Here is a 131,945-nt window from a genome sequence, read left to right as displayed (position 1 = left end):
CATTAAAAGGTCTGCGTCATGACAGTCTTCTTCAAATCAAATATCACAGGAACATTCCGTAATAAAGGATTGTGCGCAGATTACCATGGTCATTTGTCAAGGAGTTATGAACTTTAAATAAAACATATAGGACACTAACATAAGGCAAGTCCAGGCAGTTTCTCAGCAAACACTTGGTGGAATTGAATTAAGTAGGAACCTTTAGCGGCAAGAAGAGATTCGCATATTGTTCTGACGTCGAGGGTTCTCGGGGACTGGCATGCAATAATTTAAAGAACCATTGACGGCTGAACTGCCTGGTGGAATTGGGGTATAGTATTGCCGACGTATTGGTCTTGATCTTCCGCCTACTTTTAGTAACATTTTCAATATAATGCCTTTAACAATCTGTTCCGACATGCAAGTTTTATATGAAACTTTTCCCACAGTTTTAGACATATCACTCTGATCATCAGTTGTGACGATATCGTAAAAGAGTTGTATGCTCTGTAATGTATGTTTTCACCTCAAAGCTATACTTTAACAATGGTACTTCCACAATTTAAGAAATACTAGAACAATAGAACAAGTTTATTAAGTTTTAAATGGTCCCCGCACGATACAATGATATATGTCAAAATAAACCGTGATCATTGATAAATTGTATGTTTTCCATATACACATGGCGATCGGTCATAGAGTATGCAATTGTATTTTCAGATGTCTAGTTCCTTTAAATACTAGAATGAAAACTGTGTATGTATGCCTGAACTGAAATGAAATCGCATGTGAGCAGTGTATAACAAAAATAAGGTTAAACATAAATCTGATAAAATGTCTTTTAAGTATTCATATTCATGTTATCGTGTTGATTTACATTTGTGTTTCAGTAAGTATCCATCATGTGTTTCCGGTACGAATAGAAACATCTGACCCGAGGGCACGCTTGTAAGCCAAGCAGCGTACCCGAGGGTCGTATTTTTCGATTCGGACCGGAAAACATTATTGCTATTTTGTTCTTGCATATCTAAAATGATCAATTTGTGGAAAATTTGACGTAGAAAACGCACCTTTGTACATTTAACCAAAACGCGCGTACGACGTTGTTAACTGACGTCATATGGTACAGTCGCTATTGACGTTAAATAGTTGCTCTAAAAACAGCGTTTTCACTACTATTTATTTTCAATTTTAATTAAAATTCTTGCACACTTATATATTTGATTGCGCTTTATTGAAATGGCATAATATACTTTTCCTAAACCATACAATAAATAAGATGTGTGGCTTTGTTGCGCGTGACTCATCTTACATAGGGGTGTAAGGGTTATGGGTTTTTACAGCACTGGTCACATGACCAGAAACACACGTCCGGTATGCAACAAATCTTCTTCGATAGGTCATTCATGAGCAATGCAAATCTGTGAAACTAACCAAAGTTTTTGTATCTTATAAAACAGTATGAAAATGTGCAATTTGTAAATACGACAGGTTAAAGAATAATCATTTACAGCTCAATAGTTTCTATTTCTTATATTTTTAAGACTTATACACATAGATGGATAGTCCAGTCGCGTAGCTGACTGTCTTCAAATACGCAGAGTTGCGTTATTAAATTTTGACAGGTCAGTTACTCAAAATCGACTCTCATTCATTTAATTGTTAATTGATGAATTTATATACAACTACCAACTATTATTTCATTATATACTAGCTGGTGAAGTCTATAAATATGCCAGTTGGCAGCATTATTTGTTGGGTACAGTTGCAATGAATCTTGGTAACAACTCAAGGCCCCTTCCCGCGAATGTTCAAGTTCCTTACAATCACCAAGCATATTCAATGCGGTGTCAAAGTGACCATGTTTAGCGTTGCATGATATGTACATTTGAAGCTTTTCAATTGCCTCAAGTTTTCTTATGTGCTGATTGAGCTTGCTGTATGTGAGATAGTGGAGAAAAGGTATACAGTCTACTGCAGCCATGTCCATCCACTTGTAGAGATCTTCTGGGCACCTCTGCTGCCTGTCCTCCTCAGTTATTGTCCTGAACATTTCAAATACCAATAAATCCGGGATGCAACACATTTCATGTCTTGAGAAATGAACACAAGGAGTGATGTGTTTTTTCATCATTTCCATGTTGGATTTATTCAAGCTATTTTCAAGGCAAAGCTTATTTGTTTTCATATGTCTATTTCTTCCTGAACAATCGCAATATTGCAACACATCTGGCCCAATCAGTCCCTTTCAGTAGCTCAGACAGTTTTCTGCTGCCTCATACTGTCCACTGCGGTATAACATGGAAGCAAACTTCAGTTTAGTGGATAGCAGATCAGAGTCAAAGGATAGTCTGTACAGGTTGAGAATGTCCTGTGTAATTGGTTGTCCCAAGTAGATGCATCTAGAGGCCAGGGCAGAGGCAAGATTGCTTGTAAGACATGCAAGAGGAAAAGTGGCTGATTCTTGTTGCAATGCAGTTCCTTGATCAGAAATGTTGAGTAGTGTAGTGATATACTGTAAGTTGGCTTGTTCAAACTGTTGAAGATCCCAACTGTTTGTTTTATCCATCAGAAGCAAAACATTAGCTTGACAGTTTCCAATAAACTCGTAACACAGATTTGATGTTATACTAGTAGTTTGGTTTATAATATTCTTGGATTTGTTTTCACTTATTACAATACCTAGTTGCAATGCCATAACTTTTGCCCCAAGTGAATCCATTTCAATAAAATGACAGCATTGCAGATTCGAGGTTAACATGTTGGTCACTGTTTTGGCAATAATATTTTGCTCGTACTGGAACAGCTTTCCAGTAAAAAGATTAACTCCGGCTATTGTGTAGTGTGGACAGTATTTAATCTTTAACCACCTTTTGAGTGTAGTCAGGCAGTAGATCACACATTGTACAAGGTTGTCCTCCCTCCATATATCTGGTGGGTATGTCTCGATGGTGAAAAACATGCAAGTCTTCATGTGAAATGTACTAAAGCGATCTCCAACAATTGGCTGTAAGAAGGATTTTCTTAACATTTTAAGGAGTACGTACACTTTATGTTGAATAATGTTGAAGTCAAAAACCCAAATCCTCTCCATCATTGATGTAGACAATCTCCATTCCAATTTAGATTTGGGATAGTATAGGTCATACTGTGTAACATGCAGTGCGGTAGAACGACACTTGGATGGCCTCGAAGGAGACTCAGTGTATCCCTGTGGCACAAGGAACACCCCAGTCTGTCTGGCCCTTTCTAGTATGTCAGGATTCGGCCAGTGTCCAGGACGTGGTCTTTGAAACAGGATTTGACATTCATCAGGTAGTCTGGCACACTTGTATGCAAGGACATTGTCTCTGGCTTCAGTCCAACTTATGGATGGGCCATGGCGCACTATTTCATCTGACAGACTGAATCGTCTTAAATGTTCACGGTTTACAACAACAGCGTTTGAATGCAACACTATGCCCTCACATTCTATATCATTTCGTAACATTGCATGTGTCACTGGTAACGGAAGGTCCGTTCTCAGTCGTTGCAGCCAGCAGTGTTGGGGTGGAGACTGCTCGGTCGTTTTCACCAGGAGATTATAGTCCTCTTGTTTCCACTCATCCAAGTCCAATATTACATGCACTGAATTTAAACACCTTAACGAATCAACGTCCGACTGCATGCCAGGTGTTGTAGTGCCCTCACTCTGGCTGCCAAATGTAAAATGAGTAATTTGTTTACCGTTCATCGTACACAACATTGAATTATGTGTGTCTATCTCAAGCCACGTCCTCCTTCGCCTGAATATTATGTACGAGCTTACTCCAATGTCCTCTAGCACTCTCGAAAGAAGAAGCGACATCATTCGGAGGTCCCCTCTATCCATCATCTGTTGTATTAAAAGTGATTTCATTATTGCATAAACACACAATTCCTTATTCGGTTTTAAAGATACGATCTGACATTTATTTATCTGCAACATTTTCTATTCTTACAGAACTATTTTTGGTTTATATTTTACCAAACTTTATTTAATCTACATTAGCATAATATCAACGCCTGGCAAAATCACTTCAAATTTGAGGTATAGCCTTTTGGTGCCTTTTAGTGTGTGTACATACAGTGCATGCATTATACGACCTTTTATAGTCTGCAACTTAAGCAATGTGATTGTAACCATGAAAACATTCGTTAACAATTTGTATGCATAGGGCATCTTAGACGAGCTTCATACCCACCAATCCCCAACACGCAGTTTAATGGTTCTTAATGTATTCAATTGTTAAGTGTGTCTTGTTGGCTCACTAACGGGCGTATAGTGCCTTTCGAGTGCCTTGTTTGGAAAATTCTGTTTTATTTTACTTTGACCGACATTTTTTTATTAATCTTAATTTTCTTTAATTTAATTTGCTTCAGATACATCTTGCATTAATAATGAAATGAAAAAAGCGACAAGTGTCAATACTGACTCCGGGAAATAATGATTAAACTGCGAGAAGAGAAGAAATGCTGTTGATGATGAATAAATGAACCATAAAGAAAGGAATCGGATTAACAAATGAATGATGATGCAAGGTTATCCCATGTATTATTTGAAGGATTTTGCTTGCTGGTAACTGATATGTTAAGTAAATCAACAAAAAACATCATACATAAAGTTATTATAGTGTGTATGTTTCCTGGGTCAAAGAATTGGGTCACCAGGCATAATGTGTTTCCTTTTGTGGATCGGTTACCTTAAATTTAAGTGCAGATATTATTGTTTAGTCCAGGTAAGTCACAGTTGTGCGTGTTTTTCAGTGGTATAAAACAATGATTTGTTATGAATATCCAAAGCAAGGCGGCTCAAAGTTATGTCGTTTCTCATAAAAGTAAAATAAAGATTGACTAATGTTAAAAAGTAACAGGTGATTTTACTGTGTAAATATGCACCTTTACCAAGCTTAATACACCAGACAATAATAATAATACTGTTGTCATTTTGATTGTAACAAGTTTGATTTAAAAGTTGGGGTTGTGCTCAGATGTTCTATATATCGTAACTTTCCGTAGTATTGTTTTATGTGCTATAGTTGACGCAATTGATACCAGGGGCGGTAACAGGATTTGGTGTAAGAGGGGACTTAATTTAGGGGCGTACATTTGACTTGCGCCCCTACCTAAGAACCGATTTTTTTCAGTTTAAAGTTTTGGCAGGGGGTGGGGGACTCCTCCAAGATTTTGTTTTAAATTTATAAACCGAAATGGTGCATTTTGTTATTTTTTTTCTCCTTCATTAAACATAAAGTAAACTAAGACGATTTTAAGGAGATGCGCACGCCGGGTGTGACCCCACCACCCCTTCTGGAACTGCTAGTGGATGCCAGTGTTATTCAAATTATACAATAGTGCGTAGCGTGAGTATGTATAATTTGTAAGTGAAATAACTTTTTTGTACAATGTATTCAAGGACAACATTAACTATCTAGCAAGCGTATATTTCCATTGCCAAAACTGCATAGACGATGGTAGGTATTGTGATTCCAGGTTGGGCTGGTTTGTTTGTACCTGGGGCACGGGAATTTGGCTCATTGTTTGTGTCTTAAATGTGGCATTTTATCATTTTGGGGACATGTAGTGAGATGACAACATACCTAAAGACATAAATTGCGTTAAATATATTAAACCAAGACACGTAAGCTTACTTGAATAATCAGATTTCACAGCTAGGTACAGTCAAACCCCGCTCGCTCGAACTCACCGGCAAAAATACCTCGAGCATCGGAAAAATCGAGCCAAGCGGGAATGTTAACATTCAGTAGAAAGAAATCGGTCCTTATATCTGGTTCGAGCCATCGATGAATTCGAGTCATGCGAGTTCGAGCCAACGGGTTTCGACTACAGGTTTTGTCAAATTTGTTTTCCATCACTATATACGCCTGTTTTTCGCTAGGTTTTAAAGAGGACATGATGCTGCAGTAAAAAAAGAACAATACAGAGCCAATTGTGTCGGGCTGTAAAAAATTTGAACTTTATGAATCTCACAGAAAATGTTAAGAATTATGCTTTTTAACAATTGATCGAATAATATGTTTCAACTGCCAAATATGTATAGTCTTTATTAGTTAATTAGCATATCTTTAGTTTTAACGAAAATAAATGAAATGTTGAGGGTTAAGCAGCTAACTAAGGCTGGAGGGTGCAGATGCTGGTCTTCTTAACCGAAAAGGACAGAGTGCAGCACAATTCCACAACGCTTGAGCTTTTAGCTACGGAAACATGTGTAATTCGAATCAGACAAAAACAAATAATCCAAACTCAAATCGACTTAATAATACAATGGAGTTGAATAATACATAAAAATCCAACTTATTATAAAGATTCAAAAGTTAACTAAATTGTTAACTGAATTGTACTTGAAATAATATATGTTTGAACGACGTTTTAATAAACGAAGTTTGGTGAAGAAATATGAAATATTTTTTGTTTAATCACTAAATACAGTTTTAGATCAACAAATAAGTAGTAACGAGTTACCCAACAATAACATTACACACATTATTGTCTTGTAATTTAATAAGATCTGCACCAAGTACTTTCTATATTGTCACATTTTATATCAAAGATCTGTAACCAGCGTCTATGATTTACTTCCTGTTCTTAAAAATGGCAAATACTTACCTGTTAGTAAAAAAACAATTGTCACATGTTTTTTTTAAATATGTTACATAAACAGTGTTTCCCCTTTAGATAGTTTATATTCGTCTTCATTGGATGCTGTTATAATCATTTAACAGTAATTACAACCAAACGAACATTTATTCTGACAGAAACAAAGGTGTGAAATAAATGCATATTCTTTATAAGTCCACGTTTGTGTGACTCGAATACAAGAAATATGCAATACAGCACGCGCTTTTCACGGTAAACGTAAAAAATATAACTCGATATTACTAACATTTGTCCCGGCATGACAGAAATATCGTCTGAACAAGCAAAAATATACCAAAACATATTTTGACCATTGACTCATAACTGTTTGATAATGACCTAATACTAAACTTTGTCTTTTCATGGTAAACATTCAAACAAAACTATCTGTTTTATTCATTTTACAGCAATTACAACCAAATGAACATTAATTCGGACAGTAACAAAAGTGTGAAATAAATACATATTCTTTATATGTCCACATTTTTGTGACTCTAATACATGAAATATGCAAGGCAACAGAGCTTTTCATAGTAAACGTAATACATATAACTCAATAAAACTATCATTTGTCTCGGCATGACAGAAGTATCGATAGTCTGAACAAGCGAAAATATATAAAAAAAATTTACCATAGACTCATAACGATTGGACGGACGCACTTGGTTGTCAAAAATGATTGTGAAATGTTGTGGCCGTATTCAATAAGCATCTAAGATTAAACTTAAATTTAAATTAGAAACTAAGTGCTATGAATGGCATGTTTATTTAGCAGACCAATAGGCTGAAAAGGTTCACTGATGCATGTCTAAGAAATAGATCAATATTGAATACTGACCCTGTGTCCTTTTCATCTACAAACTTATTTCAAGCTGCCCAAGTGTTTTTCGGCGAATACAAGTCGAGATATTGGGATAGCCTTGGCAGTGTGTGTCGTCGTGCAAGTACTTTTGTTCACAATATTCAAATAATACTTGGTACGAATGTTACTGAAATCAATATGCAAGCATATGACAAGCTGGCCCACTGGTTTGATTGAAAACACACACAAACGTTGGTGTTCGTCTATGTGGCGCTTTTGTTTTTTAATGCAGTAACTAGCTTATAGTTTAGTATTTCAGGATTTACTTCTAATATGGTTAAAATAAGTCAAAATAATGCACCAGTCAATTGTAACCACGCAACCCTCTCCCAGGTCCGGGGAATAGCATGGACTTTGACCGGCTTTCGGTTCAGCCAACCCCGGGTAAAATCCCCGACCTTCGGCGACGAACTGTTGGTAAAATGCCTGGAAAATACCATCGCACCCCAGGGACCCTAGGTAAGGCCCATTCGCCGCTATTTTTGGCGCGAAGACAAAACCACTGCATTCAACCGGCACTGTGGGGCCAACTGGAAGGTAAAAACACGGCCCATTTCCCCGGCTATCCTTGGTATATCCCCGGACCAGGGGGGGGGGGGGGCGTGGTTTCAATTGACTGGTGCATAAAGAATACAGTCCGTCTCCAGCAGATACATGTAGTTATATATCAAATTACTGCGTCCCATATTGTGTATACTGCTCCACAGTGTGTATATAGTTCCCAGTCTGTATACTGCTTCAAATTGTGTGTATACTGATTCTCATATTTTGTAAACTGCTTCTTATAGTGTGTATACCGCTTTCCATAATGTATAAACTGTTTCCCGTAGTGTGTTCCCAGCGTGTATTAGACTTCCCCTAGTTCGTATATCTTGCTTTAAAGCATGACATGTTATGCCAATAGTTTGATTGATGAAGAAACTAGCTTCAGAGTCTTTCAGAATTTACTAAGGATATGGTTTAAAATCAAAACAATTGAATGCAGTCTGTCTCCGGCATAAACCTGTTATTGTGTATTACTGCTTCGCAAAGTGTGTATACTTCTTCCTACAATGTATATACATTGTAAACTGCTTACCCTAGAAAGTTATCTGCTTCCAAATGTGTATAATGCTGCCCATAGTGATTTCCCACAGTATTTATACCGCCCCTCCATATCAAGTGCATATTGTTTCCCATAGTGTGTAGATGCTTTCCATATAAAGAATACTGCTTCCCATACCAAGTATACTGCTCCCCACATCAAGAATACTCCTTCCCATATCAATAACACTGCTTCACATTGTATATACTGCTTCCCATATCAAGAACACTGCTTCACATTGTATATACTGATTCCCATATCAAGAATACTGCTTCACATTGTATATACTGGTTCCCATATCAAGAACACTGCTTCACATTGTATATACTGGTTCCCATATCAAGAACACTGCTTCACATTGTATATATTGCTTCCCATATCAAGAACACTGCTTCATATTGTATATACTGGTTCCCATATCAAGAACACTGCTTCACATTGTATAAACTGGTTCCCATATCAAGAACACTGCTTCACATTGTATATATTGCTTCCCATATCAAGAACACTGCTTCACATTGTATATACTGCTTCTTATATCAAGAAAACTGCTCCCGTATCAATAATACTGCTCCCATATTGAGTATACTGTTTCCCATACCAAGAAATACTGCTTCACACATTGTATATACTGCATCTCATATCAAGTAAGACTGCTTCCCATATCAAAAATACTGCTCCCAAAGTGTGTAAACTGCACCCAATATCAAGTAATACTACTTCACAAATCAAGTATACCGCATCGCATATAGAGTCATACTATTTCCCATATCAAGTATACTGCATCCCATATCAAGTAAAACTGCTTCCAATATTGTGTATAATGCATCTAATATTAAGTAATACTGTTTTCCCATATCAAGTATACTGCATCCAATATCAAGTAATACTGCTTCCATATTGTGTAAACTGCTTTCCATATCAAGTATACTGCTTTCCATATCAAGTATACTGCATCCCATATCAAGTAATACTGCTTCCATATTGTGTATACTGCATCCCATATCAAGTAATACTGCTTCCATATTGTGCATACTGCATCCCATATCATGTATACTTCATCCCATATTGTGCATACTGCATACCATATCAAGTATACTGCTTTCCATATCAAGTAATACTTCATCCCATATCAAGTATACTGCATCCCATATCAAGTATATTTCATCCTATATCAAGTATACTTCATCCCATATCAAGTATACTGCATCCCATATCAAGTATACTTCATCCCATATCAAGAATACTTCATCCCATATCAAGTATTTTGCATCCCATATCAAGTATACTGCTTTCCATATCAAGTATACAGCATGCCATATCAAGTAATACTGCTTCCATATTGTGTATACTGCATCCCATATTAAGTAATACTGCTTCCATATTGTGTATACCGTATCCCATATCAAGTAATACTCTTTTAGGTTGAAGGAATCAGACACGGACAACCTGAAGCAGGAATACCAGCGTCTTGTTGAGGGGCTTCGAGAGACAAATCTAAACAGGGAAACAGATGTAGTCCTTGCAAACCCAGGTAGCTTTATGGAACATGATACACATATTTGGCTCGTCGATTTTGAAGAAAGAAATCAATGTATTGTGATAGTCTTGGTGGCGTCCTCAGCATTCAAAACTGTGCAAGATATCGCAATGAAACTTGCCATAAATATTAGACTATATGTAGCAAAAGCCATTAGTCTTGCAATATCATTAAGGAATTATGCCCCCTTATACTACAAAAGTGTGGCTTTTACTCTGCAGCACTCTTCTAACTTCTTAGAATTTTGCTTTGTATATAATCCTGTTGAGGGTCTAAGAAAGACCAGCGTTAACCAGCAAATGGGCGTGATTCTTGCCAACCCAGTAAGAACAGGTTCAGTCACGGCATAACTGTTGATGGCTTGAAAGTCTATCTATTTCCTGTGTTTATTTACCATTTCGCTGAGATTAACGTATAAGTACGTTACCCATGTTATTATACTATTGCAATAAATTAAACTGTTAAGCCAAGTTTTGAAATAATTTTACTAAACATTGCGAATATGAACAAAAATAAATACTTATGTGAAAAACTACAGAAACAAGCTCAGTAGCTAAACGTTTAAACATAAATCTGGTCTGATGGCACTGGGTAAACGAAATCACAAACAAGAAACCTGGAAGAACAGCACAATTCTGGAGAATTTCAAAGAAAATCCGGCAGGATCTCGGTAATTTCATATCAAACTCATGTAAATTAGACTAATTTTAACTTATTATAAAGGTTTTAGAATGAAACAGGCTGCTGATGCCGTAAAGTTAATACTTAAATTACTATGTGTGCATTGTATGTGATTTAAGCTAAAGCCAATCAAAACTCTACTGTATCACCTCATTACGATGGTAACAATTTGTTCTCTTTTACAGTGATTCCAGATGAAATTCTGCAAGGTAGGTTTTATCACTTATTGATGCATTGAATACAGTTTTTAGCTCACCTGAGCACAGTGCTCAGGGTGAGCTTTTTCCAGCACCCGCTGTCCCGTCCTTTGTTCATCGTCAGTCTGTCAACAATTGCGTCAAACGACATCTCCTCCTAGACAGCCTGGCCAATTTAGATGAAACTTCACTGGGATGATCCTTGGGTGGTGCCCTTTGAAAATTGTTCAAGGAAATGAATTCCAAGCAGATTTTTTGGTGTCATGGCAACCGAAAGAAAACTTGTTATTTTTTAATTCAGCAATAAAATTTGGATCATGTGTACTGTTTTGAAAACAAATATCAATGCTGTCCTCGGATGAGCTATACGGTGAAATTTTGACCTACTACCTTATTTTTGAAGCTACAGCAATGAAATTTGGATCATGTGTACAGTTTTAAAAATATATCAATGTTGTACTTAGATTTACCTAAGCAATACAACATTTGACCTAGTTGCATTGCCAAAAACCAAAAAAAAATCATTCTCATAAAAAACTCTCTTATAAAACTTCTACGTAGTTGAGAGATTTAGGGCCATCATGGCCCTCTTGTTATGTTTTACCCATGCTTTATAGATCTGGGGCTGTATTGCACAAGCTTTTTAAGTTAAAGTTCAACCTTTATCACAAATTTTACTATTTTCATCACTATGTCATAATAAAGAAAGAAACTGTTATATTAAATGCATACTTGCCAAAGAAGTATACAAAATATTTATTTTTGTATCCATAATTATTTTGAGCACAGCAATATTTTTTTTAATTCGGAAATGAATTTATTATGCAGAGGCAGTCCCAGGTAACATCCGGAATTCAGAACACTTTATCTCTCCTTGAAGCGATTCTGTGAGTATCTTAAGACAAGGATACGGATACAGCTCGTCGTGTCTGAGACACCACCGTCATTTCTCAAAGATTGCTCACAGAAAATCCTTGTACTTACATATTTGGTACAAGTCTTTCTGTAGAGGTCCTCTGCCTTTGGGGTGAGGATAACACCCATAAGTTATAATGTCCCCAAAGGAAGGCTTATGTTGATGCCTATCCTTAACTATCTTGTCTCTTAACTACAATTTTTGAATATTAATTGAATTTTGATCTGCAGCATTGGAAAATGTGCCAGGCATGGTTTTCATGCTCTCGTCTCAAAGTCCAAGGTCACATTTAGATGTTGGTTAGCTATCACAGGATTTTTCACATTCATGTGATAGCTCTTGTTGTTATTTAAACAAACAACTTTCTTTTGCCACAGGTTTTGCATTGATAATCGAGCCGTTTGATAGTCAAACACCGACCATTCCCAACCCGGTCCTGAACTTCTTTTGTCATCACATCAGGGGTATTATAAGCTTGAATAACATTTTGTTGAATACAATGATACAGTACACTCAATGAGTTAGACCCACTTACCTCGCTCACTCCGAGGGATAAAGTCGATGATTGCGGATTTTCCTCTGAGGGCAAAACTGTTGCCCTCGCTAAAAATGTTAGAAAATGTGTAAACTAGTCTTTCTGAAATGTGTTTATCAATGTATTCAGTCATTAGCAAAAACACGTTAATAAGATGCATGTGCAACTAGTGAAATACGACTGCATTCTTGTGGTAAGCTAACTTCATGCAAAATGCGGCAGAGGAAAAAGAATAATAGCAATTTACTGGAGCCGTCATAATCGGTTGAAAATTTTAATAAAAACTAACTTTAGCGTAGATTCTTATTAAGTGTCCGAAGAGTTTTGTGGAGTTAACCCCTGCGAGGAATGCCAAGTTTGTTATTCTTCGGTCGACTGATCACCCTCCGAGGGCCTTAGATTCAAACTTAAATGATAAAATCACTGTGTTGGCCGCGATAGCGAAAATACGCGGAGGGAAACGGAAAGTGGGTCTAACTCTTTGAGTGTATTGTAAACCTGTTTTTTGTTTTATTTTATGACCAGGACAAGCTTTTTAGACTCCTCTTTGCTTTCTAATCTCATTCAAATGGTATTGTTATGTTAAATGTTATGTACACCCATAGCGTTATGTCGTGAAGCAGGTTTTACAGGGATTTGATTTTAACTAGATTGCTTAAAATGCTGACATGAAGTTATGAGCATGTGATAGTGAAACTCAACAGCCTTGTGTCCGAATTTCAGACACACTCATTTTCAAATACTACTGTTTCCAAACAAATTAATCAAAGTATACTTGTCAATAATTAGATAAATTCATGTACAATGTCAGTCTGCAACAAAAAGAAAGTCAATCGATACCGCCAAAAAAGTGGTTACCATCCGCCCAAGGCGGTGTAAGTTTTTGCACTTTAATGATAATTGTGAGCGTAATATAAATTCTGGATTTTATTGGTCGATTGATGTTATACCAGAGACATTTTTTTCAAACTGTTGTCAGAATGATTTCGTTGTTAAAATCTTAGTAGATTTTAAGAGTGGGTCAATGAGGTCAAAATAGGTCATTAGGTCAACTATTAGAGAAATCTTAGGAGCAAACAGTGACAATATATATATATCGGCTCACGGATATTCATGAAACTAATTTTTATGAAATTTCATCAGAATATTTACCTTGATGAAATGTTAAATTTGTTTGAAACTGGGTAACCGGGAGTCAAACAATCTAAATGCTATATTTGACTAGAAACAAAATTCTTTTATTTCAAACAATTACAAACAAACTGATATCCAACCTTCATAAGAGTCCATCACTCTGCAGCCACATTGAAGGTTTCAGTTAAAACATCACTTTACTTCCATTCCATCTACTTTGCCAAATCAGGTTGGGGTATATCAATTCAACATATTTACTCGTTATCCTATGAAAAAAAATTTCAGACCCTATCACCGTTAAACATGTACCCAAAGATCTTAGATTTCCGGCCCGTTAACATGGCAACCTTTTCCATGACTCTGGCTAGGACTTCCATATGTCCAATGGTAGGTACAGGTAAATAGCTCGCGCTGAAAAATTAACTTGTTCAGTCCGGTTTGAGACTTTGTTTCAAGCTTACTTATTATCATGTTTATGATAAGTGGTTAACATACTGTTTCGTTTTAATAACAAAAGTTAAATTTTGAATATCTGATAATGGATTGGATGCCATTTCCCTATACCATACTATTATGAGTGGTAGAGGTGTTTGCATACTTACCAAGAGGTCACTGGCTGGTATCTAGGCAGAAAAAAAGGACTCTGTCAGGATACTTCTATAAAACAGCTGTAGTCACAACAGAGCTTCTGATGTTCAGGATTAATTCTGAGATCAAAATTGAGAGCTTTTAACTTCAGACTATTGTACAGTTGTAAACGTTGTTTTTGTGCAGAAATTTGCTTAATAAACAGTTGGAAGTACCTTGGAATAAATATCAATGACTAAACATTTTGAAAAGGTGTCTAAGCCCCTTACCCCAGTTGTGGGCATGAATGCTTTATATTCAAACAAACCCCTGCCTTGGGGGTTTCAGGACTGACATATTATCAGCTGTTAGAACCCCCGTTCCAAGCAAAAATTAATTGGAACCAAATATCTTTTACCTGGTATAGTTTTTGTATAAAGGTAATCCTTTTTTGCAGATTGTGAGCAAAGGCAATGACCAGGTTGCCATGAGTTCCAAGTTTGAATCTCTAGATGATCCGGCTGTTATCCGTTACTATGGCAACCTTCTAGTGGAGATGTGCGGAGTGGTTCCTGATGGTGTCGTCTGCTTCTTTACTAGCTATATATACATGGCAAGTGTCAGAGTTTAATGTTTTTCTTGAAAAGGAATAAGCATTCAGTAGATACTTGCATCTGAGATCATTCGGTATGTCCTTTGAAGGGCTGTATCTCTGTTGTCATGTGAAATTAGGACTCTGTCATGAATAAGCTGCATTTTTCCATTCATTTACTTTCACATTTGGACCAATGTAATCATTAGTTTATTTTTTTTTTAAAAGCATTAATATAGGAATTTAAATGAGGTGTAAGGAAATGTGCCACAAGTCAGGACATGGACCTTGTACTTTAACAGGAGAATCTGTGTACACTATTATCATGACATTCAAATCTGATGTTGCTGTTTCTTTTATTTTAGGAGTCAACAGTTGCATCTTGGTATGAGCAGGTAAGTTAATCAAGACTTGTATTGAGTTTGAGTAACTGTTCTATGTTCTTGATACGAAAACGATGTTTCTCTCTCTTTGTCAAATTCAATTGTATGAAACTTGAAAAGAAATCAATCAACTCATAAAATGTTGGGAACTTGTATATTATGCTGTGATTACTTACCAATATTCACAGAGCAAACAGAAATCATCTCAAAAACGCTTTGACAACTAGTAAGTAAATAGTTGACAAAAAGATTGAAAAAACCCTTCAACTCTTGAGAAACATGTTGGTATATAATGCAGTGAATGTTTGTCAATAATAACAGAGCAACGGAAAGCATTTTACTCATAAATTCTTGGTCAACTTGTAAGTAAATGATGCACTGATTACTTGCCAATCTCTACTGGGCAAATGAAAGCATTCAACCCATATGCTTGTGGGCACCGTGTGTTGTTATCACAGGATGATCATGTATGTCTTTGTTTACAGGGCATCATAGACCAGATACAGAAACACAAACTGTTGTTCATAGAGACACAGGACGCTGCAGAAACCACCCTGGATCTCCGTAACTACCAAAAGGTCTTATTACACTTTATTATTCTTGCATAAAAAAGCTGTTTTTTATTGAAGTTACACAAATGTAATCAACTGTAAAAATATACAAATTTCTTGTAAAACAAGTATCCAAATGTTTCAGTTATAAACAATGAGTAATCAACTTTTATCGTAAACACGTATCTTATTTATGGTATTTGTATCCAGGCATGTGAGAATGGGCGAGGAGCTGTGCTACTGTCTGTTGAAAGGGGGAAGATATCTGAGGGAATTGACTTTGGTATGTAAATGGCAAACTACTTAGCTTTTTCAAGTACATGTATATGTTTTTGGTAGAAACAGCTACTGGTGTTTCTTTCGAGAAGTCAACAGAACATGCCCCTGGCAAGCCTCTCAGGTAAGAGGTAGACTCCTATACCAAAAACATATTTCATCAGTACATTTTGTAACTAGGAATTCAAGACTGTTGTTTTAAGAATATATGTGAAGTTGCAATGTTGATAGCTTTCGGTGAAATATAATGTACATGCATGAAATTATTTCTTACTTAAAATGACTTAAAGAATTGTATCATAAAGGAAGTGGCAGGTTTGTATTTACATCGCTAGCGATTGTCATCTTGTCACTTATTTTCATGTATTTACAGATCATCACCTCGGGAGAGCTGTAATCATGTTTGGCGTTCCATATGTGTATACACAGAGCAGAATTCTCAAGGTATGTAACCTCTTGGACCATGCAATATTGAATCATTACAGACACAGGGATTAGTTGTCTGACATCAGTGAACGGGTCGTAAACTGCGTCTTTAAACTAGGCATTTGCATGTATATTGTTAATGGGCACTAGATAACCCATATTAATTTTGGGGTCAAAGGTCATGTTCATTGCGACCTTAACCTCAAAAAGGTGCAATCATTTAAAATCAATAATTTGAAAGGAGTGCCAAAAAGTTCAAGGTCATAGTGACCCCCACTTAATATATCTGGGTGCTCACGAAAGGCGACTCATCTGATTCATGGAATTCTAGTGTGGGATAAATAACTTGCCCTAAACTGTTGCAATTAGTTTAAAGAAATGACATCTTGAATGGTAAAATATGTATCAGGAGTATAGTTGATCAATTTGAATGATGTTCTGTCAGTACATTTACAGCTACAGCCACGGATACGGTTTTTACAACAAAATCAATTCCTTGGCTTTCTATCAAAGCAATACCAACAATTAAGCTTCAAATGTTAAAATGATATGACCGGACAAAACTTACAGGCCCGTCTTGAGTACCTCCGGGAGCAATTCCAGATTCGTGAGAATGATTTCCTCACGCTTGACGCCATGAGACATGCTGCACAGTGTGTGGGAAGGTGTCTCAGAGGGAAGACAGACTACGGCATTATGCTGTTTGCTGATAAGGTAGGATTCTGTGATTGACCCTGTGTTTAATTCTTCCACTAAACAGTGTTTGAGAATATTTCACAAAGGCTAGACAGACTACGGTTTAAGGCTGTTTGATGATAAGGTGAGATTTGGTGACTGAACAAGTGTTTAATCTCTCTTTTTTTGTCAGAACAGATCTTTGTTCACTTAAAGTTACATTTAAGTTAAGTGAATGCTCCATTTAAATGTATAAACTTGTGATGATTCACTCTAAAAGAAATGATAGTTATGCCCCTCCTCTTCCCCTCCCTTCGTATATTGCTTTGCAGATGTCGTTCGGTTAATCGGTAGGTTGGTGATTCAGACGGCTTGTAGGTTGGCAACCAAAGCTTGTCCAAGTGATAACTGGAAAATGTCTTAACCTATTGTTCTCAAACCTGACTCCGATATTTGGGGTGACCATTAGATGAACCCTCTTCATTTTGAGATCATCCGGTCAAAGGTCAAGGTCACAGTGACCTTGAAAGCGAAAAGCTTGTCCGCCAATGCCGGACCTATGGTCCTGTACTATAAAGACTGTTTCTGACCAGTAGATGTCTCTTATAAATTTTGAGATTATCAGGTCACAGGTTTACAGTGACCTTGAATGCAAAAAGCCTGTCTGAGTGATAACTTTAAAATGATTGCACACATGACCTTAAACTTGACCTCAAAGTTTGGAGTGTGACCAGTAGATTTTTGAAAAACATACCATGAAGGTTCTACATGATGAGGTGGGGTGTCGTGCACAAGACCTAGGTGTGCATCTTTAAGGTCAAGTTCACGCTTACGTACTATGCATTATAGGATTTACCAAACAAATATAATGAAGGTTCTACATGATGAGGAGGTGTGTCACGCTTAAGACCCAGACCTACAGTTCAAAGGTCAAGTTCATGCTTTGAGGTTGAATTATGACTTCAAAGGTGAAAGTTATAGGTCAAAGGTTGAATATTTTTTGAAGCTGTATCTTGACCATCATTTTAGGAATTTTAAATAACTTGCCATGAAGTTTCACTATGATGAGGTGTATCGTTGGATGAGCTTTTAGTTGAGAAATCTTCGATAAATCTTAGATCTATGTATGAATAATTTCTTCTCCTTTTCACAAAGCGTTTTTCTCGTGCGGACAAGAGGGGCAAGATTCCCCGCTTGATTCAGGAGCACCTTAAAGACAGTCTGTGTAATCTGTCGACAGATGAGGCTGTCCAGATCGCTAAACGCTTCCTACGCACCATGGCTCAGCCTTTCAGCAGGGTAGATCGTAATTGAAGGAATTCAGAATAATTTGTCATTGTCTATGCATTGTATTTGTGTACAATTTAGTCCTCTGGCATAAATAATGAATTGTGGCTGATATCCCCACAATGTTATTTATGGAATTTAAACAAAGAAGGGCCAAAAAGCTCACATTTGTTTACTGGCAACATTTCCCATCAAATTAGTCACAGTTACAAAATTGTTACACAAGTTTATTTTAATATATCCAACGTCTACCCCAATAAGTATACTTGTAACTGGGCTTTACATAGTATGAACTCATAGTGCCACTTATGATATCAAAACTACCCTAATACTCCTGTAGATTAAATGGGGAGAATTCCCTGGCCTCGCTGACAGCTAAAGATGCATGACAACTAATTTCTCTATATAATGAGCAAGACCCACGAGGTATGCGAACAAAATATCAATTGCTTTTTCAGGAGGACCAACTAGGCCTGTCATTGCTCACCTTGGAACAGCTACAGTCAGAGGAGGTCAAGAAGAAGCTAGAGTCCCGCATGCAATATGTTTGTGTGAGTGAAAAAAACTCAGGGAGGCAACATTGATTGGACTGTTTAACCTTAGACCTCAGAGGAAGGCAAAGCTAATGAGACTGTTTAGCCATATCCTTTGTACCTTTGAGTTTAGCCCTGAGAACTGCAGAAAGTTCGAGGCAGGAACAGATACTAACATTGCAGTATAATCCTGGGGCTCGCATGAAGTACATCTTACAACCGCTTATTTGGGGGAAACGCTAGCATGTCTGTGTAATTATGTCCTTGCTCATTGTAATGAACTGGCCATTACTGGAGGCATAATATACAAAAGCTAATCAGAGGACCAAATATGTGCTTCGTTCATTTAATAAATTTGGAACAATTTGTGGGAAAACTGCATATAAGAAACGATACATGTAGGTTTCTGACATATGGTAATCTTCACAATATGGCAGTAGGTAATTCGGAATGGGACATATTTTTCCTAAGCATATTTGGCAGAGAGAGAAGTATTTGTTAAGTAGTATTAAACAATAAACTTGCATATGAAACCGGCTTCATTTTGGTTAAGTATGTGTACCATGGTGAACAGAAATGGTAACTACGGTTTATTTATTTTTATGCTGCATGTTATGTGAGTTGAAACTGAAAATAATACTATACCTAATTATGGCCATCTAAATATTTCACACCATGGGCACTGCCATACCTTTTTTTCAGAATCAGCTAACCTTGAACTTATCACCTCCCACCTACATGTACGTCACACTGGATGGCTCTCTGCACATTTAAGGTTTCCAAATTAAAATAATATTTGTTTATGAGTACAGGTAAATATGCCGACGCTTTTTTATTCTTACTGGGATTAATAGGTAGACAACTAAAGTAAACTTCGAATTGTCAAAATGCGCAAAGAACAGCGAAAAATGTATGTGTCGTAAGCTTTTTGATACATCAGTAAGTAAGAGTTATTGCATTGTAGATAATTATCGCAAAAAAAAAAGTAGGTAACACGAAACAATTTGTGAACGCTATCAGGTAATCTTACGGCAGTAATTTTCCACCACACTTAAAACAATGGTTGTATATTATTTTATTGAAAAATATCAAGAATAATCCATTTGTAAATAATAAATAATCAATTATGACAGGTTAGGACAATCATTTACAGTTGAGCCTCTCTATTTCTGAATTTTAAAGACTTGTATACACAGATGGATACGTTAAGAATGCGTGTATTTCGGACTGAAAACGTTCTATAGCGTTTTACATAGAGGCTGGTTGGGGATAATAGTTAAGAATATAATTAATTGTTATCTCAACATAAACCTGCTATTCAAAACAACATGGAACTAGTCTTCAAGTACATAACGTAATAGAAATGCTATACAATTTGTAAGTTATGGCCACCATGAAGACCTCTCTTGTCAGATATATTTGTTAAGTCCTGTGATAGCTCTTCCGTTTGAAGTAAGACGATGGATAAACAAACTTGTTAGTATTGAGATGGTGTGCCTTATGCACTGTAACATAGTTAAAACTCGAAACAACTCCTCCCTTATTTAAATGTTCCTTGTTTGTAAAGGAATACCAACGTTTGCATACGTATTACATTGAGCATCAAAGCAGTATTTGTGTGATAAACATGTATTTAACTTACTCTGAAACATGCAAGGAATACTCATACTCATAATTTTGTAATAACATGGAAGTCTTATCTTCATTCATTAAAAGGTAAATTGGTGAATGAATATTGCTAAATATTGTTTGATAACATTATTTTCATCATAAACACAATTTCAGAACACATTTCCTTTAGTATTCTAGACACTTTTATGCACGCATATCTCTCATGTTCACAAGAAGTCTAGCCATATGCCAGCAGGCAGCATTGTTTCTGGGATAAAATTGCAATGATTTTCCATAGCAGTTCCATGCTTCATCCAGCCTATTTTCCAGTTCACAACAGTGACCAAGCATATTCAATGTGGTATCAAAATGGCCAGACCCAACGTTGCTCCATATGTATCTTTTGAGCTTTAGAATTGGCACCCGTTTTCTTGCGTGCTGATTGAGCTGTCTGTATGTGAGATACTGGAGATAATGGAGAAAAGGTATACATTGTACTGCAGCCATGTCCATCCACATGTATTGTAGTGCTGGGCACCTCTGCTGCCTGTCCTCCTCAGTTATTGTCCTGAAAATCTCAAATACCAAAAACTCGGGGATGCAACACATTTCATGTCTTGAAAAATGAACACAAGTAGTGGTTTGCCTTTTCATCTTTTCCCTTTCGGATTTAATCAAGATATTTTCAAGATACAGGATATTTGGTTCTAAAGGGTCGCTTCCTGAACCAATAAAAAATTGGAACGCATCTGGCCCCTGCAGTCCCTCACAGTAGCTCAGCCAGTTTTCTGCTGCCTCATACTGTCCACTGCAGTATAACATCGAAGCAAACTTCAGTTTAGTGGACAGCAGATCTGAGTCAAAGGATAGTTTGTACATTGTGAGAATGTCCTGTGTGATTGGTTGTCCCAAATAGATGCATCTAGAGGCTATGACAGAGGCAAGATTGCCTCTATGATATGCAAGACAAATAGTGGCTGAATTTTGTTGTATTGCAGTTCCTTGCTCAGAAATGTTGACAAGTGTGATGATAGACTGTAAGGTGGCTTGTACAAACTGTTGAAGATCACAACTGTGTGTTCTATCCATCAGATTCGTAGTAATATCATAGCAGGTTTTCATATACTCGCTATACAGATTTGATGTTATAGTTTGGTGCATAATATTCCTGGATTTGTTTTCACTTATTACAACACCTAGTTGCAATGCCATAACTTTTGCCCCAAGTGAATCCATTTCAATAAAATGACAGCATTGCAGATTCGAGGTTAACATGTTGGTCACTGTGTTGGCAATAATGTTTTGCTCGTACTGGAACAGCTTTCCAATAAAAAGATTAACTCCGGCTATAGTGTAGTGTGGACAGTATTTTATCTTCAACCACCTTATCAGTGTAGTTAGGCAGTAGATCACACACTGTACAATGTTGTCCTCCCTCCATATGTCTGGTGGGTGTGTCTCGATGGTGAAAAACATGGCAGTCTTCATGTGAAAGGTACTCAAGCGGTCTCCAACAATTGGTTTCAAGAAGGATTTTCTTAACATTTTAAGGAGTACGTACACTTTAAGTTGAATAGTGTTGAAGTCAAAAATCAGAAGCCTCTCCATCATTGAGGTAGAAAATCTCCATTCCCATTTAGATGCGGGATAGTATTGGTCATACGGTGTAACATGCAGTGCAGTAGAGTGACACTTGGACGGCCTGGAAGGAGACTCAGTGTATCCCTGTGGCACCAGGAACACCTCAGTCTGCCTGGCCCTTGATAGTACGGCAGGATTTGGCCAGTGTCCCGGACGTGGTCTATGAAACAGGATTTTACATTCATCAGGTAGTGTGACACACTTGTATGCAATCACATTATCTACATTTTCATCCCAACTTATGGATGGGCCATGTAGTACTTCTTCACCTGACGGGCTTCTTTGTCTCATTAAAAAATGCGCTACACTAAGAGTGGTCGTATGCAACACTCTTTCCTCGCATTTTACATCACAAGGTAACATCACATGTGTCATTGGTAACGGTGAGTCAGTTCTCAGCCGTTGCAGCAAGCAGTGTTGAGGTGGAGACCGCTCTGTCTTTATCACCAGCAAATGAGATTTCCCTTGTTGCCACTCATCCCAGTCCAATATTACACGCGGTGATTGTAAACACAACAACGTATCAACGTCCGACTGCATGCCAGGTGTTGTAGTGCCCTCACTCTGGCTGCCAAATATAAAATTGGTGGAACCTTCACCCATTAGCGTTTTAGGCATTGTCTCCATTGTCTCTATCGCAAGCCACGTCCTCCTTCGCCTGGCTATTATGTATCTGCTCACGCCAATATCATCTAGCACCCTCGACAGACGAAGCGACATCATTCGCAGACCCTCTGCATCCATCATCTGTTGTATTTAAAGTGATTTCATTATTACATAAACACACAATAATTCCTTATTGGGTTTTAAAGATGTGTTCTGATATTTATTTAACTGTAACCTCATCTATATTTTCAGAACTATTTTGGTTGATATTTTTACCCAACTTTATTTAATCTATGTTGGCATAAAATCAGTGTCAGGCAAAATCACTTCAATTCTGAGTTAAAGCCTTTTGGTGCCTTTAAGTGTATACAGTGCATACTTTATACAACCTGATATAGTCTGCGACTTAAGCAATGTGATTGCAGACATGAAAACATTCGTCAACAATGTGTATGCATGGGACACCTCAGACGAGCTTCATACCCACCCATCCCCAACACGCAGTTTTCATGGTTCTTGATGTATTCAATTGTTAAGTGTGTCTTGTTGGCTCACTAACGGGCGTATAGTGCCTTTCGAGTGCCTTGTTTGGAAAATTCTGTTTTATTTTACTTTGACCGACATTTTTGTATCAATCTTAATTTTCTTTAATTTAATTTGCTTCAGATACATCTTGCATTAATAATGAAATGAAAAAAGCGACAAGTGTCAATATTGACTCCGGGAAATAATGATTAAATTGCGAGAAGAGATGAAATGCTGTTGATGATGAATAAATGAACCATAAAGAAAGGAATCGGATTAACAAATGAATGATGATGCAAGGTTATCCCATGTATTATTTGACGGATTTTGCTTGCTGGTTACTGATATGTTAAGTAAATGAACAAAAGAACATCATACATAAAGTTATTATAGTGTGTATGTTTCCTGAGTCAAAGAATTGGGTCACCGGGCATAATGTGTTTCCTTTTGTGGATCGGTTACCTTAAATTTAAGTGCACATATTATTGTTTAGTCCAGGTAAGTCACAGTTTTGCGTGTTTTTCAGTGGTATAAAACAATGATTTGTTATGAATATCCAAAGCAAGGCGGCTCAAAGTTATGTCGTTTCTCATAAAAGTTACGAAATAAAGATTGACTAATGTTAAAAGTAACAGGTGATTTTACTGTGTAAATATGCACCTTTACCAAGCTTAATACACCAGACAATAATAATAATACTGTTGTCATTTTGATTGTAACAAAAGTTTGATTTAAAAGTTGGGGTTGTGTTCAGATGTTCTATATATCGTAACTTTCCGTAGTATTGTTTTATGTGCTATAGTTGACGCAATTGATACCAGGGGCGGTAACAGGATTTGGTGTAAGAGGGGACTTAATTTAGGGGCGTACATTTGACTTGCGCCCCTACCTAAGAACCGATTTTTTCAGTTTAAAGTTTTGGCAGGGGGTGGGGGACTCCCCCAAGATTTTGTTTTAAATTTATTAACCGAAATGGTGCATTTTGTTATTATTTTACTTTTTTTCTCCTTCATTAAACATAAAGTAAACTAAGACGATTTTAAGGAGATGCGCACGCCGGGTGTGACCCCCCCCCCCCCCCAACCCTTCTGGAACTGCTAGTGGATGCCAGTGTAATTCAAATTATACAATAGTGCGTAGCGTGAGTATGTATAATTTGTAAGTGAAATAACTTTTTATAATGTATTCAAGGACAACATTCACTATCTAGCAAGCGTATATTTCAGTTGCCAAAACTGCATAGACGATGGTAGGTATTGTGATTCCAGGTTGGGCTGGTGTGTTTGCACCTGGGGCACGGGATTTTGGCTCATTGTTTGTGTCTTAAATGTGGCATTTTATCATTTTGGGGACATGTAGTGAGATGACAACATACCTAAAGACATAAATTGCGTTAAATATATTAAACCAAGACACGTAAGCTTACCTGAATAATCAGATTTCACAGGTAGGTACAGTCAAACCCCGCTCGCTCGAACTCATAGGGACCGGCAAAAATACCTCGAGCATCGGAAAATTCGAGCCAAGCGGGAATGTTAACATTCAGTAGAAAGAAATCGGTCCTTATATCTGGTTCGAGCCATCGATGAATTCGAGTCATGCGAGTTCGAGCCAACGGGTTTCGACTACAGGTTTTGTCAAATTTGTTTTCCATCACTATATGGCTCAAGACCACAGTTATCTGCCGATGTGAATACAGAAAAAAAGAGTGCTTGTGTTCAAGTATCAATATTTTATTAAAATTGAATGAAAAAGAAGCAAAAAATGTTCTTTTTGCAGAGAACTTGACTGAATTTGACACTCTATTGCAGAAATTGATAGTTTTCAATGTAAATATTGGAAAAATCATAGCTTGTGGAAGTCTGAAAATTAGTTGTTTGTAGCCGATTGACTCCCTGGCGGAAGGGTTATGTATTTGAACTCAATTTTGACAGTCGGGTCAATGGTCAACATGGTGTTTTCTTGTGATTATATTTTGTGTCTTGGATTGTTTTTGAGATGCCATGTCCATGTTTTTCAATTGGGGTGTGTATAAAGTCAAAAGCCAGGTTAGTGTCTATATGAAACATATAGTAAAAATAACTGTGGTCTCACGCCATATACGCCTGTTTTTCGCTAGGTTTTAAAGAGGACATGATGCTGCAGTAAAAAAAAAACAATACAGAGCCAATTGTGTCGGGCTGTAAAGAATTTGAACTTTATGAATCTCACAGAAAATGTTAAGAATTATGCTTTTTAACAATTGATCGAATAATATGTTTCAACGGCCAAATATGTATAGTCTATATTAGTTAATTAGCATATCTTTAGTTTTAACGAAAATAAATGAAATGTTGAGGGTTAAGCAGCTAACTAAGGCTGGAGGGTGCAGATGCTGGTCTTCTTAACCGAAAAGGACAGAGTGCAGCACAATTCCACAACGCTTGAGCTTTTAGCTACGGAAACATGTGTAATTCAAATCAGACAAAAACAAATAATCCAAACTCAAATCGACTCAATAATACAATGGAGTTGAATAAAACATAAAAATCCAACTTATTATAAAGATTCAAAAGTTAACTAAATTGTTAACTGAATTGTACTTGAAATAATATATGTTTGAACGACGTTTTAATAAACGAAGTTTGGTGAAGAAATATGAAATATTTTTTGTTTAATCAATAAATACAGTTTTAGATCAACAAATAAGTAGTAACGAGTTACCCAACAATAACATTACACACATTATTGTCTTGTAATTTAATGAGATCGGCACCAAGTACTTTCTATATTGTCACATTTTATATCAAAGATCTGTAACCAGCGTCTATGATTTACTTCCTGTTCTTAAAAATGGCAAATACTTACCTGTTAGTAAAAAAACAATTGTCACATGTTTTTTTTTTGTTGTTTTTTTAAATATGTTACATAAACAGTGTTTCCCATTTAGATAGTTTGTATTTGTCTTCATTGGATGCTGTTATAATCATTTAACAGCAATTACAACCAAACGAACATTTATTCTGACAAAAGTGTGAAATAAATGCATATTCTTTAAGTCCACGTTTGTGTGACTCGAATACAAGAAATATGCAATACAGCACGCGCTTTTCACGGTAAACGTAAAAAATATAACTCGATATTACTAACATTTGTCCCGGCATGACAGAAATATCGTCTGAACAAGCAAAAATATACCAAAACATATTTTGACCATTGACTCATAACTGTTTGATAATGACCTAATACTAAACTTTGTCTTATCATGGTAAACATTCAAACAAAACTATCTCAAAATCCTCCTGATAATGGACACATTATTGGACGGAGGAACTTTTGAAAGTATTTTACATAAACAGTATTTCCCCGTCAGTTATTGAGATTGTTTGAATTAGAAAGTAGAAATAATATTATATCTAATCTGGTTATATTGTTTCCGATGTTTTATATTGTTTCCGATGAAACATTTTAAAATACTAGTTAACCAAGAGCTTTAAATTATGTCACATTTCATGTTAAAGATCTGTTTACTAGCGTCTGTGCTTTCTGGTCTGAAAAACATGAATGCTTACCTGTATAGTAAAAATAGATTATATTTATAGTATGTGACATAAACTGTGTTTTCCCATTATAATTATTTTCGTTTTCATTTAATGCTCATTTATACGTTTAAATACAACAAAACAGAAAAAGCACACATATTTATTGACTGTTACATATAAATGTTATATAAATGCTTGTTATTTTTATGTCTGCCTTTTTCGGGCGGGTTCGCGTTGTTGTATATAACTGCTTCCCATAGTGTGTTGTAAACTGTATCCTATTGTGTGTTCTCATAGTGTGTATACTGCCTCCCATAGCGTGTATACTGCTTCCCATATTGTGTAAACTGCTTTCCATAGAATGTTCACTGCTTCCCATTGTGTATATTTTGTTTCCCTTACTGTGTAAACTGTTTGCCTTCGTGCGTATACTGTTTCCCTTAGTGTGTAACGTGCTACCCTAAGTGGGTATACAGCTTTCCCTTAGCGTGTATACTGTTTCCCTTAGTATGTTTACTGCTTCCAAAAATGTGTATACTGCTTCCCATTGTGAGACATTGCTTCCCATAGAGTATTCCTAGTGGAAATGCTATTTAATTTAACCGACATTTTTTTCAGAGTGTTTATTTAAATTCACTTGATTAAATTTGCTTTTGATAAGTGTTGGCAAACAATAAATAATGTGGTAAAAAAGGCTGTAAATGACCGCAAAGAAAGATATCGGATAAGCAAATGAATCTATTAAAGAATCAGGCACAGCTATTTCTCTCAAAACCTAAATAATTAAATTTTGATGCCTGGACTACCCCAATATACTCGTATTTTTGATACCATCAATTGACTGGCATTTGCTTGTTTATTACTAATATGTTAAACAGATAAACAAAAATGCATCAGGTTATTACGGTGTATATATAATTTGCCCCGTAATCTCATGGTAGGTATGATTGTTGCGTTTTCATGTTCTACACATACAAATCCTTTCAAAAGATACTAAGACAACAAAGGCCACCAGGCATAATGTTTTACGCCTTTGTGGGTCATTTAAATTTTTTCCGATATGCCACAGTATGTACATTAATTTGTTATGAAGGTGGCACGATGTCATTACTAAAAAGGTAACGGAATCAACTAGAATGACTTATGGTAAAAACGGGTGATGTTTTTCTTTGTGAGTATGCATCTTTGTTATGTTACATAGATCAATACTACAAATATTGTTGAAAATTTGATTGAAAGGAAAGATTGATTTCATTGAAGAAACTGTAAATATAATTTTGAATCGGATATTTATATTGTTAACTTAATAAAGTTTCATGTATATCAGTTAATGCGCCCGATGCCAAATGTATTCAAATTATACATGGGCGCGTAGCGATTGTGTATTATTTGTTGGTTAAGTTTTCTACCATGTTCTCAAAGACAACGTTCACTTAATAGCACAGTTTGCGAAAAAATACAACGCAATTTACGTAATCGTACTTGTATTACGGTTAAGTTCAGCCCACTTATTACCGTTCCGATTTGGAATAAATGTGTAGCCGAGAAGAATAAATATAAAACACTCTCAAATATGGTTCATTCACATGTTTTAACAAGATTATCAACTCCATCTTACTTTTTGTAATTGTATGCATGAATTTAATAAGGAACAGCTTTTGTAAATACTTGTTCAAAAATTTGTAAATATTGTAAACTACATGTTTTATATGCGATCTATTCTTACTTCCAGGTCACAAGCTCATTGATATGCTTTGATATGTGTATGTATGTTTGTTATTCATGTCGAAAAATAGCTCATTGAACTAATGTTTTCTTGTTGTCATATACCCGACCTTAAATAAAAAGTACTTTAGATTGTATATTGGTGATAAAATTGAAGGTAAATCCAATTGATTTGAAGTGATATTAGCTTTAAAATGTACAGATATGTAAACATGCATGCGTGTAAATCTTAGTTTTAGAGTAAACGTCCATTAAATTATCAATGATTAAATTCTTAGATTTTTTCTCATATTGAAGTAAAAATATCAACAACACATACAGTTTAATCTTTTATTATAAACATAAATTGAGATCCAGTGGCTGGTCGCACCCCCCCCCCCCCAAAAAAAAAAAAAAAAAAAAAAAAAATATATATATATATATTGTCAAATATAACTTTCCATATCAATATGGTCTAGGACCACTCCCGTATAATGAGATATAGAGTAAATGTGTAGCCGAACACAAAGAATAAATATAAAGCACTCTCAAATATGATTCAATCACATGTTTTAAATAACCAGATTATCAACTTTGCAAGGAAGTACAATACCTACTGAAGATAACCTTAAATATTTATAATGACACAATATGTTGCAAGCGATTTTTATATACTTCCTGTTCTTAATAATGACATAAGTTTATAGTTGCCTGCCAGTAAAACTACTTTTACGTAAACATAATCTTTACTTACGACAGGTTAATTGTCTTGGCTCCAGTCAATCGTGACACCTTCGAAATATGATAAAAGCATGTATATGCGTTCGATGTTATATTTGAATTAAAAAAAACAAAACAACAATTTTGACAATTTTCCAAGACAAACAAATCACAAGCTCATACCAAAACTGTAATGCCAAATCAAATTCATTTTTCAATAACGACCCTTCCCAAAAGAGTATAAAATGCGCATTTAAACACAATGGTTTTGGCGTCGTATTTTAAAGCGTAAATCATGGAGAGTTAATCAAAAGTGATAAGGGCTGAATTTAACCAAAATGCTCATTATTTTGTGACTGAAGCGATTTTCTATGGCACTCAAGTACTTTTGGCTGCAATAAAAGCGATTTTTAAATGGAATAAACACATCTATTTTACTAAGCTAAAAATGCACTTAAGCGATTTTTTTTCTGCATTCAAAGCGAAGTTTGAAGAAGAAAACCCCTCACTTTATTATGCGATTTGGGCGTATTTTTTATCCTTAATTTAGAGTGTACTGTATGAAAAAATATGATTAATAATTTCAATTTCGCTGCGTTAAATGCGGTATAAAGAATGGTACGTACGCAAATATATCTGATTGAATTCACCCGAGAAATTCTAACATGTATATAGTCTACTTTGGTTGAATTATGACGATGGAACCATGCTTAAACAAAGAATACGTGATCAGTTTGTTCAACAATAGTTTGATATTGTTCATTCATAGAGTAAATTAGAATACTACGTTAGGTTTAAAAGGGAATTTATATTTGAAAAAAGATATATTGATCCATTCATATAGTATTATCGAATTGCTTTGTCAAAATTTAGATTGAATGAACATTCATTAAAATGTAATCAACATTGTTAGAGAGAACAGAAAATGTTAAATATGTTATACCAATCAGAGTACCCCTTTTTGTGCATTTGTCTTGAGATCTTTTAATACTATTGAAACACAAATTTGTATCCATTGATGTATTGCTTTATTTATTTGATATTTATGTATTTTGTATGAAGTGAGATATAGAAATGTTAATTTTTCTTTTATGTGGCCATCTGTATGTATATTATTATGTTTGTGTTTGACCAAAGGCATGAATATGCTGATGTTGCCAACAAAGGTAAACTGAAACTAAAATTACTAACACAATGGAGTGGAATAAATTGGATGTACACCAACCTTCAAGTAAGTATCAATTTTAGATATTTTATTAAATTATACTTGAAATAAAATATGTGTATATAATACGATTCTAATTTTTTCATGGTGAACGTTACCATGTTTGTCCCTTCTTGATAGAAATACCGTCTGTACAAGCAGAAATAAATTTATTTCGACCATTGACTCATAAGGGTGACATTGACCTTCAATACTAAACATTGTCTTATTATGGTAAACATTCAAACAAAGTAATGTCAAACTCCTCCAGTTGAACAATTGTATAAACTGATTTAAGACAAAAAGGAAACATCAATACAAACCATTGGGATATCTAATGGGTATTTAATAACTTGTCCTCAAACTCATAGGTTACGGATTGTTTATACCTTGCTTTACAACGGTTAGTGAGATTCATCAAAGCTCAGGAAAAACGTTTCGGAGGATGTTTTTCTTATTTGAAATAATCTGATTTTGAATAAATGGGTAAACTTGAAGACTCAATGACCATTCATTACATATAACAAATTCAATGATACAAAACATCTACTTAGTAACCTTCCAAAGAGTTTTCCTATCAAGCTAGATTAATTATAACATTTTTACCACCTACACATCAATGCACCATGCTGTAATTTCCCCTGTATGTACTGCTACTTACAATTTTGCTTTTAAATGTATACGATTATCCATTAAGTTATACTCTTAAAAGAACTAATCATTTAACAGTATGTCAACTAGCGGAACCTTGCGCGTGAGGATCGCCCGTTCGGCCGGGAAAAGTAGTTTGTGTTATCACTGTGTTCAGTGCTCAAATCCATCTTACTTTTTGTAATTGTATGCATGAATATAATAAGGAACAGCTCTTGTAAATACTTGTCTAAATATTTGTACATATTTTAAACTATATGCCTTTTTATGCTATATATTTTTACTTCCAGGTCACAAGCTCATTGGTATGCTTTAATATGTTATACATGTATGTTTGTTATTCATGTCGGATAATAGTTCATTGAAATAATGTTTTCTTGTTATCATGTACCCGACCTTAAATAAAAAGTATTGTATATATTTGTGATAAAATGGAAAGTAAATTCAATTGATTTGAAATAATGTTAGATCAAAAAGATGTATAGATATGTAAACATGCAGGTGTGTAAATCTTAGTTTTATATAGTAAAAGTCCATAACAATACCTATGATTTAATTCTTAGATTTGTTTATCATATTGGAGTAAAAATATCAACAACACATATAGTTTAACCTTTTATTTAAAATATACATTGTGATCCAGTGGCGGGACGCTCATCCTCTCACCTTTTTGGGACTCTAATTTATGAAAAACATGTTTGTGAGATGATACAACGTATTGTCCTATTGACGGGATTTTTGACCGTCAGAAAAGAAAACTGTTTAAAATTACTAGTGAAACAAAATTAAAATAAATCACAAACCTGATTTGTAATGTGATGAAAACTGCTTCAAATAATGTCACATTTTATATTATTACCCGATGCCCTTTATAAATGTAATGCACTGTTTTCGACTGCTTTACAAATAGTAATCAACATAACAATGTTTTGAATAGTTGACTGGTAAACAGTCCGTAACTAGCACGTGAGGCTTCGTCATATGCACGTCATGGGTTTTACCGAGACTCTAAAGGGAAACTGCATATCGTTTAAACTCGTGAATATTCGATATTGGTTTTGTAGTTTTAATTGGTTAATTGAAGAAATTTCAAGCGCTCAATCGTCTACAGTATATGATCATGACCAGACGTAAACAAATCAATATCAGACGTAAACAAACAATGTCGCGATTTAAATATGTATATGAAAAGCTACAGAAACAAGCTCAGAAGCCAAAAGTTTAAACATAAACCCGTTTAGTGGCACAGGGTAAACGCCAAAGACATAGAACACAAAAACAATAAAAATCACAAACAAGAAACACTGAACAGCAGCACAAAACTCCACAAACAACACAGTGCATATACACTATATAAAAACTACGGTAGGTGTGTTTAGCAATACTTATGTGAAAACCATTAGGATTGTTAGGTATCGCCTTGGAACTGTCAGTAAAATATATTTACTGGTGGTTTTAAACCAGTTTGCTTGCACAACCCCAAATGAAATCTTAGCTGTATGTTACAGTGTTTCCCATTTACAAAGTTTATTTTCGTTTTCATTTAATGCTAACTTAACGTTTAAACACAATCAAATAGAAAAAAAAACACACACAAAATCGACAGTTACAAATAAATTAAGATAAATACATATTATTATTATTTCCATCTTTTTGCGACTCGCATACGTGTAACATATTTTATATGATACACATATTGTATTGATTAGATATTCGACCTTCAGAAAAGAGAAATATGTGTGATTTTATCATATTTTTGGTCAAAAACCATTTGCAATTTTTCGAAAAAGTCTGTCAACTATATAACTTTGTTTTGTGTCAAAATTCCCCAGACTACCCTATGAATAATGTCTCGCGGGTTCATGATTTTTTGCAAATTTTACGTTGTATGTTTTGGTTCTTCAAACGACCTTTTCACTCTGTGTAAGGCCCTATACATTCGAACATCCTCCAGTCCATGGAAACACGATTAGGTGTAGGCACTGGCTTGACAAAATGCTTGTAAAATGCAGTTGTCATTTTAATCTACAAGCTTGTTTTAAGCTACCCAAGTGTTTTTCGGCAAATACAAGTTGAAGTATTGGGATAACATTGACAGTGTGTGTGATCTTGCAAAATCATTTGCTTACAATATTCAAATAATATTTGGTACTAATATTGTTACTGATTACAATATGCAAATATATGACAAGCTACCCCGTGGTTTGATTGAAAAAGAATAATACACGAACGTTGGTGTTTGCGGCGCTTTTGTATTTTAACGTAGCTAGGCACTAGTTTTTTATGTATTACAGCATTTACTTTGAATATAGTTTAAAATAAAAATTATTGAATGCAAATACGTGTAGTTGTTTATTACTGTTTCCTAGTGTGTGTATACTGCTTCCAATATTGTGTATACAGCTTACCCTAGTATTTATACTGCTTCCCACAGTATGCATGCTATACAGCTTCCCAAAGATTGTATACAGCTTCCCATAGTGTATTGTATACTGCTTTTCAAAGAATGTACACTGCTTACGATTGAGTATTCCCTTAGTGTATTTTCTACTTCCAATAATATTTATCCTGCTTAACATAGTGTATTCACAGTGTATACACTGCTCCCCATAGTGTGTATACAGCTTCCCATAGTTTGTATACTACTTTCCATAGTGTGTATACTGCTTCCCATCGTGTGTATACAGCTTCCCATAGTGTGTATACTACTTCCCATAGTGTGTATACAGCTTCCCATATTTTGTATACTACTTTCCATAGTGTGTATACAGCTTCCCATAGTTTGTATACTACTTTCCATAGTGTGTATACAGCTTCCCATAGTGTGTATACTACTTCCCATAGTGTGTATACAGCTTCGCATAGTTTGTATAGTGTGTATACTGCTTCCCATAGTGTGTATACTACTTCCCATAGTGTGTATACAGCTTCCCATAGTTTGTATACTACTTTCCATAGTGTGTATACAGCTTCCCATAGTGTGTATACTACTTCCCATAGTGTGTAAACTGCTTTCCATTGTGTGAACATAACTTCCCATAGTATGTATACTGCTTCCCATAGTGTGTATACTGCTTCCCATTGTGTATTCGCAGTCTGTATACCGCTTCTCTTAATGTTAACTGCTTAGCATAGTGTTTTTTATTACTTCCCATTGTGTGTTCCTAGTGTATAAACTGTTTCTCATAGTTGGTATATCTGGATTTGAAATATGACATGTTATGCCACTAGCTTGATTGGAAAAAACGCAACAAACGTTAGTATTGGCCTATGTGGTATTTTTGTACTTTTAATGAAGTAACAAGCTTCTAAGTCTTTCAGAATTGTCTTCGAATATAGTTTTATATAAAAAAAAAAATTGAATGCAATCTGTCTTCTACAGATACGTGTACTTGTATATTATTGTTTCCCATAGTGTGTATACCTCTTCCCACAGTGCGTATAATGCTTCCCATAAAGTGTAAACCGCTTATCTTGTGTGTCCCCATAGTGTGAATACTGCTTCACATAGTGTGTAAACTGCTTTCTACTGTGTGTTCCTACATTGTGTATACTGCTTCCAAGTGTGTAAATGGGTACCTATAGTGTGTATACAGCTTCCTAATGTGTATACTGCTTCCTGTAGTGTGTTGTATTCTGTTCCCCAGAGTGTTAACTGCTTCCAATCGTGTGTTCACTCAGTGTGTACACTGCTTCACAAAGTGTGTTCCCATAGTGTGTATACTGCTTCCTAGTATGAATACTGCCTCCCAAAGTGTGTATACTGCTTCCTATATTGTGTAAACTGCTTCCCATATAAAGTATGTTACTTCCCATAGCGTGCATAATGCTACACCTAGTGTGTATACTGCTTTCTAGTGTGTATACTGCCTCCCAAAGTGTGTATACTGTGCCCTAGTGTGTATACTGCGCCCTAGTGTGTATGCTGCCTCCCAAAGTGTGAATTCTGCGCCCTAGTGTGTATACTGCTTCCTAGTGTGTATACTGCCTCCCAAAGTGTGTATACTGTGCCCTAGTGTGTATACTTCTTCCTAGTGTGTATACTGCGCCCTAGTGTGTATGCTGCCTCCCAAAGTGTGAATTCTGCGCCCTAGTGTGTATACTGCTTCCTAGTGTGTATACTGCGCCCTATTGTGAACACTGCTTCCTAGCGTGTATACTCCGCCCTAGTGTATATACTGCTCCCTAGTGTGTATACTGCACCCTAGTGTGTTAACTGCTACCTTGTGTGTATAATGCTTTCTAGTGTGTATACTGCGCCCTAGTGTGTATATTGCTTACTGCTTCCTATAAAGTGTATACTGCTTCCCATATCAAGTATATTGCTCCCCATAGCGTGCATAATGCTACACCTAGTGTGTATATTGCTTTCAAGTGTGTATACTGCTTATTAGTGTGTATACCGCTTCATAGTGTGTATACTGCTTTCAAGTGTGTATACTGCTTCATGGTGTGTATACTATTTCCTAGTGTGTATACTGCTTCCTAGTGTGTATACTGCTTCCTAGTGTGTATACTGCTTCATAGTGTGTTTACTGTTTCATAGTGTGTATACTGCTTCCAAGTGTGTATACTGCTTCCTTGTATGTATATTGCTTCCTAGTGTGTATACTGCTTCCAAGTGTGTATACTGCTTCATAGTGTGTATATTGCTTCCAAGTGTGTATATTGCTTTCAAGTGTGTATACTGCTTCCAAGTGTGTATACTGCTTCCTTGTATGTATATTGCTTCCTAGGGTGTATACTGCTTTCAAGTGTGTATACTGCTTCCTAGTGTGTATACTGCTACACTTAGTGCGCATACTGTTTGTGTTTAAAGCTTCCAATTGTATACATATTGACATATTCACAGAATAAAATAACAGAAGACTGGTTTACTGATGATGTATTTTATTTCAGATAGCAGCCTGTATAAGAATACATGCCTAGTACAGGGAGGTCCATATCGCTGAAGCACAACTATGGGTGTATGATAAAATAAAGATTGCACCGACCAATAATAAAAACATACAAATAAGATTTGTACAATGTGTTCATCATCATGACACGTAAGGTTAGTTTTTTTTCTAAGGGAATTCTATAACTACAGATCATCTTCTTTAGAGCTTTTGGCAAGAAATCAGACAGAAAGTTGGACTTTAATAAAAAAACTCACATTATCGAGAAGTTATTACCAATTGTGTTAGATATCTATGGAATTCGAATGTTTAGTTGTGGTAATAATTATAGTTACCAGTAGAATAGTGGAATAACCTAACAATACATACTTTATTATTACTAATATAGAGACAGCAAAGCAAATTATTGGATAATGAAGCGTACATTATCTTTATAAATAAAATCTATGAATAATTTTGCTACAATCGATAAAAACTGAAGTATTTCATACTCTAGAATGATGGGACATTATGACTATAAATTATAATAAAAACTCTATATTCTATGTCCACAATAAGTGAATACAGGTTTACAGCGATTACAGATATAAACAAATATAAAAACTTGTTCACAACGGTTAACTTGCTTCAGTTTTACATCCATTTATTTCTCTTACATAAAATACACAAAGACTCGTTTTGAACATCAAACAAAGACAACATTATTTTATAACCACAACTCTGGTAATGTTAACAAAGAAATCATAAATAACAGAGAATTCCACTCATCGAAGACAAACAACTTTTCAATGATTGATAAAAAAAAATGCATTTAAGATTTAAAATGTGGCAATAGGCTTACCGACTAGTGTCTGACAATATGTACAAGCTTTTAAGCGAAGAATAAAAGAACAAGAAAAAGAAACATAACAACCAGGCTGGTCTTGAATAACGTTCCTCACGAACTCAATTCAGCTGCCCGTTCCTAAAAAGCATCGCCCTACTACCTAGCAGATCTATTATTCCTTCACCATTCATCTTTTACTCTTAAAAAATGTACTAGGGAATAAAGCTCATACACAATAATTTCCCGTCCTTGACAAAAATACAACTTCCACATACATCCACAATACAAGAATGCTTTATATGTGTGAAAAAAGCGAAACAATGTATTTTCAAAATGAACTATAGAAAAAGTTTCCAGAAAGTCTGACACATATACACCTTCATTTTTCCTTGGGTACAGCATATACATGTACACTGTATAAAATATACAATACAAACGACAATGAAACAATGCGTAAACGTGTTCTTCCATCAATGCCTTCACGATAGACATTATACCAAAGTATTGTGTGTTAAATCCATGAACAGAACTTAGTCCATAATAGTACTTCAGCCTGATGAAGAAAATGACAATTTATTATGACACTTGGAAGAAAAGTCCTAACTACTATTAAGATGTCTATTTCTTCTTAAACGTTAGGAATCCTTTTTTCTTGTCTTTGTGTTCTTCAGTGCGGGCTGGCAGGGTCTGCGATCTGGTTGGGGAAGCCCCTGTACGCACAGTGCTGTTTATAGCATTGATCCAACGCTCCATCTCCACCTGCAAGAGTAAAGAACATTTTCAGGTTTTTTTTCTTATGATGAACTTTATGCTCGACATTTTAATAATTTGCTAAACATTTCTGAAATACAACATTTTCATAATTTCCTACATTTTTTTGTCATTTGCTAGACATTTTCATAATTTACTACATATTTTTCTTATTTGCTAGACATTTTCATAATTTGCTAATTTTTTTTGTCATTTGCTAGACATTTTCATAATTTGCAACATATTTTTGTCATTTGCTAGACATTTTCATAATTTGCCAGACAATTTTGTAATTCGTAATACGCTAGACATTTTCATAACCTCCTTACATGAACATGGCAAATTTATGTACTCATAACCTTTTTATTATTTCAAAATTATGATCAATTTGTGCAAATAATAAACTGCTAATGAGAATTAACTCCAAAACCACATTTTTATAGAGAATAGTAAATTTTATAGAACTTAATGGACATGGGACTGTAGTCTGGGATGTTATTGATCTGGCAGCTTAAGGGCTGAAACCAATTAGTCGAGGGGTGTGAAGGCTGCTTGAGGCACCAAATGGGAATAGAAGGGGTCAAAGCCTACTGCCACAAAAGCAAAACTGGCTTTATAGAAGCCCGTTGAGGGCTCTCATGGCTTCAAATACGCCAAAAAAAGTAAAAACCCAAAACAAACAGTTCGTCACCATAGTGCAAGAACTCAATATCTGCTTTTATTTCTATATGCAGTTATTGAGTTATTGCACTAAGGTGACGAGTTCATCGGCAGACATACCACATTGCTGACAGTTACAGTATAGTTCTGACATTCCAGTCTAACAACATCAATCTTTGAGATTCAAGTGTATAGAGGTTACTGAATTTGGAAATGCTGATGCCTGAATTCAAACCCTGTGTTTTAAGTTTTCATTGCTAATAGCATATATAGGGAGTCAAGGATATACATGTATCGGGTATGGTGCATCTCTGTCTTTATTGCTCATGTTCAGGAGAAATACAGAGGTATTTGTTTAAATATTAAATAGTGAAATACAAATGTATTGAGGGACATAGTACTGTCCCATAGCATCAATCATTTCTATTATTGCCAGTTTTAAGTGTTTCTCCCAGTTTTTAATAGGGATAATATGAATGTAAAACTTCTCTTCCACATCGTAAGCCATCAAAAATAATGCAAAATATATTTAATCATTTGAAAATACGACATCACTTACCGAATCCTTTGCCATGAAGAGGTATTCTGCGCCCATCTGTAGGCGCAGTCGGAACACATGTGGTCGTTTAATGTAGTCTTTGGCTGGGTCGCACTCGGCCTCAACCAGATCCATGGCAGTCTCGTGGTGAATAAGCGAGCTCGGGTCCTGAAATAATCATGGGGAATTTTAAGTCTAAAATCAAATGCTGTTTAGTGTATACAACAAGAAACGCTGCAATGCGACAAAACAAGGTTTTCAATGATTGACAGAACTTCAACCTTCATTGTGGGATTCAGTTTCAATCGTTTTTCTTTTTTAAAAGTGACCTTGAACCTAGGGGCCCACAACACAATCCCATGAAAGGTTTCAATAATATCTTCCTATTTACAAAGTTTGGTCATGATATGTCAACCCTAACTGAAGTTATTCAGTTTCATATGAAAATTTGACGCCAACCACTCGAACAACGTACATCATTTTAATAACCAGGTTTCACCTTGTGAAAACCTGGTCAACAAAATATTTCTACTGTTATTCTACATTTTTATATTTTTACAAAACACACACATAGCAATAGACTATTTCGAGATGAGCAATCAATCTTCCTGACCAAGATGTGGATGCCAATGATTTATGAATGTATGAAATATTTATACCTGTTTGGCATGTTTCTGGTCCTTGTAGCATGCCAACGAGGGCCCATGTACAACTACATACACCTTGTCCCATGACCTGGAATACAAACAAGCATATGAGCAATGATGTAAATATAAAATATAAAAGTAAATTTTACTGGAGGTTGTAATTTGTACATGCCAAAAAGCCCACCACTGATAAAATGCTTTCTGGGCTTGCTCAAATTCGGGATATTATATAGCAGGCCTTGTAAAAAAATTATGCCAAGCACTTTAATAGTGTAAAAATTCGGGTTTGTTCATTTCAAAATTTAAATCTGGTTACCTTCTACCTGTATTTCCATTTATAATTACCATAATTAACATTATGATTCGATAGATAACTAATAATACTATTACAATTCTAGATGTCAATTACATCCAACTTTCTGTCAGATTTTAACCACTGAGAAAAAAGTTAAACGTGTAAGTATATTTAACATCTTTGGAGTTATAGTCGAGCTTATTTTTTTGCATTTCATCGCCAATGCTGATTAAAGCAAGGCTTTCATAATTCCTCAAACTATTTTTTCTCTTCAAAAACCACAGACAGGCCAACATAAATAAATTTACAAGAGCACCATATTTTAACAGCAAGTAGCAATACATATTGTTTTTATCAGTGATTAAACGAGTATTCAAACCAGAAATATTATACATCTGGACAAACTGCTATAAATCCAAAAGCTTATCTAGTCAAGAATTTGACCAATAGGGAAATTGCTTTGTTGGTTTGATTCTCGTCAAAGTCCAAAATATTTGCCAATTCCATTTACATAAAATGTCATGAAAACTGATCTCCTTCACAGTACCTGCTAGTGGCCCTCTTTGTGACACTTTCCATCTCGTGTTTGCGGACCAAGTTTCCTTCCTCATGGACTGTGGTCGCCGTACTTGCCGATTCTACAACATTTATGATACATTCATGTTCAAGTAACCAGTAATCATGATCTGGATTTTGGCACAAACATGGGCAATCTGCCATCTGTTCAAGACATAGCATGCTTTTGCCAAGATTTGTGCCAATCTTGATAGTTTAGGTGTACAGATTGTCTAAACTGACTGAAAACGTTTTTTTATTTTATTTTTTAAAATGATTAGCAAAAAGAATCACACCTACCAATCGAGTAAACTGAATATTTTAATATAGCAGTAGCACACTGAATGCCTGTTTTGCTGTTTGTTTGCCAGGACCATTCAGTCAGTTAAGACAACCAAGTTCATAATAATATCATAATCTCATGCAATAAGGTTTATATTTTATGACTTCACTTTACATTGCGATACATAGCCAAAAGTTGAGCGTTCATGCGTCACTTATGCAAAGAAAACGTCTTACATTTACATATCAAGTTATAATAATAGGCTTTTAAATAATATTTGATGCAAAGTATTTTAAAAAGATTCATAATACACAGTTAGCACAATTCAAGTTATGTCAAAACAAAGGAATAATTCACAAACATTCAACACCTCAACTATTAAATGCCATGCCACTTTTTTCCCAAACATTTTGTTAAAATCTTTTAATAAAACAGCAATAAATCAAACATTTCTGGGTTTGGTTTAGTAATATAAGTTCAAACAAATCATTTAACGATAGCAACCACAAACTATACAACATGAAAGCGGTCCCACTAAATTCCAGTGTGTTAGTGTGACTATTCCCAACTAGACCATTATTATCACATACTGCGCGGCGTAGATGCGTCTCCACCAGCCATTGGGTGTGCCAGTTCCTCATTACCATGACTACCACGACTAACCCGGGGCGACGACCTCCGACCCCCTGACCTCGGTGATTTTCGGGCGCCCGACCCAGATCGGGGCGGAGTGACCTCTGGGATGTCGACTGTGGGTTTAGTAGAGCCGGGTTGGGGGGAAACTACAGGGGGAGAACCTGTATGCCAGAAATACTCATGCAACAACAATGACTTGTACAACATTTAGTCAAAAGTAAGTTCTACAAGGTGCAGTGTTCAGTGTTCTCAATAAAAACTGAAGATCAATCAAAAAACTGTAGGTTGTCTAATTTTGCAGACGTTTAATATTTGTGATATTATTACAATCTGATCAGCTTTCAAATCTTAAACCTAGCAGAATATACATCTCCTTTAGATGCTCCAATAATTAATTAATGGATTTACAAATTTTAAACCTTTCAAAATGTTCAAGAAATTGCAATTTGTAAAATTTTGTCCTTTGTGTTAACAATTGTAAAAAGACTTCCGAACAAGAGTTATTTCATTTCTAGAGAAGTGATATCCTTTTCTAGATTACATGCTGCAAATAGGCTTTTGTCTTATCAAGCAATTCTTATTTAGAACACTGATATTAAGAAAAAATAGTGTTATGAAAGATGCCATCACCACATGCTAAGCCTAAAATGAAATTCGTAAATTAAAAAATATTGTAAATATTATTTTTTTCTTTTTTTTTACCTGAATGGATAAAGCAACTAAATATTTATTTGAAAACAAGAGCACCGCGGAGTGGGTGCCAACGCTCGTCTGTTTTTTTTCCAAGTCGAAAAGGGGGGATAACTCAATATTAATTAAAGGCAAAATTATATGACCTGCTATAAACATGCATAGTGTTAATAGGAACACGTGTAGCAAGTTTAATGTGAAAATGTTGAACGGTTTTTGAGTTATGAGGTAAGGTTAAAGTTTTTGGACGACGACGACGACGCAGACGCAGACGCAGACGACGCCGACGACGCCAAGGCTATCACAATAACTCGACTTTTTTTCTTCGAAAAACAGACGAGCTAAAAAAAGAACTTAATTAACTCCAATTTGAAGTTATAAGTTTACACAAAAAAAATTTATCTAAAAAAGTAAAAGAAATGTGATAAATTATAGGATGAACAAAATCAAAATGAAATGAAAATGAGTTGCATGCGTTCCAAAATATTCCGTTCAAACGTGCCCTTGAATAGCTGAACCCAAAACTGCAAATCAAACTCGACGGCAAGATTACCTATTTGTTGAAGGAAAGAAGCTGCAGCTAAAAGAATGTGAAGCAAAGGTGATTATACTTGATCAGTAAAGAGAGAAAGTTGTTAGTGTTACAATAACTAAAGCAATAAATAACTTATAGGGGCTAGACACCAGATAATCCCAAACAGTGGTCCAAATTAACATAAGCCCGCAAGCCCTGCACTGGTAAAATATCTTCCGGGCTTACTCAAATTCTGAATTTTATATAGCAGGGCTTGTTCAAAAATTTGATGCCAAGCTATAGTATATGAATTCGGGCTTGTTCATCCAAAAGTCTAATTTCAATGATTGGTTAAAACAGTATTTCCTCAAAACAAGTTCAGAATTGTCAATGCAAGCCAGTAGGAGGCTGATAATACATCATTTTACATGATTGAATTATCTGTGTTTACTTGTTAAAAAATAGGGATAATGGTTTCCTGGTTTAAATCATATCTGTTTTATGAGTACGGATAAAAATACCAACAATATTTTTTAACTTACTGAGATATATGTGGTCGACAACCACAGTAAAATTTCAAATTGGAAAAAATCGCAAATACTATGAAAGATGCTTTATCATATGCAATGTGTTACATCAGTAGATAAGTTTCAATGCGTTGTACACAACAATGTCAATGTTATGTAAGTTTTTGACAATTTTCTTTTTTTCTTGCAATTGTTTAATCTGGTGTCTAGCCCCCAGAAGACAAAAAATGGCAAACTAAACTTTTAGAATAAAGTCATTCTTCTTTAAAAAGATAATAAACTCCATATTAAACTTGCTCGCTAACATCAAAATAAAGATTTTTAAAAAAAAAAAGACTGAAATTAGGAAAATAGATTTTCGGTGCAGACATCAAAGCATTTTCAATTATTAACAAACAAGACGTAAAAAAAGTTAACTGCGCATTTACAAGAATTTTGAGTTGATCAAGTAATTTTTATCAAATCTGAAAATGATATTGATGAAATGATGATTATGATGAATGAAAGTACATCGACAGTAAAGGATGAAATTAACACAACTCCAATCATTCAACATTCTACTTACATTAAGTTTTCCTTTCACAAATTTTGTATTGACTTTTTTTAAAGTGTAAAAAACTTATGGCGACTTATCTACTTCTACATAAGCTGGAACTACCGGATCTAACTAACATACACACTCACAACTCTACATGACAATGTTTAAGGCCAGTAAAAAGTTTAAAAGATTCTCATAAAATCCCACCCACCCTGTCAAATAATTTTTAATTGGAAAAAACTTCTGCCTTGGTGAGAATAAGAAAATCAGTTAACAGCCCTGATGCTTTTGTTTATTTGAAGATAATATGCCAGACCTATTACGAAATCCACTCAACCTTTAGATTTAAATACAGACAAGAATCTGAAAACAATTTCTTTGGCCTAGTATGTACGACACCACAATATGAAAACAACACAGAAGGATGCAAGATGATCATGGATGGGGCCGAGTTTGACCCCACAGCCACGTAAGGGCTCTCCCTGGGGCTATGTGATGGTACATACCGGCCTGGGCGGGTGTCTCAGTCTCCCGCTGGGCTTCAGCAACCTGGGCCTCCTCGACTACGGGCTTTTCTTCAACAACAGGTTCTGGTTCTGGTTCTGGAGTTGGCCTGTATGATAAACGGTATGAGTTACATGAAGTATCTTAAACTGGGCAATCATTGGAAACCTAGCATGTGATCAATACTTATATTTACATTTAAATAATTATTTATTAATAATTAAAAATTAGCAGTTTCTTCTGCAATTGAGTATTCGTCTAAGAGTAATGTACCCAACAACATATGTTTATATTAAAGAGTAGCTGATATTTGTAACATTGTATAATCATCGTATATGGTAAAATGACTTCACTCTAATCCAATCAGAGCGCAATATTGAAACAAACAATGAGCAGTAAGTCCTTGCATGTTATACAATATGAATGTTTTATCTACACAAAGGACTAGGTGAGTGTGAATATTAAAGCACTTTCTGCCAGACTCATCTTCTTGTAATTATAGTGTACTCGTAATGATAAATTCTAAATCTTTGACAGCTATACTTGATGAAATAGATATTATTTTTTAAACCAAAAGACAACTTACGGTTTAGGCGGAGGCATGAACTCGGCTATGAGTCTCTGTAAGCGCTCCTCCTTCGCCTTTAACACATCCTCTGGCTTCTCCTCCTCGGCCTTCTTACGCTCCTTAATCTCAAACTGCAAGTGTACCAGTACATGTATAAATATGTATAAATAAAGTGTGAGAATGGAATTGAAAGCATAAATCTTACCCTACAAGTATATGTAACTAAAATAGTTCAAGAATACAACTGAATGTTTAATTAGTTTTTACAAAAAAGTATTTTCAATTCTAAAAATTCCTTTCGACAACGACAGGCTTAGTTTATAGTAAGCCTTGACCTTCATATAAATTCTTCAAATGTGACATTTTTAGGCATAGATATGCAAGAAAATCCTCCCTAGCTCCTTCTGAAATAAAAATTTTACAGTGAACATGCCCAGATGGATCTTAGCAGGAACATCTTATGATCTAGATATGCCCTTTATTGTTTCAACAATTTACGAACTCTGATACAAACTCTGAGTAAGCTGATAACTTGACACTAGTGATTTACATACATTGAATGGAATTGAGTGCTTACAAACCAAGGTTAAACAACTCACCGTTGTTAGTTTCTCAAGGGCAGCGAATCTCTCCTCTTGTGTGGCTGCAGATTTCTCAAAAGCCTCGTGTTTCTTTAACAAGATTTCTACTGAATCCAGTGTGTCCTGTAACAAAAATATTGTTCAAGCATTAAAGCGCAATTTTCAATTTCGCATATTATTAAAATGGCATACATCTATCCTAAATTCTCTTTTAATAACAAGTTTTCTACTGAAATTAGCATGTCCAGTAATAAACAATTTGTTTAAGCATTAATATACAGATTTTAATTTTGAATATTTTCACTAGCAAACAAATATAGAGTTTGAAAACAAAATTCTGTTATATTGTCTTTTAAAACGTGGCGCTCAAAAGCGTACATACCCCAAGTTCTTGGTTCATCAGGTATGGCTCCTGTGCCATCAGCCATGCCTCAGCCACCGCTGCGTCCCGGGCAAACTGGTAAACCTCCAAGACTGAAAATCAATGAAGTGAGAACATCAGAAATAAGTTCAAAACGTAAGGGACTTCTATATCACTTTTCATAATTATTCTTTTTTGTTTATATTGCTTTTTATTTTTGTGAAAATATCATTAAAAATCCTTACCAGCAAAAAAATCCGTATCTTATATACTGAGTTGCAGATTCACCTGTCTTCCTTGGTGCTAGTTTTTCTTGTTTAGGGTAGAAAAAAATAATTTACTTTTAATTTTCTTTGGTGAATTTTGAGTCCCATATACATATAGTTAAAAAAACTACTCTTTTTTTGGACAGTAAAAGAAGTTTGAATTAAGGCCTAATTTTTGGTACCCCCCCCCACCACTGGTCATGAATCTGAAATACATACTGAGCTGTAGGTACTCCCATCTGTCCTCCCACTGGTCCACCATTCCTTGTCTCTTCTTCGTCACATCTATTAACTTCTCACGAACCTAAACACACATTGTATGCAGATTGTACATCTTCCTTCTATCATAATCCATCTATTGGTTGTTATAAAACTGCCATTATCAATATAATCGTATCATTATGGGCCATCTTAGTAAAGCGCGTACAACAAAATATCGTAAGAAGTTTAGAATTTCAATATTTATTGTCTTACTTAAAGCTACACTCTCACCATTTTGACTACTTCTTTTTAGTGAACCAATCTTTGTGTAATTATCTGTATGATAGGTGCTTAATAGATGACCATTGTCATTCCTTTAACAAGCAGATCGGATCAACATGATGACTTCCTTTGTCAGAATAGTAACCTCCTAAGCATTTTGAAATATTGACACAAAACATACATCAGGGATTCTACAGTTGAGAATTGTCAAACCTTTTAATTGCTGGGGGTCAGTTTAATTATGAGGGATTATTACAGGGTTAAGGGGCTAAGACCTCTATTAAAATTGTTTCCAAAGTCATGTATATTCAATTCAAAGTAGTTCTTACTGTATTTGATGGAAATGTCCGCATAAAACAATCTTTACAATGTACAATAGTCTAAAGTTAAAATCTCTCAATCCAGATTTTAGGTTTAATGCTAAACTTAAGAACCCCTGTTACATACTAGATATTCAGAACATACCTCATCGGAGCGGTAGTGTTTTCTATCCAGGAGGTCCTTGCCCAGGTTGATACAGATGGTAAAGTTCTCCTCGCGGGCGTCCACCTCGGCCTTTAAGCTCTGGTGGTTGTTCATTAGCAGTTCCACACCTGACACATCCCTGGGGGTAACACAAAACTTTGTATTGTACAAAAAACACAAATAAGTTTTGATCAGATAGTTCCAATCATTGGTGTCAACTAAGCATAAACCATTCTAATCAAATATCTATGGGGTATACAAATTTCATTGCGAGATAGATTAGGCACATAACTACAAATCCTGCCAAGGAGACTCCTGTTGCAAATTTCAAGGAGTTTTCATGAAATAGCCCCCTGGTTTACCATGATAAAACAGGAAAACACAACAAATGTTGAAGAAGTAATTTCTTATATAGTTTCCAGCCATGTTATTAATTCCTTGAAAAACACTAGTATATGATCCAGACACTGCTTAACCTTACCATCAAAATCATGTTTTACCAGACAAACTCAAAACCAGTCCTCAATTGCTACTAGCAAATACATTTTAAGAACAAATACAACCCCTATATGAAACTTACGGTTATCCTGTACCCATACAAGAAAACAATATAATCAAATACCTTGATTAATCCTGAGTGATCAAAAAGGCATTTTAAACATATTTAGTCGATATCCTTGGGTATGCATACCATGTCAATATATTTATAGGACTAAACTTTCTGCAAATTCTCTACCTTGGTTTTTCCTGTGTATTCATCTGCCTAATAGTATCGTCCATCCAGAGAAGAAGATCTCGCACCATGTTGAAGAATCTGTACAGGTCGCTGGCGTTAGCAAGCTTGAGTCTACGTGTCTCGACCATATTGTTAAGGTTAAGCCAAGCGTCAAGCACCTCCTGTTCTTGGTCACTAATCTCGCGTTGTTTCGGCCCAGCGTATCCGAGCTGTAGACGACCCGACTCCTCCTGTATGGCACGAACCTGTTAACACGAGAAAGAGTGTTTTAATATACATGTAGACATTTATATATATCTACTTTCTCAAATATATAAGATTTCCAGAGTAGAATAATAATATTCACACAGTTTGTTTAAACAGAGTCCTACTGTTATACCTAAAACACGGGACAAAGCGTTTGAACATACATGTAAACATATATATACAAAAACATGTAGAGTGGAAAATTAAATTATACAATTTGTTTAAACAAATTCAGATTCCTTTTGTGATACCTTAAAATCGTTAACAAAGACACTATCAGTCTCTAAATTCGGCCCAAAAAATACAGTCAAGAGAATTAATTGAAACTGAAGTCAACATGTTTTTTCAGACATCAAAGGAATTTAATAAGATTAATTGATATTAATATCAATCTATACAACGGCAGATTGGAATATGCTCAACTAAGCACTGTCTGTTAGTACAGTGTATTTACCTGTGACTCAAGGGTGACAAGGTCGGTCTCAAAGTTTGCGTGTTTCCTCTGCAGGGCTGCCACACTCTGGGCGTCCCGGCCAAGCTCATCAGGGATGTAGTTTTGCTTCTCCTGTATGGTAGAAAGAAGATTTAAAATGATACAACAGCAACTATCAAGGCTTGTTTAAGCCTCTTTTTTTTAATTGTTGATACCTGTTTTTCCTTTAGAAGTCAACCATACCTCACATAAAAAGTAACACTCACGTAATTAAAAATAAAGTTAAATATTTACATTCACATAGTCCTATGTATCTTGACGTTCATTATTGTTTAACACGCAATCAGTAACAACGTCACTGTCAATTTCAATATTGGGCTTCGATTGGATTAGCACTACATTATCAACAATTCTTTTATACCAACGTGTGTTGTCGATTACACTTCTTTAAGAACAAAGACTCAATTGCAGAAAATACTTATTTCTAATTGCAATTAATATTTATTTTTTTAAATGCAAATATAAAAATTGATCACATTTTTTTGTATGGTGTATGAACGCAAATAGTCAAGCAAGCGACTGACCAAGAATTGCTAGCGCTAGCGTTTCATGGAATTTGCGCGTGTGCCCTACTGGGTTCATACAGCAATCCTTAATCAAATCATAGAGCCAGCTTACAAAGATGATTTCCAGTGTCTCCTTGCAGTCACTGAAGAACTTGTGTCGTTCCCATGAAGCCTGTAACTCCTGCGCGCGTGTGTCGATCAGCTCCAACAGGTCTTCCCAGCGTTCATTCAGTGTGTCCTTCCATTCCGCGATGATAGCAGAGTCTGAATGGTCTAGTGCGATCAGGTTGTCGCAAGTCTGGTTGGCTGCGGCCACTCGCTCTGTGCCAATAGACACAGTGTCGCGTGCAAACTCATGGAACCTCTCCTTAAGTAACTGAAATTGAAATATTGTTCAATATAATAAGATTATCCTTACACAACATTTTTCTTGTCAATCAATGGATGAAAACATATATGTCTTTAAGCAGCAATACGCAGACTTCAGATTTAAATAAAGAGCCAAAACATTTACAGGTATTCCAATGATGATTAACATTTTCACTCAATAAAGTAACAAATAAAGATTGTAGATATTTTGGTTTAACGTACAAATTCATACATATTATATTTACAATTCCAATAAGAAGGTATTTTTTAACATCAACCAAATACTTCATCTTAACAAACAACAAAATTTTCAACAAATTTTGCAAAACTCACTGAAACATGTTCGAAATCCTGTCCCAGTTCGTGAGAGCACGCGACGACCTCTCTCTCGGCGATCCACTGCATAAGATCCTCGATCTCATGACTGAGCATGTACAGCTTAAGAACCTCCTCGAGCTTGCTGCGCCGCTCCTGGGCAAGGTCCTTCAGCCCGGCGTACAGTTTGTCCACTTGTGATTGACGTACTGCAATCTGGTCACTGTGAATTATGAAGATGGGGTTTTTAATTTGGAACATTTATGCCTAAATGAGGGTTTTTTCATTCATACATACAACCCACTCCAGGAAGACATTTTCAAATTGGACCGCCTCCCTTCAGATTTTTTTTTAAACTTCATAGACCAAAAAACAAAAAGGAAATCCCCCTTCTTATTTTGCCTTCTTGGGGTGGGATGTATCTTTAAATGGAAAAGCCCTGATTGTGGTCATTTTATGAACTAAACAAACTTTGGCAAAGGATAATACTTACAAAATATTGTTCCAGAGTTATAAATAGGCTTTGTTTTGCATTATTCAAAACACAGCTGTTGTCTGTAAGCTGCATTTGATACCACCTATCTCAATCAAATATAACATCAATTGGGTTAAGTCACCTCAGTTTGAAATTGAAGCTATGAATCTATTATCAATCATTAAATTAACAACACCAAACAGCATACAAACATAATTTCACATTATTTATTTATTTTCATTTCTCCCAAGCCTACCTTTCCGGGTGTTCCTGGTTAATGAGTGCCCGGCTCTGTTCGCCCAGCTGTCGAACCACGTTAGCGTAATCCTCCACAACGTTCTCAAGGGTTTGGTGTTTCTTCATCATGTTTTGGGCCCCGATCTCGTCCTTGGCCCGTTCCTCACCCATCATGTACAGCTCTTGTTCACTCATCCATGCTTCTGCCTCGGATGCATCATAGTAGTACTGTAGTGTAACAAAGGTGAAGTGTTATACTCAACTAGATTGCAACAGCCATTTTCTCGAAACTTCATAAGCTGAACAGACTCAAGTAGTTTATTTTAATTAGCCAAAACAAATACCTTAATTTGATTTTAATAAATGAAAAATGATTTATTGTGATACTACAGAGATAAGTCCTATTTAAAGTCTAAAAATTCTTAAAGAAGTAAAAATACACAAATATTACAAAAAAAAAATATTGTGAGATTCGCTTTATCATAATGTTATAAGAGACTTAAGAAGTTTAGAGATAGGAGAAAAATTGGGGCCAGGCTTCCACTTGAAAGCTTTCATGTTCTTGATTTTACTACACCAACTTAAATAAATGTGTGATGTCACATTCTACCGGAGTTATACATTTCATTTAAGAAAAATGATTTTAAACATGTCAATTAGGACATTAGTACCGAAAATAATCTCTAGTTTTATGTAATGTCCAATAATTGTAGTAATTGACTATTTTAAATGACATGACACATTTGCCCTGCCTTGCCACTAGTAGGAGTTTGTTTGTGAGAGGTTGTCAAAGTAATCCAGTAGATAATACAACCATATGCTAATATATATATTTAGGAAATATTATCCCTTTACTCGACTATTGACTGGTTCAATGACAACTAGCTAATCACAGAAATGACTTTAATGCAAAACTTTTTTCACTACCTGTTGTGCAATGTCAGACAACTGCAGACGGTCTTTCCTTGTCTCGACAGCGTCCTTCAGCTCCTTCCAACGTGCGAGCAGATCGTTCATGAGCGCCGTGAACTCCTCCGATTGTGGGTGTCCCTCTCGTATCAGCTCCTCGCCCGTCACCACCAGCGAGTCGATACGGGGCTCATGGTTTTCAATCTCGGTCTGCAGCGACTAGACAGAACCAAAAGAAGGGACACAGTGAGTAACAAGGTTTTAGTTTTGTGATATTGTCGAATTCTTCTGATATTACTGACGAAGGATTTGGTCGCAAGGGAATAAAATTAATCTAACAAACTAGCATGAAAACTTTTTCCGTTTCAAATAGCTTCTAAATCTAGTCAGGCACTTTAAACAAACACAATTATTTTCGTCATTCTAATCAATGTTTCAAAATTTTCTCAGTTTGTCAATTTTTTTGCTTTGGACGTACTGGACCAAATCCTTAATCACCTCTTATTCTCTCATTAAATCAGGGTTGACGTAAAAGAATAGAAACTTAAACAAGCAAATAACATGCTATAAATAACCGGAGAAACAAAATATGTGGGAGGAACCGTAACTATACTAAATGTAACATTTTGAAACTAAGAGGGTGAAAACTTTCCTAAATGCAAACTACTCAACATATATACTGTTACATCAGTTAAAGCATGTATATCCTTTGCCATAGCATAAATAAATTTGTACATGACTTATAAAAAATACATGGTGTCATAGCTATCCAGCCAATACAAGTTCATATTAAGTATGATTTGTATATATGTATATGCAACGGCTAATTGATACAAAGGTGTTTGCATATGCCCTGTAAATATGACGTTCATGTATGTACATTGTATTGTAAAATAAAATATGTGTGAGATTACATGTATATATAGATGAATATGATGGTTTAAGTGGGATTTTTTAGAATTGGTTTTAAATTGGGTGTTCCCAATAAATTACGGTCACAGCTGGGTATTCCAGGGACTCCGTGTGAGAAATTGGGGGTCTTTGGTACTTCTATGTGTTCAAAACATAATGGGTTAGAATCAATTAAAGTTAATTTAGAGGCTCCCAGCATTGTGGTCACATGCTAGAAAATTGCACCAGAAAGACAGGTTTTCTGTGTCAGGTTAAGTGTCACAAAGGCGAAAAAGAGAAAAAATCAAGGAAGTCTATATGCTAAGATTAACCGATTTGTTAAAAAAGAGGCAATTATTGTTAAATCAGAAATGTTTTAAAGCCATTAGTCATCAATTTTTGTTTTTATAAAATATCTACTGATGAATAATGAAATGGCATGATATGCAATAGTGGTGACATGACATGACATGACATGGCATGAAATATGAGTGGTATATGACATGATTGTGGCATGGTATGCCATATTGATGTTATGACATGATATGGCATAATGATAATATGACATGATATGGAATAGTGTTGATATGACATAATTATGGCATGTAATGCCATAGTGATGATATGTGATAGTGATGATATGACATGATATTCAATTATGATATGACATGATATTCAATTATGATATGATATGATATTCAATTATGAAATGACATGATATTGCATGATGTACCATACCTATGATATATTACATGTGTGGCATGAAATGCAATAATGATGATATGACATGACATGACATGATAGGTATAACAGTGCTATGAATATCTAGTATTAACTTATCTAATACGGCATGTTACTGAAATACTATACCTGCATGGGTTTCTACACAAAACACAAACAAATTTTAAAAAATAGGAGTCTATATCACATTTCTGTTTTATTAACATCTTTTTTTATGCCACTTAAAGAATTAAACAGTGTATGACATTCACCCCACATCATTTCGATGATGCTTTTTGTATACTGATAAAGGCGTTATGACGAGAAACATTCTTTATAGAAGTTTTTAAAAAACAACACACGTTTTTTTGTGATTTGAATATAGATAAAGCATCCACAATTATTATATTTCAACTGTTAATTTTGTTTTCTTTTTCAAACAAACTATGCTGAAGTATACCGGTAATCACAAACTAAAAACTGAGCATGCAAATATAAAAGTGTAAAAAAACATCTTTCAATTTCTGATTTCAAATCATAGAGTAAACTACATGTAAATATTGTAGAATACACAAGTAGTTTAAGTGAACATCAACCAAAAATCGTGCAACTAATAAAGATATTTCTGCTTTATGATAAATTGAGAATATTCATTAGATGTTACCTTCTTAAATACAGACAGTACAGATTTGTGAGAATAATTAACATCATTAACAATGACATCTTCAAAGAAGTTTTTTGAAAATCACATTGTTTTAGTAGAAATGTTCTTGTGTAAACTGATTAATCCGTCACAAATCCTTTTATCATGCAACTTAACCTTGCAACAAAAAAAGGGACATAAATAAAGGCTTAACTATTTCAACCATTAAAAATACGAATCCTACCTGATTTTTCTTTTCCAGTAGCTGTACGGAGAGCAGACTGTTTCCGTAGTTGGGGTTGGTTGCCTGTGGCATCTTCTCCTCGATCCACAATTTCTCATCCTCCACGTCGCGTACAAACTGGTGGATGAACTTGACCTTCTCCAGTTGCTCACGACGACGCACGAGTGGCTCCTGGATCTTAGCAAACCTGCGTAACGATAAAAATACCATAATTATTATACATGCCCAAAAGCATTATAGCCAAGTTAAAATAAGAACTGCTCAAGTTGGAAAGCAATTATTTTTTCACGATTCAATAGCCATAACTTTGGTGTGCTTTGAGCGACCTTGCAGATACATGTCCACAATTGTGCCATATTTCTTTCAGCAACAACCGTTTCTCTGGCCTATTATTCTGGAGGACACCAATAATTCATAACATCAAATTTATCAAGTTTGATATAATGGTCTCGACTTCAAGACATTAGGTTTGTACCGGACATCAGCCTTCCTGGCCTCTATAATATTCTCCTTTTCGGTTCTATCTTCAAGTGAACCATCAGTTCATCCCGCTCATTCACCTATCATCTTTTTACATCATATTATAAGGTCCTTACCTCTCTGCGACAGCAGCCTTCCTGGCCTCAATGATGCTCTCCTTCTCTGGTTCTATCTTCTTCACATGAACCATCTGTTCATCTAGCTCATTCACCTGCTGTTGCTTCAGTTTCATCTGGCCCTCCAAAAGCTACAATAACAACAACAGAGGCTTTAGATAGGTCAATTCACTCACTGATTTTATCAAGTAGCGCAGCATCAAGCAGGTTTTAGTATGATTGGATTTGCATCTTCAAACTCAACAGAGGCTTTAGTAGGGTCAGTTAACTCATTTGGTATTCGATGTACAAATAATCTTTGACAATAATGTTAAACTCAATGCCTAGTGACCTCAAAGTTGGTGTCATTTATACGGGTGTTGCATACTGATTACATTAATGTAAAATACATGACTGAAAAAAAATTCAAGTTAACGTAGTCAACGTCTTTGTCCTTTCTTTGAACTGAAATTGGACGTGAAATCGTCTTTTTTGCAACCATCCAATACCATTATAGTTAAAATGTTATATATCGATGCCTTGTGACCTCAAATAATGATGGTATCATTTAACACGGTTTTGCATACTGATGTTTGAAATAACATTATTTATAAAGGTATTGCAATGGACATGATAATCTCCCTTATACGACTAAAACCTACAACATTCACGAGGTCAGCTAACTCACAGTTGTAAGGGCTTTGATTTGCATCCCACAGAATTTAACATTCTGACCCATTTTGACAATTACCTAGAAGCACGCAGCACTTTTTTGACAAGCCACTTTTCAATTTCTACTGTATTTCCATTTTCAATTTCTATGATTATAGCAATTAACTGTTTCCAAATTTATGTTAAAATATTCTCAAAATGGAAAGGTTTGAGATGTAAGGTAAGAATCAGTTTGTACCAGGTGGTACTCTTTGAAAGGGAGAGACTTCAATAAGGATTAGCTATACTCTAGAAACTATTTGTTTATGTCTACATCCAAGTAACTGTATCTATAACAACAAGGAGGTTGCAAAACATTGCTTGTACCAGGGCTGTTCTTCAATATTGTGGACAGGCTTTGTGTTTTTTTTTAAATATTGATGTTTTTGTCATGTTAATTTACATATACTTCTGTGAGCATGATTTAAGTTCTAATATATCATTAGAAGCAGACAAAATCTTCCAGCTGGAATAAAATATGTGCATATTGAGGAAAATTTCCTGTAAAGACAGATAGGAAATGACAAGCTCTGAGGAATAAGACATGAATGCCGATTGCATGTGAAGTTGAGAAACTGCATTTAAAACAGATGAGAGGTTTAAAGAAGTTAGTTTTCATTGTCTGTTAATGTATAATTGTCAAAAGCACACATCATTTCAAACAAATAACAATCAAATCGAGAGAAAAAAACAAGGTATTAAACTTAAATCAAACCCCTATTACCTTCATAAAATAAAACCAAAACATGAGCGCCGTGGAGCATAAGCACGTCTGTTGTCGGGTTTTTCAGTTCAAACAAAGTTTATAACTTGAAAATTATAAAGGCCAGAGACACAGGCCTTGCTGTGAGTGTGTGTATTGTCTCTTGCAACATGTGTATCAAGCTTCATTTAAATATCTTGAACTGTTTTTGATTTATGACCTAATTTAAATCATTTGCATGACAACGCAACAGACGACAACGACACCAGGGCAATCACAACACCTCAACCTTCCTTCTTTGAAAAACAGATGGGCACGGTGAATGAGCAATGACATAATACAGACAGAAGGGTGATTAAAAAAGCTCCGTTACTTCTTGCAATCAAGTGCAATGCACCACCTCAAAATGTACAAACATACGTCCTGAATTATCATGTCATATATCCACTGAAACATCAAGTACCATGCAGGGTTATTTGCATGTTATTTTATTTAAATTTTGTGCAAATGAATGGCCATGCATCCTGGTTTTTGGCTACCACAGCAGAAAGCACAATAATTAACCTTTTCTCAAATATTTCAGCTTATAAATTGAAATCAAAATAACCTGCTTTGGAATGTTCATGTGAATAAAAATATGTTAAAGGTTAAATAAAAGATTAATCAGATCAATATGGCAAATGCTCAACAACAAAACACCACAGCACCAAGCTGCCTTGAAATGAATATTCAAAACTGTTAAACCAATGAATAGATGTTCATGCATGGGACAAAATCAATAAATAACCATGGATTTTGATGGATTACTTTTTATGACAAACTTGTTCATTTCCCTGAATCCAGCATACTGTCTTTCCTTATCTTCGAACTGTAGGTAAAGCAAATGAAAGGAAAAAATATTTAAAACTGGTCATTTTTTTTAAGTCATTTTTTTAATTTTAAAAGAAATGATGAAACATTCCACAGATCCTTGGCACACTTACGTTCTGGTTCTGCATCAGGAGATTGACGGTTGTCAAGTCCTTCGCCGACTCCGCCTGTATAATCTGCGACTCCAGCTGGGTGACCCAGCCGTCAATATCATCACAACTCTGTTCGTACAGGACAGCTCGCTTGTTCTCGAACAGTTTGTCGGCCTTCTCTGTTGTTGTGGATTCCAGCTGATCCCACTGCGTGGAGAGGCTTGCCAGAATCGGCCCAATTTGTTCCCGAGTTTCAGGTTTCTCGGCCATCAACTGCTCACCAGCCTGAGGAGAGGAGAGAAGTTTTTATTTTAAGAAATCGATGTGGTATTATTTAGAAATATTACGTACTGCTGAGGGTCATATGGCATTATAAGGACAGGGAGAGGGCTTTATTGTACACTGTTAAGTAAATGAAAGCCAAGAATACAACATTATAGAATCAACAGTTTTGAAACTGAAACAGCAAAAACAACTTTCTAGATATTAACAATCTTGAGCATATAAAGACTATTTGGGAAGTTAAAGAAATTTCAACATAATAATAATAATGAAGTTCAATGCACTCAATGTTAATGGTAGGAAAATTGTGCAATTGCAAGCACTTATTTTTTTAATCCTGAAAAAATTAAGAAATTCAACTGTTTAATAAGTATTCCGACAACCATTTCTTAATATCACTCGCATGTTCTACCTGTACATACATGTTGTAATTCAATTTTTCTCTCACCTCTTGCAGTCTTTGCAGCCTGTCCTTGTTTGCGTTAATCTCGCGCTCGAAGGCCTGGTGACGCAGGTACTTGCTGTGGAGGTTCTTTGCGTCTCTGTAGGTCTCGTCTTCTGCGGCGGCCATCTTGTCATGCAGCCAGTCTCGTAACTATGCAAACAAGGCAACAATTGTTCAGCCTTAGTCTTTTGAAAAATGGACACCAAGACACCATGTTTTAGGCTTGCATGAAATCACACAAGGTGTTTGTATTCTTAAAAATAACTCTTAATGAGTTTAAAATATATAGTATGGGATAACTTGATTTCATTGGTCTTTATAAAGAGGATTATAAGACATTGACAAATTAAAACGCTAATAATTTAACACAGTTTTGCAATATCATGACAGGTGAAGATGTTAAATGGTACGCTTGTGTCGTCCTCTCACTCAGAATGTCATGGGTTAAAGCTTGGATTTGGGTACCTTCTCATGTCCTCTCAAATACTGAAACCAGTACTGATGGACCACAGATTGATTCATGTATTCACCCTCAAGCTGAAACAAATCTGAATTTACAATGGTCACAAACCTCGTCACATTCCTGGAGGAACTGCTGTAGCAGGAGTTGGTCCTTGAGTCTGTCAAGCTGTTCATCTGCTCTCTGCCTGTTAGCGTTACGCCTGAAACACATCAAACAGATGGGCTTATCGTACAGGACCAATTTTCTCGAAAAATTCTCAAGCCAAATGATTTCATTAACATCTTAAGCCAAATGATTTCAATTATCAAACTATTACCTTTAACATTATTTTCTAAAATGAAATTAATTCATAGTGAAAATTGTGAAAAACAATGGTGATGACTTCCTTTAAAGGTCTTTAAAATCTTCTAAATGAGAATATGACACAAATTATACCAAAAAAAAATATAGTGAGCTTCATATGATTTGGTTATAAGGGACTTAATCTTATCTGAAAAATTGGATCCAGTTATTTTAAATTAATAAAAAAATATGACTTATAAAAGGAACAAGGTTTCAAAGACTTGTACAATATATGACAAAAAAGCAGGGGTGTTTTCCCAAATAATTGTAGGATTTTTGTGAAGTGACATAAAAAAAATAAAGTTACAAAAAATGTTGAAGAAATTAAATTAAATGTTACCTTTCATTTATATTTTCCGCCTTTTTGTGTATTTTGTCTGCAGCATAGTGGCCATCCTCCATAAGCCGGTTGGCAAATGTGAGAACTGCGTTGATCTTCTCATCGTTGGCATCCATTGTTGTAATGAACGCTTCATGACTCTTGATCAGGTTATCTGCCGCCTCCAATGTGTTCTACAAGTAGTCAGTAATAGTTCAATGTAACCTCAGGAAAAAGCTCAGTGAGTAATAGTTGGGTGTAACCTCAATAAAAAATAAGGCAAATCACCCTGAAGAAAGCTTTTTGGAAATCCATTGTTATACACATCTTATATTTATGTGAATTGCTACCATGTGATCATTAATTATTTGTTTCCCTGTATTCTTGTTTCCCTGTTTTTAATCGAAAATATCTCTATGAAGTAATACTGAACATATTGTCACTAATGAAATTAAACATATGGAAACATTGTTGACAGTAAAACTTACAAGCAAGGCAATCATTGTAGCAAACCATTAACGGGGTAAACCTGTCCTTATTAATGTTAAAAAGAAAACCGTAGTAACTTCTATCTAATGTATATTAATCTACTTGACATGCAACACTACATTGCAACAACAAATTTTTACAAAGAAAATAAGCAGGTATAAAAATATCCACATTTTTCCCCGTAGTAAAAAATAAAATAGTTGCTGTAGGTTATATTTTTTAAAGAAAACCAGAAAAATAAACAAAAAAACATGAAAATTGTATTTCCGATTTTTTTAAATAATTTTTTTTCTTCTCTAAAAGCAGAAACAAGTCGGCGCTACATTGACAACACAAGACGTGACAAAATGAGTCGGACATGCGATGATTTTCCGTGACGACCAGTTACCTTTGTTTCAATGAGTCCAAGTGCGTTCTACAGAAAGTGAGAGTACATGAATACACATGAAAGGGTAAAAAAGAGCTCTGCAGAGCAAACATTAACACTCGTCTTTTCTGTCAAACAAGGGGCATAAATCAATGATTATTTGAGCTGGAGTTGTGGGCCTTTTTTTGTTCTTTAGGTAGCTCTGTTCCCGATGTAACACCACTATTGGCCGCTTGGACAGTATGCCAGAGTTATGGGCCTTGCTACACATTGTGCTTTTGTCTCTGGCAACATGTGTACCAAGTTTCATTTGAATATCTTGAAGCATTTTGGAATTATGGCCAAGTTTAATGTTTTTTGCATGACTTTTCACTAATACCTACGACACAAAGGCTATAACAACACCTCAATAAAATAAAATCTTTGAAAAACAGATCAGCTAAACTTAATTTGCACAGCAATTGCTGAAAAATTATATCCATGTACAAAAATAAGAGAGCAGATAAGCACTTTTCAATCTATTCAATTGACAAAATCTTTTTTTTAAACTCCAACAATAGTGTTTCAGATGTCAACAATAAAGTTTTAGTTTCTTAAACTTCTTAGCTTCTACATTTTTAGATGTTGAGATAACTTAAACATTTCAGTTGTCCGTTTAAAAAGAGAGACTTCGGAATCTGTCATGAGATGGAAATGTAAACATACAATGTTGGTGACCAACAGAATGAGTGCACAAACACTTTAAAGTGAATTAAAATTTTGTGCCAATGACCAAAAAAAAAATATTGCGCAATAATATACATGTAGACACATTTAAGAAATACTAAATGTAAAAAAAAAAATATGTGAAGTTTGGAACAGAATGAAAAGACAAGACCATAAACATCACACTGTAGATTGTTAGAATTACGTTAGACCCTTTATTCGCTTATTTTATATTTTAGTCACATTCTTGCAGGCCCTTTTTAATAGTTAGATTTTTTTAGTAATGGCCAATTTTGTACCGGTAGCCATTTTTTTTAGTTTCAGTGAATTTTGCTAGGTTCTTTTTTATGATTTTTAGTTTTGGCCAATTTTAAGGTTCCTTTTGTGATTCTTTTCATTTTAGCACATTTTGCAAAGTCATTTTTTCATGATTTGATCTGATTTTTTGACCATTTTTTAGTTTTGGGCCAATTCTGCAAGATTTTAGTCCAGCGCCATTATCAAATGATCTAAAAAGAACGATTAATTGAATATTTCCCAGGGTTATTAATATTTAAGAGAGTTGAAATATTATGAAAATAAAAGCCACGCAAAATTGAAACAATCTTCAGTATACAAGAAGCAGTTTGACAACAACTGCAGTGTAGAGCTTACATAGTACAGGTTTTGCAATAGATCAAGACTAGAATAATGCTAGAAGAAAAATCTGCTTAGAGAAAGATCGTTTAATTAATTGAGGAAATTTTACCGGCACATCTTCCTTGGAGAGGAAATTTTCTTGCTGGTTCAGCAAAACTTCAGCCTGTTTGGCATCCCTCAAGAACATCTGAAAAGGGATAAATAAAATTGTAGATAATCAATTGGCAGACGAGAATTGATAAGTTATGAATAATTCCTATATACTTTTCGGGATTACACATACAATGAACATTCATTTGATGTCATTTATTATAATATTGTGTTCTATACATGCTCAACACTGTTTAACTTATAAAAATACAAATGCTACCACATTCCAGCTGCCATTCAGGGCTCTGAGCTGCTGGGTAAGGAACATGTCCTGGGATCCATTAAATGGTACTAAGCCCCTTTACTAGTGAGATACGCCTACCTGTAGGTTGATATCCTGAGACTGCCACTGGGCAAGAAACATATACTAGGGGACCATTTAATGGTAAAGACCCCTTACTATGGACATTAGCCTACCTGTAGGTTGAGATCCTGAGAGAGGCTCTGTTGTCGACTCTCCCACATCTGTAGAAGCTCCTTCCAGCCATCATCCAGGGCACTGAGCCGCTGGGCAAGGAACATGTACTGAGGATCCGTCTGGCCCTCCGTAACATGGTCACCAAAGTCCTTCATCTTGGCGTACTCTGGTGCATAAGCATCTATCTCATCCTATAAGTGAAGACATAATCAACTTATATTTTTACACAGAGAAACTTCTGTTTTTGGTACATATTACTTGTATGTCAACTATGCCCCAATTTTTCCTTGGCAAAAAGTTCTTAAGCATAACAAGCTGAACTACAATGTTTCGATAGGGCAAAATATCTTTGATTTGAATAGAAAAAATTCAGTTCATGTTTTCAAAAATTGGGGCTAGATCATTAAATCATGCTTGTCCTGTACAATTCAGCTGACATACAGATTGTATATCGTTCATAATTTTAATTTTGCAATGTTTTTTTTCATGGTTCTTATGCTTGTCCTTAGACATGCCCCATTGATACCATTTAGCCTACTGGCCAATTAAATTTACAGTCCAATCAAAACACTCAGATTCTGCTCTGAAAATTAAGTTCAATCTAAGGAGGTTTGCCAATACCATAAACCTTAATATGGAGTATGTTAAGCCCACCTTGAGTTGCTGGTGCTGGTTGAGAAGGCGCTCAGCATCAGAAAGACTATTGGGTGCATCCTCGGAGGCGACAGTGGTCTGTGTACGCGAGAGCCACTGCTGGAAGTGGTCCAGGTTGCCAAGGAAACGCTGGAGCTCGCCAGCCTCACCAAGCTTCTCATCACGATCCTTCAGCTGTGTGTGGGGAAAAATGTGAGGTTGATGATATGTGGTTATTAATGTTTGTCAATGGTCATTGCATGTACTTGGCTACCATGATCAAACTTAAAAAGCACTGTGCTTTTGGTTTAAGCTATTTCATTATTTTGAAAACACCAATAACTCTCACATTCAGTCTCGAGTCAAAGATATGTACTTTTGTTGCTTTGTAAACAAAGCTTCTAAGAGTAGATCCTATATTGTGACTTAAAAAGACTGTAGGCAAGTTTATAAGTAACTGTTAAAAATGTGTGGAACTGTAGAAAGTAGATTCCTTTAGAAAAGGCAAGTGGGGAAAAAGTATTCCATGTTAAAGGTTGGTCCAGATAATCATTATTTCAGCAATCTTGTTGTGGACTCTTATATTTCTGAAATGAAAGTCAGTTTTTGCTCAAAGCTCATTGAAGTTTTATTTAAGATTAATAAGCTGTCTATCGTACCATGTCCTTGAGGTTAACCCAGACATTGCTGATCTCGGCAATCTTGTCTCTAATGGCCTCAGCCTCATCTGGTTTATCTTCCTCCAGTCTCTCAGCTTCCGACTGTAGTGACTCCAGCTGAAATATGGGGTGTCATTTGTGTAAATATCAGAAATAATCTGTGATCTAATGAAACAGGGAGTAATAGCAGAATTTAATGGTCATGTTTAATATCTAAATGCAGTCATTGAAATTAGACTTTTGGATGAACAAGCCCGAATTCTTATACTATTGCTTGGCATCAAATTTTTTAACAAGCCCTGATATATAAAATTCAGAATTTGAGCAAGCCCGGAAGACATTTTACCAGTGCAGGGCTTGCGGGCTTGTGGTAATTTCGACCACTGTAATGGTGTTTTATTATTCATCCAGTACTTTCAGCATTTCACTAAAATAATGATGCCAAACAACTGACACCGTCTCATACAAGTTTTTTCTCCTTGTAACAGAGTGGCACCTAAATCAACCAATTCCCCCTCCTCTCTCTTCTCCCCAAGACATTCAGTACATTAGGCTGTTAATACACTGGCTTCATCGTCATGCATTAGGCTTAAGAGTTGCAGTCACTATAGGGCCATAATTCTCATCAGATCATCCCATTTCTCAATCATCACCCATCCTTGTCCAAAATACCATGGCCTAGAGTACCTTGGCTTGTGTCCCTGCCAGGTGATGTTCTTGTCAGATTGTCATTTCTGTAATGTCATCACTAGACAAGAATGGCTACCCAGCCCCCTCCCCATTTAAATACCCCTAAACCTAATCCATTTCCATACCTTGGCTTGAATGGCTGCCAGGTCACGCTCCATGCCAGAGAGGCGTCTCTGCAGGGTCATCACACCGGTCAGATCGTTACCCAGTTCCTCTGTGGATTCTATGATCTTAGCCTTCTCATTGATCCAGCTCTGAAAACATGGGCAAACATGAATTATTATCTTTATTGTTAATCAAAGTTGTAATTGAAATTCCACCAACTATTGAAACATGTTAATAACTTTGTACCAGATAAAGTTTTAATATACCTCAGATAAAAACAAATTCAAGTTCTTGAAATTCCAGTAATGGCCAAGATTAAACTTTAAGCACATAGACTCTGCCACTGAGGCTATCAGAATACCCTATGTTTTTATTCGAGAAACAGAAAAGATAAGTCCATTTGTGACTCACAATGGTTTCATTGCACTCAATGTGGAAGTTCTGAAGACCATGGGCTCCCTCAATCTCATCTCTCTTGGCTTCCACCAGTTCACGTAGGTTGTTCCAGCTGAAAATGTGACATACAATATAGCTTTACTAAGTAATCATCTGGAAAAACTAGAGTTATGGGTCTTGATATTCTTTAATGCACTGATATTGTTGTTCTAAATGAAAGGTAACAATATCTATTTATTTTTCTCCTTCCTTACAATTACCTGGTGATTACTTAATATACATGGGAATGATCAGCCCAACCAATCCACTTGGCATTTAATGCCAATAACATACATTAAAAGACAGAACTCGAAGCTTTAAAATCAAGGTCAGTGGCATCTTATTCACAGGAAAAGAACACTTAAAATTGAATGCAACTGTTGCATACCTGACTTCATAATTTTTGCATTTTTAGGTTATAAAGAAACAAGATAAGACTAAATTTTCGACTGAATACCCACTGAAACTTGTACACTTCCCCGAATTGCATATTTTTAAGGTCATATGCACTTACTTCGTGTTGAGGTCATTCTGTCTCTGAATAACCTCAGCAGCATTGGGGTGCTCCACCTGCAGGAGCTGGCGCGCCAACTGGTTGACGACGCCCACTTTGGAAGCATTTGCGTTCATCTCATGTTCGAAACCCTCGAAACGGTGCCTCATTATGGCTAACTCTTCGATATCATCTGTGATAATCATTGTTGTTAACAGTTTCTCCTGAAAAGGGAAAAAGATGAAAGATGCATTAAGTAGAAATCTTAGCAAGTTGTAGGATGACAATACCTTAAAAAACTCTAAACCATGTCGGCCAAAGATTATATAAACAAACATTTTGGGACTTCAAACAATGAAAACCCAACCTAATATCATAATCTAAAAATGCTTCCGTAATGTGTTACATGTATTTGCACAAAAAGCTACATCATACAACTGTCAGGACACAACTTCGGATATCTCCAGTTTGACAGTACAACTATATTTTGATACTGAATTTCAAGCCTACCATATTGACCCTTTTTAATGATTTTGTTCCATTGACTCCGACATATATTTATCCAATGGAATATTTTTACTGACCTTTTCATCAATCCAGGTGACAACACTGTCGGCCTCGTTGAAGAGTTTGTACAGCGACAGGGCGTCAAGGAGCCGCTGTTTACGCAGTTTGGCAAGCTCCAGTAGCTCCTGATAGCGTCGGTCGATACTTCCTAGGGTCGTCTGTACAGACTCTGACTCACGATCCTGAAACAATATCCAGATATTAGAATTTGTGTACAGTACAGATTGGTTCAAAAATTCTTGATGTTCTCTTCAGTTTTAACAGTTCAATATGTCATGACCTCATATCTATATTCAATTATTTATTTTCTTAATATATATCCTAAACTTCTTAAATAAAATTTCTTAATATTTCTTCATATATGATGTACTTCAACAGTGAGGAAATATTTGGTTCACATTATTTTAATGTTATCCAAATAAAATACAGAATACATGGTTGGTGTCGAGATTGAGAGACTTCCAACTTCATTAGGCAACATATCTTGGGAAGCTTTGGCATAAAAGCAATAAAACCACTGAAGACCTTTGATAAGATACACTTTGTCTTCTACCTTATCAGCTTTCCTCCCCTACATCATTGTACATGTGGACACATTTAACTCCATCTTCCCCCTACACTACCCTAAGGAAACAAATATGTATGCTTAATCGAGGCCCCTACCTGTTCTCCCAGGTTTGCAGCCTGTTCATGCAGGGCCTCTATCACGCTCTGGTAATTCTTCAAGTCATCTGTGACATCCTTGTGTTTCTTCAGCAGCGACTGGACGCTCGCTTCGTCCCGGCCTACGTCGTCACTTGAGACGAGGCGTAGGGTATCGTGCATCCATGTGTCAATGTCATCAGCATCAGCGAAGAACTGAAAATATGGGAATGATTTGAAACTTTACCATTTAAATTTGCAACTTCTTGGAATTGTATATGAGATAAATCTCTTCTGACAACAGTTTTCTAAAGCAAAAATAAGCTCTTTTTGGGGTTGAAAATTACAATAAATCTAAATTTCTCAAAATAAGTTTCACCTTTTTAAATTCAAGTATTTCCATATAAATTACATGCAAATTTACATAAAATCACAAAAATGGACTGCAAAAGTTCTTAGATCAGGGAAATATCAGCCCACAAACATACCTGATAGAAATCTACTGCCTCGTTGAGACGTTTCTTGCGGAAGGCTGCAAGGTCGATGAGGCTTTCCCACTGCTCGTTGATCTCGTCTATGCGCTCCTGGATTTTCTCCGCGCCGAAATTGCCAGCCGAAATGAGATCATTGCCCAATTGGAGCACTGATTGCAGGTGGGTGTGTCTAGCTGTCATCTCATCCTCCATATTCTGGAAAGATTTAATGCCCAATGAACACATGATGCGAAAATGAGTAAATTTGTCCTTTAATTACAAATTAAACAGATTTTTAACTTTAACTCCAATAGATTATAACCTAATAGTCAAACACTGATTCAACATCGTCCATGTTATTTTATATAATGTTAAGGAATTTTGAAGACTTCAAAGTATGGATGACTTTTTTTCCCCCTGCAAGTATCATTCGTCAAGTCCAATAATTCTGAACAGATTTTTTTATTTATAACACAAATTGCCCTTTAGACAGGTATATATTAGAAACTCATAAAATAACAAGAACTGTCACAGTATGTGACAAATGCCCCCGAATGTGACATTGACCTACGAACAAGGCCAGTACATGAAAAGTTGATCTTGCCTTTATGTGTCAAATACATATGGCAAGTTGTTTTAAATTTCCTCTGAACATAAAAAATACCACCCATACTTGACAACCTACACTGTTATGTCCTTATATTCAGAATTCCCTTGTGAATAAACACTTAGTGTATCTTTCACCTTAGAGGTAGGGACATGGGTCTTGCACAGGACACGTCGTCTTCGTATGTGGAACACATGTAGCAAGTTATTTTAAAATCTGTCCTTACAAGGGAAAGTTACACCACGGACACGACAACCTATACTCTATGTCCTTGTATGCAGCACTCCATTGTGAATAAAAACTAAGTGTGACCTTGACCTTTGAGGTAGGGACACGGGTCTTGCACGAGACACGTTGTCTTGGTATGTGAAACACATGTGGCAAGTTATTTTAAAATCTGTCCTTACAAGAGAAAGTAACAGCCCGGACACGACAACCTATACTCCATGTCCTTATATGCAGCACTCCATTGTGAATAAAAACTAAGTGTGACCTTGACCTTTGAGGTAGGGACAAGGGTTTTGCACGCGACACGTCATCTTGGTATATGGAACACATGTGGCAAGTTATTTTAAAATCTGTCCATACAAGGGAAAGTTAAAGCCCGGACACGACAACCTATACTCTGTCCTTATATGCAGCACTCCATTGTAAATAAACACTAAGTGTGACCTTGACCTTTGAGGTAGGGACACGGGTCTTGTACGCGACACATCGTCTTGGTATGTGGAACACACGTGGCAAGTTATTTTAAAATCTGTCCATACAAGAGAAAGTAACAGCCCGGACACGACAACCTATACTCCATGTCCTTATATGCAGCACTCCATTGTGAATAAACACTAAGTGTGACCTTGACCTTTGAGGTAGGGACACGGGTCTTGCACGCGACACGTCGTCTTGGTATGTGGAACACATGTGGCAAGTTATTTTAAAATCTGTCCATACAAGAGAAAGTTACAGCCCGGACACGACAACCTATACTCTATGTCCTCATATGCAGCACTCCATTGTGAATAAACACTAAGTGTGACCCTGACCTTTGAGGTAGGGACACGGGTCTTGCACGCCACACGTTGTCTTGGTATGTGGAACACATGTGGCAAGTTATTTTAAAATCTGTCCATACAAGGGAAAGTTACAGAGCCGGACGGACGGACGGACGGTGCGATTTTAATATGCCCACCTTCGGGGGCATAAAAATATTGCTTGTCCAGAAAAAAAAAATAATGAAAAACTACCTCCTAATTAAGTATTGATGTTATTTTATCTAATAGCCTAATATTAACAAACCATTTGTGTAAGGGTAATTTTGATTGCTAACATGAGAGTCACAGTAATAGGAATACTACTCTTACCTTCTGTTTGTTGAGGAGGAGATGCACACTAGTAAGGTCGTGACCGAGGTCGGGGGCGGACATGAGTTGTTCCTTTTCCCGTATCCAGCCCTCTTCGTCGGCCATATCCCAGTAGAACTGCCAGAGCTTCCGCGATTCGAAGAGTCGGTTCTTGCGGTCTTCGGCAAGACGTTGAAGCTCCTCGTACGCGTTTTCCAGCGTGCTGATTCGGTCCTTAACAATCTCTGGATCACTGGGTCGGTAGCCTTAAAATTTAACAAATTTGTTTTGTTATATTAATGAGAATGTGTAACTTTCAAGACTATCAGATATCAATGAAAGCTATATCACATTAACAAAACTAGTGAATCAGTGATTACAGCGGAATTCATGCACAGGAAAGAACCATGGTTCCTTAATCACAGAATTGATCTGACTTGAAGATGAGGGTAAGTAACCTCAACCCCCCCCCACCCACCCACCCCCCAGGCTTGACTAGCCAGTCCGTACAATGCCATGCAAGTTGGTGAGTTCCTACCAATTCCCCATGGAATAGTCTTACAAGTAAATATTGTAGTATACAGTGTTCAGCTATTACAAAAAAGAATAGATAACCAACACAGATTGTCATAACATATATATACCTCCAACTTCAGAGAAGTCACCATCGACAAATTTGTCGGCTTGATGGTTGACAGTTTTAACGCGTTCCCCGAGCACATGAATGTCGGCCTCGAGTAACCCGTGCTTCTGTAGTAGGTCATCAACCCCCATCAGATGTTTTCCGTAGTCCTCCGACATAAGGCGAGACTGAAATAAATATCATAATCAGATAAATATTACACATCTCTCTTCAGGCATTGCAATGGTTCAAACGTGCTCTTTTTTTGAAAGAACATACAAAGTGTCCAACAACATTCAACATTTGGCTAAAAGAAAATCACTTAAAAAACGCCCTTTACCAAACTAATACATATTACCTTTTAGTCGAGGCAATATATCTAAGAATTGAATTGGGTCAATTTTCTATTGCTGTGATTCTTGTTTAAGCATTGCTCATTATTGAAGTACATGCACATGTTAACATTGGTCTATCTGTTTTAGCAGCATTATAAGAGTTCAAACCATGAGTTATAGGCCTTACATGTGCAAATTGTCTCTCACAACATGTATAACAAGTCTCATTTGACTATTTTGAACGCTTTTAGAGCCACGGCTAATGTTTTTTACAACAACGCCAGCAGCACCGACGACTAACAAAAGACTGTAACTTTTTTCAGACAAGCTTAAAATCTTAATTCAGAGTGACCTATGTTACCTTGATTTCCTCCATCCAGTCGAGGATGTACAGCATCTCCTGGAAGATCTTCTGCAGCTGTAGAGACAGCTCCAGTCTCATCCTGCGTGCTCTCAGCAGCTCTAGCAGGTAGTTCCACAGGCGAATCACATTGTCCTTCCTGCAATGTTACATGTAAAGGTAGGTATAAATTTGTATCATATTGTTGCATCATGAAAGCCAGACTTGCTAAATACAACCTCTTGGATGAAAAAGCAGTACTAATAACCCTGCTCAATGTTTTTCCCTTTCGGACATATGATGAAGACGCCGTATACACGTTTTATGAAAAAATCAGTTTTTGTTACAAGATGCTGTTCATACATAAGAGTCAAAAATCACTTATCAAACTTGTACAAGAAGTATGCAATTTTAGTCATTCGGAAAATTGACAATTTGCATCCTCTATAAACAAAAATTGTAGAAAAATCTTGGCTCAATTCTTGATCACATAAAGCCATGCTTTAATAAATTCAAATTAGCCAAGCATTGTACACACTAACCGTGCATTGATCCTGTCAATATCATGGAAATTCTCGGTTTCCAGTTCCTCAGCGACAGCCACCACTGCTTGCACACGCTCCTCATACGCGTTAATGTCAGTCTCAATGGCCTCGTGTTTCTTTGTTGCAGCCTCAACAGCTGCGAGATCGTGCCCAAAGTGGTCCTGGGAAACAAGACGTTGATTCTCGCTTAGCCAGGTCTCCCGCATGCCAGCCTTCCGGTCAAATCTTGCTGCAAGCTGCTCGAGTTTCTCTTGTCTGAAAATACAAATTGCAAAAAGTTAACACCCAAGAATAAAATACTTAAATATTGTTATTATCATTATTCTTTCAAAAGCTACAATTGATTGTCCATATATTTTCTTCCCTTTTAATTTCAAAACCATTTTAAATATCAAGCTCCATATTCAAGTTCAATTACTATATTTTGATTTCATCTCTTAAAGAAGCTTACAAGAAACTTACATAAGAACTGACCATATATCTTCTCCTTTTTACCACAAATTAATAAAACTCTAAACAAAGCCAATCTCTTGTCAAATTCCTTATCACACAACAATGATCTAATAAGCTTTCTATTGCAAGACTCAAGTTCTAAACTCTTGTGGTGATTGCAGGCTTTGCTGATGTCTGAGACCTGTTTCCCTTTGACACATAAGTATAAAGCCAACACGAGTAAAAAGTCCCACTTACCGGATAAGCTCCTCCCTCAGGGCAAGTTCCCGCTCGTGTTCAGCTTTCTCGAGGTGATCCCAGGCCTTGTTGATGTCAGAGATGAGTTTCCCCTCCACAGGGAGATAGGGGCGCTGGTTGTTAGCCCTCATCTTACTCTGCAGGGTGAACAGCATGATCTCCAGGTTACCCTTCTCCACAAACCTGGAATGAACAAGAAGCAATGGCTTAAAACAGGATAGTGGCTATATAAAGGATAATTGGCTCAAAGAAGGAAAGTTGGGCTGGGAGTGGGAACGTGTGGCTGATCTCTGGTTAACACTCGACAAACCTGGAATGAACGATAAAACAGGGGTTAATAACAGGAAAATTGCTGAAGAAGGCGAGTAGGTGGGCCTGAGGTGGCAAATTGAGGCTAATCTCTTGATAATACTTCTCTACTAACCTGGAATAAACAAAAAAACACAGGTTTAAAAGGAAAGTTGCTAAGGAAAATGGACTGAGAATTAGGTGAGAGAGTGGCACTGGAATGCGAACTATGGCTGATCTCGGTAACACCACTCCAAAAACCTGGATTGCGCATAAAAACACAGGGATTTCAATCTGATCTCTAGGTAAACAGTGTTGTCCCCAGAATTTGTTAGCTATGGGTCCAGGGGCTCTCATGCTTGATTTGGGGACTTTGGTAGCATATGGGGTCCAAATATCACTGTTTTATTTTTTGGTTGCACAGCAGATTGGAAAATGGAGGTCACAATCCAGAATATTTGCGTCACGGAATCGAGTTTTCTGCGTCAGGGAAAACTCTGATCAATATGGTTTGCTATTAAAAATTCTGCATTATAGATACACTGAATCATTTCATGTAGGGTCCTTAAACCATTCTTGGAAGCTACAAAGGAGAATGGTATTTGCATTTATCCATTTCTGTATTAACTTAAGTACACTTTAAACTACTCAATAGTAATGATGCATTAAAATTCAAGTTTTATATAAGGGAAGAAAAATTGAGTTGAGAGATTATATTACTCAGCTGTTATCTCATATACGGAAGAGACACTGCAAACCAGATGCAGGAGTTATAACGCCTATTGATTTCCCTGCTGATCTAGCCGCTAGAATCTAACCACTGACATTTTACTTCTGAAGCGTTTTCTATTCATTATCCCAATCAGAGTCCCATGTTACCACTTTTCATAATGGGGAAAATAGTCTGACATTTGCTAATACTTGCTTTTCCTTGTAAAAAAATATATGCTGATATTTCCGAATTGGCAAAGTCAGTGTCTCATACTTCCAATAATCACCATAATGGTCGGTTTGATGTATTTTATGTTTTCACAAAAGCGGGGCATCAAACATAGCTGTAGCCAGCTAACAACAATAAAGTCACATCAAAGCGAACAAGTTCTACATATCTATGAACAACAGTGTTGGAATATTTTACTGCTCTCTCTGTTACTGTCCAGCGCTAAAGTTCTTAAAACTGGAACGCATCTTTTTTCATTTAACCAGAATACTAACATAAAATTCAATTTTACGAAACAATTTTTTTATCATGACTATTTTAGATAAAACTTCCTTTAAATGTTACAGAACTCTTTTAAAGGTGAATTTATCACAATTTCATACAAGACCAAAATTCTGGGCTTAGCTCAATTTTGTTATATGAAGCTTAGGATTATTTGAGAAATAAGGGCCAGTCTGTAGTCCAACTTCTGTGTGATAATCACCCGACATATAGAAATTAATTATGCTTTAGGCTTTCTCCTCAAATTTGACAAAGCGTTGGCAAAGATTTTGACATAATTAAACAAAACATGCTTCTGATAAAATTATTACAATCTAACGTTATTCATAAAATAACGAGCCAAAACACAATGGTGTAAACAACATTAATGGCTTATAACAGACAAACAATTCCATGCTTATGACATCATCAATATAGTTTTGGCAGGCAATCAGGCAACTAATTTGTTTATAGAAACTTATATATCTCTTTTCTTTTATATGATTTAGCTGGTTAAGTGTGTGTATGTTTCCTCCACAGAGCCAGACACCAACATGCTGGTATATATATATATATATATATATATATAAATCAGTGCTCCAGCTAGCCCGTTTTGCAATGGCGCAGCGCCCGCGCCCTTTTAAAATGCGCCCTGCCGCCTTTGATCCCGGTAGTGCCCTTTTTTTTTATCTAAATGCCCTTTCAACCACATCAGAGACATGCCGCCCTTTTCATATTGATAATCCACTGTATTGATCGAAGGCCGCTGTCTTATTAGCCCCGCCTCAACGCTAATCAAATTTACAGTCGCTCCGCCCATCGACCAATCAAGCACCGCGATACTTTTTTGGCGTAAGGCAATAGCCGGTTGTTGACATAAGTTACACGAATATGTTCTATATCCCGCCCATAAAAAAGAAAAGGGCGGTGTTTATGACTGACATATTTATATTTTTAAAACAAGCTCAAAGGAAGCCAGTTACGTAAATTTGTTGTCCGCTATCGTCATTTCTATCGCTAATAACCCAAACCTTAAAAACATGTCTTTTACATATGTGCCTATTTTACGAACAATTTCCTTTTTTTATTCATAAATTCATTGTTTGTTGTGACAATGCTGCAAACCAATGACTATTTACCGTTACCTGATTTTGACATGGTTAAAGGCAATTAAGAACACACTCAAGTTTATCTACGAAGCAATGTTTTAAACGCCTGGGGTTAATTTTTAGGACGTATATAGGGATTTCTCGGCGTATAATATGTAGTCCATATAATTTCATAAATGAGTATCAAAATGTTAAAACAGTTTCAAAAACGCTCATAAATGTGGCTATATAATATGTTACGCTCATTTATAGATATATTTTTATATTTTAACTAATAATGGTCAAAATTAAAAGCTGCAACCCCGCATCAATCAAGACCCTAGCTACATACAATAATTGTGAAGCAAAAATATTACTACTATTAAACTGTTATGAACGTAAAAGGCGAAATGAATAGGACAGACACAAATGTGCACGACTCTTCCTTGATTCCTTAATTGACATATCCTCGTGACAAGTGCGAGTCGTATTTCGAAAGTTGTAGATGGCAACTTTTTGACCTCGAAAAATCGTCCATTTTGCATTCACACACGCGTGTCAATAAGTGTCAATTAACACTCGTCTAGCAAGTCCTAGAAGTTTATAGTATATAAGAGTATGGTAATTTGCATTGGTCATATTGCTAGAAATCTAGAAATTGAAAGAGTTGCTGTACTTACAAATTGTCTAAACACACGGATTGTTTTTTTGTTCAGAAACAAATTTCACGAGTTTAGCTTTCGAGCTTGCTCCAACAGAAAGAATCTGTCAAATTGTCACAAAACAGAGTTTAGCTTTCGAGCTTGCTCAAACAGAAAGAATCTGTCATATTGTCACATAACAGAGTTTAGCTTACGAGCTTGCTCATATAGAAAGAATCTATCAAATTGTCACTAAAAGAGTTTAGCTTTCGAGCTTGCTCACACAGAAAGAATCTGTCAAATTGTCACAAGAAAGCTCAGCTTTGAAATGCCTTCAGCCAAGAGGCGCATTGCCGCAAATGAGCGCGACAATGCCAAAGTCGCCAAGTTAAGTAATACAATTGTATCCTTCTTCAAAAAAAACAACCAGACCTCCCCAAAGCTACTGAGTGCCAGACCTTTGTTGACACCACGCTCGAATTCGACCACACCAGCGATACAAGCCCCGGCGACGACCACATCAGCAACACCACCAGCGGCGGAGACCACATCAGCACCACTACCCCCGGCGACGACCACACCAGCGACACCAACAGCGGCGGAGACCACATCAGCATCACTACCCCCGGCGACGACCACATCAGCGACACCACCAGCGGCGGAGACCACATCAGCAATACCAACCCCGGCGACGACTCCATCATCGATATCAGACTCGGCGACGACCTCTTCAGCACCACTCCCCCCGACGACCACATCACCGACTGAAACATCGGCGACGACCACGTCAGCGGCATCACAGCAGGATACAAGTGGACAAACAAATGGAAAGAAAAAAAACAGCGGTCACAAAACAGGATATAATCCAAAGTGGAAAGAAGGACGACCCTGGCTGCAATACAAGATAGAAGAAGACAACGGCTGCAAGGCGGGTGCACTGTATTGTGCTATATGCACAAAGTATAAACAAACCTCATCTACAGGCCCGAGAGCATGGGTAGACCGTGGCCTTAAGACTGTCCGTCTGGACAAGATTAAGGAACATGAGAACAGTGCTCAACATAACGCTGCTCTATCTGAGTCATTGAACAACACACTCGAGGACATGGCGGCAAGAATCAACACGGAAGCAGGAGAGGCTATTCTCAATGCCCTTCATGTATTGAAGTTCATACTAGACAAAAATCTTCCTCTCGATATGTTCGAAGACTTAACAGACCTCTGCATCAAAGTTGGTTCACCATCTCTTGCTAATCTACGTCTTGCGAAAAACGCAAATTACACCAGCTGGGATATAGTAAATGAACTTTTACAGATACTTAGCGACGAAGTCCAGGATGAAATAACGAGGCATGCCTGCAGTAGCGATAGTTTTGCTATCATGGTCGACGAGGTCTGTGACCTGACAACCACTAAACACGTGGCCGTATGCTGTCGGTACATAAACGATGAAGGTGTCGTTCAGACGTCATTCCTGTCCGATAAGCCTATTGCCAGCGCAACGGCGAACAACCTTGTAGAAAATATCGTCCAGCAAGTGGAAGAGTCCGGCCTGAACATGGCTCACATGACGGGGTTTGCTTCCGATGGGGCTGCCGTATTTACAGGGAGGAAGACCGGCGTGGCAAAACAGTTGAAAGACCGGAACCAGTCGTTAATAACGACCCATTGTAAAGACCATCGCCTGGCATTGGCCTGCAAAGACAGCTTCGCTGCAGTACCCGAGTTCGGGAATCTGGACAAAACCCTGGCGAATCTATACTTCTATTATAAGTATAGTTCCGCCAGGAAGGCAAGCCTACATGCGATACAGGAGGCCTTTAATGAAGTTACCGTGGCACCTAAACAGGCAAAGCACCACAGATGGCTGAGTCACGAGAATGCGGTGAAGTCGGTTGTACGGTCGTACAGATGCATAGTCGCAGACCTCGAAGCCGGCGAAGTTGCGAAAGATCCACAGGGCAATGGGTTGTTGAAAACTCTGAAAAAACCTGACACGGTGAGGAGGCTATTTTTCCTGGCCGAGGTCTTTCCGATCATCGCCGATCTCAGCCGAGCATTCCAGGCCAAAGACTGTCACATCGGGGAAGCCTGCCAAAAGGTTGACGTAGCTCTGTCAAAGCTCGAAAGATTGCGCGATGGCGGCAACTGGCTCCAAAAAGCAACCCGCATGATAGGGGATTGTGCAATAGAAAACACTGATCTGAGTGACAAATTCACGTCCTCCCGCGTTCAGCTTCTAGAAACCTTGAAAGACAACATAAGGGGTCGATTCCGCGACTCGGATGTTTTAAATGCATTAGCCGTCCTCGACCTCACCCACGCCGACGTCACTGCATTTTATGGATTCGATGAAATGGAGTCCCTATCGACCCACTACAACATTCCCGTCGACGATCTACTTAACGAATGGAACAGCTTCCTGGAAGGAGTAAGAGGACAGCCCGGCCGCAGCCTTCCGCAACTGACAGCCTTATTTTTTGGTAAACGTGAGGCGCGCCTGGGCTTTAAGGCTCGATTCCCGCTTTTGGCCAGGCTGATTTCGGCAGCAGCTGTCATGCCACTCAGCACCGCTGAAGTGGAACGGGTCTTCAGCCAACTAAAGTTAATCAAGACCGATCATCGGTGCTCCCTGGGTGACGAAACCGTCAAGAGACTACTACAAGTCAAATTGAACAGGTCGAACATCGCCGACTTTCAAACGGTTATGGAACGATCAATGGCTGTTTTCTTCAGGATAAAAAACAGACGTCTCATCAGCGTGATTAAACAGAAGTGGAACTGATCATGGTGACTTTATATGGCAAAATCGAGCAAACGACAAGCATTGTATTGCTGTAATTTATAATCATATTGTTACATGTAGAAATGACGTGCAGTATTTTATGATTTCGAAGACGTGTCTTTATGCTAAGTTAATTTATAAACAACTATGTACTTGTACACTGCATAAGCGTTATATCATGAGTTATGTAAAACGGTGAATACATGTAATTGTTATCAACTTTTCAAAACTCTTGATTGTTATATTTGTTTTTTTTTTCTTTTGATATGTAAATAATAAATATCCATGCGTCATGTAAATCAGAGTTGTTTCTTTCTGACTGTACAAGATGAGTATTGCGATTTTATTATATCCAATTGAATGACGAACGTTACTATATCTTTGGTCCGATTATTAAGCGTTAATGTACCTTAAATGGCCAAATACACACTCGATTATACAGTTTAAATAGTGTGCTATGGAACAAAATAACACGTGGACCAATAAGCTTAAAGCACGATGAGTTGAGCTGTAAGGCAAGAGCGTTATGGTCAGACAACCACTATAATACAAGGACGTGACAAAGCGCGTATTATGGTTCTATGTAACCTCTTACGGTGCTATTCCTACAACGCGCTAAATTATCGAGCATGACATTTACCGGGAAGCTGTAGCAGTCAATCATTTACGATACGACTGTTTACTTTATTAGGACTTAACGAAAGCTGAATGTAAGCATGTTTTACACTAAATCAGTTGATTTACACTAAAACAGTTTAAGAGCACATGCAATTTCTCTATGGCTTTTCAATTCCATTCGGATGATTCCATTTCCTTTTACTTGCTCATTCATTACAGAATGGAAATCAAGTTAGGTTGAACTTTAAGTCAGATGTGTAATAATAATAATAGTAATAATATTTAATCATAATAATAAGGATATTTTTGTATGTTAGTAAGTGCTGATGAAGATTTAAGGAAAAGCTGTTGAAGATTTAAGGGAAAAAAATGTGTATGATGTGCATTTTCATAACAAAATCACCTTCAACAGTTTAGTGTAAATTTTAACAATTTATGCTTGGAAATGATAGAATTAAAGGTATTTAGGGTATTTTTCACACAAAAAATCTGGGGGAGACCCCCCATACCCCCCTTGCGGGAGGGGTAAACCCCTCCCGCACCCTCCCCAGTTCGCCGCTGCGCGGCTCAATTAATTGCCCTTTTTAAGACTCCACCCTGCCCTTTTTAAATCCTGGCTGGAGCACTGTAAATAAATGGCTACTTAATATTCTGTCCAGAGAAATAAACACAAATTTTACAGGATACGAATTTCAAAATAAGTGGGGGTTTTCCCCGCTTATAAAGGGAATGGTAGCATGGCCCTTTGATAAAGGAAAAATACCCTCATTTTGGCAAAAAGGGGAAAATTTCTAATATGATTCATATAATGTTCAACTTGTTATTCAATAAACCTATTGACATATTCATGAATGGCACTTCATTGCTATATTTGCTTAATGTAAGAGGCCAATGCTCCTCAAAAAAAACAACAACCCAATTTAAAGTGTATTTTTTTACCTGGGTAGAGCAAAATTGCAAACTATTTCAGTAGGGGATTGGGGCCATATTTCGGCCTGGGCCAAGAACAAAATCTACTGAACATGTCTCTACTTGTCACGCTGCCACATTTTATTTTTTGACTATTTCTGAAATCAACATCAAAATAACTAATTTGTTGAGTACTTTGTCCAAAAAAGCACCATCGAAACTAGGAGGACATCAAAATACTTACTTTGGTGGTTTCTCAGAGGTTCTGTAGAGGTTAAAGGCGGTGAGTTGTGACTGCACGCCGGACAGCGAGTTGGAAAATTGTCTGTCATTAAGGATCATGATGGTCTGCTCGATCCACTCCAGAAGGTCAGAGGTCAAGGTCTCGTAATCCTTGATGTTCTTTTCAGTGTCAAGGGCATTGTTGATCACCTGTAACACAGAAATTAGGTCTCCATGAAATAAGGTCTCAATGAAATAAGGTCTGCAACACAGAAATAAGGTCTCAATGAAATAAGGTCTCAATGAAATAAGGCCTGCCACACAGAAATAAGGTCTCAATGAAATAAGGTCTCAATGAAATAAGGTCTCAATGAAATAAGGCCTGCGACACAGAAATAAGGTTTCAATGAAATAAAGCCTTCTACACAGAAATAAGGTAATTAGGCACGTAGAAGTGTAATAAGGTATCAACAAAATTAAGCATTTAAAACAAAAATGATGTTTCAAAAAACAATGTTTCAAAAAAACAATGTTTCAATGAAGTCTCAATGAAATAAGGTCTCAATGAAATAAGGCCTGCCACACAGAAATAAGGTCTCAAGAAATAATGGATGAATAAGTAAGGTCTCAATGAAATAAGGTCAAAATGTAATAAGGTCTCAATGAAAAATTTGCAGCTCCAAAATCTAATTGAATTTTGCCAATAAATAACACTCTGACGTCATGCTTAACTGTTTGCTCTCTTCTATTTTTTTCAATCTTAAGCAACATTCAAATGTTTTATTAAAGAAAAAAAACTTGATTTAGGAGAAATCCAATCTTTTGAGTGTCTTCATGAGAACTCTGCATGAATATGAATATTGCTAGACACACTTCAAATTTCACTGGGAATTCTGAAATCATTCTTGAATAGAATTTTTTTGTATCATTTTTTCTGTTGAGCCAAGACGAGACAAACCTTTCCAATTCTCTTCCCCTGGACTGTTTCTGCCTTCATCTTGGAGAAATAATGGTAGAATGTAACCACATATGTGATGATGGACTTCTCATCTGGGAACTCCATGTTGACGTCTGAAAATGCGATAAAGTTTCCTTTTAAGGCTCAAAATTATCTCGTATATATCACCTTAATGACAAGCTAAGAGGTATTATTCAGCTGTCTTCACAAATATTTTATTAGTCTGATGTTTCAAAGCAAATGAGATATACTGATGGGTTTACTTGTTCAGAAATTGCAAGCGATGCATTATTTAACAACTTGAAAATGCCTTTGGTGTGCTGATGATTCGACTTCCATCCATAATAAAGTCTCCGAAGAGGCGTAACATAGTGCCCAATTTCGACACATTAATTCTTAATGATGCACTCTAAATCCCAAATAAGAGTTACCACAATCAATACATTTGTTTTAATATACCAAAAAGAATGAATAAATGTCGAAAACAAAGTTTTTTATAAAGGATATACCAAGTTTTATTTGAAAGAAAGGTGCTGAAAACACAGTATTTCTACTTTATGAGATAATAGTAGAACACAGTAAATCTTTTAGCACTCACCAATCATTAAATATTTTAGTGTTTTCAGCTATTAAAATAAATACACAATTACAATCTTGTTTTCAATTATTAATATTATGCATAAATGCATTAATTAGTTAAGTAGTTAAGGCTTTATCACTCAAAAATTATTTTTTTTATACATGTGTATGTATTGATTTTGAATAAGGGTGTCAGTTTAATCAATGTTGATAGTTCAAAGTTGTCAATCGGAAATCCCCAAACCTACCTTCGGGGTCCAGAAGGGGGGTGATTCCCAGCTTCTCCTCAGCCACATTGAAGGCGTTCTGCAGGTTATGCATGGGGTTGCCCTTCTGTAGCTTGTCATACTGGATCAGGTCTGGTCTGAAAAACATAACAACATGTCATGAGGTAATGCTTTAGTTTAGTTCAGTTTAAACTAATATTAATGTAATTTTGATTGTGGAGCTAGCTGTTATGAATCATGCTTATGTCTAATTCACATGATGCTAAATCGGATTAAAACCGCAATGGATATTTCCAACTTTCTTTTATGAAATAATGTATTCATTGCAAGTGTCTATTTGTTTGTCCAGGGATACTAGAACTGTGGTTATTGTGACTAGAAAATTTATCCATTGGTTTAACAATAATGAATATTTATACCAGAGTGGTTTGGAGTCATGTCAATTTATAGGTAAAGAATTAAGAACTAGGGCCATAATTGCATATAATTCTTATGAATCCTTATCCTTAGACCCAATTCCATTCTGATTCAGCCTATTGACCAGTCATTTTTACAATCCAATCAAATCTAATCTTAAACTTGAGTGAAATCTTCTTAGGTCGCTATTGAATACAGATTCCGGTATCCTATTTGACGGTGCTACGAGATTTTGCTTGCAATAAGACTCAAACCTACAACCACTTGGGTGAAGGGCAGACACCTATTCCGCTTCAGACTCACCATGAGTATTGATTGAAATCTTTCGGGTGACTTTAAAGCAAACAGACAAGGATGATATGGAGCATATCATTTTCCAAAGCACAAGAAAAATAAAGCACTTAAACGCCAAGGCCATCTTTTCAAGGGGCTAACAACAAAGTTTTGAAATATTAAGTATTTAAATTGAATTTTAAGTATCAAGAGTTTAACTGAGAGTTTTTACTTGTAAAATCAAATCCACTTTACATGAACTGACCAATCAAGTGAAAAGTTTTGAAATAAATATTATATCCACTCATAACTATGAATTCGAAATAGCAATTGTACAATACATGTGTTGATATTATTATCCCTATAGGCAAATATTTGTTATTTGAAGTTTTTTATACTAACTCAAGCATTACACAAACTTTATCACATCATTGAATAATGTACATTTCAAAATCATGTGCTAAATAGCTCTGTATACATCAATTCATTAACTTGTAACATCATCTTTGCAAAACAGATAAATTTACTTTACGAGCCCAAGGAGGAAGGCTTCATTGTTTTGTAAGCTTGAAAATCAAAGCAAGCATTCATATTGAGATTAATGAGAAAAATTGATAAATCACGTTCTTGCTCTGAAGGTTGCAAATGGCCATTTTACCATTTTATCCCAAGATGAAACAGTTCTATATATAGGTACAAATAAATGTACTTCAGAGATTATGGGTATTTTATTATTTCAGTTTTAAAGGCAGATATCCCATTTCTTACAAGGAAACAGGACAGTCCATTGATTAGCTGTATTTCACTCATTTACTGAGAAAATAAGCGAGGCCCTAAGTTAATTTATCCAGTCGAGACATCTTTTTATTTATCAATGAACACAGACTTTCAAAGAAGTTCATGTACCTATATATATTTTATCAGGTTCTCACGAAATGTGCATGCCACAATTATGATTATAGAACATGTGCACCAAACGTTGAAAACTATTTATACATTGTTTTCATTAGATATAGAATTAAACTCAATCTCAGAGATATTTGCCTAAAGGTGTGTCTATGACTTGATTATGTTTTGTGAAGCAATTAAGAGGTTTGGGTTTAAATTCAAAACATTGACATAGTGTTAACGAAGACATTAGGTCAAAAGTACAGTGCTTTTTAAAATGTAAGGCCACAAATTAAAAACTTTGTTCGACTTTACCCCACCCACATTTTGAGAACTGGGTTGGTTAACTTAAGCTTCTTTTTTTTTTTTTAATAAATGTATAAATATATTATATATATACATATATATTTAAGGAATGGATTGCTGATTGATGTCAATATCGGGGTATGAATGCAGTTGGGCTGGTTTATGTGTATGGGGACCTTAATTCTGTAATATCAAAAAAACACTAATTCTAACCACTTTGATGTATATATGGCTAAAGAAGTATTTTCAGCCAATCAAACCAACAAACTCTATATCAACTGTGGCCTTACAAAACCTTGATTTTTCTCATTTAACATAATGGTAAATGCTTCAATAGGTGGCTCAGTAATGCAATGTATACAGATGATAAAAGAAGTAAGGAAAAGAACAGCCCAAAAGAAAAATATATTGGATTTTTTAAACAATATATGTAAACAATGTGCATTACAATTACAGAATGGGGGCTCTCAAATACCAACTGTGACATCGCCTGACCTAACAACCCAATGATTTCAAATAAGCAATTACTGGCCATTTATCTATATACCTGCCCAACTCTTATCATTTACTGAAGCCTTAGACAGACAGACAGATACCAATGTGCTAATTTATGTATACTTGGTAAGTATTTGTGATTTATTTCTGATAAAAAGCAGATGTTTACACTTCCCCAAAGAAAACTATGCAATATACCAGCCCGACCTTGAATAGTTTATAACCAAAATACCTTGGGATGACATTCAACAAACATTACTTTTATTCTGTACTAAAGACAAGAAAAGTTGTATGTGTGCCAAAACATTTCCCATTCTAACATATAATGTGGCTGAATGTTCAACTTGTCTTGCATCTTTCAAGCATGAAATTATATGAAGTTTTCTCTGACCCAGCCATATTAAGGGCACTTAAATGCATTGCAATAAAGCAATCTGTTGCATCTATGACCTTAAAGCTGCTGCAAGTTACTAGAATAACGAAAAAGGCACGGAAAATCAATCAAAATGCAAGGAAAACTGCTGGATGTTTAATGCAATTTTAAGTTTTTGGATGCAATAAGGATAAAATCTAAGTCAAAATTGTTTTAACATTGTACTGGAATTCATTAGGAATGCAGAAAACACAACTGTTGCAGGGAAATCTGCAGAATCATCAATTCCTTAGTGTGCTCCCAGACCTAACACCAGCTATATCTTGCCTGGGATCAATACTATCAGACTTTCCCCCATGTTGGCCTGAAGCCTTGTGCAAATAAATCAATTCCAATAATATTAATGAGTTATTTACCACTGGAAATTGAGAGAAGAGTAAATATGTTGGGTCATATCAATTTCTTTTGTCTGAAGAATAGTATGACATTTTCTCCATTTTCATGTATCATTTACAGGACAATTAATCGAGGGCTCAGGACAAGGTGGACGCAACTCTATCACGGAATTATTGACCTGCCAGCTGAAACTGTTTTGGCGATGGGTTTTAGGGGTGCGTTAGGGATCAAAAGGGGTGAAGCACCTAGCTGCCACAGGATCAAAACTGGCTTTTAAGAAGCCTTTAGGTCTCCCCAAACTTCAAATATCTCAATAAATGTTTGTTTTTGTTTTGCAAAATCAAAATTAAGTATAAATTCAGCTAATGAAATAAGGTATTTAGGCTTATTATGCTTACAGGGACGTGATTGACCTGGCAACACTTACAACCAAAAGCAATCTTATAAACTTTTTAAATCAGCTAAAAAAAATAATAATATAATTTTTTTTTATTTTTTTTTGGGGGGGGGGGGGTCCCTGGGGCCATTATATCCGCGGAATTCTGCAAATCCGCGGACAAATCACATCCCTGGCTTACTATTTCATGAGAAATAAGGCCCTAGAAATAAGGCCCTAGAATTGCAGCAAAGTACAACCTGACCTCCTGCCTAAAAAAAGATAGATTCTTAAATACTCTGATAAAAGCAGCTATAATGGCTTTAAATTGGTTTCCCATGGAAATATGACTTCAGAGCAAAGAATAGAAAATAAGAAAGCTCTTAGTGAACAATCTGAAAATATATCTATCAATACTTGTGCATGAGTAAGGTTGAAACAGTCAGAACTTGGCTGCGGACCAACTTTGGAACAAGCTGCCAGATTCCTACCCATTCATCTCAAGTTTTCTAATATTCATCCTAAATCAGAAATCTGGCAGAAAACTGATAGACATAGGTCAAATAAGACGAAAAAAAACTTGCATTTGCGAGATGTGATTAACACGGGCAGTTGAAGGGCTAAAACAATTTCAGTAAATGTTTGGGGGCTGCTGTGAAGGAGCAAAGTCCCCAGATGCAGATGAAAAACTGGCTTTTAAAAAGCCCTTTGTGGAGTTTTCCGGGCTTCAAATTTGAGTGTCAATACTAACAGCCATTGGATATAAGGACATCCACAGACAAAACAGATCCTTGACACTTTTTTCAATGAGGGGAAAAATATCATTTTTTTTTTTTGCAAGTAATGGCTACAATGCACAAAACTATAACTTTTCTGCAAGCTGACACCACTCCATAACAATAACATTTCAAGTCTCAAAACCATCAACAATGTATCATAATAAACCTGCTTGTCATTAATACTATGGAATTTATCTGTTATCTGCCAAGTTTAAACAATCATTCATTCAACAATGTCCAAGCATAAAGAATGGTCCGGCATGACTGTACATAATAAACAAGCTTAACAACCAAGTACTCTGAGAGGGCCAGTTTGATATGCGATCTACTTGCTGCATAGTTAAAATGTAAAGATTTCTGACATTGTAAACCGTCCATTTACATCCGAGGTTGTTTTCCATGGTTAATGTCTGAGGAGTTCTGAATGATAAAAACTCGGTCGGTTTCAGACTTTCAAGACAATTAACCTAGTGAATTTTGCGGAATGTCAAGTACAGATACCTAGCCGTCACATCTTTGGAAGTAAACTGTTTGTTAACCTGCTGGCCTGAAATCAGCTGCACGAAAATATCACAAAACATGCAAAGTTTATGCCAGACAAACAAGCAGTTTCAGGAACAAGATGCAGCACAAATTGAGGATAGCCCAATTATTGTGAGGTGTAATTTGAAGATGTCAAGAAAGTTCTTTGCCTCAGAGAATAAGAACGTATCCAAAAGTCTGTCTGTTTTGCAACTGGCATTAATTAAATAATGTAACAGGGTGTAAAAAGCTGCATAATGTATGAGCTTTGTACGAGAGTGTTTTTTCCACTTTTAAGGAAATGGTGGTGGGGCCCATTAATAGGAGAAAATTAGTGTCATTTTTGTACAAAGGAGAAAAATACTAACATGATTCAAATAATGTTCAACTTGTTTTCAACTTTTAATTCAACAAACCTATTGACATATTCATGAATGGCACTTTATTGATACTTTTGCTAGATGTTTTATTTTTACCTGGGTAGGGGAAACATACTTCTTCAGGATGAAAATGAGGCAGAATTTTGGCCCCAAAAAGGGTCGAATGAACACAAGCATCATTCACTGAATGTATTCTTGTATATGTTTTTGCAAACGATATTGTGAATGACATCTTTGCAGTAAAATATGACCACAATGGAAATGGATGTTATGTAACAGTCCATATTTCACCAGGCAGTCTTACATTTTTCAGGAAAGTAATATTCAGCAGATTTTTCTAGGTCTGCTGTTTGTTAAATATAACCTCATTTCAGGCAATAATCTGGCTTTCAATCAATTTTCACCTAGACACCTGAATATTCCAGAGAATTGGTACAAATATCTTAGAATATGAAGTCACTCTGGCTCAAATAAATGAATTCTTCCCTACAAAGAAACTAATTATGAAAATCAGAGAAAGAACTTCAGAAGTTATATAATCATAATAACCATCAGCATCTTTTCATCTCAATAGAGTTTGGCTCAATTTTGGAATACAGGATGGCTCAATTCGACAATAATATTAGGTTGGTTCAATCTTGGAATTTACAAATAGTTCAATTTATGGTAATTTCAATTTAAACGATCGATGCTAAGGGACAAGACCAGTAGCCTAATTTCAAAACAAAGAGTACTGCCGATTGAATGCTTGTCGCTTATGATGTTTTTTAGTTGAATAAGGGACATAACTCAACAATTATTTTAACCAGAGTTTTAAATCTAGCTACAGATGTGTGTATTGTCTCTGGCAACATGTGTAAAAACTTTCATTTCAACATCTTGACTGGTTTTTGAGTTATTGCCCAGGTTCACATTTGTATACAATGTTGCTGATGATGCCCCCTTATACATCCTATGACAAAACCTCATCTTTTTATTTCGAAAAAGAAAGAAGACAAGTTAACAGAACAAGCGAATAACTATTCAAGTATATCTACAAACAGTTATAACAATTATAAACCTTTTTCATAGTACAAAATAGCATGAGCCTTATCATTTCTCAAGCTGGGAAATGTCTCATGTTGTTTTGGTTGTACCATATCATACAGGAGAGCTGTATATTGCTCAGGCTGGGAGAAATGTTTCATGACCACACCTGGCCAGCTCAGCTAGAACTTGATTATCTCTGATCTCAGGAGGAAAATACATTGGTATTATGTTCTGAACAGGGGTACACTGCAAGCCTGAAACACTGCAGCATGTGAAATGGCCTGAACTGCACTACAGGATTTGAGGCCCAACTTGGCTTTATTGACATGTTATTATAGGTTTAAGCTATTCTGAATGTCACACTTGATGCATTTCATCTTACAAATCGAGGGTTCCAATTTTGGGACATGACAGATGCATGCTGATGGATTTTTTGTGGCCTTAAGAATAGTAAGCTATTTTCTTACTAAAACCTGATAACGGAGGGTTCTAAAGACATAAAACGAACAGTTAGGTACAGAAATAGCCCAAAATCAGGACCAGAACTGACCATTTGGAAGGTCTATATATATATATATATATATATATATATATATATATATATATATTAGCCTGCTCAGTAAGTGCTCTAGCCATGGGCTGAGAAGCTATGATCAACCAGTTATATTTATCAGAAACATAGAAATTGATAGAGCACATTGCTTTTGCCATCAGAACACAACACAGACTGATTGACAATGCCAAGAGGGATCTCTTTTACCATTTTCAAGCGCCATATATCTAAAAAAAAATCTCAGAAGAAAACAACAACGCAATGTCAGATTTCAACCAATATGGCTTCCACTCACACATCTGACAAAAATTAGGAAAACAATGTGCAAGTGACATAGGAATGCGTGTGAAGGCTGGCTCTTTTTCATAATGGCTTCATTCTCTTGCAATAAAGGCCAGACTATAATGCATTGCATTATTCATATTACCATCCCTTTGTTGACTCCATAGAAATTTCATTTACTCAATAATGTTAATGTATCTGCTGTTTAAACACACCATGGCCAGTGCCAATAACAATCCATTCCCCTAATGACCAATTACAAAGGATACAATCCCTGTAGCTAAATCAATATACAGCCTGATTTTCTTGGCATAAATACCATAGAATTCCTCACAGACTAATATAGCTATGTCCAAAAGTTTAACAATGGCCAAACAACCAAGTTTACTTCCTATTTTCCAAAGAATGAGCTTTCTTTTGTTACTTGATACATATATACTCTCTGAAGGACATTTTTTCTCATAGACATGTAGCTTCATCCCACAGTTAAAGAATGGCCAAACTACTTGATTGAGTAATATGTTTACTTCCTATTTTCTGAAGGTGAGCTTTCTATTCACTACCATACAAATGAACTTTCTGAAGGACATTTTACCTCATAGACATCACATGTAGCTTTTCCCCATAGTTTAAGAATGGCAAAACTACTTGATTCAGTAAGTTGTTTACTTCTAATCTGCCCCTAAAATAGCTTCCATTTGAGTACCATGCTTAATGCACTTTCTGAAGCACATGTCCTCATAGACAATTGTGACTTTGTCCCAAGGACTATTTGCTTCCGTAAGATACTTACAACTAATTTGCCCCCACCCACCCTTCAAACAATAAGCTATTTTCACACACATGCAATGTGCTTTCTGATGATTCACTCTGAATTGCATTTGAATTTAATTAACCCAACCAAGGTAGACATTTTAACATTATAATGGATAGCATTATATATATTCACATCATCAATCTAAATTAAAAACAATGAAGTCTGTTGGAATAAGTGCACTGCGGAAACAGACAGAAAAATACTGAAATCAATGTCAATTTAAATCTATAACTGAACAATTGTTGATCTATTCAGCCTGTTTTAGCTGTCCAGCAAGCTTGTATTGTTTATACAAGAATGCATTGTAAATTGACATATGACATATTGAATGGTCGCTTTCTAAAATTCCCTTTATAGCAGACAATCCTTACAATAAAAGCCTCATTGATTTGTACATGACCCCAAGTCAAGAAAGGCAATAATAAAATCATATGCAGCCTTCCCGGCCATCAAAACTTGATTCTAACCAATTTTACAGACTAATGAGCATTATTTTCCAGAGAGGGATGCCATTTCTCCAAGAAGAACAATTGTCTAACATTTTGCTGGGAATATGTATGCAATGGTGCTGTGAAGCGTTAATTAGGGCCTAGAAAAATATTGCTTGTAAAAATAGGTTTCAAATTCTTATTCATCAGTAGAATGCACTAACAGTATATTGTGTATCCCTCAAATTATCTATTCCATCAGGCATAACAATGCATATGATGTCAGAAAGCTCTGTTGCCTATCCTAATTGGAAAGTCAGACAATTAGATTTATTTTCAGATAATAGCTAATGATCCAGATGGGGGAAAAAACTATCCCATTCAACCAAAAAACAATGCAATCGTTCTGAACAATGACATGATATATAGATGGACACTCAGGACAAGTTTATCAAAATAAACTCTGTCTGGTCAAGTCAACATATTATTTTTAGTGGCTATATTCACATTTTCTTTGTATGAGATGCTCTTGTTGGAATAATCTGCAACATTATAAAAGCAACATTTATGTAAATCACTTTGTTGCCTGCTGGGAGGACAAATTTCACCATGACCTTGACCTTTGATGCTTAACCCAAATATTAACAATAACCAATGTGAATACCAAGTTTAAAGACTCTAGATCAAATCATTCACGCCCACGCCCAGACGGCGTCACATGCCACACTATTATATATCTGCTCTTCATTTGGTATTGTAACCTATCATGTTTTTGGCAGATTCATCATATTGCATTATCGACTATAAAATGATGTCCTTCATTACCTGTGTTTGTGTATAAGAGCGTTAAACGCAAGCCCATCTCGCCAGCTGGTCGTGAAGTTGCGAACGTTAACGTTGGGGTAGCCAGCGGTTTTCATCTGGCACCAGAGCAGCAGTGCATCCTTGGCAGACCTCGTTTCACTATTATCTGATTCCTCGATGGTGATGTCTTGGATCTGAAAGTAACAACATGCATATAATTATGAAGGCCTGGTTAAAAACTGATGAGATAAAGGGCTGACACTACAGCAACATTGTGTCCTTGGCAGACATTGTTGTACTGTTGTCTGTCTCCTGATGGTAATGTCTTATGTTTCTTGTTATCAAATACCCGACTTTAAATAAAGATTACTGTATCTTGTATCTTGTCTTGGATCTATAATATAAAGGGGACAAAGCGAGATGTAACATTTCGGGCTTGGTATATAATTTCACCACAAGTATGTGTGTCAAGTTCCTGTTGGCTTTCCATTTTCTTTTTCTACTTTAAAAACAAACGCCCAGAAGAAACCAATGAAACGTAAGGGACTTGATTTAATTTATAGCTTGTGATGGTTAGGCGCTCCTGAAAAGAAACACCTGACGAAAGATATGTTGCATGCACACATATATGTATGTTGCATGTAAATTTTACCTATTCTTTACATAAGCGCATGCACGGTATAGGTAAAATACACATGTAAAAGATGTCTAGGCTGAATAGGAAAGCTGACTTGATCCTGCTTTTTATTCTTTTCAGCCATGCATAGTGCAATGAGTTAACTTTGCATCTCTTTTGTAATTGCTTCTTTGTTGCATACAATACAAGATTTATCTTCATTTTATTAAATAAAACATAACAAACGTCCTGCTACATGCAGTTTAGACAAACTCGATCAAGATTGTTATCTTAAAATACACATAAAATACACTGTTACAACTAAGACACCTATTTGAATCACAATCTCATTTTAGGGTCACCTACGACCTGCTGTGAATCACAATATATCGTAAAACACTGTTACTGAGCCCAGCTGAGATTCAAAATAAAACAGCATCTAGTTATGTATGGGCGCCCCGGCACAAAATCAATTTTAGTAATCTAAAACTGTGACATTTCAGACTAGATAATTGAATAAGTCTCGATGGGAAATGCTGGTTATGGACTCGAGCTATTTTGGGGATTAATTATTTATTGGCCTTACACTGTTTGTATGGATTTGTAAAAGAGGATGTGTTGAAATTATAGTGCATATCTACTGACACTGCACACCAACAATAGCCATACACAACAGATTTATAAGTATAGGTTACAGCAGTGTTCTGCCAAGGATTGAAAAAGATGGGGCCGAATGGCCCAGCAGTCATGAAAATTTGGGGCCATTTTCAAAAGTGAAGGGCCATGACCTTTTCCAGGGAAAAAATGAAAACTTTTAAATGAGTGTTTTATTTACCCATTATATACATGGTGTAACATCCATATGACATCAGTATTCTCAAATATTGGACAGATCAATTTAACATTTAGAAATAAACTATAAACATGGCACAAATGAGACACAATGATATATGTTAATGAACAGTTTCACATGTCAATGTGTTGTAATGCTTTATCAGGGATGTGATTGACCTGGCAGCTGGAGGGCTGAAACCATTTCGGTCATTGGGGCACTTGGCCCAAAAGCACACTAGTATCTTTTTTAATCAGCTAAAAAATCTTTTATTTTTATTTATTTATTCTTTTTTTTTTCTTTTTTGTGGGGGGGGGGGGGGGGGGGGGGGGTCCTTGGGGCCATTAGATCCGCGGATTCGCGAATCCGCGGACAAATCACATCGCTAAATTGTAACCCTCCCCACCCAGGAACATTTTCCTCTGTTTTGCATTCCTCTAATGCACCAGGGCCTCATTGAAATTGAATTTGTTTATATCTCCCCCCTCTAATTTGAGTTGTTTTCTTTTTCTCAGCCATGATGATGACATTGAATTTAGTAAAAAAAATATACTACCCCTCGCAGTTGGATAGTTACATGTATACGGACCAATGAAAATCGTTGTTTTATTGAATGAATGAATGCTGTGCTGTAAAACTTCTGAAAAAGAAATCGATTAAGTCAAAACGGCTCTTTAAAAATTCAATTAAGTCAAAACGGCTTTTCGAAAAACGGGCGCGCCGATCGGCCCGTCTACAGGTATTTCGTTGCGCCATCCCGATTTTTTCTGCGCCAATGGCGCAAGGGCGCGTCCTTGGCAGAACACTGGGTTATAGTGCATCATTTATAACAATTCCAAGGGAGGACCAGTAAATAATAATTTGTAAAATACCCAAACAATTTATGGTTTATCACTGAAACTTGGGTAAGTGGATTATGACGTCATGGCCCCATATATAGCTCAGTCCAGTACACTGATAACCAAAATTGAGTGCACAAAATACTTCGCTCCGATTTGCCTGTTAGAAGCAATGAATCATAAATGAAGACATACACTGGACTAGATAGGTGGCATCTCTATTTCAAAACAAACTAATGCAATTATTCCCGTTTAATTCTTTGTTTAAGATTATTATCAACTTTTGTCCTGATAGAAGTTACATATTTATCCTCTTAAACAAAATATTTACATATAGAGACTAAAGGTGTTTAGAATTATTAAACCTGACAGGTGGCCAACAGGTGAATAATATAAGCCCATATTAACAGCTGGACGTATACTCGCACACACAAAGCACATTCCTCAATATGCAACATAGCTCAAAATAATATGAAATTATGCAAAATCAGACATTTGATGAATACCAATAAGAGGCCAACTTCTCATCGGGACTACAGATAAAATCCTAAGATCAAAGTTTTCAGTTAAATTCTATCTCCATGTTACAAAAAACAGATATAAAATTTACTCAGAATTATTGACTGAATGAAGCATTTCTTGAAAAGATCTGGATGGCCCTGTATTGTAATGTCATTTCTAAAACATTCTGGAAGAAACTTAGATCAGAGGTGCTTAATACATCTGAAAGCTGGTATTCATAAAACATCTTTAGACATTTCTTTACTTAAGTCTAATTTCTAAAATGTTCAAAGTCGAATTAAGTAACATATTTTCTATTTAAGGACCAGCGAGAAAATGTTTCCTAAAGTGTCCATAGTCAAATTAAGTCACATGTTTTCCCATAGGACCAGCGATATACTTAAAGTTCGAAGATGACTTTAGATGTATGAATCTGCCCAGGGTCTCGGTTTAATTAAAATTGTTCAATGACATTTAAAAGCGACAAGTTCATTACAATAAATGCCCCCCCCCCCCCCCCCCCCAAGGAGAGACACTATCTTTTCAAGAAATGATAAGACATAATTTTCCAGTTATTTTAAGGACAAGAAAAAATTATAACCATCCTGTAATAAGTCTAAGATGATTTTTTTTTTCACTGCAAAATGTCTCCATTAACCGGAATCTAAGCATGATGGCCCAGATGAGCGGGTAGGGAAGACCTTTACAACCCTCAAGTTGTAGTTGGTTTCAAGCTTATGTAACATGTCACTTCTTGCCAACTCTATACAGCTTACTCAGCCTATACCTATCATATGATATCTTAACATCTCTACTGACATCCAGATGGGCCAGATGGTAGACCTATAAGCCCCTAATCAAGTAGTAATTCAGAGCCTCTACAAAGCTTACATTGTATGCTATACCACAGTAATTCTTGCCATTGAACTCAAAAAAGCTTACTTTGCTTAAACTTAAAGATGCACTGTCACTCCCAATTAAGATGTACCACACTTAATACAATTGTTTTAATTTACCGAAAAGGATGAATTATTATTGAAACAATGGTTCTTATGAAGGGTTCCATGTTTAATTTTAAAATAAGGTACAGAAGACACAGTATTTCTACCTTATGAGATGATACTTGACCATTGTAAATCTTTTAAGACTCACCAGTCATTTAATGTTTGTGCGTTTCTAGCTTTTAAATACTCTGTTTTTTTAGGAAGGGTTCACTAAAATTTATGTTTGTTACATGTGTATGTATTGATTTTAACTACAAGTATCACTTTAAAATCTCTTTCAACTGACCTGGAATCTGAGAATGATGGTCCAGATGAGGCCGAGCGTGAGTCTGTTGCTGCCGTCGACGATGTCGTGGGCGCCCATGTTCTCGAGGTGAACTCGTTGCTCATGCAGGAACGTCAACGCTTTGTCGCAGTTCTCCAGGCAGTGAATACGCATCTTTCCTTTCGTTGGGCGGGGCTGGAAGGGAGAATTGAATTTTTTTATTTTTTTTTATTTTCTAGGTTAGGAGCCACTTAATATAACATCAAATTACAAAATGTAATAATGTTGAAACATTGGGCTTAGTATGACTCAGTCACAGATTGTCTGTGTTCAAAATGAAAATGAAAAAAAAAAATCGCAACACAAACAATTTTCTTTTTGATAAGAAACAGCAAATTCTGTGAACTTATTCCCATTCCATGAGTAACATTTGCATGAAGGTGATTCAAACTGTATTTTAACATGTAACCCTGTGCTTTTCCAGCAAATTCAAAATAGCAGTACAGTCAAAACATGTCATCTCGATATCCTAGGGACCGGCCAAAATACTCAAGCTTCCCCAGTATCGAGCAAAACAGGAATGCTTGCATAGAATAAGGAGAAATATGTCCTTTACATCAAGTTCGAGCCAAAAAGGAAATCAAGCCAACGATATCTAGCTTACCCATTTCAACTCTATTTGTGATTGACAAGGTTCATTTTAAGACATTGCATTTATATAGGCCTGATATTTAGCACAATACCAAGAGTTAAGGACACTTTTGATTCCTAAAACCTTAATCTCTTTATTGGATTGATTCTTGATCAAATTAAAATGTGCTACATGGTCATTGATATTATGGATCTGGATTAAATGTACTTTTTAAATGGTTTTATATTGAATGCTAAATCAAGTAAGCTTAACTGTATTCATTGTTTCTTAAAAGGGCATTAAGTACCGACTGATCCACTGATGTTTTTTAAATGAATGGGCATAAGTTAAGTAAATCAAAATAAGAAACATACAAGGCCATGGGCATCAGTTACTAATTAAATACAATTGATTTTGATGAAGAGTGCATAAATAATATTTGCAAGAATTTTCCCTCTGGCATTGTCATTGATAGACGACTTCTCCTTTTATGGATGTTCACAAGCCCACAGGGATTACTGTATGAGGCAAATATCATAGGCAACAGTACAATTGTTTTAATTTACCAAAAAGGATGAATAAATATAGAAAATAATGGTTCCTTTGAAGGATTCCCTGTTTACTTATAAAGATTTTAAAGTGCAAAAAACACAGTATTTCTGCCTTATGAGATGATAGTTGATCACTGTAAATCTTTAAGGACCGACCAGTCATTTAATATTTGTGCTTTTACAGCTATTAAATACACGGTTACAATCTTGTTATCGGTTATTAATATTTTCCATAAGTGCATCATTAGGTAAAGAGTTAGTTTTATCACTCAAAAGTTGTTTGTTATACATGTGTATGTATTGATTTTAAATATGAGTGTCACTTTAAGCAAAAACAATCTTTGCAAGGACTTTCCGCTTGTATAGGCATTGATTGGCTACATCTCCTATTTATAGATATTCACAAGCACACTGGGATCACTTTGAGATCACTCTTTCACATCACGATGGAAAGTAAATAGTTTCTACAGAAATTACATTTTATCGATCATATTCTTATTTTGCAATTCTCATTATATGTCTGGTAGGAGTAGGAGAGAACAATACATCTCTTTGCAGATACTTTGATTGATGTGTCTCAAGTTTGGACTCTGACGCCAAAACCCTTAAAAAGGCCTGGTATCTTCTGCAAGTCATCCTGTGACCTTTCAACAAAAATCAACGCCTTTCAGACAGTTTTGCAATGTCCTTTTACACAAGCTATAAACTATTCCCCTTTAATGAACTCGGCAGACCTATTTGTCCCAGCACTAAATTACATCCTTAATTTTGCTGTCTTAGAATTGAATGCTTTAAGTAATAAAAATTTTGTTTCAAAGCTTTTTGTTTCAAAGCTTCTTATATTATATTTATATACATGCAAATTAATATTTGGCTATTCAAACCTTAAACTTCGGTACAGCAATAAAACAAATTTCAACATTTTTGTTGATTTTAAACAATTTCGTGACCTTCACAGCTTAATGCAATGAGCCCTTATCATTTTAAGCGCCCTTGTCCCTTTTCTGCAGCCCCTTGCTCTTAAACTGTATTTATTGCGGTACATAAGCAATGAATACACCAAAAACATTACTTATCTGCATAAGGAAGGGATTAAACTGTTTTCTTTCTATAAAATAAGCTTCGTTCACATATCAAATGACAGCCAGCAGCTTTCACAAATATTATTGTTATATTTCATGGTTGCCTTACATCATAATTTATTAAGTGAATAATGTTCAACTACAACATTCAGTTAACATTTATAGTTTTTATTTCAAAGTATGGAAAAAGTAATTATTATTTTTACTTTATTTAATGCTTAACTCCGGCATTAGCAGGGTGCTGCTTGGCTGCTGATTTCATTGTTTGCTAACGCAAAAATAAATCATTACTTTCTTAGTGTTTTTATACTCACCAGCGCATGTGCACATGTGCTAACTGCTGTATAACCCACATAATAAAACCAAGTAATGACTAAATCAGTCGTCTTTACCAGAACCATTCTACATGATTCCGTCAGAACCTTTCTAGATGATTCTGCCAGAATACATCCATTGGCTGCAACACATATGTACTAACCCTAATGTAACCACGCCCCCCCCCCCCCAAAGGTCCAGGGGTATACAGGGGATAGCTGGGGAAATGGGCCATGTCTTTACCGTCAAGGTGGCCCCACAGTGCAGTGTGAATGCAGCGATTTTGTTTTCGTGCCAAAAATAGCGGGGCATGGGCCTTACCTAGGATGTCCCTGGGGTGCGGGGGCATTTGGGTAGGATTTTACCAGCAGTTTGTTCTTGCTGCATGGTGATTTTACCCGGAATTGGCTGAACCGAAAGTCAAAGTCCCTGCTATTGAATGGTGAATAAATATTGTTGTTTTTTAATACTTTGAAAGGATCACGTTAAGTCATCAGCCATGCAATATAAAATGTATACATGTATTTCTAGCATTTCAAACTACTCAACTTAAAACCAAGACGATAAGCGATGAAATAATGTACAATATTTTATCAAAATTAATGTACTTTAGGTCTTTCAGATCTGGTTTGGTTTTTGCACACAAGGTTTATGCTAAATTTGTTTAAAATCAAGAATTTTGTCAAATTACGATAAAATCTCGACCCAATGATCCTCAGGTTTACACCTAAAGCAGTAGATTTAACTAAACTGAGATAACTATTTTATAAATTACTGTTTGGAGAGGGTGAACATCATAACAGTATTAACCCAACCAGTTAGCCCACGCTTTTATTACATCCCATTTTTTCCTTAATTTACATAATATTTCTTCCCTTAATCATGTTATCAATCTCTTCATGAAATATGAATGATATTATTGATTTCAAAACATTCCCAATGTACAAATTTTCAACCATCACCAAATTCATCCACCTCAAGCAGTTTTATTGAGCGCGGCCTCTCGAGTTTTATTTGTTTTCATCTCTCGTTGATTTATTATAACCATGTATGCAATGCAGTTACAGTGTAATCACATGCTTTCTATTTTTATTTGCACTTCATTGATAGGCCTTAAAACAGCAGATTTCTTTTCAATGTCAGGCATTTTGTATAAGACCGTATGTTCGACCTTGGACGTAATTTCAATGATTTAAATTTGTGCGATACCTGTCAATGTCAGAAAACCACTGAGTCACGCAATTCAAAACTTTAAGTTTTTTTGAAAATAGCTTCACAATAACATTTAAACTGGTAGTAGTACTCTTTAATATAACATGAAAATGAACCATATTTCTATGTTAATCAAAATGTTAAGGCGTAAGTTAGGTCATTACAAGCATTTAAACAAATGTTGAAGTCCTATTTTATCAAAAGCATGATTCATACATTAAACCTTGAACAGTTGTTGACAAAAGCTAGTTTCTTTTCTCATATTTATAGCCATTAAACAGGTAGGTTTTTTGGTCTCCCCCACTTTTCTTATAATAGAGTCTTATTTTCCATGAGAAAACTGACTTAAGCAAAGATTTTGAAACAAGCACAGCTGCTGGTAATTGTATTATGGATATGAACATGTAAGCATTATAAGCACATCCGGTCTTCATTAATGATCAATGCATAAGTTGAGTTAGTAAAAAAGTTCAATATTCCAGTCTTTGATTGCATCTTATGTTACTATAATAACCTGACAGACTCATAAAAAATATGCATGGCTGGAAAGGTGTTTAGCTTTTCAAATGGTCAAAAGCATAGTTTTGTTTTCGTTACTGAATTACAAAGGAAGATTTAAATTACTGAATTAGGAAGTAAAACAAACCTTATATCCTATTCACCACTCAAAGTTTGGGCCCAGGAAACCCCAAAAAAGTATTTTGGGACAAAAACTTACATATATATATATATTTTTAATATTCATGTATATTTTATGTATCGCCTACATTTAATGTAATATATTGAGTCGTTGTCATGGTGCAAACTTTGAACTTTGATTATCAAAATATGAAACAAGAGCAACGCAAAATGGGGCCAACGCTCATCTCATTTTCTCCGTTGGTCAAGGGCGCATTACTTGACCATTATTAAAGCCAGAGTTATGGGCCATGCTTAACATATTGTCACTAATAACCTGTTAACATGTGTTTCATGTGAATATCTTGAAACAGTTGGGTTTTTGCATGCTGCCACTGCGGAAAATTGGTAGACCTAAAAATAGAAGGCTGATAAGCCTTTTATGAATCTATGGACTTAAAATTTGTTTAAAACACAACCTTATATATTCTTTTTAGAATATGGAACTTGTCTTACCAGTCTTTCTCCGGAGAGGATTTCCAGCAGCTTCATAAGCATCTTGCCATCCCTTAGGTCAATGTAGAGGTCATTTATGCGGCACCCGATACGCGCGAGGTGGGAGTTTACCCATTTCTGAAAGGTCTTCTTCTGAACAGACTCTCTCTCATCTGAAAGTAAAAAGGACAAGGGTTGTTTACCTGGCAAAAGGAGCAACTTTGTATTCAGATAGTTAGTGCCCATTTATTTAGCCTGATTAATATTTTTATTATAGCTCCTGTAACCTAATAAAATCACTCTGATCTTCTACTGGTGTCTGTTTTAATAGGCCATGAGAATATGCATCTGGATAGACTCCAATCCATGACCTCTTTGGAGATGTGGAGTCACCAATTCCACTTTTTAAAGCATTATAAACATTGCAGCTCAGACCAAAGGCCTTACAGAGTGGTTTTATGATGATAATGACCATAAAGCATTCAGGAAAATAAACAGAGCAAACATTCAAAGGGAGAATGTATTTCAACCAGATTTTTATACACCCATAAAATGACACAAAATGGAACCAGGTCACAAAAAAAGCTCTGGAATCATACCACATCAAAGGCCTTCATAAACAATTGAACAAGAGTCGAGGTTGGCCATTAACAGATCAATGCAGAGTGCCCAAGAGACTTAGTTCCAGTACAATCCACCAGAGCTGAAACCCAATTAAGAGCATGTGACGATATTCTGGGTAACATCCCTCAGGCCAGCCTTAGTATCACCAAAACAAGTGGCTAATTCAAACATCTGTAGCTTAATTTTGCAATAGATTCCATGACAACTATCTGGCAATAACTAAAACTAGTAACGGGTTCACAGGACCAATCAAAATGGATTTGGTAGAAGTTTACCCACACTGTCAAATTTTTCCATAAAATGCAATTTTTACTGTACATATATATATATATAGGTTTAAATATGTCACAGATTTCACTACAATTTTCACACCAGTATTGACCTAGAAGGGACTTCCAATGAACCAAATAGAATGGATTTGGTAGAAGTTTCCCTAAAACTGTGAAACTGCTCCATATTAAGTCTAGAAATACAAATAGAAATGAAGCTAAAAATGTGCAGCAGATTTCACCACCTGACTGTCAGGCTGGAACTAAAACTAGTGACTGCTTCTCATGGACCAAATAGATTTGGTAACAGTCTCTCTCAACAGTCAAACTTGTCTAGAAACAAAATTTTAATAGCCAAAAATTTGCAACAACTTTCACCAACCTGACAGAACTTTTAAAATCTTTCTAGGGACCTAACAGAGAAAGGAATTGCTACAAAATCTCCAATTGTCAATACTTCTCCAAAACTCATTTGTAACTCTCTCCGCTAGGGTATAAGCCACCTTCTTTCTTTAATGCCATTTGGAACCTTTTTGCGTTCACTTTGTGAGAGCTTACAAATGCAATTTCTAATCCTGGTAGGAGGCCATTTAATGTCATTTTTTGCTTTCACATGATGCACTTTGTGAGAGCAACTTATAATGCTTCTTACAATGGAATTTCTATTCCTGGTAAAAGATCAGGAGTGTTTATATATAGTTTATCGTTTATTTATTGCACCAGTCAATTGTAACCACGGCCCCCGCAGGTCCGGGGAATAGCGGGGACTTTGACTTTCGGTCCAGCCAAGCCCGGGTGAAATCCCGCCCCTGGGGGGACTAACTGCTGGTTAACCCCCCGCCAAATGCCCCTACACCCCAGGGACCCTAAGTATGGCCAATTTCCCAATATATTTGGTGCGAAGATAAAACCACCGCATTCACCTGGCACTGCGGGGCCACCTGGAAGGTAAAAACACGGCCCATTTCCCCGGCTGTCCCTGGTATACCCCTGAATCTGGGGGCATAGTTGCAATTGGCTGGTGCATAAATGCATAAAGGTCATAGGTCCATGAGCATACATCAATGGAATTCATACTATATAAAATAATATTATACCTCACATAAATTTGTCCCTTCTTTGTATATATAAACTCGATTGGTCTGTATATATATCACTGTATTTCGATGTAAATCTAGTTTAATGACGTCAGCGGTCCATATTATATTTTTGGCCAGTCCGGACCTCGCCAAAAGTGTAATATGGACCACTGACGTCATACAACTGGTAAGAGCGGCTTGCTATTTTCACAACGGCAAAAACTTGTCGCAAGTATACATTATTAGCTTTGTTCAATAAAACACATTTAAATCGCTCTAAAAATATTAAATTGTAATGAAAAGTGTTCGGTATAATATAAGAATATAAAACACCACTTCGGGCCATATGACATTATAAGGACATTATAAGGACCGGTCAGTCAGCCCCCGGAGGTGAATGGCCCTCGGCTAACGCCTCGGTCCATAAACGCCTTCGTTGGCTAACTGGCCGGTCCTTATAATGTCATATTCTGTCAATCCCACGTTGGTCACAATATATATGAATACATGTATACTTATTTATGCTAACAAGGTTTTAACAAAACACAAAATGTACATAGATAGTATAAACATAGTATATAATATTAGATAGCGTGGAGACAGTGGTTACAAATATCATTCAAATGAATTATATATATATCAGGCCTGATCATTCTTGAGTGGTCACTTTAAACACAAGATCAATGAGTTGTTCAGGAGCTCTTCCTATCTCTGTAATTAAACCATGGCAGCAATCTGCTAGCAATTATCAAACACAAACAGTCAGTAGGATGTTTATACCTTGTGGCTATATCTGCTGCATGGCTATGATTAGAAATATTATCAGGAGAAATTATACATATTCTGCAAGGAAATCATTGGAATCATAATCAGGGGAAATGAAACACATTATCTCATTATGCAGTAACATTAATGAGTGATGGGACTGCATTTACATTAATGGATTGTTGAAAGACAAAATGGAGCGACAGCTGACCTCAGACCTGCCCCACTCATGAAAGTAAGACTAATGGATGAACAGGGTCAAATTCTTACATAAGTTCTGGCAAATCTGCTATATACAATATCAAGTATTTGGGCATGACCAGAGAACATTTTACCGGTGAAGGGCGTGCGTTCAGTGCTTGTCTGAATGTTGGCCACTGCTGTCTTTATGTTTTAATATAAGTCACATACGTAAAATATTAGACCATAAATTTTCATAAGCAAATTTGCTAAGTTACACAAAATCATGTATGCCTACAATTTTCATTTTGATCCAAATGAAGACACAGTCATACATTGAAACAAGATTGATGACACCATCATACATTGAACCATGATTGAAGACACAGTCATTCATTGAACCAAGATTGAAGACACAGTCATACATTGAACCAAATGAAGACACAGTCATACATTGAACCAAATGAAGACACAGTCATACATTGAACCAAATGAAGACACAGTCATAAATTGAACCAAATGAAGACACAGTCATACATTAAACCAAATGAAGACACAGTCATACATTGAACCAAATGAAGACACAGTCATACATTGAACCAAAATAATACACTGTGAGTCATCCATTGAACCAAATGAAGACACAGTCATACATTGAACCAAATGAAGACACAGTCATACATTGAACCAAATGAATACAATTAATGGGAAAGTGAGACAGAAACCTTATTTGATACCCAGGAATGTTAAACATAACAGGCAGAAAACAGATTATACAAAAAAACAACCTGAAACAGCTGAGGCCTCTAAATTAATGCCAGGTTCAAGACAGCGTGAATAATGCAGTGAGTAACCTTGCCTTACAAATCAATGATTACATGGTTGAGCAATGACAGAACACATACACAATACTTACAATATGGCAAAACTTTCCAGTAAGATTAAGAATTAAGGTATAATTAAGAGTTCTGACTGAAAAAGGTTGATCCCAGAATGAAGAACTTCAATGTAAATAGGGTTCTCACTCTCTCATTTGGCAATATTTTCTAAAGTTGACTCTAACATAAACTTAATTGGCTATTGAACACATAATTTTGAGATTTTATATCCTGGAGAATGGAAATTTTATTTTTACCGCCCGCCCCCACTTTTTTCTGCAGCCCCTTAAATTTTATGGACTCAAATGAAAATGCTGAACTAGGATCTGTATTTGCATAATGGTCCGGTACTGACTGTTTATTCATACCTACGATGTCGATGGGTTACAAATGTGTTTGTGGCTTGTCTAAAACATATGTATATAGTCCCCCCCCCCCCCCCCCCGCCCCTATTAAAATATTTATATTGGCCTAAGGCGCGCAAGTATACACAAAAATACAAAATGCCAATGCCGTCAAAAACTGCAATATGACAATAGAAATACTGACAGGTAATTAAAAAATATTCTTCGTTTTAAATGGTATGCCTATACGGCTAACGTTGATTTATCATAGAAGGCAAGGCAGCTCCTGCAGATCAGCAAACAGGAAATCAATGGTGAGTGTTCATTCGCTAGTTCCATTATAGAATTGATACAGCGCCACTATCTGTCTCCAAAGATGCCTGTAAAAGGTTAACATGTCTTAAGCTACTCTCAGACGAGACCGTATTAATAGCTTTACTGCAGTCTGCAACAAGGGGAATGTGGTTTTCACACGAGCAACAAAGGAGCGCTTCAGTGAAACAATGTCTTCAGCTACTTGAATATTTTTGTGTCGAAATTCAATTTGGAAGATTTTTTTCTGAAAAAAATATTAATCTTGAAATCTAAATCAGTTGTTCTGTTACTATTCAACAAGATTAGACTTTGAAATGAACATGCCCGAATTCCTATTTCTGAGCATGGCATAAACATTTTTTATCATTTTGATAACTGTCATACTTTCAGTGTTTTTTTCCACTTTTAAGGGAATGGCGTAAGGGCCCTTTGAAAGAGGAAAAAACTTCTTGTTTTCAAGCCTATTATTCAACAAACCTATCAACATAATCATGAATGGCACTTGTTTGATACATTTGATAAATGTTAAGCTTGGAGTCTTCAATCATTATGCCCCTTCAAATTAAAGGGGATAGTTTTACCTGGATATGAGAAAATAATATACTTTTTCAGGAGGGGAATGGGACTGAATTTTGGCCCCCAAAAAAGGGCTGAACCCCCCCCCCACACACACACACACTGAATTTAATATAATAAATGAAGTCTTAAAATAGCCTTTAAATCAGACAATGTATAAGGTCAAATCTTAAACATGCTTACTTTAAAGTATTGTGATTGTAATTCAAGTCAAGATTTAATTGAATAAGACTCCGCAGGTGCATTTTCTTTACCTAATGAACTGGAGAGTGATCAACGGGCTTTTTAAAGCAAATAAATCATTCAAATATCAGGCCCACACTAAGCCAAGTATACATGTCACATTTGGCAACAGTTGGAAGGTTTATATAATTACTGACTGTTCAACTTGCTCTATAAAATACATGACATTCTTATGACTTTCTTATGGTTAAACAGACACACAACAAAACATGAGAGGCAGAGAATGTGACACAGGACCCTTCAATGATAAAAGAGCAGTAAGCATTCTTGCAATCTATCTGGTATGTAAGTTGAACTATTAATCAAAGATGAACAAGCCCAAATTCTTACACAAGTGCTTAAATGAACTCAAACATATAAAATTCAAATTTTGAGCAGGCCCTGAAAATGTTTTACAATACTTGTACTAATTTTGACCACTGAATTTCACAAAAATGGATTAAGTAATTAGTTGTACATATAGCAATGTTGACATCTAAAATTTGGAATCCTGGATTTAGATCATATCTTCTGATCAAAGTTTATTCTTGCTGTTATGTTAATACCTCAACACACCTTTACAAATGTGGGGAGAACCTGCCAAATAAATGAAAATATTGGACAGAAAAATGAAGACGAAATATAAGCCACTGACTCCCACGTTATAAGGGGATATAGAAAAGCGTGCCCAAAAATATAATTTTTGGTTTAACTAAATGAAAAACCTTGTCTTACAGCAATTATTACAAGCAAATTCATCAAAATTATTGACTTAAGTGAAGGACCTGAGCATTTAGTGAAGTGTTTGCTATAGCTCTAAGTCGGGGTATCAGCTAGACCATGTGTGTCGTTGAAATCTCCTAAACGGCTTAAACAGGCAATGTCCTTGAGTTTTGGCTCTTATTTGCCTTTTAAGTAAACTAATCTGCTACAAAATGATCACATATGCCAACAATTTGTAATTGTTCAGTTCGGTCAAGCTGTCAACAATGAACAGATTTGTAAATGCTCGTAACACATTTGTAAAGAAAAAAGATCTTTTTAAAGATAAACCACTTTGACACGTGACGCATACATCAGGTGAATGAAGAAATGATGAAATGCAAATAGCTCAATTTAAAAAGAAAACTACAATATTTGTACCTGCAAGCTGTTTAATTTTTGTTTTAAAGTATCTTTCGCTTGATTCCGCTGTAGGGAAAGATCGCACCTCGGCCCGTGTATCAGTTTTGAAATATCTGTCCTGGGAATCCACGGACGGGAAGGATTGCAACTCGGACCTTGTAGGTCTCATCTCCGACCTCATTTCTACACCATTCTCCATCTTATTTCCAGTATCAATATTGCACAAATGATTAATTATACAACACCAACTTCACATATAAAGACATATATAGCTGCACACAACGTTTTAAACCAATTTCCGTAACTTCTTACGACAATCTTAACACATTTCCTCTATACTTCAAGACGTGTCCCATTTCTCCACTTGACAAATTAATCTTTATGAAAAATAACAAGTATTTGCCCGTCATACAAACGTTATGTTATCTTCACTATCAAAAAATCATAACTTTAGTTTCATAGTTTTAACTCAAGAAAGGATATACATGAAATGAGATAGCACTGTCACTTAAAACTATATCATTAAACACTAAAATAAGAAAAAAGGTAATCCGATACAAGATTCAACTTCTACAATGCAAATGTAGTGAACCGACAATCATATATTCTAATTAATATTATAATTGATATAAACTGCTGACAACTAGGACAGCACAAGTAGGAACCACGGGACTATAAATACAAGCCATAGAAATCTCGACAACTTGAGCCTCAACTGGAAATTGTGTCACGCCGCTGATGGACTTGATAAAATGTGCGTGCCTGAACACTTGGACAGGTTTGAATGCAAAAACAGTTACAAATGGAATCATATATAATTAACTGTAACAGTATACATGGACTATTTTATGAAGACTGAAGAAACAAGGGCACACTTTCAATACAAACTACAATGTGTTGACAAAAAGATGCAGTGGACTGTTTATGACAGACATGATTAACCAGGATCGAGGTCGTAATGCATATAAGGAGGTATGTGACTTAAGCATATTCATTGTCTTTCTCATGCCAGATAACATGCATGGTTCAGATTTTATCGCCCTTTGCTCCTGTCCAAAGAAAACACCTTTTCTTCTTTTACAAAACTTAGGCCCCAAAGCAGAGTGGTTAACAATACTGGGGAAACAGTGCTGAAATTTTATGCACCAGGGCAGGGGGCCATTTCAATAAAGATCTTAGTCGATTAAAGTAAAAATTTGAAAACATCTTTGGGTCATATTAATGTTATGAAGCTTCAAATTTGAGTAAATTAAACTTCAGCCAGTATTAAATGAACACAAAGGAAATATCAAGCATCAATGTGACATTACAACTAAAATAATTTTTTGAAACGGCCCCCAGATGTTAATTTTATTCAAAATTTCAAATCTGCACAAGCACCCTGTTTTTATTTTTAAAATCTTGTAAAGCATCTTCAACTATTTTTCTCTGGATCAAATATAACAATTGACAAAGAGGGAACTTACCAGCTAAAGCTTTAATTCTGGAACGTTCAAACAGTTTAGCGGAGTTATTTCCCCCTTCAAAGTCATCTTCCATCTGGCCAGACTCCCAGCGCACCCCAGTTTGGGGCATGATCTCTACTTCCGTCATTGTGGCACCCTACCGCCACCTGTTACCTGAAATTATATGAGCAAACAGCTATACAAAATGTGTGTGTAAGCCGATTAATACTCGCACTCGGGTCTTGCCCATTCTGTGAGTGCTCCGATAAGATTGTTTGTTATTTCATGTTTTTGGAGCATAGAGCAAAGACAGAATGTAAACCTGGTAAGAGCTACCCTGGTTCTTTGACATGCACCAGTGTATAGCACTGTCACACGGGACCCCATTTAAGGTCCCTTGCAGAAGACAATAAGTATTTATAGTGCTGATGAGGGGAATCAAACCTGCCACCCCTGGATTGAAAGTCAAGTATGTTACCACTAGATCACAGATCTGCCACAAAGCCTTACCAAAGAGACTCGGGTTCATATACATGAAGATGTTTTCATACCCAAGTCTAAATTATATTTCAATGGTTGAAATTAAAACAAGCATGCATAAGCCCTGCTCTGGTTATTTTTTGCCAGGCTTGCTCAATATCTAAATTATTAAAGCCTGGTTCATTTCAGTTTCTTCAGCCATGTAGAAAATGTTAGTATTTTGGCTTGTGAATTTAAAGGCCAAATTTTGATGACTGCTATAGCCAAAATTGTTAAACAAGGTAATTTAACTTAAACCTTACAATACCAATATGAGACATTTTAGCTGTTTATATGTAAACTTTATCTGAAACTTTGACAATAACAAGCCAGGCAACTACATGTAGGTTTAAAGTACTTTTTTGATAATTGTGAGAAGCCAGCCAATGTGAGCAGTAAAACAAAACAATTTTCTGTATGCTCACTGCTTTAGTTTTACTTGATAATACACTTAAATATGTTAAGAGCTTTTATGTCCAAAAAGGAACACAATCGTGCATGATGCAACCTTATATGTTAATGTTGAATTATTCCATAGGTGGCATTATCAGCAGCGGAAGGTTGCTTTAAAAGTATATACTTATTTAATGTTAATATTTTTTAACATCCCTGAACACTATTAAAAGAAACCAAAGATTTTTTATCAAAAAAGGGTTCAATCAAACGTCCCACAAAACATGTGAATTTAAATAATAACCAGTATAACTATGTAACACATAGTATCGTGTTTATAATATCCAGTACTAAGGCAATAATCATTCTGGAGAGCCATACAGAACTCCTCAGCAATTTCCCATTGGAAACAACCTGGGATGTATGCCTAAACATCAATACACTTATTATTCAAAAATATTAATTAATTGTAGATTTTAACATGTAATGTGTATTATTAGGTTCAAATTGGTTCCCAGTGAGATATTATAGCATTAATAATAAAGATTCCTAAGAGCAAGATCCTTTAAGTAGATCAGGCAGTTAAATGTGAAGAATTCTGAGTTTGTAAACTGTCCGAATGCACCAGATTCTTTTTGATGGAAAATGGCTGAGGTGTTCCAATTGTCTGCAAAACATATTAAGCGCTGTCTTCAATTTAGTCGAAGTGGTTGTTCTAGAATTGGTCCTAAATAGAATGTAGTAATAGTAGACAATCCATGTTCATAATGAGATGTTTAATTTGATGTCATTATTGGTGCATTTCAAAGCATATTATGTCAATTACGACCCTTATCTGTAGCTCTGATTCTATCTCATAATTAAAACAGTAAATAATAATTATAAACTCTTTGAAAAAATACCTGTTTCGGAAGTTGAATACAAAACTAGCTAAACATCACAACTCCAAAGGGAGAAAACGTAAGTCCTTACAGGTAACAACTAGTTAACACTGTTTGGCATTCCCACACAACTACCTGCTTGTAATAAATTATTAAATATCCTAGCTAAATAACACTGCACATAATATCTGCACAACTGAATCGAGGAGCAGTATATTCAAACACAAACAAATATTCCAAAATGATTCATCAAAGTCAAACTTAATACAAGAGCAAACATCAATCTGTTGGGTGTATTTATGTATTAAATCCACATTATCATGAAAAAGATGTTAAAATTTCCGCATATAATCCAGTTTGATTTTTTCTCATTCCAAAAAATAAACGCAGGAATTGAGTTATTCGCCCAACTGTCAGGTAATGTTTAACCCTACACAGAGAGAGAAGTAATATTTGCTTCACCCTGTGAATTCATCTGATAAGAAAACTCCACCTTTGGCTAGAGATGTAGATATGAAAAGGCCCAGCCACACTGAAACACTCACATTGTTGATCTCAATAAATAAATTCCATCTGGGTTCTTCTGGTTTTGCAGACCGACTCTGTAATAATAATTACCCACAGCCTCTGCTTATGCCGCAGTGAGTCACACTGTTCAATATGCAAAATCAATATGCTTCCCCACCGTAATATTGGGTTTAACCTTCACTGCAAAGGGAGGTAAAAACTTATTTCAGCTGCTTATTCTTAAATCTATTTATTTAAAATACCAATATACAGCTATTACGCAGTCTTCAGTAAATTCACAATCAAAATATTTTCGTAGTCAACCTTGTTAACTTTAATGTTTTATTTGTATTTGCACCAATAGACAGCTGACTTGCATGAAAATCATAATTGTCTATACAAATATGTACATATTTCTCGCTCCAACGCTTGCTCACAAATGACTAAGTATAACTCAGACGGCCTTGTAAGCCAATTTTGATATCAATTTAAATGTCTGTAAAGCAGAACGCTACACAAATTCAAAATCCATTCTAAGGGTAAAAATTTATTACTATTGTATTATTTAGTTACGGAACCAAAAAGTTATATATAATATAATAATAATATAGGTAGAAATTAATTAAAACTATTATATTCAAGTTATATTACATATTTCGGTTTTCCATTAGCAGAATCTATTAAATGTCAATACCAACAATGAAACATCAATTGAGTTTAGTTTTCTTGCATAAATAATACATGTATAATGGAAACTACAAGGACAATAATTAAATGAAAACTACCAGTAGCCGAAAAATATCAACCCTATTTAGAGGCTTTCTGCTTTTGTGTATGAAATGGACTAAACGACACTGAATGAGAGACACAAATACATGTAAAAACGCTACAAACAAACCACACATCAATAAATGATGGGAACACCAGAATTGAAACTAAAAATGAATGATAATCTATTTTAGATCATACATGAAGGAAAATGAATTAGTCTGGGTTAAACAATCTTAAAAAAATTGAGGAGGAGCCCCAAATCACCCTTCCATGCCTCCCTGTCTTGCCACTTTGCTGTTTGTGAAGTACAGCGCTTTGATTTTCCAAACCTGCCCTTTATCCTCCTGCCCTTTTTAAATCCTGACTGGATCACATTGTAATATGTCATGGGACATAATGACCTTGTTCACACAACTAAAGCAAAATAACCTGATAACAACATGAAATTAGTTTTCATTTTTTTTTTAAATATCTTAATGAGGGTATATAAGTAAACTCACTTTGATAAGTCGCAACTGCTGTTACTAAAAAAACACTAAAATTGTAAATCCAATCCACAGATTTCATATAAAATTCCAAGCAAAGATGTTCACATTTTAAACTACAAACACAAATTAACTGCTAGCTGAGGGGAGGAAGCCCGTCTATACCATTAACCTGGGTATGTGTGTTTCTCCTGATCTACAAAGTGAGCCTCACCATCTTTCTGATTATCTCAATTTGTGTGATATTTTCTGCATTCTTTGTTCCCATGGTAACAGCTAGACATTCACAGAGGTGTATTCTTGTATATAGTTTTTTTATTTCAAGAGAGAATAGAGGTAGAGGTCCATATGTTCATATTTATTGTCATTGATAATTTTTCATTTCATCACCACCATCATACATGTACATCATCGTATTATTGAGACATTGCTCATTATTTTTATTTATTACAATTTATTTAAAATATACTCTTATTTCTGTATGGTACCAGATTTATGTCATTAGAATATTTTTATATTACCGTATTGTACCAATTTAACTTGTTGTAGTGTGTTGTCGTACCATATTTTCTTGCTTAGAATATTTTTATGTTACAGTACCTTTTTTCCTTAGAATATACATTAGTACCATATTTACTTAGAAAGCACATTTGCTGGTGTATACATACTGTACCATATTTACTCTCTTAGAATTTTTATTTCTTATGTTATTGTACCAAAGTTTAAAAGTACTTGCAGATGCATCTTCAACATTAGTAATGCAAGTTGAAATGTTCAAATAGCTTTCATTACTACTCTACATCACTTTTTAATGTTAGTGTACCATTGCTGTTTTGTCTTTGAATGTCATCAGTTAAATTTGACTATTATAATGATGTTGATGATTCATGGTGGTGGTGGTGGTGATGATGATGATGATGAGAATGATGTATTTTTTTTATAAGGATAAACTGTGAAGAAATAGCTATAACTGGCTAAGATTAAATAATGTGCAAAAGATTTCAAGTTGTGTCAGGCCAAGGCCAAACAATTTATCTTACATAGGCTAGGGGTTTCGAAACACTTCAATAGTACATCCTCAGGAGAGAATTATTACATAATATATATTGCAAAATTATTTATCTAAATTCCCCCCTGCTGGTCAAGAACTAATCTAGGGGTCTTTAAGCAATGTCATGTCATGTGCTACAGTGGAAGATTTTCTGAAGAGATTGTAGAGCTGAAGACAGAGAGATTATAACCCTTTTGAGTACACACATTTGTTCATCAATGTGCTTGGTGTAAATAGCCAGTATATAGGTGACATTGCTTTTGTTTTGACTAGAACCAAATACAATTTTGCAAGATTTCCAGTTTCAAGCGCCAGACAGGGAAGCTGTTGGTACTATTTTCAACTCCAGCTTGATGAGAGAAAGCAAGTGCTGTCTACATCTCTTGGCTAGGGCAGTCAATTGGAGATCACAAAATATCTGGGGTCCTATCCACATATCCCTTCAGACCTCTCAAACTGGAATCCAAAGCTTAACTGCTGAACTCTGGCCTCTTTAATATTATTTTGCTGATCTAGGCATGCATGACTTTTTACTCATGTCAAGAGTGCTGACAAAAGGTTAACCATGCTTAATTAACTTAATCAACTGATTCAGAACACTTCATGTTCAGCATGTAAATACAGAATACAAAAGTGTCAAATCATTATACCAGTAAGTACACTGGCTCAAGCTGAATCCCTGCACGGCTGTCATAAATACCTTCCTTATCCTAAAATTAATAAGCAGGATTAGTGGTGACCATTTAATTGAAAACTACTTTGTGATCCTATTATTTAAATACCCTTCACACATAAAACATAACATACTCGAATAAATACTGAAGTAAACATGGTAAGAAAAAGTGCTCCCAGTGTGTGGCTTAAACCCACGAATGCAGGAACACTAGCCCAGTGGTCTAACCAACTGAGCAGCTGTTTCTAACACTATTCACTCCTCCCCCATTAACCCATGCAACGTTAAACAAACACCAACAGATCCCTTCAGGGAAAAGCATGCTCGATCCTAAAGGGGTCCACTGGTCTTTATAAACAGTAAATTCTCTATCCACACAGAACCCAGGCTTTGCTAATTTGCATATTAACATACATACTATGGACGTACTACCGTCTATAACAGAATGTTATACTAAGAATGCACATTCGCCACCCACAGCAAACCGTTTCACTAATCCGCCGATACAGCGGACCTTTACACTACTTTCCCCTCTGAAAAGACTCGTCCCGAGTCTTGGTCTGGGAATCTTATGGGTTAGGCAACTCCGTTCCAGCAGTTGTCAATATCCCACCGCTGCCACCATTTGTACATGCTACATCAAAACAAACACCAACAGATACCTTTAGGGAAAAGCATGCTCAACCCTGAAGAGGACCGCTGGTTTTTATATACAGTAAATTCTCTAAATTCACACAGAACCCAGGCTATGCTAATTTGCATATTAACATACATATTAACATATGTATTACGAACATAATTCCATCTATAACCGCCTACAGCGGACCATTACACTTATCCGCCGCCTACAGCAGACTGTTACAGCACTCTTGTCATTAACCACTGTCATTATTAAAGAAAACCTGGAAGAAAGTGAGCCTGGTGTGGGGCTCGAATTTGCCCCGGCTCTATCACTAGCACAGTGCTCTATCCATCTGAGCAAAGTGGTGGCTGATTTTTCCCATCACATGCTATGATCCTTCTCATGCGATTTTATTTATTATGATTAAAACTAGACATATTACTCAATAATGTTTAGAAACAGAAGCCAGTATGAAGGTACATATATGTGCATAGTTCATTATATGTATTAGTAAATGAAAGTTCACAAAAAGGACATAATTTTTTGATGAAAAAAATGCCGATTTCTCAGAAATTTGCAAGAAATCAATTTCCGCCATCTTGTCAACATTTTCGGATATCGAGCCCCAGATTTTCCGCCACTAAATGCGTTGACGTTTTCCAAAATATATGTTTACAATTGCAAATTAATAAAACTTATTTACCATGTACAAAAACGGGACTTTAGAACAGTTTTAATGCCGAGTTTCCTCAACACAAATATCCCTCTTAGTTGCACCTTTCTGATTTCCTGTGTACCGACGCTATCCGAAATTTGTTTACATGTTTTGCAAATATAACACATGCATCTTATCTTAATTTCGTCAATCAATCAAAACAAACAAGATAGAGAAAATCGTACGGTAAGGTGGATTTTGTTTGTCAATAAAAAGGGACTGATTTGGTATTTATTCACGGACTATATTCTTTACCTTTCAGGTGCGAATGAATATATTTACACCTAAAAGTAGTTCTTAAAAACCTGTGCCTTACCTGCAAGGCTACACTACACCTTTCCGATGACGCATAGTTGGGTACGTGTTAACTGCCCCTTACACTGCTTGACAGGTGAAATGAACCGACCATAGGCCTAAAAACCATGGTTTCTAAACGAAACCTTCATCTTACACCATTGTTGTCGTTTGTAAGCCTTTAGTTATATATAAACTATTTCGGTCACTGAAATGTGAGATCTAGTGAAAACAAAATTATTTCAACCATGAAATCATTGCATAAGCCAAATACGGCTTATATGGGCTAAAAAATTCTTTCATCTTTAACTTTCATAATTCAAGCGCATTTTGAGTTGCGTATGAATTTTATTTTAAGCATCTATCAAAGATGTCTTGGAATTGTTTGTTGTTTTTTAACAGATAAAAGAGACATTTTCTCATGTAAACCCATATATTTATTTCACGTAACTTTTGTTCTAAACAATTAAAACCAGTCGGGCAATTTATTTATGCACAACTCAACAGATATATTATCGAGTGTTTTTTGTGTTGAGGATTAAAAGAAAATTAGCACTAAATACGGTACAAAATATTTTTTCTTAAATCATGTTGTTGAGATATCACTAAAAGATCAATACAAACACACCTGGAGAAATATTGTAAATGAGTCTCCAATTTACAATTTAAATATAACATTAACAAAATTGATTCATACCTGCTGACCCATATTATTTTGTATGTTTCACTTTCAATGTAAACTTATGTATGTGCGTCTTTAAGGATATACATTCCAAATGGAAACCTCCATTGAATAATGTTGAATAATACATAGCGCAATTGCCTAATCAGGTTTTAGGCATTTTTTCTGTCATGGGTTTAAACCCCAACGTGACCACATTTTTTTTTAGTTTTTTTTTTACACATTTCAGAATGTATTAAAACTGCTTTGTTGGAAAAGTATACAAACAGCCATTTATGTTTTCCTAGATACCAATAAATTGCAAATGTTGAATTTCAAATTGCAAATGTTGAATTAAGACATGGAACGGACAATCGTTAAACAACATATTTTTTATTATTTTAATCTTACTCCAAGCTGCCACTAATGAAAACCATTTCATTATTATGTATACACGTTTTTATCGTCTTTTTTTACTAACATATGATCACACAGTTTTAAACCATTTATTTTTAAGAACAGAACAGAATATTTATTCGACTTAAGCATAACATGCTTATCGTCATAATAACACATATACATACAAAAAAACGTATATATATGGCATGCAACAATTTTATCACATAGCATATTATACGATAAATTCATTAGATTTTATTAATTCTGGGATTTAAATGGTGAGAATGAATTTATATTAGATCATATATTTTCAATTGAATATTACATAAAATCGGACGTTATTGAAGATTGATCAAACAGTAATTATGTATTGGTTATGTATATAACCACATATATGACTGCGTATAATGGGTAATAAAAGTGCATTAGATTACATCGTAAGGACAAGGAAAATGATGCAAACATGTACACAAATAACAAAACATAGGGGAAAATACATCCACCAAAATATGAGTTTATACCCTATCAAAATAAGATAGAAAACATCCATGACACATTAATTATATCAACGAATCACGAAGTTTGAACGCCTTATCACGATACATTGGTTGTTTTCTAATGAGTGTTTTATTACTACTTTGCATCAATAAAGTATATTTCATCAAACTAATGTGAGTATAAAATATAAAAGTACTTAGGAATATACTTGCGGACTGTGTGTGGTGAGCATAGTTTAAAACAATAACTTCGTCGTATCTTTGATTTTTTTTGCATCAGGTAATCTTAATTGTATTCCTTCGTCTGCAGATAGAGTTTGGGTCCCTTATGATTGAAGTACTTGGGGTTCACCTATTGGTTTATTATTATTTGTTTTATTATTAAGTTTCTTCAAGTTAATGCAGACTTTCATAAGATTTACCTTTTACATTTTTACTTTATTCGGGATTGTTGTGATAAAAGTGAGGCTATGCACACAAACTGGTTTAAGCCCCCAAGTAAATTTACATTTTACTGACCGTTCCAAGGCGGTACCTAACAATCCGTGATAAACATACCTATTTTTTTTTTACATATATATCACATATATATATGTACTGTGTTGTTTGTGGAGTTTTGAGCAGTTGTTCCATGTTTCTTGCTTGTGATTGTTTTTTTTCTTTGCGTTTACACTGTGCCAACGGTGTGAAAAAAGTTATCCTTTTTGTTTTTTGGTACAAGTTTTGTGACTAGTCTTACCAAACAGGGAACTTAGATTTTCCCGGACTTTTTGACGTTTAAGAGGGCAATCTACCGCAATCTTATTGTTACCTCGTCAGTGTGTGATTTTATAACGTACTCGTATCAGTTAAATTGTTTTGTTGGTTTAATACTTAAGTGCAGCTAATATATACGAAACATACACACGATTTGACGCTTTACCAGTAGTATTCTTGTATTCAAATTTCGGATTATGTTTTATCCGAATTACTAGGGATTGTTTACAAAACATGCGAATGACTAGAGATTGTTTACATTATTGGCCTTTGTGTGTGGTCGGCAAGATTGTACAAGAAAGTTTGCACCCATTTTATTATTATTTATAATGATTTAAAGGACAAACTTCATTTTGTATCATCATGCAGAGTTGGTTGTCTTGTACTTAGAAGAAATGGTTGCACATAGTTTAACCATTCCTCCACCATGTGCACATGGTCTTTGGCCATTTATTTAAGACAGATATTCTGTGCAACAGCATTTTTTTTAAATTATTAAAGTACTCTTAGCTGCTGTTTAGCAGCTTTAATCTCCACGCCACTCCAGCAATCGAGAGTGCTATTACACAAGATACAATATATAGCGATACCACATGACTCTACAGAGCAAGTTGGGAATGCAATGCCCTGATTGTTTTGAAAATTTTGTGATTCAAATTTGATTAAATGTCAAAGCTTCAACTGTGTTATCTCTTATATAAAATTATGTTAAGTGGAGTCTTTTGAGAGACTTTTTAATATTTTTCTTCATATTCATTATAAATTCATAGGACTAAGAGATGAGGCTAACATGTGATGTAGAGGTATTGGATCGGATGTTGGCAACTGCAAACTTGAGGAAAGCGAGCAAACCTGTCCGAGCCCAGATGGCAATTGGTCGCAGCTCGCCATCGAACAATGTTTACATGATGATCTGTACAACGAAGGACAAAAGCGGTACAAAATATCAGGTTGGGGACAGAGCAGTTTATTAATTGACTCCTCATCGGTTTTAAAGGGAAAATATGTGGCCATATCAATATGGATTGATGTACAAATGATACCAGTGACAATACAAAATCTCTGATTGAGTATCCAGGCCCATAACTCTGACTTTGATAATTGTGAAATTATTTCCCTTGTTTTGTTAAAAGTTGTTTGCTCCGCAGCACTTTTGTTAAACCTATGTGAAAATTACACTTAATCTGCTATTAAATGTTATGAAATTATGGACAATGCATTTTTCATTTCATTTGAAGAGGTTTTAATAATGTCTTACATTTCAGGTTCAGAACAATTTGGACAGAGTTTTCACAAAGTTTGTAGCAGAAGGCAAGGCCACTATTAGGCTTAAAAACCCTGAAAAGGATATTTGTATAAGCAAGGTAATTCATAAGGTCGTAGATTTTCATATTTCCGTTCCAAAATTAATATATTATGGCTTTAACCGTTACTAATGGTTAAAGAAAAATGCATAAAAAATCAATTTTTGAACTTAAATGTAAAAATCTAATTTTTGTCAGCAGTCTTGTATCACTGGTTTCCATGGATTTTTGCAAAAATTGGCTCGTTCGAAGTCAAAAATTAAAAAAAAATGTCAAAACGTTCAATCTGTGAGAGTGCAGCTTTAAGCATTTAGACAAATTTATTTTAAGAAACAAAATACTTTTTTTTCAACTTTTATCATCGTTACAAACCATTTTACAAAGCCATTTGGACAAAGTATAAAACTCAACTGGTCAGTTTAAACAAAAATAAACTTTTTCAAACATAATTACATGTGTATTCAGAAGTTGCATAAATTTTTGAAAAAAAAATACATGATTTTCTCAGTTTTGCTTCTCTCGAAAAGTTTTAAATTTGCAACACCACTCTGTGAAAAGGATAAAGTATTGTTTAATATATTTTCCTGACCTTATTTACAAGCGAAATGAAACAATCAACTGTACTTAACATTTCAGGCAGATGTTATACAGCTAAAAAGTTTCCTGAATGTACTTCGACAAGTAGTTCAAGGGAAAACACTCGACAAGACGGTATTCTCAGTTCTTGCACCTGTTACAACCAAGAAAATAGAGCGACCCAAAACAGTGATGGTTATCACAACAAAGAAAAACTATCCCCTGACTACGAACTTTCCATCTACTTTAGAAACATTACAGGTATTGCATAACTCAGCCATGACTTTGTTACTGTTTCTGGGATTTAAAGTGCCATGGAATGGTGCATCTTGCATAAAAGTTGTGCTATCATCTAAAGGTAAAATAAATATTAATGTTATATTATACCTTACATAAATGTGTCCCTTCTTTGTATATATAAAGTTGATCGGTCCATATATCTCTGTATTTTGATATAAATATTACATCACTGGACCATATAATATTTTTGTCCGGTCTGGACCTTGCCAACAATTTAATATGGATCGATGAGGTCATACAACTGGTAAGTGCAGCTTGCTGTTTTCACAAAAGTGAAAAAAAATGGCAAGTAAACATGATTTGCTTTGATCAATGAAAGAAATTTAAAGTGCTTTTGAAATATAGAATGGTAATATAAAATGTTTGGTATAATATAACAAACATTTACACACCACTGCTGACGCCTCGGTCTTACATTTCTGGTTGCTGACTGGCCGGTCCTTTTGATATCATATGACCTTCAGTGCTGTGTAATATTTCTTAAATATGACATATACATTGGTTATTATCAGGAGATGACCCCTATTGATTTTTGTTGAAGGTCAAGGTCATGGTGAGATTTACTAGGGAAAAAATATCGCTTTCTTTTCCAATCAATTTATTTGGTGAAGAATCTTCAAACTTGGTATGCACATTGGTCATGCTCAGTAGATGACCCCTATTGATTTTGGGGTCAAAAGGTCAGAGGGCAAATAAAGGAGACATATACTAGAAAAATAGCGGGTGCTTCTTTTCCTGTCAAAACATTTTGAAAGACTTCTACAGCTGTAGAGTCTCCATATCGTATAGAATGCACATAGATCATGGTCAGTAGGTGGCCCCCTATTTACTTGAAAAGTTATAAGCACTCCAAGAGGAGACACATCTGATTTGTGTGCGGATGTGATCATAAAACTGGTGTATAAAGTACTTAAAAATATATGCTGAGTGAATGTTCTCTGAAAGCTCTTATGGTAATGCTTTTAAATGGTATATGTTATTTGACCACTGACAAACAAAGTTTGAAAGGGTATATTGGAGTCACCCTGTAGTTGGTCGGTCTTTAAAGCACAGTGAGAGGAAGTGCAGTGTACAAGAACCATAACCCTATCAACAGCATTGTCATTTTTAGGTGGGATCTCTAAATATTTCAATGCCATTTCCTATCAAGGTGGCTGTGGGTATATTAATCACATTCACTGATAGTTTGTTTTTGTTTTCAGGTGAATGATTGTAACATGAGGAGAATAGACAGCCGAATATTCCAACTACGAAACCTGGTAAGCCTCGATCTCAGCGACAACAGTCTCAATGACGTCCTGGATGGGATTGGCAGTCTGCAGATGCTGGCTGAGCTAATACTGAAAAATAACAAATTCCAGAAATTTCCTGTAACTATATGTAAACTGAAGACATTGCAAAAAAGCCTAAGTCTGCTAGACTTGAGTGATAATCAGATACGGCAGTTGCCTGTGCAGATTTGCGAACTCACGAATTTGATGACATTAAAAGCTGATAACAATGTTATAGAACAGATACCTCCGACTATTGGTCGTTTACAAAATTTGAAATCTGTGTCACTAGCAGGAAATAAATTGACGGTGTTGCCCGCAGGATTTATGAGATTGAGACTTGAGAATGTTGATCTCTATGGAAACAGTTTTATTATTACGGAGAATGAGACTACCGCGGATTCTGTTGATGTGCCTACATTGCTGGAATGTGCTGCCAGATATGTTAGAAAATACAGGTATAACATGAACTCGATATTATCATCACTGCTAATGTCAGAAACACCCAAACACAGTGGTTTTCCTGAATAATGCTTATGTTGTAAATTGGCATTTAAGGGATAATGGTAAAATTATCAAAATTATTTGACCTAGAGTCTTAAACCTTAGAGGCATGTTCTTGAGTTGATTAAGTAGTGCACCTGGGGTTTGGTTTGCAGCTGCACATAGTAAGGGGAGAGTTATGGCCCTTTAATTACCAAAAATGGGAATTTTTCGAACTTGTCATTCAAAACTTCAAAACTATATGACTAGAGTCATGAAACCTTTATGTTATGGGTTATTTTGTTGGGGCGAATAAGCTGTGTAACTCAGGGTTATGTTTGCAGTTGCACATAGTTAGGGGAGAGTAATGAAACTTGGCAAAAAATTGCATTTTTAGCTCAACTATTCGAAGAATATATGGGCTATACTACTCGCGTCGGCCTCGGCGTCCTGTTAAAGTTTTAGGGCAAGTTGGGATTTTCACTTATATGTCCAATACCCTACATTCAATTGACTTAATACTTCACGCAGTTGTTCAGGGCCATCACATGATGAGATTAGATAACTCCATATTATTCTTGTCACAGATTATGGCCCCTGATTGACTATGGAACTTAGGTTAAAGTTTTAGGGCAAGTTGGAATATTTATTAATAACTTCTATATCCTGTGATTGACAAACCAAGATTTTATATTGCAATTTTGACATATTTTACTGACTTCTTTGGGTTGGGAACTGGTGTAAACATTACCTATGTCACTTGAGGCAAGTGGGCATATCGATGTCCTATGGACACAATAATAGTTTTAAATTAAGATAAAGGTGGCTTCAATATAAATTTGGTTCGAGGCAGCGAGTTTTTACACTCTTCATTCAAGAGGATGTAACAGGAATCATCCATTGCAATGTTCACTTCAAAATTATTTTCTCTATAACCTTATATCTCAGATGAGCTCAGTGAACACCACTCAAGTTATTCCCTTTAATTGTCCAAAATAGACTTATTGACCTTGGCTGCATTTTAACTCGTGCAAAGTTTAGCCTATCATCACCAAACTTGGTTGCATTGTTTTTTTGCGTAACCAATACTTGTATAATTGTGTGTACTTAGTACTGAGTCTTGAATTATATCCCTATAAGGAGTATAGTGTCTCATACCACAAACAGATTGCTGTAGTCGCTTATTCATGATGAATTTATAAGTCTATTGAATAGTCAGAGTTGGACCAAATTCTATGGCCCTGTCCGAATTCTTAACTGACCAATGTTTAGCCTTTGATCATTTATTATCAATAAACTTGCTAACTATGTTCAATAACAGCATAAACGGCTGTCTTTTGTTTTCCCCTTTAGATAAATTATCTGGTATTTTAACATAGATGAAATATCTTTATTTAGAACAAGAAAGTTTTGAAGATTTTTAGTCAGGAAACAATTCAAAGAGTGTTTCAATTATCTAATAACCTCACTTTCCAGGCTACCCTACTCTGAGGAAGACCTCCATCCGCACCTGTGTCGATACCTTGACTCTGCGCGCGTGTGTTGGTGTGGGAGCTTCTGTTTCCAAGGCAGCGTGGGATACACGCGCATGGTGGACCTCCGCGCTGTCACCTCAGCCATTACTGCAGTGGACACCACTGGCAGGACGGCTGTACCTGTACAGGGCTACCTCTGTTCACCTCAGTGCTTGAATAAGTTTAAGACTGACCCTAATGCTTATTGGAAGTGATGTGAACAATATAACAATAGAACTGATTATTTTGTGGTCATCATAATGGTAATATTTACATAGAATAAATACATGAAAAAGAAAAAATACATGAGAGAGAAAAACTATGTTTTTTCAAAGAATAAATACATAAGGAAACTACGTCCTCCTCAATGAAAAAACAAATATGAGGGAAAATATGTTCTCCACATAGAACAAATACATGAGGGAATTATATTCACCTTAATGAATAGATAATTCGTAAATTGAGGGAAATATGTTATCCAAATAGAATATATACATAATGGAAATTCCATATGTTCACCTCATAGAATAAATACATGAGGGAACTATGTTCACATCATGGAGTAAATACATGAGGTAAATCTGTTCACACGAGAGTGAATACATGAGGGGAAATATGATCTCCTCATAGAATAAATGTAGAAGGGGAATATGTTCACCTCAGAATGAATACATGAAGGAAATATGTTCTCCTCATAGAATGAATACATGAGGGAAATATGTTCTCCTCATAGAATGAATACATGAAGGAATTATGTTCACATCATGGAGTAAATACATGAGGTAAATCTGTTCACATCAGAGTAAATACATGGGGGAAATATGTTCCCCTCATAAAATAAATGTAGAAGGGGAATATGTTCATATTATAGAATAAATACATGAGGGAAATATGTTTTCCACATGGAATGAATACCTGAGGGAAATATGTCTGAACAAGTTAATAACTAAATCAAATGCTTACTGAAAGTGATGGTAAAAACATCAACAAAACAAATGGGTTTGATAAATCAAACCGACTAAGTTGAGTATGGGGTTAGTTGGGATCACAGTGCCTCAATTAATCAAGGACTGACTGACGCTGTTGCCCATTGGAATTGTTTATTGACAAAAAGGCTACAAGGCTAATAAGCTACTAATAGTACTAAAATTGTAACAGCAGCTAATTAGTTTCCTTGAGTAGACATCTAAGAATGAAATACTCTACCAATGTGTTCAAAATTACATATAATCATACAATGTGTTCAAAATTACATATAATCATATAATGTGTTCAAAATTACATATAATCATACAATGTGTTCAAAATTACCTATAATCATACAATGTGTTCAAAATTACCTATAATCATACAATGTGTTCAAATTTACATATAATCATATAATGTGTTCAAAATTACCTATAATCATATAATGTGTTCAAAATTACCTATAATCATATAATGTGTTCAAAATTACCTATAATCATACAATGTGTTCAAAATTACCTATAATCATACAGTGTGTTCAAAATTACCTATAATCATACAATGTGTTCAAAATTACATATAATCATACAATGTGTTCAAAATTACATATAATCATATAATGTGTTCAAATTTGCCTATAATCATATAATGTGTTCAAAATTACCTATAATCATATAATGTTATCAAAATTGCCTATAATCATAGGGTGTTAGGCAGTTTATCTCTACAATTGCAATTCCTCATGGAATCTGACTTGCAAATAAGCTATATTTGTAGTTCCCGGATAGTTCCATTTGAACCTTGATGTTAACTGTTAATGCCTTAAGGAAACTCTGTACAAGGTTTGGTATCATTTGAAAAGTATTTGCTTGCTGATTAAGAAAACAAAATTATGTCTTAAAAATAACCGAAAGAAAAAGTGGCATTTCTCCGGTTTCCCTCCACAACACAACTTTCAAGACCACACTCTCGCGCAACATTGTGCCAACAAGAGTGACTAAGTATAAAAAGATATAACTTTGTTGTAATATAAATCAAATCAAAACTAAGAATATTATGAATAAAATTATTACAGTTGTTATATTTGTTCTTTATTTGGACTGAAATTGCGAGTAAATGACATTTTAAAATCTCTTGAGGCCAAAGAATTTTTTGCTACTTACATATATATATATATTTGTGTGTCTGATACCTTAACAGTTCATGGATGCTGTTAGTCAATGTACTTATTCTTACATGTACTATGTGTGCTACCCAGTATATGTTGCTTGAAATAAACATGTATACATACATGCTTTGTTGGGTGTAAGTTCTTTAATGTAGTGAACATCATTTCTCTTATTATTTTTTTTACTTTTGGTTGTTAATGAATTATATATTATAAAAGTTCAATATATAACATAATCTGAACAGATAGTCATTTTGAGTAGAAAAAAGTGGAAGTATTTGCTATTGTGAGTTGGCGTTGCATGATTAGGAGACACAGAGGGTAAAGTGTGAAAGAAATTGGATCAAGGTCATGCATTCATGAAATTGAGTCAAGGTCACTGCTAATGAAATAGGATCAAGGTTACTTTTAATGAAATTGGCAAATGAGGTTACTGTTAAGGAAATTGGATCAACGTCATTGTAATGATATTTTAATTAGTCAAGGTCACTGTTAACGAAATAGGATCAAGGATCAATGTTAATGAAATTAGATCAAGGCTACTCCTTATGGAATTGGGACAATCAATCCATTATGTGCAAAATAAATAATATTATGCCTTAGAACTTTTGATTCGTAAAATGAGGTGTAATTTTCTATATTGTGTTTATACAACATAAACAACATACAGTAACAGACCCTTATGTATGTAAAGGAGTACGCAAGTCAGACCCGAAACGTTATTTGTATTTTAGGTTTATTCTGTAAAACAGAAACAACAACTAACCATGATTCTTGGAATACATAAATATAATGCGTGAAAGCTATTCGCTGAATACTAGCTGGTAGGCTGAGCTTATCAGATCCAGGAGAGCATATCAAAGATCACTATAGATGCGACCATACATGAGATGAGCAATTTGAAAATCAAGAACCTTTAAAATATTTTTGCTCATTCTTGTTAAGCATTTCCATTATTTCTTTGGGTTTTTTTTCAAGAAAAATCAAACATCATGTTGGCAAGCACCATAAAAGTTAACGAGCCTGCTCATGCTTCTATCAATCAGGAGCGTAGCTGCCTATATGCGAGTACGCGGCTGAATCCAAACGATTCTGACAAAAAAAATCAGGCAAAGTTGCAGTATGCATACTTGACTAAATAATCCTAAAACTGTCCATTTCGAGTACTAAATAAAGCACCTCAGAATGCACCATGGTTTTAAAAAATTTCCGAGGGGGGGCATGCTCCTGACCACCCCTAGAACAATTATGATTCCACATGAATTAAGGGCTAGCTACACCCCTGTTAATATAACAGCTATCTAGAATACATAGTACTTTGTTGTTAAAGTCGTCATGGCAACACATTACAAGTAGACAATGATTATTGGACCCAGATCATGCTGTGTAGAAATACAATAGGACTATTTACAACTATTTTAGATTTAGAATGACTTGTTTATTTGTTACCCATGTAAATGAATAATACAATTGTACACAATTTATTTAGTTTTCACATAACAATTATTAGATTATAAATTATCATTTCTTTGAATCATTGCCAGAAATTACCAAAGCCTTCAATTGGAACACCTCGGCCAACATCCAACAGAACTGACTCAAAGTTTGCCGACGATGGATAAGTTATTACGATTGTAAAGCCTTCTATCATTTGGTACATGTACCTTCTGGTACCCCCCCCCCCCCCACAGCCGGCTGTTGACCTTTGACGCCCCCCACCCCCACCCCCAAAAAAAATAAAATAAAAAAATAAAATAATAATAATAATAAATAAAAAATATATAAATAATTACAAAATAAAAAAAATTAAGACCAAAAATTGATTGGAACATGATCATTGTTTACAAAAACCTAAATATCAATAAAAAAACCCCACCTATACATTCTATTATTACGTAACAATTAACATGTTCAAAATCATTTCATTCTTGATTTTTTATGGGGGACGTGGCAAATAGGGTTGGTGTTGTCAACCTAACTGCCGCCTGTGCTATCCCCTAGATTTTACCCTGCTATTTTAATAAGTTTCAAGTATGTAGATACAACAATATACAGTAACGATTTTTATGGCATTGACCTTTGATTCGAAACTAGTGTTAAGTTCATATAATGTCAAGTTATAAGCACGCCATTATTTTGCTATCTGAAGAAACTTATTACAGCTTGGTGTTAAATAAAGCCGTATTGAGACCTTAAGCGTGCATATCGCGAGCTAGCCTGTAGTTCAAGGTTAGCCTAAGGTACAGTACGGATTGTAGTATTGCCAGATAAACGACAGTACGGATTTCAGCAGGTGCTTGGATGGTCTATTTACGTCATAGATATTTGTGTAAATAGAAAAATTTGCCTTTGCAGCAAAGTATTAAGGTTGACAATGTTTTAAGGTTGACAATGTTTATCATAAATTTCTCTTGTCAAAATGAACTCAATTTTGATTGTGTTTATATAAAATAATAATGTAAGTAGTTGCCACATTTTCCCATGATTATTTTATGAAATAATTTGGGTAAATCAAACAATTAAGAAATAAAGGAAGATCTACACTGTACTTTATCTTTGATTTAGATTTAGCTAATACAGTATAATTTAGTATTTTAGTACTCCATATAAACAGCTGCTTCTGAGTCTTTAACGGTTTTTGAATAGGCGAAAGTTCCCTATAATCGCATTATTGTGCCTAGTATTTTAGAAGGTGTAAACAAAGGTCCATGCCTTTAATTTTAATACCTATCAATCCTTTATTTATGTTCATCATGAAAAGCATCCAACTTTGACACTGAAATTTAAGACATCCATTACGTTTTGAAGTATTTTGACTGTAAATCATATGACTGTAGCAATCATTGCTTTGGAACACGTTCAAAAGCACTATAGTTTATCAAATGACCATATATCTCTATGCTGGTGGTCATAGCTGGGGGACACGTTCTAAAGCACTGTAGTTTAACAGTTGACCATATATCTTTATACTGGTGGTCATAGCTGGGGGACACGTTCTAAAGCACTGTAGTTTATCAAATGACCATATGTCTTTATACTGGTGGTCATAGCTGGGGGACACGTTCTAAAGCACTGTAGTTTATCAAATGACCATATATCTTTATACTGGTGGTCATAGCTGGGGGACACGTTCTAAAGCACTGTAGTTTATCAAATGACCATATATCTTTATACAGGTGATCATAGCTGGTGGACACGTTCTAAAGCACTGTAGTTTATCAAATGACCATATATCTTTATACAGGTAGTCATAGCTCGGGGACACATTCTAAAGCACTGTAGTTTATCAAATGACCATATATCTTTATACTGGTGATCATAGCTGGGGAACACATTCTAAAGCACTGTAGTTTATCAAATGACCATATCTCTTTATACTGGAAGTAATAGCTGGGGGACACGTTCTAAAGCACTGTAGTTTATCAAATGACCATATATCTTTATACTGGTAGTAATAGCTGGGGGACACGTTCTAAAGCACTGTAGTTTATCAAATGACCATATATCTTTATACAGGTAGTCATAGCTCTGGGACACGTTCTAAAGCACTGTAGTTTATCAAATGACCATATATCTCTATACTGGTGATCATAGCTGGGGAACACGTACTAAAGCACTGTAGTTTATCAAATGACCATATATCTTTATACTGGTAGTAATAGCTTTGGGACACGTTCTAAAGCACTGTAGTTTATCAAATGACCATATATCTCTATGCTGGTGGTCATAGCTGGGGGACACGTTCTAAAGCACTGTAGTTTATCAAATGACCATATATCTTTATGCTGGTGATCATAGCTGGGTTACACGTTCTAAAGCACTGTAGTTTATCAAATGACCATATATCTTTATGCTGGTGATCATAGCTGGGGGACACGTTCTAAAGCACTGTAGTTTATCAAATGGCCATATATCTTTATACTGGTAGTAATAGCTTTGGGACACGTTCTAAAGCACTGTAGTTTATCAAATGACCATATATCTCTATGCTGGTGGTCATAGCTGGGGGACACGTTCTAAAGCACTGTAGTTTATCAAATGACCATATATCTTTATGCTGGTGATCATAGCTGGGTTACACGTTCTAAAGCACTGTAGTTTATCAAATGACCATATATCTTTATACTGGTGGTCATAGCTGGGGGACACGTTCTAAAGCACTGTAGTTTATCAAATGACCATATATCTTTATACAGGTGATCATAGCTGGGGGACACGTTCTAAAGCACTGTAGTTTATCAAATGACCATATATCTTTATACTGGTAGTAATAGCTCGGGGACACGTTCTAAAGCACTGTAGTTTATCAAATGACCATATATCTCTATACTGGTGATCATAGCTGGGGAACACGTTCTAAAGCACTGTAGTTTATCAAATGACCATATATCTCTATACTGGTAGTAATAGCTTGGGGACACGTTCTAAAGCACTGTAGTTTATCAAATGACCATATATCTCTATACTGGTGGTCATAGCTGGGGGACACGTTCTAAAGCACTGTAGTTTATCAAATGACCATATATCTCTATGCTGGTGGTCATAGCTGGGGGACACGTTCTAAAGCACTGTAGTTTATCAAATGACCATATATCTTTATGCTGGTGATCATAGCTGGGTTACACGTTCAAAAGCACTGTAGTTTATCAAATGACCATATATCTTTATGCTGGTGATCATAGCTGGGGGACACGCTCTAAAGCACTGTAGTTTATCAAATGACCATATATCTTTATACAGGTAGTCATAGCTCGGGGTCACGTTCTAAAGCACTGTAGTTTATCAAATGACCATATATCTTTATACAGGTGGTCATAGCTGGGGGACACGTTCTAAAGCACTGTAGTTTATCAAATGACCATATATCTATACAGGTGGTCATAGCTGGGGGACACGTTCTAAAGCACTGTAGTTTATCAAATGACCATATATCTCTATACTGGTGTCATAGCTGGGGGACACGTTCTAAAGCACTGTAGTTTATCAAATGACCATATATCTTTATACTGGTAGTCATAGCTGGGGGACACGTTCTAAAGCACTGTAGTTTATCAAATGACCATATATCTTTATACTGGTAGTCATAGCTGGGTACACGTTCTAAAGCACTGTAGTTTATCAAATGACCATATATCTCTATACTGGTAGTAATAGCTTGGGGACACGTTCTAAAGCACTGTAGTTTATCATGACCATATATCTCTATACTGGTAGTAATAGCTTGGGGACACGTTCTAAAGCACTGTAGTTTATCAATGACCATATATCTATACTGGTAGTAATAGCTTGGGGACACGTTCTAAAGCACTGTAGTTTATCAAATGACCATATATCTCTATACTGGTAGTAATAGCTTGGGGACACGTTCTAAAGCACTGTAGTTTATCAAATGACCATATATCTCTATACTGGTAGTAATAGCTTGGGGACACGTAATTTGTTAAGTGTTAAATCATAAGGAAAGGAGTGTTAAAACAAAAATATCAAAAGCTGGAACCCTTTAGCAAAATAATGTTGAAGACCACAATTTCAAACGTGTATTCAAAATTAATTACGGCTGATGTGTTGTTTGATTGGTTGATTGACAATGTATCATGTGATATAATGAATGTTTCCATAAGGGGCCAACATATCCACCATTTTTGTTAAAGTCCCGGTGGCTGTGTTGACTAGCCGGCTGTTTTTTTTACTGTTCACTTGGTTTTTCCTGGCGTGGGTTTGAACCCCACAAAAACCAAAATAAATTTTTATGCACTGGATTTTTTTCTGCATTATTCATAACATAAAAAAATGATAAAAATAGTTTTTTTCAGATGCATTACCGGGAAAACTAATATTTGGTCCAAAAACAAAAGCGAGTCACTTTTAAGTACTGCATTCAGTTTACTTGGTATATGCCTTCCAGATGCGCAGTCAGGCTTTACTGAATGTTACGCACGAAAGGGGGATGGTGTTGAAGGAGGAATATCCCTGTAGCTGTAGGGGGGCTCCCCAAGGAAAAAAAATGAAATATAGAACTAACATGTTGGGCACTGATGTGTATTTGGAGGGATTTATAGGTTCGGGGCCGACGACCTTGTAGTAACCAAGTGATTGATTTAGGCTCAGTAAGCTATCCAACACAGAGAAAAAATGCTTACTATAGCTGATCTTCCCTTTATTCTGATATCAATATTTAGCTTAGCCCTTGAATTTGATGCCATTTTTTGCCATATTTATTTTTTCATTTTTCAAATTGATGTTACACACATGCGTAAGTGCATAATGCTGGCTACGCCCCAGCCTTCAATGCTTCATATGAGTAGTTATGGCGGTGACAGCTGATGTGAAGTTCTAAATCTTAAGCAATGCAGTTTATCAACTGATCACCTGGAATCATGACTTGAAATTGGATGTTCACCTGGATACACTTGAGGAGCAAAGAGGTCATGTTATGTTTGGAAAACTATGAAAAAAAAGTTGTTTGATTTGAAGTCTACAGATAAAACTCAGGATCTATACAAGTGTAAGAAATGTGGTTAGAATCAGTAAAGACTTAAAAGAAAGTCTTCACTGGATGTGTTAAGAAATAGGTAACTTTTGGTTTAATGAAGACATGGAATTAGAGAAAAAAGGTCACATTGGATTAAGAAAGTGATCTACAAGAATAGGTTTATGTGAAGAAAACTACTAGCTCAACAATTGGATTCACCTGAGGAGTTACAAGAACATTGGATTAAGAAGATATACAAAAATAGGTTGGATTATGTGAAGCAACTACTAGTTAAACGGATTTGGATTCACCTGAGGAATTACAAGAAACTATATGATAAAGGTCTTTTTTACTGTGCTTTGAAAAAAGTTCATCTGAAATGGGCCAAAGTTGAAGAGAAGATTGAAAAAATATGAAAGAATTGTGTGGATTTTAGATGACATGATTGAGTCTGTGACAAAAAACACTTCCATTGTTGGTAGTTTTCTATGCTTGGTGAAATTGAGAAATAATTTTTCATACAAGTATGGTTACTTATCTGCATGGAAAAATCAACATAAGCGGAACTTATGTGAACTGTGCCACAAATTAATTCTCCTGAAAGTACACAGTAACTATTATACACTTTCGTTTGCAAATCACCCTGGAATACATAGATCAAGGGTCTGAAGCATTGATTGATCTTGGCTTTTGTTCACGCTTAAACCACCAAGTGAATTTCCTTTCAAGTCTGACAGCTATGGCCTGTCATTTAACTTCATGCATCATTTTGCTAACATCATCTGCAATTTGACCTGTTGTTTAACTAATCACATAGAACTTTCTACCAAAAAAGTGGGCTCATTTCCACACAAACCATCCATGTTCAGTTTGCATTGATCTCCCCTTCACCAGGGCTTTAAAGTATGCTTGCAACAACTGCATGGTTACAAAGGGAAATCTTTAAAGAGTTGATCATGACTACCTGGGTTATCTTTTAAGAGTTGATCATTACCGTACTACCTGGGATATCTTTGAAGAGGGGATCATGAATATCTGGGATATTTTTTAAGAGTTGATCATGACTACCTGGGATATCTGTGAAGAGGGGATCATGACTACCTGGGATATCTTTTAGAGGTGATCATGAATATCTGGGATATCTTTTAATAGTTGATCATGACTACCTGGGATATCTTTGAAGAGGTGATCATGACTACCGGGGATATCTTTGAAGAGGTGATCATGAATATCTGGGATATTTTTAAAGAGTTGATCATGACTACCTAGGATATCTTTGAAGAGGTGATCATGAATACCTGAGATATTTTTGAAGAGGTGATGATCATGAATATCTGGGATATTTTTAAAGAGTTGATCATGACTACCTAGGATATCTTTAAAGAGGTGATCATGAATACCTGAGATATCTTTGAAGAGTTGATCATGACTGCCTGGGATATCTTTGTGAAGAGGTGATCATGACTATCTGGGATAGATATCTTTGAAGAGGTGATCATGACTACCTGGGATAGATATCTTTGAAGAGGTGATCATGAATAACTGGGATATCTTTGAAGAGGTGATCATGAATAACTGGGATATCTTTGAAGAGGTGATCATGAATACCTGGGATATCTTTTAAGAGGTGACCATGCATACCTGGGATAACTTGAAAGAGTTTATCGTGACTACCTTTACCTGGGATATCTTTGAAGAGTTCATCATGACTACCTGAAGGTGGTATAAATTAACCATCTGCTTTTTGCAAAATGGAAAAATGATTTTAATCATGCCTTAATACATGTAACAGATACTTTTTCAAGCTTCCTGTTGACCTTATAAGGATTGTAGTAATCACTTCATACAAGAAATCAACATTTTTAAATACTTTATTTGAAATCATAATATGAAAATAAAATAAATCCATTCAAACAAGTGCTGACACAGCAATTTGACAAATGTTCTGGACAGGGTTTACTTTACACAGAAAGCCAATTGTTCAATGTTCTGTTTGCATACATAAAAGCCCATATTAGGGAGAAACATTTACAGATGTGCATCATGATGAACCCACTGGTTCAATGAAATTTTAAAAGTTTGAAGGCAAAAGCTGTTACATTTGAGATGAACAGTTACCTTAAATGGAGCTTTAAGCAAAAATCTTAGCAATACACAATCTAATATAAAAGTAAGGTAAAAAAAGTTCTTAGTTTCAGCTAACTTCTAAAATAAATAGGGTTGGTCAGTATGCTTTTTTTCTAAAAAAAACAAGAGGCCCATGAGTGCCTATGCTCTAGTGGCATGGCTCATGTGGTTATTTTTGATCCAGAGCATGTTGTATGAGTAATAGCCAACAAACATATTGTTCACGTTTTGTGTTTGAGTTAGCTTAAAACGTTGCACATTTAACATCTGAGAACAGAAAGTGTTGTAAGCAGATTAGTTGCATGAACTACTAGTATTCTAATATGTGCCAAGTAAAGGTCATCTGAGGAGAATAAAATTTGCTACAAAACTGTACTATTGGTCAAATTTTCATTTTTGTAGCTTTAAAAGGACTAAATGGATGGTGGCCCCGGCCCAGGGCACATAATTTCAACTGTTTTGCTAGACAGTCTACATATAATGCTCCACAACAAATATCAAAGATATGAGCCTTGTGGTTTGAAACAAGAAGATTTTGAAAATATTTCTTAAAAAACTTGTGACCCCTGGGGGCAGTGCCAGTTTTGACCCTAGGGGCATAATTTGAACAACCATGGTAGCAGACCAATAAAATAATCCTTATTCAAAATAACAAGGGTCTGCATAGTTGTTTCAGACATAAAGATTTTCAAACATTTCCCAATTTAGTATACCAAACCGGTGAACCCAGTGGCGTGGCCAATAATGACCCCAGGGGCCTAATTTGAACAATTTTTCACATGAATTTGTGACTTTACATGTAAACTTGTCTAAAAATAGACTTCGCTCATGTAGACTTGGCTAAAAATAGCATTTTTTTTTACTTTTGAGGCCCATAATCTAGGTATGCATGGGCAGATCTGGTTTTCGAAAGGAACCAAGCTCTAATTGACTGT

The 131,945-nt window shown here is 35.7% G+C and overlaps 4 protein-coding genes and 1 long non-coding RNA gene across 14 annotated transcripts; 2 read left to right on the top strand and 3 right to left on the bottom strand.

The window, feature by feature from the left end:
• Positions 1–2,227: 2,227 nt before the first annotated feature.
• Positions 2,228–3,850, bottom strand: LOC128208518 (uncharacterized). Its single transcript, XM_052912078.1, has one exon. The coding sequence runs from the start codon at positions 3,848–3,850 to the stop codon at positions 2,228–2,230; it is 1,623 nt and encodes a 540-aa protein (XP_052768038.1).
• An 11,179-nt stretch (positions 3,851–15,029) lies between these two features.
• Positions 15,030–15,966, top strand: LOC128207657 (uncharacterized). Its single transcript, XR_008256742.1, has 3 exons — positions 15,030–15,157; positions 15,631–15,723; positions 15,907–15,966. It is a non-coding gene; the product is annotated as an uncharacterized LOC128207657 (long non-coding RNA).
• Positions 15,967–19,919: 3,953 nt separating this feature from the next.
• Positions 19,920–32,047, bottom strand: LOC128207653 (uncharacterized). Its single transcript, XM_052910709.1, has 2 exons — positions 31,880–32,047; positions 19,920–22,892 (listed from the first exon to the last, which is right to left on the bottom strand). Exon 2 carries the CDS (start codon positions 22,890–22,892, stop codon positions 20,709–20,711), a length of 2,184 nt encoding a protein of 727 aa, XP_052766669.1. The 5' UTR covers positions 31,880–32,047; the 3' UTR covers positions 19,920–20,708.
• A 3,902-nt stretch (positions 32,048–35,949) lies between these two features.
• On the bottom strand, positions 35,950–112,348 carry LOC128208803 (spectrin beta chain-like). Of its 10 annotated transcripts, none has more exons than XM_052912412.1 (47): positions 112,211–112,348; positions 105,627–105,779; positions 97,805–97,956; positions 92,901–93,074; positions 88,844–89,016; positions 79,726–79,841; positions 78,899–79,011; positions 77,963–78,150; positions 70,189–70,371; positions 69,496–69,753; positions 68,975–69,113; positions 68,301–68,466; positions 67,678–67,922; positions 65,728–65,928; positions 65,261–65,455; positions 64,615–64,779; positions 64,052–64,254; positions 63,514–63,610; positions 63,123–63,251; positions 62,308–62,424; positions 61,670–61,843; positions 61,015–61,206; positions 60,557–60,634; positions 59,125–59,151; positions 58,269–58,441; positions 57,695–57,785; positions 57,127–57,273; positions 56,418–56,681; positions 54,042–54,172; positions 53,446–53,632; positions 50,966–51,166; positions 50,058–50,266; positions 49,345–49,549; positions 48,755–49,018; positions 48,098–48,208; positions 47,398–47,642; positions 46,662–46,800; positions 45,933–46,017; positions 45,469–45,560; positions 45,105–45,209; positions 44,524–44,636; positions 43,940–44,046; positions 41,119–41,325; positions 40,238–40,328; positions 39,408–39,483; positions 38,770–38,916; positions 35,950–37,559 (listed from the first exon to the last, which is right to left on the bottom strand). In XM_052912412.1, exons 2-47 carry the CDS (start codon positions 105,751–105,753, stop codon positions 37,419–37,421), a joined length of 7,143 nt encoding a protein of 2,380 aa, XP_052768372.1. In that variant the 5' UTR covers positions 105,754–105,779; positions 112,211–112,348; the 3' UTR covers positions 35,950–37,418. The 10 variants fall into 10 exon arrangements, with proteins under 10 accessions (XP_052768372.1, XP_052768373.1, XP_052768375.1 ...); XM_052912413.1 differs by lacking the exon at positions 112,211–112,348 and adding an exon at positions 109,177–109,346; XM_052912415.1 differs by lacking the exon at positions 112,211–112,348 and adding an exon at positions 107,944–108,080.
• LOC128208805 (leucine-rich repeat protein 1-like) lies at positions 104,558–122,533 on the top strand. Its single transcript, XM_052912420.1, has 6 exons — positions 104,558–105,132; positions 115,600–115,779; positions 116,095–116,193; positions 116,770–116,970; positions 118,212–118,738; positions 120,240–122,533. Exons 2-6 carry the CDS (start codon positions 115,609–115,611, stop codon positions 120,490–120,492), a joined length of 1,251 nt encoding a protein of 416 aa, XP_052768380.1. The 5' UTR covers positions 104,558–105,132; positions 115,600–115,608; the 3' UTR covers positions 120,493–122,533.
• The last annotated feature ends 9,412 nt before the right edge of the window (positions 122,534–131,945 follow it).

The sequence above is a fragment of the Mya arenaria genome, chromosome 11, assembly GCF_026914265.1.
Source record: "Mya arenaria isolate MELC-2E11 chromosome 11, ASM2691426v1".
Lineage (NCBI taxonomy): Eukaryota > Metazoa > Mollusca > Bivalvia > Myida > Myidae > Mya > Mya arenaria.
The sequence above is the reverse complement of the archived record's forward strand: the minus strand, read 5'-3'. Positions and strand labels throughout refer to the sequence as shown.

Coding starts and splice junctions, on each gene's coding strand:
- LOC128208518 (XM_052912078.1), bottom strand. CDS start 3,850: ATGGATAGAGGGGACCTCCGAATGATGTCGCTTCTTCTTTCGAGAGTG.
- LOC128207653 (XM_052910709.1), bottom strand. CDS start 22,892: ATGATGGATGCAGAGGGTCTGCGAATGATGTCGCTTCGTCTGTCGAGG.
- LOC128208803 (XM_052912410.1), bottom strand. CDS start 104,359: ATGGAGAATGGTGTAGAAATGAGGTCGGAGATGAGACCTACAAGGTCC. Junction 63,252..63,513: donor TTGAGTGCAATGAAACCATT/GTGAGTCACAAA, acceptor CCATGTTTTCAG/AGCTGGATCAATGAGAAGGC. Junction 62,425..63,122: donor TGGCAGCCATTCAAGCCAAG/GTATGGAAATGG, acceptor CCCATATTTCAG/CTGGAGTCACTACAGTCGGA.
- LOC128208805 (XM_052912420.1), top strand. CDS start 115,609: ATGAGGCTAACATGTGATGTAGAGGTATTGGATCGGATGTTGGCAACT. Junction 115,780..116,094: donor AAAGCGGTACAAAATATCAG/GTTGGGGACAGA, acceptor CTTACATTTCAG/GTTCAGAACAATTTGGACAG. Junction 116,194..116,769: donor AGGATATTTGTATAAGCAAG/GTAATTCATAAG, acceptor TTAACATTTCAG/GCAGATGTTATACAGCTAAA.